Source organism: Punica granatum, chromosome 2 (genome assembly GCF_007655135.1).
Source record: "Punica granatum isolate Tunisia-2019 chromosome 2, ASM765513v2, whole genome shotgun sequence".
Classification (NCBI taxonomy): Eukaryota; Viridiplantae; Streptophyta; class Magnoliopsida; order Myrtales; family Lythraceae; genus Punica; species Punica granatum.
Genome location: NC_045128.1, coordinates 36,678,260 through 36,819,283, shown reverse-complemented (window position 1 = coordinate 36,819,283; position 141,024 = coordinate 36,678,260). Strand labels below are relative to the sequence as shown.

At 39.6% G+C, this 141,024-nt stretch overlaps 16 protein-coding genes and 2 pseudogenes across 21 annotated transcripts in view; 10 read left to right on the top strand and 8 right to left on the bottom strand.

Moving 5' to 3' along the window:
• Positions 1-224, top strand: part of LOC116195076 — a 3,794-nt gene extending 3,570 nt beyond the window's left edge. Inside the window, exon 5 of the mRNA XM_031524044.1 lies at positions 1-224. This exon is cut by the window's left edge and continues 410 nt beyond it. The gene's annotated coding sequence lies outside the window, so the exon portion shown is untranslated.
• Positions 225-435: 211 nt separating this feature from the next.
• LOC116195077 (RHOMBOID-like protein 10, chloroplastic) lies at positions 436-6,105 on the bottom strand. 4 transcript variants are annotated; one of them, XM_031524045.1, is made up of 11 exons: positions 5,140-6,097; positions 4,525-4,825; positions 3,402-4,174; positions 2,502-2,773; positions 2,285-2,339; positions 2,110-2,190; positions 1,925-2,021; positions 1,780-1,847; positions 1,489-1,587; positions 1,218-1,259; positions 436-762 (listed from the first exon to the last, which is right to left on the bottom strand). In XM_031524045.1, the coding sequence occupies exons 3-11, from the start codon at positions 3,570-3,572 to the stop codon at positions 616-618; spliced, it is 1,032 nt and encodes a 343-aa protein (XP_031379905.1). In that variant the 5' UTR covers positions 3,573-4,174; positions 4,525-4,825; positions 5,140-6,097; the 3' UTR covers positions 436-615. The 4 variants fall into 4 exon arrangements, with proteins under 4 accessions (XP_031379905.1, XP_031379906.1, XP_031379907.1 ...); XM_031524046.1 differs by having other exon boundaries at positions 2,502-2,744; positions 3,397-4,825; XM_031524047.1 differs by having other exon boundaries at positions 2,529-2,773; positions 3,402-4,825; positions 5,140-6,094.
• Positions 6,106-20,196: 14,091 nt separating this feature from the next.
• On the top strand, positions 20,197-21,445 carry LOC116194097 (elongation of fatty acids protein 3-like). The gene has a single exon (XM_031522815.1). The coding sequence runs from the start codon at positions 20,356-20,358 to the stop codon at positions 21,166-21,168; it is 813 nt and encodes a 270-aa protein (XP_031378675.1). The 5' UTR covers positions 20,197-20,355; the 3' UTR covers positions 21,169-21,445.
• A 2,076-nt stretch (positions 21,446-23,521) lies between these two features.
• LOC116197430 (probable plastid-lipid-associated protein 4, chloroplastic) lies at positions 23,522-25,370 on the top strand. Its single transcript, XM_031527575.1, has 6 exons — positions 23,522-23,914; positions 24,005-24,118; positions 24,309-24,404; positions 24,636-24,710; positions 24,839-24,906; positions 25,020-25,370. The coding sequence occupies exons 1-6, from the start codon at positions 23,594-23,596 to the stop codon at positions 25,108-25,110; spliced, it is 765 nt and encodes a 254-aa protein (XP_031383435.1). The 5' UTR covers positions 23,522-23,593; the 3' UTR covers positions 25,111-25,370.
• Positions 25,371-25,658: 288 nt separating this feature from the next.
• Positions 25,659-28,448, top strand: LOC116197431 (probable plastid-lipid-associated protein 4, chloroplastic). The gene is made up of 6 exons (XM_031527576.1): positions 25,659-26,210; positions 26,848-26,961; positions 27,068-27,166; positions 27,518-27,592; positions 27,732-27,799; positions 28,103-28,448. Exons 1-6 carry the CDS (start codon positions 25,881-25,883, stop codon positions 28,173-28,175), a joined length of 759 nt encoding a protein of 252 aa, XP_031383436.1. The 5' UTR covers positions 25,659-25,880; the 3' UTR covers positions 28,176-28,448.
• Positions 28,449-29,870: 1,422 nt separating this feature from the next.
• LOC116197441 (GATA transcription factor 27-like) lies at positions 29,871-34,682 on the top strand. Its single transcript, XM_031527593.1, has 6 exons — positions 29,871-30,014; positions 31,128-31,526; positions 32,101-32,419; positions 32,569-32,635; positions 32,885-33,005; positions 34,431-34,682. The coding sequence occupies exons 1-5, from the start codon at positions 29,975-29,977 to the stop codon at positions 32,969-32,971; spliced, it is 912 nt and encodes a 303-aa protein (XP_031383453.1). The 5' UTR covers positions 29,871-29,974; the 3' UTR covers positions 32,972-33,005; positions 34,431-34,682.
• A 365-nt stretch (positions 34,683-35,047) lies between these two features.
• On the bottom strand, positions 35,048-37,490 carry LOC116194108 (mRNA turnover protein 4 homolog). The gene is made up of 8 exons (XM_031522830.1): positions 37,327-37,490; positions 36,814-36,979; positions 36,618-36,708; positions 36,472-36,530; positions 36,020-36,080; positions 35,668-35,755; positions 35,504-35,580; positions 35,048-35,398 (listed from the first exon to the last, which is right to left on the bottom strand). Exons 1-8 carry the CDS (start codon positions 37,352-37,354, stop codon positions 35,282-35,284), a joined length of 687 nt encoding a protein of 228 aa, XP_031378690.1. The 5' UTR covers positions 37,355-37,490; the 3' UTR covers positions 35,048-35,281.
• Positions 37,491-43,642: 6,152 nt separating this feature from the next.
• Positions 43,643-46,831, top strand: LOC116195092 (probable WRKY transcription factor 9). The gene is made up of 5 exons (XM_031524067.1): positions 43,643-44,087; positions 44,664-44,801; positions 45,241-45,615; positions 45,706-45,819; positions 46,163-46,831. Exons 1-5 carry the CDS (start codon positions 43,824-43,826, stop codon positions 46,625-46,627), a joined length of 1,356 nt encoding a protein of 451 aa, XP_031379927.1. The 5' UTR covers positions 43,643-43,823; the 3' UTR covers positions 46,628-46,831.
• Positions 46,832-50,429: 3,598 nt separating this feature from the next.
• Positions 50,430-54,663, top strand: LOC116194704 (NDR1/HIN1-like protein 6). Its single transcript, XM_031523590.1, has 3 exons — positions 50,430-51,305; positions 51,541-51,699; positions 54,109-54,663. Exons 1-3 carry the CDS (start codon positions 50,832-50,834, stop codon positions 54,193-54,195), a joined length of 720 nt encoding a protein of 239 aa, XP_031379450.1. The 5' UTR covers positions 50,430-50,831; the 3' UTR covers positions 54,196-54,663.
• Positions 54,664-57,280: 2,617 nt separating this feature from the next.
• LOC116194703 lies at positions 57,281-59,313 on the bottom strand. 3 transcript variants are annotated; one of them, XM_031523587.1, is made up of 2 exons: positions 59,005-59,313; positions 57,281-58,916 (listed from the first exon to the last, which is right to left on the bottom strand). In XM_031523587.1, exon 2 carries the CDS (start codon positions 58,712-58,714, stop codon positions 57,521-57,523), a length of 1,194 nt encoding a protein of 397 aa, XP_031379447.1. In that variant the 5' UTR covers positions 58,715-58,916; positions 59,005-59,313; the 3' UTR covers positions 57,281-57,520. The 3 variants fall into 3 exon arrangements, with proteins under 3 accessions (XP_031379447.1, XP_031379449.1, XP_031379446.1); XM_031523589.1 differs by having other exon boundaries at positions 57,281-58,922; positions 59,116-59,313; XM_031523586.1 differs by having other exon boundaries at positions 59,116-59,313.
• LOC116193944 lies at positions 58,946-61,391 on the bottom strand (annotated as a pseudogene).
• A 3,591-nt stretch (positions 61,392-64,982) lies between these two features.
• Positions 64,983-68,267, bottom strand: LOC116195140 (WAT1-related protein At1g68170-like). The gene is made up of 7 exons (XM_031524118.1): positions 67,845-68,267; positions 67,061-67,123; positions 66,734-66,850; positions 66,295-66,550; positions 66,032-66,190; positions 65,637-65,788; positions 64,983-65,474 (listed from the first exon to the last, which is right to left on the bottom strand). The coding sequence occupies exons 1-7, from the start codon at positions 68,039-68,041 to the stop codon at positions 65,261-65,263; spliced, it is 1,158 nt and encodes a 385-aa protein (XP_031379978.1). The 5' UTR covers positions 68,042-68,267; the 3' UTR covers positions 64,983-65,260.
• Positions 68,268-82,059: 13,792 nt separating this feature from the next.
• On the bottom strand, positions 82,060-83,360 carry LOC116194211 (nucleolar protein 58-like). Its single transcript, XM_031522969.1, has 2 exons — positions 83,074-83,360; positions 82,060-82,491 (listed from the first exon to the last, which is right to left on the bottom strand). Exons 1-2 carry the CDS (start codon positions 83,296-83,298, stop codon positions 82,339-82,341), a joined length of 378 nt encoding a protein of 125 aa, XP_031378829.1. The 5' UTR covers positions 83,299-83,360; the 3' UTR covers positions 82,060-82,338.
• A 1,012-nt stretch (positions 83,361-84,372) lies between these two features.
• LOC116193943 (actin-3-like) lies at positions 84,373-88,313 on the bottom strand. The gene is made up of 4 exons (XM_031522681.1): positions 87,886-88,313; positions 85,423-85,755; positions 84,685-84,985; positions 84,373-84,591 (listed from the first exon to the last, which is right to left on the bottom strand). Exons 1-4 carry the CDS (start codon positions 88,311-88,313, stop codon positions 84,526-84,528), a joined length of 1,128 nt encoding a protein of 375 aa, XP_031378541.1. The 3' UTR covers positions 84,373-84,525.
• LOC116198191 (cytochrome b-c1 complex subunit 6-like) lies at positions 87,866-90,780 on the top strand. Its single transcript, XM_031528544.1, has 5 exons — positions 87,866-88,015; positions 88,652-88,703; positions 90,012-90,096; positions 90,346-90,435; positions 90,536-90,780. Coding segments are annotated over exons 2-5 (210 nt in total). The 5' UTR covers positions 87,866-88,015; positions 88,652-88,701; the 3' UTR covers positions 90,569-90,780.
• A 5,620-nt stretch (positions 90,781-96,400) lies between these two features.
• On the top strand, positions 96,401-97,366 carry LOC116194800 (vacuolar iron transporter homolog 4-like). Its single transcript, XM_031523694.1, has one exon. It carries the CDS (start codon positions 96,506-96,508, stop codon positions 97,181-97,183), a length of 678 nt encoding a protein of 225 aa, XP_031379554.1. The 5' UTR covers positions 96,401-96,505; the 3' UTR covers positions 97,184-97,366.
• Positions 97,367-97,500: 134 nt separating this feature from the next.
• LOC116194801 (spore coat protein SP96-like) lies at positions 97,501-99,631 on the top strand. Its single transcript, XM_031523695.1, has 2 exons — positions 97,501-98,298; positions 98,964-99,631. The coding sequence occupies exons 1-2, from the start codon at positions 97,765-97,767 to the stop codon at positions 99,009-99,011; spliced, it is 582 nt and encodes a 193-aa protein (XP_031379555.1). The 5' UTR covers positions 97,501-97,764; the 3' UTR covers positions 99,012-99,631.
• A 1,179-nt stretch (positions 99,632-100,810) lies between these two features.
• LOC116193942 lies at positions 100,811-101,771 on the bottom strand (annotated as a pseudogene).
• Between the last annotated feature and the right edge of the window lie 39,253 nt (positions 101,772-141,024).

Sequence of the window (141,024 nt, the reverse complement as noted above, 5' to 3'; positions counted from 1 at the left end):
TTTCAAAGGGAATCTCTCTCTTAAGTTAAGCAAATGTTAGATAGCGAAGGGTTCCTTTTGAGCATCTGCAATGCCACTGAGCAAAGTACATATTGATGTTCTAAGAGTTGATCCGAAATGGTATCATAATTTTGTGCATGCAACTGAGTACTTAAGACAACTTGCTGCCCTCTCTCTTTCGGGGCTTCCGATGAAGTGATCTAAATAACTAGAGTTCCGACCCAGAGCTCCCAGTCCTAAAATGATGTTCTCTTTTAAACATGCGACTCCTTTAGGTAATGCTACCTTCATTTAGCTTACGGCTTTTATTCTAGGAATTGGTCGTCTCTGAGATGATTCTAACACCCAGTTTGTGGTGCTCCGAAGTCAAATTATTTGCTTCCTTTTGAAGTGCGAAACTAAATCAAAGAGGGAAAGCAATGACAAACAAAACGATGGCGAAATTTATAACATATTGCCACGGCATGGGCATTTCATTGATTTTATTTTTGTGGTACAACAAGAAGACAGTTTATTATGAACCCATAACCGACTGTTGGGTGCAGAACTGCAGATAATCTATTTCAATATAGATGATAGAGACACTAGGAGCGAAATCTGCAGTACGAAGCTTTATCATCTTTGTTCTTTGTTCCCTTTGATGATGAAAAAAATGGGAGCCCGATCGGTGAATATCCTTTGACCGTCTTTGGACATGGAATTGTACTTCCAAGCAGGGCCGATGAGCCAAGATGCGACCACTCCCCCAAGCAAGCCTCCCAACTACATGTGACAATGTTTAACATATAAGGAATAGTCGGAAACCATATTCTAAGAAATATTGCAATGTTTTATGAAATGGTGACTCAGGAATTATGAAGCCTTAAAAGAAGGAAAGGTAACATTGATCATCTCCACGCTTCATCTGTTGTAGTACTTTCGAGGTTCATGTGAGTATAGATATGAATGCCCAATATCCATATCTTTAGAACAAGAACAATGGAATCACGAAGGAGCAACGAATCCTAAAAACAAATTTAACAAGAGAACATAAAGCTAATAAAGCAATAGACTTCCCAATGGCAAAATATCTTCCTAAGGATGGCATTCCCAAAGGTTTTCTAACCCATCAGCACATACAAACACGATCTTATTGCCAGTGAACCAACGTAAACTTGCGTCAATGTATTAGTTTGCACAGAAAAGCTATGACGGGAAAGTGTAACAGCAGTACTTACATGTCCCCAGTTATCTATGTCTCTGGACAGGAGCCCAATTACCTACACAAGTACGATTCCGTCAATCAAATATTCTTAAACTTGATATGGTGTGCCTATTTTGACATTGCATGGGGTATCGTATTTACAAAACTGTGCCATTTAAGAAGAGGAATATGTTCTCACCAAAACGAACATTGAGGAATATGAGAACACAGTGTCAAAAATGGGGTAGAAAGGGGGAAATTTTATTCATAAGAAGCTACGAAGAATGCATGATCTGATAAACTACCATATTCAAGATAATAACATTCGAGATGCGCTTTAGATCTTCTTCGGCACCAACAATCAAACGTCTGTGTCTCAGAGTGAACATAGCAAGAGAACCAACCTATACAAACAAATTATCACAGTTCAGTGGCTTGGAACAAAAATGATGAATCTTAAAGCTTAGTAATTCTTTCTATCCCCGATTCGTAAAATTTTAAGCTTCATGTATTTCTCATAACAGAAAACCTTCTGCATGCAGAGGTACATAAGTGGTAATGTAGCTGGAGCAAGAGGATACTTTAAGAGAACTCACTAGTCCAAATATTGCTCCTGATGCACCAACAGCAGGCCCTCTACTGAACCAATAACTCATTGCTGAACCTATAGATCCCAAAATTATTAAAAAGGCAGAACTCAACACAAACCCTTGAGATGATTACAATATTCTTGATCATTACTTGCGATTGCAGATGTGAAGTAAACAGTCAGAAATCTTCTGGGGCCGCTGATAGTCTCAACAGAGGGACCAACGGAATTCAAAGAGTAACAGTTGATCTGATATGAAAACAACTGTTCTCAGAAAAAAATTGAAAGAGTGCCAAAAGATAACTTGAAAATTCCAGCAGATACAGAAAGGCCAGACCATGAGGTGCACAGCATTTGCATGAAGGAAAGAAGATGTGACGAGCCTCCAAATTTGCCCTTTGTCAATAAGACTGTTAATCTGTACAAAAATCAAAACCTAAATAACCTGCAAAATAAAATGCATGAACTGGATGCATATCTGTAAGAAGAAAGGGTCTCTTTCATTGTCTAACCTTAGCTCCCCAAAACATCATCTTTCCTTGGGTTGCAAGTTGTCCAGCATATATTCTGTACCATGATTAATTGGCATTTTTTTGCAAAGAAGAACAGGAGAAACTTACTTTATTTTCTATAGTTGTATTAATACGTACAGAATACAGACTACAAGAAATGAAGTAACTTCAAATCCTTTTCCCCCTTTTTTTGACAAATCAAATTTAGAGTCTTAACTTTTCAGTAGATAGCAATAGTACCCACAAGACATTGAGGACAAGAATGACGTTGGTCCATAGTCTTCGATTGGATGAATTCCTTGTTGATGATCTGGAGACGGATGTATCCTTAAATTTGCCTTCTCTTCCATCAGAATAATTGAAGAAAGATAAACATGTGCGAGTAATGGCATCTCTTGAAGACTGAAGAAAGTCGACTCCATTGAAGTTTAGGGCCTTTTCACCCCAGACATCCTTCAATCTGGGCACATGGTTGAGATGAATGAATTTCTGTTTAACAGCAGTGTCAGAAGGCAGAAGCAGAAATTCGCAAATCAAATGCCACGGAAATCATATTAAGAGAGTCAGAAAATAGATGAGGAGATATACGGGGCAACTGAATTCAAGAATGGTATAACTAGATCTGCTTCCCAAACATATTTATAAAAGAAAAGGCACTAATCCGATATACATCAATTATCTGTGCATGTCTTTCCTGAAGCACATATGACGATTAAACAACAGAGTAAGAAGATTGAACAGATTAGTTTTCTCGATCTCAATCTCATAACTCTATCCCTTATTACTAGTTAGAGCGCGATTCCTCGATCCATCAACGAGAAATAGACCATCACCGGCTCCGAACTGCGGCTAATTCAAAACCCTGAACCCCAAGAGACAAATTCAAGAAACACCAATGGTCGCAGTATCATAAAACAGGCCACCCACATTAATAATGAACAAGAAGCTAACTATGTCCGGAGCAAAGCAGCTCTCAAGCTAATAGCTTTTTCATCACGTCAATTAAAGTTCATCCTTTCCAGTGGCATTGTGGGTGGGATAGCAACTACAACGTGACCTCTTGCAATTCCATCTCAGAGCTTGATATAGCAAGGAAAGTGAAAGGGGGGTACCGTGCCTTGAAAGAGGAGAGGACGAGAGAGCGGAGATGGAGGCACAAGCGGAGAGAAGAGGCGGTGTTCAGGGCGTGGACTGCGAATGCGCCGCCGGCGCCGACTTCACGGACTCCGAAGCCCAAGAATTGGTGGTGGGGAGGAATAGAACTAGCCGCCGATCCCATTCCGATCATGCAGACTGTCCGGCGAGCTCAGTGAGCGCAGTTCATTTCCTTCTTTGCCGCTCAGCTTCTGATCATCGGCTTCGCCACCGCCAGCGACGATCTCCGACCAGCATATATACTTTAACGTTATCCTTCTCATATCTTCACTTATTTATTGGAAATGGAAACATGAAATTGAGGATTGATTGCACATTCACCCCTAAATTACGAAAAATTTTCATTTCACCCCCAAACTTCATTTTTTGGTAAGGAATATCATTATGATTCTTGCAGTGTTCCTCGCCATCAATATATGTCAGCGAGGTTGCGATACCAAGTAATATAACTAAAGAAATATCCGACGCACATCTTTGCGGAACCATTACGAGAGACAGTTTATCAAATACTGTACCTTCTCTAACACTTCTCGAAATATACTAAAATAACCGCCATTTAAGACGTTGCGTGCTAAGTAATAGTCAAAGATTATGAACAAGATCCATAGAGGACCACAACATGTTAAGCTGTGCAAGTTAAGATAACATGGTAAGAGTTAGCTGTGAATTCATCGGACACACATAGCAACAAATCAACACTTGAGGATCTCATTGTACTTCCCCCGAAGCTGCAATCTACCATAAGAAAAGATAAGAAACACAGCAATCAAATATATCAACGCAACGTAAGTCGATCTTTTATGCAGAAGTACAGACTGTCTTAAGATAGTATATATACCAAACTCAAATCTCGGTTTTAGGAAAAATTGCAATCGTAATGTAGAAAAGAATGGGTTATCCATATGCAGTATGAATTAAAAAAGAAAACCATCAAAAAACAGTCTGCCCTAGATTTTTAAGGAAAAAGGCAGAGCAAGCTTGATTAATGATCAAATGAGAACTTTCACACATCAAGAATACACATGTAGTAGACGATGCAATGAGGCTGCGGAGTGTCAGGAATGGAATGATAACGACGAGCATACCTTATGAGCTCCAGAAACTTCACATTTTTTTTGTTGGGTCAGCGTTCTCTTCTACCTTGACATCCAATTTAGCAGACACTTTTTCTTCGGTTTTGTATTTCTATTTTTTGTTTTTGTTTTTGTTTTTGTTTTTGCCTTTTCTTTTTTTCCTGCTTGGTAGTTTTAAGGTGTACTTACGGGTTAGTGGTATATGGTATAGTTTGAATCATGAAGTTAAACAAGGACTTGAATGATTCCTTGTATGTCTCAACTTACGCTTGTCGAAGTTATAGCGTGAACCAAGAGCACCACCAGGAGGTACCTGCAGAGGAACGATAACATATGTTCAGAAAGAAACACGGTATGCAAGTCTGCAGAATTCTCTTCCAAATTCTAATTATTCCGCTGCTAGTTTGCCTAGAAAGCCTAATGGCACTGAGTCGATATGGATGCAAATCATAGAACCAGTGCAAAACTTTTATCGTTTTACTCGATGATCATAAGTGGCGATGAATGCCCTGTCAAACATGCGAGTTGGTCTTAGATGTTTGAAACCAACTACAGTGATTCTTATATCAACATATGGTTCCAGAATGTATTTATTGTGCATCGACTTAAAATATTTCAGAAACTTACCCGAGCGAGAAGCTGTTCTCCAGTTTTCCAGAAAGCTGAAGTTCCGATATACCCAATTAGAAAAAGCACCAAAAGGCCACGAAGATAACAATTGATTCCACCACAGGTTCAGGCCGCCCATCGTATCTTCATCGCCGAATTGCCACGCACTTTCAGCTCCGAAATCACCGTCCGTGGAATTCTTTAGCTCAAACCGGCACACTGGACAAGTGTTATGAATCCGCAGCCAAGGTGTGATACAGTCCGAGTGATAGAAATGTTTGCAGGGCAATTCCCTTGCTTCCCCACCAATCCCAAACTCCTCCTTGCAGATTGGGCAATGAGGATCATCTTTCAATTGACTTTCTGAGATTGTGATAGTCGCTAAGGCCTCGATGGCCGAATTGTGTGCTGGAGGAGGTCCAGGCTGATCATTCTGAGCCAAGTCTCCGAAGAACTCATTTAATGGATCGGCATGAGTATCATAGTTGCTGGTATCGTTACTATGATCTGCTCCGTGACTGTGAGGGACCGCTTCAGACTGGGGAACTGGATCAGGAAGTCTCGGCAATCCTTCGAACTGGAGGGTAATCCACGAGTTCAAAGACATTCCATCAGCTTCCCTTTCCACGCCCCAAACAGCTCTTCTGCTCATAGGGGAATCCCGCAGAACATCTGGCGGGTCGAGCACGAGGGCCATGTCGTTGAGCAACCGAGCGACAAAGTGAGAGCCTTGCTGGGCTCTCGAGTCAGCGGCCACTGGCCTTGGCTCGTCCCTAAGCCCCCCATAACAAAAGGGACAAAGGATCACTTGCGGGTTCCTAGAGGGAATTCTGACCGTGCGTCTGCAGAGGTGACAGTAGTAGTAATGAAATGTTCGGATTCTTCGGGTCGAACTGACTGGTAGAACAGGACGGCGACCGGACAACGACATTTAAACTTTCGATATGGGAAGACACTGGGAACTCGTGGGTTCTCAACGACTGATCTGGTTGGAAGAACGATTACAGAGAAATGACAGAATTTATAAGGTGGCTGATGGAATCATAAAGACAATAATTAACGGTTGTTTGCTTTATTGTATTTCCTTCGATAGAATCATAAGGGAAAGGGATGGCTTTAGGATGAAACAGGACAGAGATTCTTTCTCATGTCGGATGGAATATTTCGCTTTGCCTTGTCGCTTCTCCAACGAAGAAGACATTGCTTGCTTCTGCTGAAATGGGAAACAGACTTTTCCCGTGAAAATGGACTTGCCTTTTAACGGTTAATGGAGGATAAAATTGTGTATTGCTCCCTGAAGTTCTGTTCCTTGCCGGTTTGCCGCTAAAAGTTTGTCGATCGCTAAATTAGGGTTCAAAGTTTGAGAATGCTTCCCCTCGAGCTTACCCCAAATAGAAGGTTTCTCGTGTTCTCAATTTAAACCGATGAACAAGAACAAGTTACTACATGGTTGTGATTGGTCTAGTTTAGGAAAATGTTTTTCTAGATGCAATATGTTAAACCTAGGCATCTGGTTCGAGTTCGTGAAAGCGGGCTTACATTCCATGCCCATGTTTTACCTACCACCAGTTCTGTTTGAGTCGGACATGAACGCACAAGAAAGCTTGTCCAACCCATCTTCAGTCCATGGCTTTGAACTCTCCATCGATGAAGGTACAGTTGATGATGATGAGCTAGTTAATCCCGCATCGAATGTGAACAAAAGAGCAATTACTTTTATATGTGGAGAGCACAAAGTATGATGAGCGATATTGATCAGTTGACATGTTAGCACTAATTACTTTTTTCTTGTGCAAAAATGTAAAAATATATGTGGGTGCTTCCTTTTGGGAAACTCTTCCATACCATTCCCTTCCTTGCTAGGTGCCAAATTGTTGGTCCCTCTTTATAGCTTCTTCTGGTTGGGTTCGCTTATCAATTCTATCAACAAGAGCAAAGGGAAAATGAATGCCACACCATTTTCTTAGATTTCGTCGGAATATATTTTCAAAAATGCTAGTTAAATTATATAATTTATAGGATGACACACTCAAATGGAGATATATACAAGGGGAATGGAAGATACAGCTTGTATTGAATTTCGTGATAACACGCGGACGTCATTATCATGCACAGCAGCCATGGAGGGCAACATTTACAGTTACTTTTCTCCATTATTTCTTATTTCTGGTAATAAACAACAATAATTAGCTTAATTTCTAGGAGTAATTTTCTAATGAGCTGAGCGAGTCATTTAGTTAATTATATAATATATAAATAAAGTGGTGAGAGAAAATGTAAAAGAGGAAAAGCTAAGCTCAGAGACTTTATAAAAATGCGAGGTGAGGTTAGGTCGGGTCAGATGAGACGACCTTCTTCCTTTTCTTTGGCTATGGACATACATATATCTCATTTTATTTGCAATATAAATGCGAGCCAAATTTTCTCTCTTTGTATTGACAAACTCCTCACTCACACAAACCACCAGAGGAGCACCAAAAATAAGAAAGAAAGCAAAAACAAAGAATGAGTGCCACGTAAAAGTGAGTGACAACAAGAGGGAGAGAGAATATTATGGACAAAACAAGGCTCGATGAGCTTAAACTCCAAGAGGCTATGACGAGCTTCTCGGATAAAGACTCGGAGGTTAAATCTCTTTTGGAAAAGCTGATGAGGAATCCTGAGGATCAAGTCAATAATTATGAAGGTCCGATAGTTGAAGCCTCTGAAAAATCTGCATCTTTGAAGGAAAAATCGGATCAAAGTTTGGCCAAAGTGGCTTCCTTGGAGACTACTGTAAAGGAGCTTAAACAAAAAAATTGCCGAAGCAGAGAATAAGGCTTCATAAGCTCTTTCGAACAATGAACTTCTAGGCGAGACAAACTTTAACTCAAAATCCAGGTTGATGAACTTCAAGAGCTGCTAAAATCTACTGCTTCCAGCCATTGTTGAGAAATTAGCTTCTCATGTAGTAACTATCACTGAGTTGCAGAAGCAACACTCTAGAGTTCTTGAACTCAAATCAGCAACTGAAGCTCGCATTCTTGAGGCAGAAACGCAATTGGAAGAAGCAACGGGGAGTCCGTTTACTGAGAAGATACATATGCAAATAATTGAGAGACATATATGTATATGTATATGTATATATGCAAAATTTAAATTCTAAAAAAAAATTATCTAAGCTTAAGCTTAGCACTAAGATTTAAATATTAAACATATATATTAGAAATATTTAATATTTTACTTATTAAATACTTAAAATATATTTAAAAACAATCAATATATATCTTATTTTAGAATTGCTACAACTGCATTAATAATATATTAATGAAGAACTTTTGGTGTATAAAAACTTTATTTATTTTTATTTTTTAATTCACATTAATGTGAATTAAAATTTTATTTATTCTACAATATTATAGAAATATTTAATACATTAATAATTTTATTATAATCATTGAGTCTTAATTATCACATAATTACCCATAATTACCCGTATCCCTACTCTTTGCTGCTCTGCATTTTATATGGCTAGGTTGGCACATATTATCCTTGAATCTTGATTGTCACATCACAAGATATCCTCGTTTTTCGAGATTGTTGCAAATACAAATTTCAAAATCCAAATCATAAACATTTCTAAACCCATGGGCTGACGATCGCCAAATCTTCATGGCTCGAGTTAACAAACCGAGGGGCAGAGAGGACCCACTAGGAAGGAGCCTTTGAAACTCAGTTCCAAGTCTAACTGCGAGTCTCGTTCCTATGGAACCGATCAGACTATCCATGGTCCTGATATTATGAGCCATTCATTTGATGCATTGCTCATCTGGTATTATTAATTCAATCCCATCTATCCGTAAATAGCATGATAAATATCTTCCTGAGATGGCAATCTCCTTAAAGTTCGCCAATGCCTGTCCTAAATCTCCTCAAAATTAATAATTAAAAGATAAAAAATATATTATTATTAATCAGATTAGATTAGAAAGTTCACCTAGACCATTGCAAAGAAAAATAACATGTGACAAGAGCACATCGAATAAGTCTATGTACAATTACAAATTTACGAAGATCCTTCCTATTACCGTATTTCATTCTCAATCTCTTGAGTTTAAACTCTATAAAGACCCCAGTAAAAATAAAGAAGCAGAGTATAGCACAATTCTTATAAATACTGCTTCTATTGTGAAAACAGAGAAGCATAGTTAAAAAGAGTCTTTTATTATTATTATTATTATTGTTGTTGTTACTTTTGTTATTATTGATATTATTATTCCTCAAGATTTCACCGACAAAATCGCTGGCCCTTCTAACTGAATTGACATTTCAAAAGTTGGTAAATAAAAAAGAAAAAAAAAAGGCCTCTCTCACCGTCAAGTATTTTATAAATTTCGCAATTTGTAATTCTCATATGAATCATACCACATTATGTCTGGATTTAAAAGTTCTGGTCAAAACATTTTAAAATGTTGAATTATATTTGCAAAAATAGTGAATAATAAAATTTTAAAATGATTAATACATAATTCATAAGTTTCGTGCTAAACATCCAACATTAATTTGATGAAAATAAAAATATTGTAAAATAATTTACACAAAAATATAAATTAGGTTTCAAAACGAAATGGAGTAATAGATATATTAAGTGAATCGCATAATGGAGAAACCCATCTTTTATCTATCTTTCTCCTCCTCCCTCCTTTCAAGTGGACCTCAGATGTTAACTATTTTTTTTATTCTTGAGAAAGAAAGAAAAGCTATGAACTAGCATTAATTGCAATATAATTAAATGATTAGTTGGTGAAGGCATATGATTAAATGTTGCTGAGGATCGAATTAATTTCGGGGTATCAATTAAATAAGCCGATCGATCAACACTTGGTCTCTATGTACATCCACGTTTAACTGTATGGTGAACGAGATCGGATTTGTTGTTCTAAAAAGAACATGATCATAGGAGGTTCTACTCTATTGTCCCCTCTGCAAAATTTGTTGCGCTCCTATTGGATCAGAAATTCACGTGGACACAACTTTCGTCTATACATTAAGGAACCAAAAACATATCTTGTCCGGCAACATAACACTGATACCCCAAATTAATTATTCTCGACAAAATTTAATGCATCTGCCTACACTAACTCGTAAACAAGATCGGATTTGCATCATTCGGTGAGCAAGCAAGTAATTTAAGTTGCCTATATATAATTAAGCTGTTCATGAATTCATCCACTAAGAAAGGAAAGTTGAAGTAGTTCTTTAATTAATTAGTAGGAAAATGCCCACGACAATTCCGTGGGTCGAAATAAGATCATTTAGTGAATAATAAGAAATTATAATTTTGTTCTAATTCTAGAAATTTATTGTAACCCAAAATAATTTGATATGCATATGAAGTTGAAGCAATTATTGATAGAATGAATTTTATCTATAAAGATAAAAACCTCTTCACTGATATTTAAAATATCCTCCTAAAGTAAATTCATATTCCTGAAACTATTTATAGCACAAATAAACTCTGACAGATATTACGATTAGCTTGTGCCAATATAAACAAACAGAAAAGTTAGTTTCATTCTAAATATTTGTTTCTATTAGATGGCTATCATCATTGTTGGATTTATTAACAATTGAGACCATAAACAAATATAGAATATGAACGTCGGACTTGACGAGTCATTTAATCAACCAAATTAGTATTGCTAGTAGTCTTTAAGATTAAATTTTACTGTCCCACCTAAAGAAATTTAGATCCATAATTGGTACAGACAGAAACCGCTCTTCATTAATATTGGCTTAAGCGTATTGATGAGAAATGCTAACACTTGTAATTGATTACTTTGCTTCATTTCATTTCTGGTGAGCTTGTAGTTCCCTAGCTAACGAAACATTATAAAGTGACCCAATGACGCGTCCTCAGTTCAGACAAAGCTTACTTGATTTGATTGGACGTAATCTCCAATTAAATTAATCCTACTGTGACATGAATGATGATTAGTCGTGTTTGTTAGTTCTTCTCTGAAGAAACTATGATCATAAGAAAATAAATGGCGAAAACAAACGATAATTTTTTAACAATCACGCGACGACAGATCTACTATGACCTATATACACACACATACATAAATGCATATACACACACTAAAAAAGGTCATTTTTTTTCCTTGTGAATGCCATTTTTTTTATTTACTTATAGAATCCACATAATATTAATTAAACAAAATAAGGTTCGCCATATATTCATGAGTTCGGGTCTCCCCAACTTGTAATGCCATTGTATTATAGATTCTTACCATCAGCGGGATTACAGACCTTTTTTCTCCAGCACATAGATTTCTCGAGAGTCGATATTTGAAAAACGCGAGTCTCATTTATTTACTAGAAAATAAAAAGACGAATGAGGCATGCATTATGTGCAAGTGACGAGCAAATTGTTTATTCCACGATATCTTATACCTTATTGATCGTTATTATTCTCCAGTTGCTTTATATATTTACATGCCGGACAAAGGTAGGAATTGACTTAAAAATTAATTATACTTTGAATATTACTGGGAAGCTCGGTAGAAAAAGATCGAGTGTTATCAAATTTACAAGATATTATCCCAAATGTACACAAGATATATATTATTTGTATCATCCTTGCACTGGCATAAATATTATAAGTGGAGAGCACAAAATATGATGAGAGATATTGATCAGTTTACATGTTAGCACTAATTATCTTTTTCTCGTGCAAAAATGTAAAAATATATGTGGGTGCTTACTTTTGTGAAACTCTTCCATACCATTTCCTTCCTAGCTATGTGACCAAATTGTTGGTTCCTCTCGATAGCTTCTTTTGGTTGGGTTCGCTTATCAATTCTCTCGACAAGAGCAAAGGGAAAATAAATGCCACATAATTTTCATAAATTTCCGTGGGAATATATTTTCAAACATGTTAATTGAATTATATGATTTATAGGATGACACTACTCAAATGGAGATATATACAAGGGAAATGGAAGATACACCTTGTATTGAGTTTCGTGATAATACGCGGACATCATTATCATGCACGGCGGCCATGGAGGGCAACATTTACAATTACTTTGCTCCATTAATTTCTTATTTTTGGTAATAAACAACAATAGTTAGTTTAATTTCTAGGAGTAGTTTCCTAATGAGCTGAGCGAGTCATTTAGTTAATTATATAATATATAAATAAAGTGGTGAGAGAAAATGTAAAAGAGGAAAAGCTAAGCTGGGAGACTTTATATATAATGCGAGGTGGGGTTAGGTCGGTCAGACGAGACGACCTTATTCCAGGTTGATGAACTTCAAGGGTTGCTAAACTCTACTGCTTCCGATAAGGAAGCCACTGTTGAGAAATTAGCTTCTCACATAGCAACTATCACTGAGTTGCAGAAGCAACACTCTAGAGTTCTTGAACTCAAATATGCAATTGAAGCTCGCATCCTTGAGGCAGAAACGCAATTGGAAGAAGCAACGGGAAGGTTTACTGAGAAGATACATATGCAAATAATTGAGATACATATATGTATATACATATACATAAATATGTATATACATATGCAAAATTTAATTCTAAAAAAAAAATATGAGCTTAAGCTTAGCGCTAAGATTTAAATATTAAACATATATATTAGAAATATTTAATATTTTACTTATTAAATACTTAAAATATATTAAAAAACAACCAATATATATCTTATTTTAGAATTGCTACAACTATAATATCGCATTAATAATATACTAATGAAGAACTTTTGGTGTATAAAAACTTTATTTAGTAGTAAGTTCATCACTTTTATTCTCATTCCAAAACTTCACTTTCGAATTTAATTGCAAAACACCACCTGAAAGGAAATTATTACTAACCTTGAGCTTGACAGCTTAATCCAAACTTCAACTAGCCTAACAGCAGAAGCGGAAAAATCACAAATGAGAAGAGAGCTTGAGCTCGAGACCCCTTCTCATAGCAGCAGAGCAGAAGAACGTTGAGCTTGAAGAACATATTAATTCCCTGGAGAAGAGGCAAATGGAGAAGCAAATCGAGCTGGAGCAGACTCACTCCCAATTAAAGCATTTGGAGGGTGTCCTTGAAGAGATGAACACCAAGTTGGGTCTCTGTGAGAAGGAAAATGAAGGGTTAACTGAGACGAACTTGAAGCTCATTGAGGAACTAGCATCTTATGAGTCGAAGTTCAATGATCTACAAGTAAACCTTTATGCTGCTAAGGAGGTGAGGCAGAGGCGCTCATTCTATTTAATATCCAACCAAAGAATTTTTTCCCCCCTTCATCATGGATATATACTAAAGTTCTGATTTTTTAAATTCACTTGCGATAAAGTACGTGAGAATTGCATATTTCTTAAATTTCGATTGACCGCTAATGCATAAATTTTATTTGTTTTCTTACCCAAACATAGAGAAGCTGTAGTGGAGGGGAGCTTCTCGAAGAAGCTTCGAGAGGCCATTTACTGGGCCATAAGCGTCGCCATGACATTGGCTTCAATAATAATTGGTCTTGGGGCCACAGTTGTTGATTGGAAGCCGATGGCGGCCGCCAGCTTCTTCGAGTTCATCGGAGCGGCTTTGGCCTCTGCCATAGGAGAGCTGCTGACGATGTGGTCTGACAAAAAGACCATAGAGGCTCTGCTAAAGCTTGCTAAGGTAGGCCAAGAAGCTACGAAGGAAACAGTGGAGTTAGGGGAAGTTCCTCCAGTACCGGTAGCAGCAGATATCCCCCGCCCTTGGTTGGTTGCGGCTCATAAGTTCTTTTGCTTTGCTGTCGGGTTAGTCCCCCCCGTTGTTGCCGGCGCTTCTCAGTGAGAACCACACCTTAAGGATGTGGATGGTGGTGGTTGTGGCCACCGCCATCTTCCTCTTGATCGGCATAGTCGGCAGCGAAACTAATGGCGATCAACAACCACCTAGCATCGACGACCCGAATTGGAGACTAGACCTTCTCCAAGACCTCGCCGACTATGCCGATTAGGAAGAAGGTGGCGGTGGCCACAACCACCACCGTCTACACCCTTCGGGTGTAGTTCTCGCTGAGAAGTGTAGGCAACAGTGGGGGACCCACCCGACAGCAAAGGAAAGGCCCTTGTGAGCCATGGCAGCCAAGGGCGGGGGATATCTGCGTCTATCGATATCGAAGGAACTTTCCCTAACTCCACCATTTCCTCCGTAGCTTCTTGGCCCACCCTAACAAGCTTTGGCATAACTTCCTTGGTCTTTTTGTCAATAACCTAAAGTGTGTGCAAACTTGCAGAGGGCGTTGTGCCAGTATATAACTAAAATTGTTAACGAAGATACATATTTATGTATATGTATATACATATATGTATCTCACACATTAAGAATTAGCCTACTCAGACAGAGTCACAATGAAGGCTTTCCGTGAGCTCCATCTACTTGCAGACGAGGAGGAGATGGTCGATATCAGGGGAGCTCAGCGGCCTTAGGCTCCAACAACCGATGAGTTGCCACACCCTTGGCTGGCAACAACTTTGAAGGGTATATCCTTGCTACCGGAGCCATTTGCCCGCTGTTACCGACACATCTAATCAAATCCACGAAAGTAAGATATAGACGATGGTGGGTATGGCTACCGCCACGTTCGTCGGGATTGGAGTTGCCAGCGGACGTCTGGAGAAGTCCTCCATCGTCCATTCCTATAACCTAGTCGTTGGACTCGGTTTATTCTAAACCACATTCAGTTTCGTAATTGGTTGGTTCTATAACAGGGCTGTTACAATTTTTCCCTCTTTTTTGGTTTCCCTGTCATATATATTAGCTGAGAAAGTTGAAACTACTACTGGGTAAGTAATTCTTGTAGGAGCTGCATGTGGCGATCATGTCCTGTTCGACTCTCCATTTTCTAGCTTAATTTGGAGATTAGACCATCAGATATTTATGCTCCTGCTTGTTTAGGGATACAAACATTTTTTTATTTTGAAATTGACTGAATGGTTACCTGAGGTTAGGAAATAACAGGGCATTGAAATTCTATTCAGAAAATGACTTGAAAATGCTAGGGCAAACGATGTTTAGTTGGCATGGAATTGCTTGCGACATGAATTGGTAATACTTCATTAACTCCGTGGCATCAGTTTGGTTGGTGTGTTGTTCATCTCCAATTCGACATGAATAAGCTAGCTAGCGGTGACTCAGTTTGACCCGAATAAAAACACAGATAATAAGCTTTTTGGTGACTCGAATTGGTTGCAGTTGCGTTGCTGGTACTCGATCTACGTTGTTGCATTAGCTTAGGATGTTTAATGCTTTTCATTTCATGGACAGGCCAAAGAAAGAGGGTCAAGTTTTCCATCCAATTATTGACGGAATATCGACGGCATGCTAACATAAGGGATGGAGCTGAGAAAAGCACCTAAATCTCATACGAAGTGATAAGATATCTAGTAATTGGAGATACAATAACAAATACATGGAATCTCATCTGGCAATTGGAGATACAATAAAATAACATGTACACCGTAACAATAAGAAATATACAAATATGTGAGATACATATCTGTATATACATATTCATAAATATGTATCGTCATAAATAATTTTAGTTATATACTAGCACAATGCCCACTGTAAGGTTGCACACACTTTAGGTTATTGACAAAAAGACCAATGAGGCTCTATTAAAGCTTGCTAGGCGGGCCAAGAAGCTACGGAGGAAATAGTGGAGTTAAGGCAAGTTCCTCCGAAACCGGTAGCCTTAGATATCCTCCACCCTTGGTTGGCCGTGGCTCGCAAAGGCTTTTGCTTTGCTGTCGGGTTGGTCCCCCCACTGTTGCAGATGCTTCTCAGCAAGAACTACACCTAGAGGATGTGGATGGTGGTAGTTCTAACCACGGCAACCTTCCTCCTAATTGGCATAGTCGACGGGGTCTTGGAAAAGGCTTCGGTGGTCTAGTCTCTAGTTCAGGTTGTTGCTGCTGGGTGGTTGTTGATCGCCATCAGTTTCGCCTCCAACTGGATTTACGACCGTCTTGCAATTTACTAAGCTAAGCTATTATGGATCAAACTATTTGAGGACCAGATTGTAATAAAGAAAGAATATTGGGCGACCACCATTTCCTCCTTAGCTTCTTAGCCCGCCCTAGTAAGGTTTAGCAGAGCCTCCTTAATCTTTTTGTCGGATCACGTTGTCAGTAGCTCTCCTATGGCAGAGGCCAAAGCCGCTCCGATGAACTCGGAGAAGCTGGCGGCCGCCATCGGCTTCCAATCAATAACTGTGGCCCCAAGACCCATTACTATTGAAACCATTGTCACGGCGCTTTCGACCTAATAAAGCTTCTCTCTATTTGGGTAAGAAAACGAACGAAGTTTATGCATTATCGGTCTATCCAAATTTAAGAAATATGCAATTCTCACGTACTTTATCGCAAGTCAATTTAAATATGCAGAAGCTTCATGAGCTCGTTTTGATATACACTTATTAGGCTTTCCAACCTAGAGAGCTTCACATTCAAGTCCTTAGCTTTTGCATCTTTCTCAGTAAACCTCCATACTACTTCTTCAAATTGTGTTTCTGCCTCAAGGATGCGAGCTTCAATTGCATATTTGAGTTCAAGAACTCTAGAGTGTTGCTCCTGCAACTTGGTGATAGTTACTATGTGACAAGCTAATTTATCAGCAGTGGCTTCCTTGTTGGACGCAATAGAGTTTAACAGCTCTTAAAGTTCATCAACCCGGAGTTTGAGTTGTAGGTTTGTCTCGACTAGAAGTTCATTGTCTAAAAGAGCTTGTAAAGCCTTATTCTCTACTTTGGCAATTTTTTGTTTAAGCTCCTCAACAGTTGGCCAAACTTTGGTCCAATTCTTCCTTCAAAGATGCAGATTTTCTAGAGGCTTCAGCTACCGAACCTTCATAATTCCTGACTTGATCCTCAAGATTCCTCATCAGCTTTTCCAAAAGAGATTTGGCCTCTGAGTCTTCATTCGAGAAGCTCGTCATAGCCTCTTGGAGTTTAAGCTCATCGAAATCACTAGACAATGATTCGTAACATGTACACCGTAACAATAACAAATATGCAAATATGTGAGATACATATATGTATATACATATACATAAATATGTATCTTCATAAACAATTTTAATTATATACTGGCGCAACGCCTACTGCAAGGCAACACACACTTTAGGTTATTGTCATATTCAATTTTAGATGTATGTAATTTTATGCCTCAGTTAAGGTTGCTCTAAGTCGTCTTGTGAGAATTCATCAATATTTGATTCCATGAGACCTAGCTAGCTTGCATCAATTAATCGGTCATCTAAATATATTCATATATATATGTATATATATATGCACACACATGTAGTATACACATCACGGCTTTTGACCGAAATAGTCTTCTTTTCAAAATTAATTCCAACAATAGTTTTCCTCAAAAACTATTTCCAGTCCCTGAACTTTTTGATTTGTTTCATTTAAATTCATCTTGAATTAAGGTCCTTTATTTATTAGAATGAATGAATTATATACAAGTTTTCTCATTATATATATATTATTAAATTATATTACCATGAATCAAAACTTAAATTCTACGAAAAAAATTATCAGAGCTTAAGCTTACAGCTAGATTTAAATATTAAACATATATATTAGAAATATTTACTATTTTACTTATTAAATACTTAAAATATATTAAATAACAACCAACATATGTATTATTTTAGAATTGCTACAATTATAATATCACATTAATAATATACTAATGAAGAATTTTTGGTTTATAAAAACTTTATTCATTTATTTTTTTAATTCACATTAATGTGAATTAAAATTTTATTTATTCTACAATATTATAGAAAAATTTAAGACATTAATAATTTTATTATAATCATTGAATCTTAAATTTCTAGAAAAAAATACATATGCCAAAATTATATAATGTAAGAATTGATGGAAGAAATTCATTCAAAAAATGCTTATTATGTATATCTATCCATTATCTAATCTAAATGGATAATGGATAAGTTTATTTACATATTTTTATCTATACTATTTGTACGAGATGCAAATCATTTGCTCAAATTTTAATAAACTTTTGTCGATAAAATTTAAATTTTGGTTCATGTTATAATGTATTTAAGAATTTTCCTAATGCCAATCTAATAGATAATTCATTTATGCTAATAAATAAAAGAGTTTATTTCAATAGGATTTAAATGAAACAATTTTAAAAAGCCACTGGATTGGAATAATAATTGAGAATATAGTATAAGTCTATTTTGAGAAACAGATTTTGGATAAGTCTATTGTGCCAATTAATTTTGAAAAGAAGACTACTTTGGTCTAAAGCTCTCTAAATTATGCATAATATAGACTTAATATAAATGTTATTGGGATTGCAAGAAGATGTACAATCAGTCAATGTACCTTTCAAGAAAAGAAAAATAAAATAAAATGTGTAGTCAGTCATTGGTATCTTGGCATGGGATGTTGCAAAAAAGATTTCATCAGTGGTCACCGACGCAAAGTGTCATGGAATGGTTGTTTTTGTGCTCACTATTCTTAAGCACGATCCACCTAAAATAGCCTTGATTGAATTTTTCACTGGTCTAATTTCGAGACAATACGAAAACAATTGACTTTTTAGTTTTAAGGCGTACTTGTAATTCAATTTCATTTTTGCTTTTGATCAGTATCTATATATATGAAATAATAAAAGTTGGTGCGATACGCTGGAAAGTGCTACGTAGGATAAAACACATCTTTAGTTGCGAGACATTTCGTGTCACCACCAAGGAAAACGCGACAAATGGCATAATTTCATGCCGCCACCTCGGCTCTAGAAGTCAAAAAAATTTAAATTTATGAAAAGTTATGGATCATATATTTATGATTATTTATAATAAATTCAATTTGATTATTTATGAAAAGTCATAATTCATTTTTTAGCTCTACGAGCTTTGACATGCAGGCAGATTTGAGTCGGAAAATTCTTCATATACTATCCTGAGTAGAAACCAAAATATATTGGAATCATAAGATTCATCATCATCTTGAAGTAAGTAAACCATATTATTGTTGGGGTCGTGAAAAATCAGGTCTTCATCATGTGCAAGCCACAAGCCTTGCAGGTCACGAGCCTCGAGCTTCCACGAGCAACATGCAAAAAAGGAGGATTGGAAGAGTCTCGATATCCCTCCGATGCTTAAATGAGAATGTGTACACAAAAGTAATGTATTTAACTCAGGGTTTAGTGGTACCTGAAGATGTATTTATAGAGATTGTAGAAAGTCCCTAATAGATAATTTGCTTCAAATATTCATTTGCACATGATACTCGCCAAATATCGAATTAGACATATTATAATATCATAAAGTTATTGATAGCACATTCTAAAATATCTAAGAGATATATCAAGGATATGAATAGATACTTAGAGATAATTAAAGAGATATATCCTCACGATAAAATTTCATTATCAACTCGGATGTATCAAGGTGGGCCCAAGCTGCAAAATCAAACCTGGCGAATTGGGCCAATTTCCGGATCCCAACAATTATATATAAAATAGAGGGAGATGATTTTTTATCATGTAGATACCAAAATTTTTTATTAGACAACTGATAAACTATATAAGTAGGTACAACTATACAAAATGTGAAATATATGGTACATTGTTTCCTCTAATTTTTTATTGGATCTATGAAATAAAATTAATATTAACTTGAGCATTTTTTGAATTAGGGAGAATTGATATATAAATCATTCAACTAATCAATGTGAGAGATTGCAACCATAAAATGCTATAGATAGGTTGGAAATGAAGGAAATCAATTTTACAAAAGTTAGGATGGAAGAATTTATAAAAATAATTTTATTATTTACGTAACAATTGCAGCCCTACCATAGGCGAGGGCCTTCTCCTCTAGTTGTAATTCTCAATTTCATGACATTTGTTATTAGATATCATATGGCCCATAATTTGGCAAGTTAATCTCTAGCTAGCTATCTCAGCTTCTTGACTTCCTTCCGTTGTTGTTGTTGTTGTTGTTGTTTATATATATATATATATATATATTTACAAAATAAATAAATAAATTTCATAGCATTGGGAGGCTATCCATGGGGACCACACCAACCGATAAGACACCCCAATCCAACTTCGGAAATCGAACTCCTCCGCCGTCTTTGACCCTCTCTACTCTATCCTCACTCTCTCCAACAACTCCTCCTCCGGCGAGCCACCATCTCCGCCGCCGGATTCCCGACAATGAGGGGCGGAGTGCTCTCCTCCGTCCTCCATTACTGGCTGGTCGACCACCCATCAGTCCGCCACTTCACTTGGGCCCCAGGCCACACCTTCGGCTCCACCCCGCTCTTCCTCACCCTCACCGTCCTCTCCTACCTCGTCCTCACGCGCCTCCTCGTCCTCCTTAACGCGCCGCCTCTCCCCCCGGCTATCCTCAAGGCCGTGACGGCCATCCACAACCTAGCCCTCTCCTCCCTCTCCCTCTTCATGGCAGCCGGGTGCGCCCTGTCCTCCCTATCCCAGGCCCCCGACCCCCGCTGGATCGTCTGCTTCCCGGCCGGGAAGACCCCGCCCCGGGGGCCGACATTCTTCTGGGCGTACGTGTTCTACCTCTCGAAGATCCTCGAGCTCGTCGACACCCTCCTCATCGTCCTCTCCGGCTCGACCCAGCGGCTGACCTTCCTCCACGTCTACCACCACTCGACGGTCCTTGTCATGTGCTACGTCTGGCTCCAGACCGCGCAGTCGCTGTTCCCGGTCGCCCTCGTCACCAACGCGTCCGTCCACGTCCTGATGTATGGATACTACTTCCTGTGCGGGGTGGGGCTGCGGCCCCGGTGGAAGAAGGCGGTGACAAACTGCCAGATCGTGCAGTTCGTGTTCAGTTTCCTCGTCTCCGGCCTGATGCTGTGGTACCACTTCACCGGGCCGGGGTGCTCCGGGATCTCGGGCTGGTGCTTCAATGCCGTCTTCAATGCCTCTCTGCTGGCCCTGTTCGTTGATTTTCACGTCAAGAGCTACGCCCGCAAGAAGAAGAACGACAAGGAAGGCTAAGAGAGATGAGTATATAAAGTTTCATCACTTTTCTTTCTTCTTCTGAATTTGCCGGAACAAGTTGCTGCTGCTTCTCAGATCAGTAATGGATGCTCAAATTGATAGATTTTGTGTACTGCATTGAGATCGAAGTGGAGACGACATTGTATAGCCGTGATAAATTGTCGGGCTAGTTCATAGATATGAATGAAACTGAAGTTTCCATTTTTGGCCGCATAATGCTCTTGGGAGCTATACTATGATTTGATATCCGTGATCAGACTCGATTGTTCTTGCTTCCTGGGCTCACTCCGGATAGAAGGTTTCTTGTGTCCTCGATTTAAACCGATAAAACAAGAGCAAATTACTACATCGCTGTAATTCTTATGGTTGCGATTGGTCTGGTTTAGCAAGATGTTTTTCTAGATGCAATACGTTAGACCTAGGCGTTCGGTGCAAGTTGGTGAAACTTGGCTTACGTTCTATGGCTATGTTTTACCCACCACCGGTTCTGTTCGAGTCGAACACGAATGCACAACAAAGCTTGTCCAGCCCATCTTCAGTCCATGGCTTCGGACGCTCTATCGATGAAGGTACAGTCCATGATGATGAGCTAGTTAATCCCGCATCGAAAGTGAACAAAAGATCAAGGACTCTCGAATGGTCTTAAATGCTAGCAGTGTCGTGAGACTATTGCATGTGATTTAACAATAAGACGGGGCCGACCGTCATTTCGTGGTTGGGACGGTGTCTAAATTTGGAGTGGAGCTGAACTTTCCTTGAGTGCTGCATCTTTAGTGTATATATATATATATTTTTTATTTTTTCACACTATACATAATTAATTTAGACCCTTAAATCTTCTTAATTTAATATGAACCGTCCATTTTTATTAATTTTAAAATTTCAAAAATATTCTTAAAAAATTACGATCTGGTCCCCTTATTATATAAAATGTGATTTTTATCCACAATTGTTTCCGTCAGTCTTCAATCCCAATTCAAATTCTGAGAGCTTCCTCCTGTGGAGAGAACAATGGAGATGGTAGACCTTGGCCATCTCATGGCCTTTGACCCCACCCACCAGTTCTCTTCTCTATCATCTTCAAGGTTTGAGATCGAATGGATTTATAAAGTTCAGTGTGTCAGCTGGACCGATACTCTCTTGGGATTCAATGTTTGAACATTTTTTTCTTTGGGATCGAAACATTTTTGAAGGTCCTTGCCGGCATGGATATTAGTTTGGGAATTGTTGGTTTATGCTCTGTTCTTCCTTTTCATTTTTTTTCCCTTCTAATTTTTTTTCCTTTTTCTTTTTTTTAGGGAGGAGTTGGTGGAAAATTGTCTGCAGAAGGGGCGGGAGCTTGTTCAAGCAGTTGCGAATGCCCTTTTCAGCTTACCTTCGACCGAAGATTTGGACGGTCCCATTGTCAAGCTGCCACCACCTACAAAGAAACGACCCAGAGTAAAGCATGTAAAGTCCCATTGCTTGGTTTGTTATTACTGGCATCGAGAACATATTGTTTCTTGATTGCCCAAAGCGGAGAAGCCACATGATCTTGTTTTCTAGTATCATGCTCGGTGGTCTTATACTAAACCTGGTTATGAAGTTCTGGAGCACAGTACGTTGTCGTCTACCTGCTTTTGAAAGATATTAGCATTTGTAGTTCTGTTGCTTTCTCTCTTGAGCTCACACACAACATTATTTGAAAAGCTCAAATTTTGTCGGGAAGAAGCATCGGCTCATGTATGGTGAGCTCATACAAAAACCCGAAGAATTGATAGCAAATAGACACATCAGAGCTCGAAACCAAGAGCAACCTTTCTAATTAGAATTCCCATTTCCGGCTACCATTTCGACCATGAATCGTAAAAACGCAACCTTGAGTGTGAAAGAGATGATTTTGAGAACAAATTCTGCAGTCGGTTCAACGGGTGATTTATGGTCGATGACATGGCACTTTCTTATTGGTCCATGCGTGAGAGCTAATTTATAACACTCATTAAAGATTTGTGGGATGAGAATAGAAAAGTAAAGAATGAAATTATTTTAAAAAAATTGTAAAATAGACGGTCTATATTAAACGAGTGGAATTTAAAGGCTCATATTAGTTTTGTATAGTATGAAAAAACTGAAATTATGCACCGTAAAATTTGAGTTCCTTGAGGAGTGGCGCAATGTATTTGCCCACAGAACGAGGAGGCCATTTGAGACAGTTGCCCATACAGGAGATGTAACGGACAAAATGAAACTGTAGGGAGCGAATTGTGAGGAAAGCAGATTTAGGGGCATATTGAAATTTAATAAAAAAATATGAATATATTATCTTATCCCAGAAAATAAAATAAGAAAAAAAAAAAGGAAAAAAGGAACTGATCCGTGGCTCTGCTGCAAGCAAAACAGAGCTCCACTCAAAGAACCGAGAGTGGCACTACGCTCGATCGCCATGACCTTATCTTATCTTCAGCTCCATCCTCCTCCTACTCTCAGCCCCAACTCTTCGAGTTCCGCAGGCCCAGTTCCTCTCCACCCTCAATCCCACCATCTCAGCTTCCCCTTCCCATCAAAATCCACATCGCCCCAAGCACTCCCGAGCAGCTCCAGCGCAGCTTCCCCTGAGAAATGGCGGGCCAAAGTTTCCTTCTTTCCCGCATTCTTGAAGAAGGGAAAGGACGCACAGGCCCTGAAGGAGGAGCTTCTTGATGCTATCGCGCCGCTTGATCGTGGGGCCGAGGCCACCCCCGAGGACCAGCAGAGAGTCGATGAGGTTGGTGATCGTCTTTTGAGAATTGCCCTCTCTCTCTCAGAATCTCTGGAATCTTTTCTGCCTTTCTCAGTTTCATTTTTCGTTCATCAGATGGCTCGCAGGCTCGAGGCAGCAAACCCGACAAAGGAGCCGCTCAAATCTCCTTTGCTTAATGGGAAGTGGGAGCTCATATACACCACCTCACAATCGATTCTGCAGACCCAGGTTTGCCTAGATGATTCCTTTCGCTTACGGTGTAGTCAGGAAATGTGTTAGGACACACAACAATGTGTTGCGTAATAGAACTAAGATGCTTTTTTAAGGATGTTTGGCATGTTAGAGCATTCTGAATTTCCTTGGTTTTGAGGTTTTGCTTCTGTTGATTGAATTGTTATCTTAAGTGGTGATGTGACAGAGACCTAAGTTCTTGAGATCAACCACAAACTACCAAGGGATCAATGTGGATACTCTGAGGGCCCAAAATATGGAGTCTTGGCCATTCTTCAATCAGGTTAGTTGGACTACAAGTTCCTGGTGCTGTTGCGCAATGAGAATTTCTGCATAGCGATTGATCTATGATAGTAGAGTTGCGAACTTGTAGCGAACCCGAAGAAGCAAGCGGGCTGCTATGAAATTCTGAATATAGCAGTGTCAACTTTACAAATTTTTGGATAATTTGATGAAATGAATGTGATGAATTCGCTGCTCGAGCCTGAAATGGGGGCCCTTCTTCCTCTTGCAGGTGACAGCAGATCTAACTCCTTTGAATTCGAGGAAGGTGGCTGTGAAATTTGATTATTTCAAGATTGCGGGACTGGTAAGTACCCTTTAGTTCTCTCATTCTAATAACATGGTAATGTTGTATATCCTGTATTGTTATGCATCCTGTTAAATCACTGCCGATCCAGTTCAGCCATGCGTTGACATGTGCAATTGTAACTGCAGATACCCATCAAGGCACCGGGAAGAGCGCGTGGGGAACTCGAAATCACGTATCTAGATGAGGAACTGCGGTGAGTTCCGTCTAGTACATCACATAGCCATTCATTCTTCAGGAAATTGGTTTCCATTCTCCTGCAATTGTCATTTGGAAAACGTCAAAATGAATGTGCTTTTCCTTGTACAGAGTATCGAGAGGAGACAAGGGAAACCTCTTCATCTTAAAAATGGTCGATCCTTCCTACCGTGTCCCTGTATCAAAGGAGCAAGCTGCGTAATGCTAGGGCATGTATGGTATTTTGTTCCACCGGAAAGGAGCTAGTATAGCATACCATACCATACCCTTTCAGTTGTTTGAGGGGTCTGCTCTAAAGATATTCCATGACAGGAAGTCTCTCCCTGTGACATCACAGATGAAAGTTGTATGATTCACGGAAAGGTCTAGTTTTTCGGCCTACATAAATTTTCTTCAGGAGAATTAGACTTACACTTTGCATCAAAGCGTTACTTTAACGGAAGGTTTTGTTCCAACTGTTCATTTTTCGCTCTAGTGAGATGACATCATGTCAATCTTCTCCTATCTCCCAGAAAGGTGCGACCTTTCTGATGCATTTTGTAACATTACCTATTCATCGAGGAGATTGGTTGAATGGATGAGAAACCGGAACTCTGAAGAGAAACAAGATCTTGGCGGCAGCCTGAACAAAATTCCAACTTGGATTGTGACCGTGACAAATGAATGAGTTACCGAATAATAACAAATGCATGAACAACGCTGCGGCTTAGATTCACAAAAAATGAGATCCATAAGGGCGATATAATCCATCGCCATGTCTGAGATGAACACAAACACGACTGGACAGAGTCCAGACATGTTCTTTCTAATTCTTTGGTCTTCTAATGGCATTGCTCAAGAGATTATGAATTTTCCCGAGAGAGTCATTGCTGGGCTTACTAAGCTTTATCCACTCAACCTCTTCTTCACCATCGCAACTTAGCAAATCTTCATAAACCCCATCATTCACCTTCGTCTTCTTCATCAAGATCAATGGCAACGCCCATCTCTTCTTCCCACACGACCGCTCTGACAAAGACCTACCATCTTCCAGTTCCAGAGTTTCCTTCTACTCTCTCGTTGACACCATTCCCTCTGTCATTGAAACCCAACTCCCGTGCAGAGTTGCTCGCCAAAAACACGCCTTTGGTGGATTTTCCACGAAGGAGGGCGTTGAAATGGAGGACTGGGGTTTACTTCTTCGCTGGATTTTCCACGAAGAAGAAGGACGCTGAGGACTTGAAGGAGGAGCTCTTTGAGGCCATTAAGCTCCTTGAGCGCGGCGCTGAGGCCACTCCCGAAGAGCAGGAACGTGTCGATCAGGTGAACTGAACCTTATCCAGTTGCTGTTATGTATGACGATTATCCAGTTTAATTGGTACTTTGAGTTTGAGCTGGAATGCCCCAAGTTTCTAGCTTTCTGCAGCAAGGATTACTTCGCATATACTACAGTCTGCCCAATGAAATTTTGTAGATTTTTCCTGTTAGTGATCGCATTTTGGTATTGATTTTCACGCATTCTCAACGAATGCAAATTTTTTTTCCAGGATAATTATTGTTCTCGGTGTGTTTTGGCACGATTTCTGCAGCGAAAAGATATTACAGGTCCACATTCTAGCATGCTTGAACTAGTCCGTTGAGGAGAAATTGATGTTTTACCGGGCTTGACGTGCATTGTTGCGTGTTTCTGGTAATTAAGCATAAGGCCTCCCAAAGAAAGCTTGCCTTTTATGGGCTCGAAAAGAAACGAGTTCTAGGACTGCCACTATTTGCAGGTCAATCTGGTGGATAGAAGTGTCAGATGATAGATTTTTCTTTTCTTCTTATCTACAATAGTTCAGTACAAAGTCTATTCCTGAATCACAGCTCATGGTGTTCACTTGTCCGAAAATTCTGTCGTTTATTACCAGTGCTAGTTTTCATTTTATTGATCACATCATCAAAACTTTTTCTGGGTCAGATTGCACGTAAGCTCGAGGCAGTTAACAAAATAAAGGAGCCCCTCAAGTCCGAGCTGCTTAACGGGAAATGGGAACTCCTTTACACCACATCTCAATCAGTTCTACAGACAAAGGTCTGCAAGTAGCTCTTTACATCGTTCACACATCAGTTTTTTTTTTTTTTTCTTTTCCCCTTGTAATGAGTTACAATTTCACTCATTATCTGTAGCGATATGACAGAGACTGAAACTCTTAAGGCCTAATGGTAAGATCTACCAGGCGATCAATGTGGATACCCTGAGGGCTCAAAATATGGAAACCTGGCCCTTCTTCAATCAGGTGCTTCCAAAAATTCTTTTTGTAATATATCATTTTTTTTTGTACAAGTAAAAGATTAATATGGAGATATGGGGGATCAAACCCTGTAGCTCTCGCGTGCAAAGCTAGCGCTCTACCATTTGAACTACATCCCTTTTGCTTTTTATTAGTTTTTACATTTTGAGCATTTTTGGCAATCTGATCGGAGACTACCGTGTTTCTCATCTATTTAAGTTTTGTGTTTTTTATGGGTACTAAAGTTTCGTGTTGCTGAACCTGTAAGTCTAAGTTTGCTGCATTCTTCTTCTTAGTATTTTCATTATAGGTATGGTCTACTAAAAATTCCTTCATTGTCTGATTAATGCTGTGCAGGCAACGGCTAATTTGGTGCCTCTAAATGCAAAAAAAGTGGCTGTTAAATTCGACTTTTTTAGAATCTCCGGTCTGGTAGGTGCTTTTTCCTCGACTTTGTCCAGCTCTTGTAATTCCTCTGTTGGTATACCAATTAACTCGGTACAATTATCAATTATTGCTGCATAAACCTATCATATCCGATTTTCATTTTTGTTTTTCTTATTCCTGTCAGATACCCATAAAGAATCCTGGAAGTGGTCGCGGCCAGCTGGAGATCACATACTTAGATGAAGAGTTAAGGTTGGTTATCTAGTTGCTACTTCGAAGATTGATTGGTTGATTCAGCACTCAGTTCAACATTTGAAGGAGAATACGGAAAAGGAAGAGAGACGAGAATATCAACTTCTTCTCAGTTTTTCCAAATTCAACAGATGGACCTGAACCTAATGACTGTTTGTATGTTTGCGTTCTGGGTTCTATGCGGTGAAAATTTTCTCAGGAAGAAGATGCAACATTGTCTAAGGATAGATTTGGGAAATCCTTAATCTTGAATTCCTTTTGGGAATATTTTGTTTTTCTGAGCTGTTGAGTTCTGTTTTGCAGAATATCAAGGGGTGACAGAGGGAACTTGTTCATCTTGAAGATGGCGGATCCATCATACCGAGTTCCTCTGTGAGTTCGATTGCCTCAGAAGCTGATCCCTGTTGAACTTCCCTATCCCTCCTTGAAGCTGAAACCTCGTTTTTGAGTCACACCATTGTTGCAGGAGGCAAGGCAATTAAAGGTTATCAGATGAAATTCTGTACAGAAAGTCGACCGGTGGTACAAAAATCATGTGAACTTATTCTGTATAGGGTATACCCAGAAGGAAACACGGTGCTCCGCATAAATTTGTATTGTATATATAAAATATAAAAGATATTTTCTTGAGTTAAAATGAGTTCTTCGATCCCGTGTCTAGCTATTTGATTACAGGACCAGGCCGTCCACCGGCTTGGAATGATTTATGTGCATGGAGTATTCGGGTGTGATAGATACTAAATCGAGCTTGGGGGGAATACCGGAGCCCCATGTCGTAGCACATCAGTGCCTAACCGGAGCTGAATTATAAAGCATGTGCAATTCGTGTATTACAGATTCGCATATTGAGCAGATGTCTTCCGACCGAGAAGGCAATCAGGAGTTCAGAAAGCTAGCCCGCCAAAGGAGCCAGCTTCTATATGTGGCAAGACTATCAACCCAAGCAAGGCCAGCCCCTGGCCCATCTCGACCCAGTTGACCTCGCGTCCCTTCGGCCAGGTGCCTTAAGTGACACCGCCATCCGATAAATTTCAACCGGCTGGTGACTCAGAGAGAGTGAGTGAGATAGGGGAGGGAGAGAGAACTTCATTGATTGCTATTTAGCCATTGGCGCAATCACATATTTATTATCGAAATGGCTATTTGTATATGGGAATGTAATTAAATGGGACTTTTTTTTTTATATTTATCCTTAAAGTATTTAAAAATAAAAGTGAAAGAAAGAAGAAAAGCATGAGCTCAATGAAACTGAAAGAAGAAGGGAAGTGAGGGAGGGAGGGTCTGTCTGTCTGTCTCGTCTGTTTGTTTTCCCCTCAGTGTTACTACCAAAGAGTACCAAAACAAACCCAACCATTATCTTCTCCTCCTCCTCCTCCTCCCAAAGAGCAAAACCTCTCTCTTTCTGTCGATTATTTCCCGTGATTATTATCTGGGTGAGGAGGTCAGTGCTTGAGTTCAAGGTCAGCACCACCTCCATGTCTAATTCATTGACATCTTCTTTAATTATTATTATTATTTTTTCCTTATAGCCAAGGAGATCATTTCTTTAAACTTTTGTCCCTTTTTATTGTAGCTGCCTCGGAGGATCTACACTCACCGGAAAAAAAAAAAAAAAGAGGTTATGATTACAGTTGTTGTGTCGAAAGATAGATTATATATAATTACTGGTGAGGGCATTTTAGTCTTTCTAGCCAACTTCTCCCCTGGACATAGCAATTGTAACTTTGACTTGTCATTTGTCAATGGTCGGAGGGAGAGGTGAGGTGGTCTCTCGTAGTAAAAGGAGAGAGCTACCTAAGTTAATGTTAATGGTTGATGGTTCGAGCTTGTGCTTAAACAATGTATCGGATTAGTCTATATGTCATTCCCCCCTCCTAAATAAATTGCAGAGTTCGGGTGTTTCATTTTGTATATTTTCTTATCAAATGTCATTTTTACATCGAAGGCGGGATTCCGATTTTCCCTTCATTCGGGGATACCATGTTTCCAAAATGTTTGAAGTAAATTAAATGAATGATTAATTAAAGCACCCAACACATTCGATACAATCTAGCTAGATAGATCTTCCTCTTTTAACTTCTCTTTTTGGTTGTGATTAGTTAGCAACCTCTGTGATTTCAAGTTACTAACATGTACTTCGGACACCGGTGAAATTAAGCAGGAAGAGATCTCAAAATGAGGAAGCAAGGGCCGTGCTGCCACTGCGGAGCCAAAGGTTAGCCAATTCTTCTTCGAAAACCCGGGCTAGCAGCTCATGATGGTTTAATTTATATATCCCCTAATTTAATTTCAGTTATTTTATGTATCGGTTTTATCTTGTAGTTTTCATTCAAATTGTATAACCTTGACACATGTATTTGCTTAGTGACATGACTGATTTAATCAAGTAATTCTTATAAATGCTGTAAAAAAAAGTTATTTTTTCTTTTTTTGGAGAAAAACGCTATTCTCAATTAATTGTATATATATGTGCATATTATTTTTATTTTTATTTTTTTAATAAAATATATGTGCATAATTAGATCCTTAATGACGAGACACTCATGCATGAGGAGCCTAGATTTCCTTTCCAAAAACAAAAAAGAAGAGTCTCAATTTATTGCGTTTGCATACACATATATAAGAAAATTTATTGATTAGCTATCTCTAATTTGCCAACCAAACAGCTAGCGTAAGTCATTTTTCCATTTATCACTTACCATATATATATATATATATGTATGCATGCATGCGCATGCCCAAAAACAAAGCGATTATTATAGGATGCACACCCCAAAAAAAAAAAGAGTATTATTTCCCAAAATGATAAAAAGCAAACAAATTCCAAGAATTATATATCAAGTTGTCCATGTCAATATTTATTACAAAATTCAGGCTGATCAAAAGAGGTAACCTCCTTAATATATTGCTAAAACTCAAAACGTTGGATTTAAGCATCAAAATCAAGCATCACAACAGCCAACTAAGAAAAGAATTTATGAGATAGTCCCGTTGCATATATGTTGCATGAAAAGCATTTTTTTTCGGGGGTGAAGTTCTACAAAAAAATATATGATCTTAACCTTATCTAGAGTTTCTTGCCTTCTTCATCACTGAGAATAAGCTTATTAGTTAGGGCTGGAATCAAGTTGAATGTATATTTTCTTCGTAGATACATACTTTTGCAGTATAAGGGTATGTTTTTCGACCGTTGGACTGAGACTCTATGGTCTGGGTAACGGCTATGCGTTACTCGTAATCTAGGATGTATCGAAGTTGCATTTCCCATTTTGAGACTCGAATATAAGTGAACATTTGTTCCCCCTATCATGAAATTATTCCAAACCAGAAACACCACTGTGGCGAAATGGGCCGCTGGAGAAGCCGGTGCTCTGCAACGCCTGTGGGTCTAGGTGGCGCATAAGAGGCACGCTGGAGAACTACGTCCCGAAACGGGGTCATGGGGGTGGACGTCGGAGGTCGAGAAAGATGGGATATGTGATTCACGATGTTAATGTAGATAAGACCATCCCGACGAGTACCATTGGGACAGAAAGAGCAATTGGAAAGGGGAAAAACACCTCAACCAGTTGTGCCATGAATGCCAACCGAACAAGTGAATCTGAAATATGCACAATCAATAGGTCGACTTCAGAGTCAGTGACATCTGATTCTCAGAAAATAATATTTCACATCGTGATCAAGTCAGAGGACGAAGAAGACGACGATGATGGTATCACTGATTCAGGTCATCCCTTAACCATAATGCGAATTCTTCCTTAAATGCTTAGATGCGCGTGTGCGTGTCATGTAGTATCTCTGTGCCACCATTTTAGCCTTTATGACTTCTCTAGGGTTAAACTGAGTATTGACTTTGATATAGAATAGTTAGGTTATCGGAATTCCAATGCTAAAAAAAAAATCATTTACTGATCAAAATTAACAATAGAGTTCGATGAAGCATATCATCTCTTGGTATATCTTCTTCATAATTCGGTTTTTCAGTCTAAAATATCCGGTCTTCTGAACAAATGACTTGTAAGGTTTCCCTCCAAAGTACGGCTATCATGAACTTCTTATTTTAGTCGACACATTCATCTTCTATTTATCATATGGCCGGCCTCGTTGGTTGCCAAATAAGAATTTACCCTTCATTTAAATCCTCATACATATATATATTTTTTGATAGGATCCTCATACAGATTTTATACACATGTAATTGATAAGCTACTTTTGAATCTGAAATAATTAATGTACTTTTCCTTTCTTATATTAATCTCTCTTTTTTCCCATATTTTATAAGTGAAATTACATTCGAGCAGGCAAAGATGAAGGACCATCAGAGGCCGACAATGAGGTTCCAAGTCCAACCGGTGCGTTTGCACATATCAAAAGCCTTCACAGGGAACTCCTCAAGTTATACATTGAAGAGAAGTCATCAATGGATGAAGAAGAGGAAGCAGTGCTCATTGACAATGTCAATTCCTTTATGTATGAGAATGAAATAATGTATGGGAGCTACCTTCTCAAACCACCATTGCCCAATATCAGTCCAACGGAGGAAGCAGCACTCAAAGGCTCAGCTTCTTCTTCTTCCTCAGTCAATCAGCTAGATGCTAAAGAAGAAACTCCCCCACTAGTGTAAGTTTGCACTAATGCAGTACAATACATACATACATAATATATACTCGCTGAATTTTGGTCCATGACTTTTCTTTCCTCTTTTTTTTTTTTTGTAATTTTCTTTGATGATTGACTTTTTATATGTTCATTGCCATCCCATCGATTAGCGTTGCCGGCTCCATGGATAAAGTGCAGACCCGAAGTGCATCGCACACTCCTGCAAATATTGCCGAGGTAATTGTTCACTTATTGATCAAGAGTGAATGAATATGATGAACCCTAGTTTTCCTCGAATTACCGATCATTTCTTGATTCTTAAAAAAAAAAATGAAAGAAAGAAAAAAATTTAACAGATCCTCTCTATTGGGACCACGTAAGTAAATCCTAGTGATTTCTGGGTTAATTTTCTATATTAACTGTCAGTTTGTGCGTGCGTGCGTGGGTATATATATATATATATATATATATATACACATTTTGCAGTTCCCAGATCAAGAAGCACTTGATGATGAATCCATTGCAGAGATGTTTTTCCCTCATGCTTCCTTTGCTTCTGATGGAGATCACTGATCGTAGTCATCATCCCAGACATCGATCGACGAAGGTACACACAATCTTTATGCAGTAGTATTCATCAGCTTTCTTCTCTGATAACAATTAGTGGAAATTCAATAGATGCTTCAAGTAAATTGGATCGTGTAGCTTCGGTTCAAACCCGTAAACGTACATGCATATAACCAAAGAAAATTGTGGCCAAAGCAGTAAGCCAAAATTTTTTCCAATACAAAAGGTCTAGGGTTCGACTCTAAGCGGGACTGGATGGAGTTCGACTCTAGCCGGAACTGGATGGAGCCAGAATTTTCTTTCACAGGAAAATAATGACTTAGCTAACCATTATAATTACTATATACTTCTTTCAACCAGGAAAGACAATAAGCTGATATTTTTATTTTAGGAACAAGTCTTAACATTATGTATAAACATTATATATATATTATTATAGATGCTTAAATGCAAGGGAGAAACTGCCTCCCTCAATTATATGTAGCCCCGTCTTGGACATGGTTAATTATGGTGGTTGGTAAGGGAGTGTGATAATCGGGGCTGGAGCCAGAGTTATAGCCGGAAGGGGTAATTCCCCACTCCCCACCCGAAATTTTGGAAATATACTAGACAAATGTACATAAAGCGTTGAAATTAAACATTATGTCGAATAATCAATGTGAATTAATTTAAGTGGTCAAACGTTTATTTTCTTGAAGTAAGGTCTCGGGTTCAAATAAAAATTCCACGTTGGGAGAGTTGTACCTCTTACGTATTAGACCAACTCGGGTTGAATTAAATTTTGAGCTCGATGGACTTTGGAATACCATGATACACACCGAAAGACTATTATGTCACATTAGATGTACACATCGCCCCCTGTAAAATATTCTATTACTTGATATTGCCCTATAAGTTTTCTTAAAATTCCTAGCGAAATTACAAATTTTAACGGGCCCCTCATGAATTTAGAAGGAACGAACTTGTGTTTCCATTTTGAGTTCTAGAAAGTGAAAAATTACCCTTTGTATAATGAAAACTCTTACTCCAAAAATTTGTCAAGAACAATTATAGATATTAATTTCTATAAATACAATTAATGTCGTTTTTCTTCTGTGTCATTCATACTTGCTAGAAATATAATCTTGTTATTGTTTTGATACAATCTTATATATTGCCCTCCGAAAATGATTGCTGATAATGTTGTCCCAAAAAAAAAAAAAAGGGATCCATTCTCATAATGGGCTGGTCTAACTTCAGCCCATATCAGATCTTGACGCCCTCGTCTAGAAGACTGGTTAGTCTCAACGTTGCTCGGTGGTCCTTCCGTAAGATTTAAGAAGGTTTGGGACGCAGCTCTGCTGTAATGACATACGAATCCGGCTAACATCTTTTTCCTTTTCATAAAATGTACATATCTGAGTTCTTGTGCTTAATTTCATATATATACACATACATAATATGATTCATGTTACGTATTGTTCAGGAGATCAGTCCTTGAAGGGTGCCCGTCAATGACCGAGGAGAGTTCGACCATCGGAATGTTCGGAAGATCTGAAAATTAGATGCAACCTCAATTAATTTTACTGGCTAACGGGTTTTTGCCATTGACATTTGAGCGAGAAAGACTCCATCATTTAGCCATTAAGATACCAATGTTCTTCAGTTTATGTGATGTCCAATGGATTGCCCCCTTCAGAGGGTACAGCAGCAAATCCCTATATTTGGTTGCATCTGAGTGCTGCTTCCATTTTACATTTCATTTGTCCATAGGATATAATATTTCTATGCTAGCGCTTAATAATTAATTGATCGTCAACCATAATATGTGAGACGAGGAGATGAGAAGTGTTACGATTACGAATTCATCCCGGTTACTTGCATATATATGGAGGGACATAACATACAATAGAAAAGTCAGCAGTTGCATCAACTTTCAACATAATACCAAGAGATTTTAGATTCCATTGTCAATTTATCATTAACTGGGCTTCCCGTGCAGTCGCATTACTATACCCATAATTTCCCTTCTGACTGAAACATGTGTAATATATTGTGTTTATATCACAAGAACTTGTGCACATTTGAGAAAATGCAAGCAGATTAATGGATCAAAACCAATCAATATATCACAAATCATACGGAACGCACACAAGAGTTGTTGCTCTACTAAATGATTAAGGGTAAGAGAGACCCACGCCAGAACTACTGCATCAAGTCGAGATGCATCGCACACTGCCAAAAGTACAACTCAGAGATGTAAAACCCAGGTCTAGTGCCAGATATATATGAAAATCTTCTAACTTCAGACAAAATTGCACCATAAGTGGTGTCTTTTTATGACGATTCCACATCGGACTCATCCAGTCCTTTAATGTAAAGCTCGAAATCCTCAGGGCTCCACCTGCATACCAATTGAAGCTTGAAGGCAGCCATCTGGATTCCCAACAACCTCTGCAACAAACAACAGAGCAATGAGCCTTATTAGGTTCCTCCCTTGAAATTTAGTTAGTATCAGCTATTGAGGGAAATTGGCCAACTATCACAAGGTTACTATACCAGTATCCGAGCAGACTCCGGAGACAAGGGCTTCCCTTCTTCACACACAACAAAATCTGAAACGAGCTCTACTACACCTGTAAATCAATGAAATCCTGAGAGTTAGTGTATGTGCTTATAACAAAATTGAGTAGCAAAGTGAAAGTGGCAAGTTCATGACACACCTTTGTTCAATCGAACAGGCATCCCTTGCTGGCGTAAGAAGGGCTCCATCTCATGGGTGAACTCCAAAGGACCTTCCTTGAGCTCCACCTACAGTTTATTAGACAAATTCGCATAACGTTACTCCAAGACACAGCACAGCTTGACAGGAATCAGTCAAGATCTATTGCTACTACTGATGAATGTTTCTTCGTACTTTTACTTGTAGAGCTACAACAAAAATTTAATGCATCTTGATTGGGAAAAGAAATAGCAACAACACATATAAAACTGTCCATAGGCAAGCTTTTCCACAATTTGATTGCAATGAACTTATGCAGAATCAAGAGGCAAATAGAAAGAATATATTTTTACCTTCTCGGTGGCAATACTTCCTGTTCTGGCAAAGTCGCATTCTTCAAACTCATTGAATAATCTGTGATGTGATATTCAATGTCAAGACCATTATCAAGGCTTTCAATATTTGCATGTATATGCTCCAATGTGTGTGTGTGTGTGTGTGAGAGAGAGAGAGAGAGAGAGAGAGAGCACTTTAAGTAGTCATCACATGATATTTCTATGCAAACGCCAATTATCCAACTTCTATTAAAGAAAGGAGAAAGAAGTTTTAAATCCCGAAGCTACAAATACACCTTCTTCTTGGAGGACTAGTGAAGTCGGTCACAGTCAGTCTTAGGTGATAATGAAGAAAATGGCACTAAGTCAATACAAGCTGAGCACTAACAACCTTTCAATGCTGGAGAAACTGAACATTGAAATGAGAGGATCATGTATAGACTGGAGCGCGTTATGGAACAAATCCTCACCTTTGTACCTCTTCTTTTGACAAGTTAGTTAGGAAAAGTCCAGTGTTTCCACACAGAAGCTGGGGAAGATCAATATTAGCAGAGTGTACCACAAGAGACTTGCAATTTCAGTCCAAAAATCTAAAAAGTTCAGAACGAGATAATACCTTAGAAACCTTATGGAGTCTGGGTCTAATCTCGTCTGCGGCAGACCGACCCAGAGAAACCTGCATGACTTTATTCGAACCAAGGAAGAACCTGCAATTACCACCCATCAATACTAGTATTTATGTCTCAACCAGAAACAACGAATGGTATTTGTTACCAGGCCAAAAAAAAAAAAAATGTGACATGTGAAGTAACCTGCTGGAGGATTTGAGCTGCTCCTTGAACTCCTTAAACTTGAGGTTTCTCATGTTCTCAAAAGAGAAGACATAAATTGAGTTGTAGCGTTCTACTGCCTCCCTTATTGAGTTAACAACCGATTCCTTATGCTCCCTCCCCTTCTTCTTCGTCTTCGACAACGTAACTGCAAATCATTCCAGAGTCATTCCCTCCACCCAATTCTTCAAAATAGCAAACTTTACACTAAATCGAACCAATTAGACAATAATCTCCCGATGTGAAGAATATTTCCGAATGTATCAATCAGCGCATGATCCTTTCACCTTCATATTCAGTAAATTCAAGCTAATTCAGGGAAAAAAATCCCAATAAATCATTGTCAAGATTCAATTTTTCTACTCACAAACCACTTTCTCGCGGTCACCTTTACTTCTTATTAGCATTCTCATGAATCAATTTAACCATTCCCCTATGAAATCATGATCCTTTGCCGACAGAGCGAAGCTTATGTGCCCGAAAGAAGAGACGTACCTGGTCTGTTTCTCTTGGACTTCGGCATTTTTTATGCGGGCACCTCCAAGTCTGTCGGGCACGCCGGTGAACTATAGGACGCCGAGAATGAGAGGGAAGAGAACAAAGGAAGCTGAAGCTATGGAAGCTCGGTAGGGTTTTAGGGAGGAAAAGCAGAAGCCGGGTAGACGACGAGAAAGAGGGTGAGGGTTTGAAGACGAAAATGGGCCGTATGGGCCTTGGGGAGAAAAATTGCAGGCCGGCCCATATATATCGTATATGGGCCTATGAGACCAGTTTTGGTCGAGCTTTCCCTTGCTTAATTAATTCTCCCAGGAAAATAAAAATAAATTAGGAAACACAATAATAATTAGGGTTAATAACTAAAGACAAACTTTTCACATTTTAATAATTCAAGTATGAACTTTTTTTGTTAACTTAAAAATGCACAAACTTTCGATTTGATAATAATTTTAGCACAGCGTCAATTTTTTTTTGTTAATTTGGACGGAATCGAGGCCACAAATGGTTGCCGACAACCCCAATTAGGAGTTGATGGCCGGGGTCGTAACTCTACCTGCCAAAATCAAGAGAATCCCTAATTTGAGGATTTTCTCAATTCCAGGAAGTGGGGGCCTCGATTCCGACCACACCATCCCCGATTGGGATCGCCGATGCCCTCCCCCCGATTGGAGTTGTCGGCACACTCTATGGCCTCAATTTCGTTCAAATTAACGGAAAAATTGACGTCGTGCTAGAATTGTTATCAAATCGAAAGTTTGTGCATTTTTTTATTAAGAAAAAATTCGTACTACAATTATTAAAATGTGAAAATTTTGTACTTTTTTTAGATATTGGCACTAATAATTATTCAAAGATGGAGAATATCAAAATCGTACTTTATGGCAGGATACGGGGATCGATTAGTTTCGCGTACAAAGTCGCATAGTGAATGTTCAAACATGTCGTCATTGGCTAGGGATTTGATATTTTACTGGTCAGCAGGTTTCTTAGAGCAAGAAAAATCATTCGATAAGACGTTCAACTAAACATCATCGAGGAAGCGTCCCGGATTTTTTAATTATTATGTAATATGCCGTCTAATAGAACTAATTACTATATTATCTTATAATTAATTGCCTTGTAATAACAATTCCATTCTAAATTAATACACATGCAATACGTCCTTGTCACTTGTGTGAATGGAGAAAAAAATGCTGCAATGATATTTGTTCAGAGTCACAACTTGCTAAGAAATCAGTAATCAGTCTTAAAATTTCAAATGAAAAAACAAAAGTAGGGAAAAAAGAGAGCGAGAGAGAAATTCAGTCTAATAGAGACAAATTAGGACTCCATTTTGTCTGAATTCCCAAATTGCAGCATCTATATATATTTATATGGCTTCTTGATATTTGTCATGTGATCCGCTTTGGAATAAGTTGATACAGAATATACTAATTTTTAATTTGCCTCTGAAATGGCACAAAAATATTTGAAAAAAAGAAATAAAAATTACTAAAACGACAGTGGACTAGCCATCGAACTTCAATTCTATAATATAATGCGAAAGACCCTCGATACATATATGATAATGGCAAATTCACTATTTTTGGTGCAATTTGGAATATATAATTAAGAAGCTTAATTACAATATGTGGGTAGTGCATATATAATTAGTCTCACAATAGTTTTCATTTGTTACATTTATGAACCTGCAGCTTGTTCGATTAAATGCAATATTATGTTGCTCGATCGACTTCTTACGTCTAGGCATTGTATTTTATTATAGTTTATGTGACATGCCATATATTGTGGACTTTCTCTGCAGTAATAAGTAATATAATAAACTATTTTTTTAGTGATTATATAATAAAATACTAAATTATGTATAATTTGACTTGGAATAATTTGCTATTGCTTCAATTTATTTATTAGAATTGATGATAGAGACACTGTAGGGTATTTATACTTGGGACAGATGGTTTGGAGATGAAGACGGACCGAATTCAGATTTAGAGAAGATGAACTTCGGAGACGGTTGAAGAAGAAGATATCGATCTCGAGCTTGAATTCGAAAAGATGACAAACACAACATTTGATGTTGAATAATTGCTTTAAGGCACGGGTTAATACTTTCCGAAAAGAGTTATTTGAAATGGTTGTCGAGGCTAACGTTGTGTTTGAAGTAAGTAACAAAATCGTTAAATCTCATTCTTTTGCTTATATAATTGATTTATGTTCTCTGCAAGGGGTGCGAGATTTGATTCAGTCTAAATTTCTTCGATATATGCAAATAAATGATTATATTAATCTAAGTGACAATGATATTCTGGAAAATTGTGAACTGTGCATTTAATCGAAAAAAAAAATCTATTGGATATTATCATGATGACTATTTGGCCAGAAAAAAATTCCAATGGAAGTTATTTCTTCCTTGTGTCTTTTGGTTTGAACGTGTGCTCATGAAATATAAAGAACCTGCAGTTGTATCTTTGGTGTCTGTTCGGCAGCCATAATGGTGTGTCCATGATTTTCTTTCATCGGCCAAAACTTTTCAAATATTTTCTTTTAATTTGAAAATTGACTCCATGCATATATGCACTTTGTTCATGTGTTTATAGACGAAATTGACAGAGAACAAACTCCTATTTATTTAATTTGATTATCTTGTGATATGTTTAGTGGGAGGATAAAGGTTGGTAGAAGAATTAAATTTGTTGTCGCCTAATTCCTTCAAATTTGGCATAATTTGAGTTGATTAGTGGTAATTGATTTTTATTTATAAGAGATGATTGAGTGTTCTATGCTGCTTCTTTTGATGTTGTGATACGAAATGAAAGTATTTCGTAGTGGATAAAGTAATGATAAAGGTAGTGATTATTTATCTCTATATGTATGGTATAGTATGAGAAACCTTTTCGAAATATCTCAAAATGTGGGGTGTTTGGCATCATATCGTTTTTCGGGTGAATGGGGAATCAAGTTGAGTTGAGAGCCATAATGGGTGTACTCGTTATCAAAATTTTAAGGATTGTTGAAATTTTTATCTTAGTGTCACATACAACATTGAAATGAGGAAACTATGTTCGTTGAAAAATAAATTTTTTGATTATCAACTGATTCGGATTATAAGTTTGAAAATTTGATCTGTATAAATATATAATGGTCAAGTCCTTTGTGCCTTTGCCTTATGTGAAACAATATCAATGATTGTGAGGGATACACGCAGTTGTAATTTTGGGACGAACGACCATTTGCTGAAAGTTACTAAATTAATTAATTAATTAAAAAGTTTATTTGTGATACATATCCCAAATAAAAGATACGTCTTTTTTTCCCAGTGCCTATTGAACATATTCAAATAGAGGCTTTAGTGTTAAAAGTCAAATGATCGATTAATCAAAATAATTTCATAATAAAAAATATTGAGGGAAGAGTTAGAGTGTTTTACGAGTTTGCTAATCGTAGAACGCACAAAAGTTTCGTTGCATTGTATCCTCGAAGAGACTCGCTATAAATCCAATAGCAACTTCGTATGGGGTAAATAATTTTTTTCGGAAAGCGTTGATTCGTGTTTTGAAGCAATTGTTGATCAAAGATCGTGTTTGTCATCTTCTTCAATCGAGTTCGTGATTGACATCATCTTTTTCAACCGTCTCTGAAGTTCGCCTTCTCCGAATCTGAATTCGGTTCTATCATCGTCTCTGAACCATCCGTCCCAGATATAAATCCCCAACAGACAGTTGGGTAAAATTAAATAACCCTAACAAGACAGAAACTTCTTTGTTATAATAAATGACCAATTCATATTATTAGCGAATAAACTTACTTTTTTGAAACATTTCATTGTGTGATGATCTCGAACTTTTATATATAGTATAGGAATAGTGGAAGTTGGAGTTTATATATATATATATATGATATTCATCATGTGGAAGTAGTCGTTTAGTTGTTCTTTTTTTCTTGCTTTTCCTCGAGCTATATTTTCTTCTATATATATACACACACACACCCACATATATATATCTTGATCTGTCTTTCTCTCTATCCTCTCTTCTCATATGAGAAAGTCAACTGTATCTGAATAACTTAATAATGAGTATTTCAGTATAAGATCCTTGATTTGTGTCGATTCCACGTGTGTAATAATTAAATAATTTTTTTTATGAATAAATTAATAATTAAATATTATATGTATTGTGCCTCATCGAGTAAATCAAAATTAATTATGCGGTACATATGATAATCTCATATATATAGTTATAACCACATCTTATCTTATATATAATGCCGCTCCCTAGTAATTTAAGGGGCTGCATACACCGATTGATTAGGAATAGATCATACGTCTTCGCTGATTAATTTTAATCACGACTAAGTAATTAATTCAAACTGAATCTCATTTCTGGTCAAGCGTGATGTAGAGAGAATCGAAAATAAAGGATAACTAACGAGCAAACAAAGAAATTCCCAATCCACAAACTGTACTGAGAATAAGAGATGATTAAACCGTTAAACATGCATGCATTTCTCGAGAATTAGTGTTGTTAAATGGGTCGAAAATATGATATATGGATAATAATATAAATCCGGATCGAGAATCGAGAATTTATCTCATTAAGCATCTCGGTTGTACGTGGAGGGGCGAAAATAGAGAATGGTGGCGAAGACTTGTGCTGAATTTAGAATCTCAACATATGTTTTTATATATGATAACGTGGTTGATTGTCTTAATGGAAGAGTTATATAAAAAGTAGGGTTTTGTGGGGAAGAAAGAGATGGGCGATCGAGGTCTGAGGTCTTCCAGTTGACCATTTCCAGATCTGATCGATCCCTAGGTTTTGGTTTCCTCTCTTAATTAATTTCTTTCGTTATGGGATTTCGTATGGGGCTCAAATTCCACCATTTATCATGATGCATGCTGCGGCCAATTTGTCATTTTTCATAAATACTGTATACAGACATAATAAAACTTTAAAAAAAAGGAAATCGTATGTTAATTTACATATTAATTGACTAATTCTAATATAGCTAGCCAGGCGGCAATATATACATATACATATACATATATATATATATATTCTTCTTTATATATTTGCTTTGCTTCTATTATTTTCTACTCAGGTCCAGATCTTTAAATATATATGGGTGTGTTTGTATGTTTCTTTTTCACGATTCTATGCGTTAATTGATCTTCTTCGATATATAATTTCGGACACCAGGACCAAAATTTATAGAGGAGCATACATATTGATGCTTTGTATATATCTGCTAGGTCTTAGACAGATTAGCTTCTTACTTAGGCAGATTAGCTTCTTTCAGATTTAATGAAGTTTGGCATCTGCGCCTAAACAATTAATAAGAGATGATGTTAAGTCTCACTGCCAAATTCTCTACTTACAATTTGGATGTGTTTATTTAAATTATTTCTTAGTGGACCATCAAAGGCAATACTTATTTAATTAGCCGGTGGTCCTACCCTTAATTTCGAGAAAGCAAAATCCTAATAATAAACTAAATCTATCTTTAATTTGTATACATAAGCAACATGATTTGCACATAAATTGTCATCTCACCTTACTGCCAACTTAAATTCATAAAGAAAAATAAACTTGCCATTCCTTTATAAATTAATTAATATGGTATTACACCAGGCACCCTAATTTATATATGTCAATCGATGCTCTGATTGTTTATATATAATATGTTCCATTAATAGTCTTGAATATCGTTGCACGGTGCTAACCTCTATCAGTTTAGAGTATTAGCAGTTGAAATTTGTGCCGGCCGTATAATAATTCCTACATGTGGACGTATCATAGCCATAATTATGGTAATGGATCCCTGAGGAGCCAGTTGGGTGTTAATAATAAATACTGTAGCTGATCCTATGCATTAGCCTTTTCCTTTAAACAAAAGCCTATTTATTTAACTAATTATACATAACTATATAAACTATATGAGTTAAAGTCAAAGCTTAGATGCGTCCCTTTGTGTGTCCAATCTAATACTACTATTGATATTATTTTATGATAAAATCACAAAATATTCTCAATTTATTAACTAAAACTATCTTTGCATTTATATTGTTAGTGAGACCCTCCGCATGAGTGTTGGTGTTTCGAATCCCTCCAATAAATTAGCTAGTTAGTTTGCCAACGCAGTTTGGCAAATGCACTACATCTTGTGCCGTAATTATTTAATATTTATTGATTAGACTGATATACTCATTTGCAAGTTATAGTATAGACTTCGAGGATGGGAAGGGCTTGACTTTGGTGCCTCAAAAGCAGCAAGAAATCAGAGACTCTGAGAGATAGATAGATAGATAGATAGATAGAGAGAGAGAGAGAGAGAGAGAGAGAGAGAGAGAGAGAGAGAGAGAGGAGATATCGATATTCAGGTTCTGTGTACGTATTCATTCATCTAAGTGAAGGAGAAGATTTTCACCAAAAAAAAAAAGTGAAGGAGAAGATACCAAATTAAGAGAGTGAACTTCTATATATATATATATATATATGGAAGCCATTAATCTGTCCTTGAAAATGGATTCAGAATGTGATCAAGGAAAACGAGGAGAAGAAAATAGCGGACAAGTGGTCGGAGACCGGCAAGGTCAAGAGGAGAGAGGATGTGGTGGCAAAGAAGATCAGAGCAAGGTGGAAGAAGGAACAACAACAGAAGCAAATGATGCAGGAGAAGTGGAAGAAGGCGATGAACAGCAACAAGAAGATACTTCTATTAAGTTATCCCACCAGCAAGAGATCCCCAAGAAACATGAGGTTAATTCCCACAACATATACTCTTTAGTATTATTTTCCTAATAATTTCCTTGTCTTGTCGAGTTTTGGATACAAATTTATCATTGTGAATCGAGTTTGTTGTTTCTATGGATATCTTATATATCAGTCTTGTTAATTAAGTGAGTCTATTATGATTCTAACTCATAATTGATGGAATTTAATTGTATCTATGTATGAGTGAAACAAATGACCATATTATATTTTCGGAAATATTGATTAATTTTCCCTTCATTTTTTGAGATAAAATTAAGCAATGAACTTTCATCATATAATTTTCGGAGGACGATGATTTTCATTCGTTTTTCCAAGTTCAAATCAATTTTCACTAACAGGCCACGATTAATTAACCCTTGAAAAAGGAAGATAAACAGTTAGTTTTCGTTTTTTATTCTTTTTTCATTGTTTTTATAATTTCTATTGAATCTGTGCATAAACCAGCCAAATCCCTCACGAGATTTTGCTGGAAACTATATGTTGATTCAAAATTCGATCTTGGGATCGGTTGTTTGTTTGTGTCGATTGTAGGATTTATAACTTTTTCTTTATATGTTTTAGTTAGGAGAGCTGCAAAAGGAGATGAACCGCATCCGAGAAGAGAACAAGCTCTTGAAGAAATTCGTGGACCAAACGATGAAGGAATACTATGATCTTCAGACAAAAGTCGCTCAAGTTCAACAAGCTAACAGAGCAATGGTACGAGCTCTGTAACTCCGATGCATATATAAGTGTTCATCGATCCTAAAAAAACTGTGCCAGCTAAAATATTTGCATATATGAAATCTTGTTTTTCCGAATTTGCATATGAAGTTCTATTAATATCTAGCCGACTGCATAAGTTTTGTGACTGTTGCTTAATTATATATATATATATATATATATATAACTCCAATTGGCTCATGTCATGATGAGTATCATCAGTTGGATCTTATTAATATATAGTTCTTATTATAATTTGCATATGAAGTTCTATTAATATCTAGCCTACTGCATAAGTTTTGCGACTGTTGCTTATATATATATATATATATATATCACAAACTCCAATTGGCTCATGTCATGATGAGTATCATCAGTTGGATCTTATTAATATATAGTTCTTTTTATAATTTTAGACTCAATGTTTGATTATTAGGATCAGCAAATCTTTCTACCTCTAGCCGGAAACCCTAGCCGAGAACAACCAAAGACAGTGACCACTAACTCAACGGAGAAATCAAAGGATAGGTCCTTCTCGTCACCTTTGGGAGGTGATGACAGTGAACTGGAATTGTCACTGAGACTTCATGGCACCGGTGCGACGGGCAAAGAGGAGGTCCGTAGCGATAGATCAGAAGAGACCAATTATAAGGACAGCCATCAGAACAAGCAAGACATAAATCTTACTTCTGTAGAAAATTATAAGATACGGAGGACTGACTCGAGTGGTGTTCCTGGCCTGAGTAGTACAGTTCCGTCGAATAGATCGAAGACAAGAGTTTCAGTGAGAGCAAGAGTCCAAGGAGCCACTGTAAGTATTTTTCAGCAGCAATATGATTATTAAGGTTTCTTTAACACATTATGCCCAGTTTTATTATATGTTGGTATTATGTTTTTATAGATGAATGATGGGTGTCAATGGAGAAAATACGGACAGAAGATCGCGAAAGGGAATCCTTGCCCTCGAGCCTACTACCGTTGCACGGTTGCTCCAGGTTGCCCTGTTAGAAAGCAGGTATAATAGTTATTAATTAGCATAATATGTTGAATCTTTTCAACTATAAGGGACCGTTTGGATTCAGAGTTAAAGTTACTTTAATTTTGATTTTAATTTTGATTGTGGAAAAAGACAAATGAGATGTAATTATAAATTTAACTTGGGAAACGTGTGTTTTTATTGTGTAGTGTGTTGAGTTAAAGTTAAAGTTAAAGTTAAAGTTAAAATTTTTGAATTGAAAAATGTGTATTTTTGTTGTGTAGTGTGTTGAATTAAAGTTAAAGTTAAAGTTAAAATCAATTAACTCTGAATCCAAACGGGGCATAAATGTCTCAATTGGTTCCTTATTTTTCTATTATAGGTGCAAAGATGCCTCGAGGACATGTCTATACTGATAACTACATATGAAGGAACTCACAACCACCCGCTCCCAGTGGGCGCAACGGCCATGGCTTCAACTACCTCCACAGCGACCTCCTTCATGCTAGTGGACTCGAGCATTCCCAGTCTTTCGAATCAGTATAACATCTCTAGTGACTTCATCCCTTCTCTCGGTCATTTGCATAGTAGCATCCCGAATCCCTCCTCTTCTCCTCTAGCTCTACCTTATGGTGCCAGTAGAAGTTTCACAAGCCCTACCGACCCATCGAAAGACATTGTTCTTGACATCACCAAGATCCATTGTTCAGCTTCAGACCACCAAAAGAAACAATTCCCGAGCAGTAGCTCCTTGGATTCATCATCTACTCCAACCAGATTCCCGTGGATTAATCCGAGCAGATCAGCCTTGTTAGGCAACCTATCCCCTACGGAAGAGAAGCACTAATCACCCGCATAGATGTACATGCATGTTCAATACTGGTCACATGATATATAATCGTCGATGCGTTAGTGTCAAGGTTATATGAAGGTAGCCTCCATCTGAAAGTATCCACCGGCGATCATTTTTTCCAAGTTTCAGTTCGTTCTTTGTATCGGGGATCACAACCCCCTTTCAAACAGGAAGCCGGAATAAAAACTAATGAAAGAAGTACTATAGGGCACATAGATTTTGGTCATAGAGGGGCCTTCGCTTGATTTCTACAAAAGATCTATGTCAGTTTGTCTCAGATTTTATGTAAAGAACTCCCACGCATATTCTAAGATTTTTTTTCCCTTACATCTAGAAATTAAATGCGCATGCTTTTGGGTTACGTAGAAAAGATGAAATGAAGAAAAAAAAATCATTAGGTTTTGAGTTTATTATGGTATGGGAAAAATAATATTACTGTTGCTTTATCAATAAAATGCATGTGAGTTATCCCAAAAAAAATTACATGTCAGTTTTAAAAAAAAAAGATAAATAAAAAAAATTACTTAATTCATCATATCTCACTATTTCAGTGTAAAATTTTCGATTATCTTATTTTATTATATGATATGAGAAAGTATCAATTATTTTACAATAAATGTAACAAATAAGTATTAATTACTGAAGTGATCAACATAAAATGTTAGTATAATTTTTTGGATAAGAAAATAGAATGATATGATGACCTTGGAAGAGTATCAAAAGATTCAAAACGGTATTGCAGTTACATTTTCTTGGAAACAGGCTAAAATAACAGTTCATTCCCCTCCTTACTTTCCATGTGAAAGCAGTAAATAGAATAAAGCCAAAGACCAAAACCATCTAATATTTTGAACTTAGAAAAATTAATACCATTGGATTAATTAAAAAAATGGAATCCTTCTTCATGTAATTGTTTCATCATTATAAATTAATACCTACTTTTTGGCCATTCTATAATTATCAGTCTAAAATCATCGTCGTCATCATCATTATTAGTGAGGTCTGCGCATTGCATGGATAACGTAATGTCATTATATTTTTAATAATTGAAAATCATAAGTTTGTAACCAATCAAAATATATTATTGAATATATGACTATTTTTTTTGGTGGATAATATATGACTAATGTTAATTTAATTTGAAAAAAATAATAATTGGAAAAATAAGGTAAAGAATAAACTACATTGAAAAGATCCAAATCAAATCTCCACCTAGTCGAGTGAGTAATTTTCTCTAATCAAAATCTTTTGAAATATGAAAGTCTGGTATATTAATTCACAAACCCATCAAAATCTATTCCTAATAAAATCAACTATATTAGCTCAAGTACAAAAAATTTGTTTCCTGAAAAAGATTTGACTCACAAAATTATAAAATTAACCAGTTAAGTATAAAATGAATTCATTTTCTAAAAGTACTTCAACCAAGAGAATAACGAAAAATCCTACAAAACTGTAGTACCAAGAGTATCAAACCATCTTGCAGTTATATTTTCTGGAAAGCAGTAAATAAATAGGGTACTGAGGCCAAAAAAAACAGAAATGAGGTCTAGGAGGAGCGGCATATTTTGGACGAATAATTGATATTTTTCTATTAATTTTCCCGCAAAAAATTGATAAGTTCACTGTTTGGGACTTCCATTTAGGGAAAGATTGACTAATGCAAGTACCAAATCTTGATAAAATTATGTATTTCAAGATTAATTATTTCATACTCATGTATCAAATTTGCAGATTCAAGTAAATTCGGCATGAGTCCGTAAGATTAAACCAAGATCTCGTGGAGGTGATAAGTACTATCAAATTCTAGACACTGAAATCAAATGTTTACGTTAAATTGAATTCTCACAGAGTAAGATAATATTTTTCTATTGTTTCAATAACATATAAAAGTCGTTCAAGGAGATGTGAATGTCGATTTTTGTCATTAGAATCTCGAAGATTGGAGGCCCGTTTAGGATTCATTTCGGGATTGTAATTATTTTTCCTCGTTGCACATCGCTACTATACTGGTCAAAGAACATGTATCTCAACCAGCTAGGCCTCTCTTATTAAGGTGCAACTTATATATTGATTGATTTAGTAAATGATATCTAGCTGACTAGCCAAATTGTAGGGACTCTAACAACAGTGCCGGGGTTATCGACCCAGACATGGACGTTATCGCAGCGGTGACGATGGTTCCCTCCTTGACTGTGAAGGCCTGCAGCTTCACATTTCGATTCTCTCCCATTATTAATCCGCGGTGCCATCTCCCTCGATTGTCCCATACAGCTCGGGACAACAATTCTTTCCTATCAAAATTTTAGGACCATTACAACTGAATTGAATTTGGATTGAAATAAACCCAAATCCACTTAACTAATATCATTTATTTCTTAAAAGAATTGATTCCAAACCCTAATTACAATGTGATCCACTCGCAGCCAAGGATAAGTCGTCACGACCACAATTTGCTCGATAATGAAATTAATATATAGGCCCTAGCATACTTGCTTATTTTCGGGCACCCAATAAGTTTATAAGTGTTTTTTTTTGAATAAGTAGTGTATTTCATTAATTAAGAGACTGTACAACCTACACTTATCAAATAACTTTAAACAAAACCCATGACGACTATGTTTGTTTTCCTTTTCGAAACATTAATGAAGTTTATATCCAATCTCGTAGTTATAGTCGACTGTACACTTAAGGGAGAGCAACCACTTTGTATTTGGGCTTTTTGGATAGGTGATTTCATGATGCATATGTAAAATTTTGTTTGGTAATCAATGAAGTTTATGCCTCTTATCTGAAACGTCAGGTGAATAACTGACCAACAAAGACATTTCATCAAGTTATATATGACAATTATAAAGAATAACCTAAGAATTATTCGTAGTTTTCTCCTAATTTAGCTGCTTGCTTTGGTCCCCTAGCTAATCTTATTTGGAAGTTCCACTTGCATGCTCGGGATTGCGTATACCTCGTGTGGCCGCGCAATCTCTCTCTCTCTATCTGCGATCTTTCCGAAATAATGTACCATGAACCTTCAGTCGACAGACTCCCAAGAGTGTAGTAATTAATTAAACAAGGGAAGGCATGCCGTGCACATTGCATTATGTTCTGTTAGCAAACCAAAGGACTCAAAGCAAGTTTACCCCTTTTGGGCTGTGGGCCTAAAGATTGGCCCCCCTTTAGATATATGGCCCAACATATAGATCCTGTCTTGGTTAGAAGATCAGGCCCACGGAACCGGCTTGGTGCGCATGTCAAGCTAAGAAGTTAGTCAACTAAGAACACCTCTTAAATAGGTGCAGCCCAAAAATTAAATGTGCAAAAGTTTGAGGTCATGATGATGTGTAATAAAACTTCCTCTCGGACATGGCGGACTGGACTTGGCCTCCAAGTCGATCTGTGAAGAACAAACCTCGGGGAAGAACCGGGCCTAGATCGGCCCCGCCAAGTGGGCTAGACCCAGCTTTGATCAGCTCCTAGGCCACTTCCAAAGAGCCATATTCAAGTAACACGACATTCTAGTATGAGAAGTAGTCGTTCGATATGGTGACGATCGGCCGAGCCAAACCCCGCATGGACAAATGGCTGCAAGAACTACACGAGATCTCGACTTGCAACAAAGCCGAACAGACCGTAGGAGAAACCCGAGCGGGAAGTTGTGGGGTTGATATTTCGGGAGTATCCTTTCGGACATATTGGACATGGTCCATTCCATTACATTAAATTACATGACGGTCGGATGGAGTGAGTGGAAGCCTTGAAAGAAATGGAAATAAATGGCACCGTTCGCCTTGGCAGACGAAAACAAAAGACAGAGCAGAGTGAGAGAGAGAGAGAGAGAGAACTTCTCTCTCTTCCCCCACATTCCTCCCTCTCTATTTCTCCTTGCTCCATCACCACCACCACTAACAACCTCTCCACTTTCCCCTTTTATGGATTCACTCATTCCCATTTTCCCCTTTATTGCTTTATTTATCTCCTAAGCAATCTCCCCTTCTTCTTCTTCTTCTTCTTCTTCTTTCCACCTCTCTCTCTCTCTCTGGAAGTAAGTAAAGCAGTGACAGTGCGCGAGCTGTGAAAAGGGCCGGCGTCGTTTGATTCCTTCTTTCCCTCAGATCACTGATCACTGTAGGCCAGAGAGATATAAGAGTGTGAGAGAGAGACAGCTCGGAACAGGCAGAAGTGAAGAACCCATAATAATATGACAACCCGGGGAGACGGTGACCACCGGCAGAGGCAGCTGTCGTCCTCCTCCCACTACCAACAGCGATACTACTCCTCGTCCTCCTCGGCCTCCCTCAAGGGCTGCTGCTGCTGCCTTTTCCTACTCTTCTCCTTCCTCGCCCTCTTGGTCGTAGCGGTGGTCCTCGTGATCCTCCTCGCCGTGAAGCCCAAGAAGCCCCAGTTCGACCTGCAGCAGGTCGGGGTGCAGTACATGGGCATCAACCAATCCCCTGCCACCGCCGCCGCGGACTCCACCGTGGCTACGGCTTCGACGCCGACGCCTACGTCGGCGGAGCTGTCGCTGAACATTCGGATGCTGTTCCTGGCGGTGAACCCCAACAAGGTGGGGATCAGGTACGGCGAGTCGAGGTTTACCGTCATGTACAAGGGGATCCCACTGGGTAAAGCCTCTGTTCCCGGGTTCTATCAGGAGGCCCATAGCCAGAGACAGGTGGGTGATCATTGATCATCATTGTCATCTGAAAAACAATTCGTCCGGTTAAGCAATGTTCCTTAAACTCCATTCTTGGACATGGTCTATCTTTGGAAAGCTTCAGAGGACACAATTGATGTTGCCTTTATTGGGAATTGAACGCTTATGTTAATGTTTTCTGGATATAATTGGAAATGTTGATAGTTATGGAAGCAGTTATCAGTCTTTTCTGTTTCTCCTTTTTGGGGATCAGGTGGTTGCCACGATTGTGGTGGATCGGGTGAGCCTGATGCAGGCCGACGCGGCGGATTTGATCAGGGACGCAGCGCTGAACGACCGGGTTGAGCTCCGGGTGCTTGGCGACGTGGGTGCCAGGATCCGGGTATTGAATGTGGACTCCCCCGGTGTTCAGGCAAGCTCGAATTCTTTTCCACATTCTATTCAAGTGTGTGAATGCTTGCTAGATCTCGAAATCTCATTCACGGCTGTTGCATTTCATGTCACAAGTTTGCTAATTTTAGCTCTCTTGACTGCTCTGGTTCTCTTCTTTTTTCCCATCTATGGATGATGGGTCAGTTTTAAGACATCTTTCGAAAATGTTCTTTCTTTCTTTGGTAGCCCATCTGAGTTCATGCTTTCCCTTACCCGCCACGTTTCCTCTCGTCTCGGCTTCTCGAGGATTTTGTGCTCCTGAAATGTTCGTCATTTCCTTACTGATCATTGAGAGGGGGGAAGACAGAGAGAGAGAGAGAGAGAGTGGCAGAGAGAGACCGAGAGCTATGGAGCAAATGGTGGAAGAAAAAGGAACACACCTTGGCCCTCCCCTTTTCGGTGCAAACATGCGCCGCACATTATTTGTGTTGCCTGCTACATTGCGCCTGTTGGAAGGAGAAGCAGAGTCTATCATGGTATTGGGTCGGAGTGCTTTTCTCGTATACGATTCACATGGTATAGTATAAAAATTAGACCATTCGAGCGTCATCAGGTAACTTGTCAGGTTTAGGAAAAGATAAAAACAACTGTGAAGTAGTCTGAATGAAGTTTCATGTGCCTGCTCGGTCGGCGACATTGCATTAATGCCTGACCCTCTTCATATGCGGATTCTATGGAGTCGATAAGCTTGCAAAACCTACATATGCAAACCCTAAGTTTGTATTTTTATTCGCTCCATCGGATAGCGTTGTTTACACGCTCTGAGCTCAATGGCATCTTATGATATCTTTGCTTTTTGGTGCAAAAGTCAAAAATTTTTTTTCTTGGATTTGCTCGGGGACATTGTCCTTTTTGACAAAGACGCCTGCGTTTGTTTGATGGCCCTCTTTGTATTTTACCGATCAATCCCCCTGCATGTGCCTGCCTATCATATCTCTGTTTCCAACCATTAGTCTTCTTCTTCTCGTCCTTTTTTTTTTTTGGCAGAAGGAATTGAGAAAAAGGGAACACTATCATCGGGTTTATGGTTTTCTAATGTTGGATTTCTCATTAAACTGATACATGTCTTGTCGTACTAAGCACTGACGTGTGTTGAACATGCAATCTGCTTTTTCCTCCTACATTTTCCGGAGGATAATCCTCCAGTCCCTCTCTGCTTGTAAAAGTGCCCTCTGCTTTTGAATTATTTACAATATTGCCACATGCCTCTATGTCAATTTCGGAGGCTGCAGCAGCACTGTATATAAAACTGTGCTGTTGCTTATATTTTTATGTTGAGTTTTTAGGGCGTTGTGTGCTCATAGGGAACATTCTTACTGGGGAAGGCTTCATTTTGGTCTTACAACAGAGCAGGATGTTCTTTCTTGGATGCTTCCTTCATGACTTAGTCAATTACCCTCCCAAGTCTTGGATTCCTCTCCCTCTCTCTCTTCCCCCTCGAGGGAGAGATAGAGAGAGAGAGAGAGAGAGAGAGATGATCTGTATCTCCATAGTTTCTGTTGTTTAATTAAATTAAGAGATCCAAATAGGAGTCCTTAGCTGCACTATGTTTGGATAATAATGGTCAGTCAGGGAAATAACTCAAGCTGAGCCACCCCTTGAACATCCATCCCTATAATGTTAAACTAATGGTTAATCATTCATTTTAGGCACAATAATATCGGGCCATTTATGCGTGCTCTGCTTTAGTTCTCTCTTTGGTTTCACCAGAACTGCCTATAATAAGATGATTAATGCTAGCTTGCCCATGGATGTAGCCACACAAGGAGGATGAACCATGAAGATTCTTGTTATTATTTTTTAGCTCTTGGCCGCTTCACTGTTGATGTAATATCAGCCATTTGACTGGATCAGTTGCCATTTGTTATGAGAGGGTGTAACCCTGGGAATAGCTATCAGCACCATATAGGTAAATCATCATTAGGCAGGATCCTTTCACCATTTAATATCAAACCATACTTAAGGTCGGGTTGAAGAAACTACTGAAGAAAGATGAGCGAAGCATGGTTGACCCAGCCAAAAAAAAAAAAAAAAGAAGAGAGAAGCGTGGTTGGGAAGAGCAGCGACTGCCTATTTATCGGCAGCTCTGAAAAGATTTTACTTGTACCTTTCTTTTTTATATGAATGGAGTTTCCTTAATCTCGAAGTCGAAGGTGGGGGGGGCGGATAAAAGTCGAAAAGAAAGTAGTACAATCCCAGAGCTCGTGATTTCTTCATTGATTGGTTCCCTTTATTTAATGACATATGCTTTTTTAATCGGTCTGACGTATAGAATATGTTACATAGAGACCCATTTGTTCACTTTTTAATGTAGAGAAATATCCACAAGACAGCCATGTGGGGTTTGATTATATGTTTTTGTTCTAATTAATTGTGGCTGTGGGGACAGGTATCAGTCGACTGTGCAATAGTAATTAGCCCAAGGAAGCAGTCCCTCACTTACAAGCAATGTGGATTCGATGGTTTGACTGTCTGAAGCATTATTCATACAGCTCTCATCTCATCAAAACTTCTGTGTCTGTTAGTTTCCGCTCTCACACTCCTCTCTCTCTCTCTCTCTTTTTTTTTCAATTGGTGGGTATTTTCCTCTCCTTTACTCTGCAAATGGAGAAATAGAGAGGAGTGAGAAAAAGGGCTTTTTTTCTTGAAAATATTGGTTAAAGCAAAGAAGAAGAAGAAGAAGATCTCCAATAGCGAGAGAGAGGCTCTCCAATATGCTGATTATCTGTAATTTTTTTACCTACAGAAGAAAAAGAGATGGATTTGAGTTTAGGATGAGATCAGATCAGACAGACATTAATGTGAGCTTCCTTAGTTTTTGCTAATTCTTAAGCTTTGGTTGCTTTAGTTTGGGGGAGTTATGGTACTGACTTCATGTAAGAACTGTGAAATTAATGTTAAAGCTTACATGGAGCCGTACAATACAACACTAATGTTTGCTCAACTCTGTCCTCGAGAAATTCTATCCCAGACCGAGTCGGAACGAACTATGATTATCTTTCCTTCTAAGCTTTGATCAAATCACGATTAATTTATTTTAAAGGCTGAAAAAAAGAAACATACATGACATGGATAATGCTTCTCACCTGATAAGATTCCTTGTTTTTTTAACATCTCTCCAAGTGCCTATGCTTGCATGCAATTAATAATTCTCTGTCACGTTGAGTGGACGAAGCAAATACGTGGAAAGGAAAACGCAAAAAAAAAAAAAAAAAAAAAGAGTTCCAAAGCAGCCTTAGCCAACTTTCTGCAATCTTCCGAATTACTTCCAGCCTCCAGGCCAATGGGATCTCCTCAAATCTTTAGCTCCTGCTGCAGCAATCGACGAAAGCTGCAAGGCCATCAGACGATGAATGTTAGCTCAGACAATGTTCCCGTCGCATCCGATCATACAATACAAATCAAGATCATATGGTACCTTACAACGTGAAATACGATTGAAGAACTTTTCATGCCCGTACTTGATGAGTTAACCTTCTTCCTCCCGCACATCTTATCAGCTGATGTAACAATGGTGAAAAATCTCTGTATTCGAACTTCTACGTATTTAAATGCAGTTGCGAGCGTGTTGTAAATAGAGTCCCTAATCATAGCAAGAGAAAATACGGCAGATTTGCACTGCACCTTTGGGATGGGCTGGCCACAACCCAGCCCACAATCTGCTAACTGGATCTGGGTCCATGGAGACCTGCTCTTCTCTTGAGGATGTGATGGTGAAAGTCGATTATGTTGGTGAGAACGAGAGAAATGGCCCCGTTTCGGTATTGCCGGAACCAGTTCCGTTAATCGATAAGTTCTGGTTTCTTTGTCATTCCTGTATGTATGCCACATCGAACAATTATGATGAGATGTTTCCGTGTTTCTCAATGCATTGCCGCCTCATGGGAGTTGAAATCTGGAACGTAGATAATGAGACAATATTCTTGTGAATATTCAACCAAAAATATATCATCCTCGTGAATAGTTGGATAATTAAGTCGCCGACGGGAGATGAATCGGAGTCACCGAAATAAGAACAAGTTGATATCTTATCAATCACTGACCAAATACACACATTATTCTGATAGAAAGAGTTGTGCGTCGGTTACAACTTTACAATTGCTTCTTCGTTCAGCCTCGACGGCAATTACAAGGGCCTTGCTTCCAAAGTAAGAAAAGATGAAACCATACGCAAACCCCAAACTATCCACAAGTCAAAACTACACAGAGGGCTAAACTTCATTGCAAACGTAACGTATGTCCAGACCTAAACTGCATGATCCGGCTCGGAAACATGGAGGTCAGGCCTATCGATCCTAGGTTCCCGATCATGCCGCAAAATGTACGTGCATCCTAATGGTACATACATATCAATCTGCTTTGCACTTAACGGGCAGACCTCGAACTGTCTTTGGAACTTGAGAAAGACCTGATATCCGGCGGTCACTCACCGACATCTCATCTTCCTGGCTAGGCCGACATCCGAAGAAAGCGGGTCCGTAGACTCGTAGATATTCCTAAGCGACCGGAACTTCTTCTTCCTTTTGTTGCTATTGCTGTGGTCGTTGCTGCTTTCCACGGAGGGACCGAACTTGCGGAGGACCGAGGACGCTTCAGTCCCATCATCGAGCACCCTCCTCACGGCTGCAGTGGACGAGCAGGCAGCGGTGCTCTCATCCGAATTTCCGCTCAGCTGAACGAGCTGCCGGGCCACGTCGAGCTCTGACTCGGAGAAAGCGCTCGAAGGCTCCTCCTCCTCATTCTGCTGCTGCTGCCTCCTCCTCTTCTTCTTATCGGCTGCTCCGGCACCATCGACCATCGGTTGCTCCTTCGCCATCTATTGGGCTCAGCGGGTGGAGATCGGGGATTATGTATGGACGTAGAAGCTTATATAATTAATGGATCGCCGACTCATCCCGTCCGCCTGTAAATTATTCTCATATTACGGAGCTCTCCCCAGACGAGAACGAAGGAACCTTCTGATATTTCTTTATTTTTTTGAGGCCTGTTGCGTGGAGTCCACCTCCTTATTCTGCGCGGGACCCACCAATTGGGCCCAATTTCTCCCAATAGGCCGATTCTTACTCCATCAATTCAGGCCCACGATCCCCTTTCTGGGCCTACGCTGGCCCATTCAGTCTGTGACCTTTCTTCCTCTTTCGTTTTCAATGCGTGCCCATCTTGCTTTTGTTCTTCCATCAGATTCATGGATCCAGTTCACTCGCATAAAGCTGGGCATAGGATGTCCGATATCAGATCAAATATTCGGGATAAAGCGGCGGCAAAAGATTCAGAAGCAACTATAATCCCGGAGTCCTGGTCGTATCGTCGCAACTTTTATATCCAGAGTTAGATCAGGTCTTTGTCAACGGGCACTTTCACCTCATCTCTCAAAAGGGAATCCGGGCTAGTTCAACCTCAACTGCCATATGAAAATGTATAATGTTATGCGACGATTTCGTTCCCGTCAGGTTTTTCAGTTTGGCATAGCAGATGTGATACGGAAGCAAGAAATCAGGTGGACGGGAAGCTGTCAACATATGATCCGCTGCAAGAATGTCTTACGTGATGAAAAAACCGAATGTGGCTGAACAGAGATACTTGAATTATCTTAAGCAAAGGACTACATAATTTAATGACCATCTACATAGACATATTATATGCTCTTTGCATTTCCTCCTCTAAAAGAACTTAGAAGTATAGACAACAGCCAAATCTTCAACGACAAACATTTTCCTGCATCTCGCCTTCACGAAGAAACTCCAACAAGAATCACGGAAACAAGTATCCATGCACGATGCCAATATCCATTTCCCGATTGATTAATCCATACTACCAGCCCTACACAAGAACTCAAGTCCCTCGGTCCGGCAGTTCATGATCCTACGGAACATCTCCCTCACCTGTAGTTCCAATGGTTCCAATCCCTTCACAAGAGCTTCACAGACAAGGCCTAGCTCCTCAACTTGCCGCTCGATTTCAATATTCTGCTCTTCTGTCAAGGGGAAATGAACAAAATCAAGCAAGTCCATCAAGTGTTCCGTGCACTTCTCCATCTGATAAATCTCCTTCAACAGTCCATTAGCATTCTTGTGATTCCTCTTTCTCGACTCCTCCAAGATCCGTTCATGGAGAGATAGGATCGAACCAGCCCATGGGAAGTTCCTTGGGACTGAGAAATTAATATTGATTCCCCTGTCCTGGCAAGGAATGGCAGCCACAAGGGCCCATAGAACGAAAGCCAGCACAAAGCTTATGGTGAAAAGGGGAATTGCAAATCCACTTGTTGCAATTATCTCACTCGCACGAGGAGGCACTAAGTTGTTGGCGATTGATTGGAGTTGCTTGGCAGCGGACCATGAACGAGATACACTCCATGAGAGAGACCGAGAATGGCCTGGCCTCTGAAGACGATGCTGGCTATGATCTTTGCTTGCAGCGTGACGTCCAAAGGACCGATGCCGATGGGAAAGAACCGACACTGAACTGTTGTCTTTCTCCTCGAGCATTCCAAGTGCAAGATCCACTAGAGCCTTACGGGCTCGACGCACCTGGCCCTCACCGATTGTTCTTTGGCCTGAGGCCAATGCGCTCATGACTATGTCCAAATGCTTGAGCCACAACCGGACTTTCTCAATCCCATCCCTGGTAGCGTTACAAATATCAAGGGCTTTGACGCTCTTCTCAAAGAACTCATTCACCATACGGTCAGTAGGGTGCTTCACGATGAGCTCCTTGTTACTCAACAAGATAAGCTTAAATTCATCCTGGCAGCAGATAAATGCATCCAAGAGCTTGCAAACCCAGGCAAAGGACAGCAACTCATCGTCGCTAACACCCGATAACTCATGGAACCGATCAGTGACTTGCTTTTGGAACGATTCAAGCATGGAGTCCAGCAAGTCAGAGTCGGGATTGGATCCTGTGGAATGAACCTGTTCCCGTCGGAAGCCGAAAACCGAGCGACCCAATGATGCAAAAGGCGAAGAAGGACCCGAACTATCAGTGGACCTCATCGCCAAAAGGACCGGAACAAATCCTCTCCAAGGAAGACAGTCTGAGTGATACTATCAACCTCAGAAAAGCCTCAAAACGCTACCTTCAAATCACGAACTCCTCAACAGTTAAAAGGGATTCCTCTCCTCCAACTAGAGCAGAGATCTTGACTCGAACTCAGTCCCCAGGGCAAAGAGAGCAAAAGTTCAGACAAGACATCCGCTGAACCTCGAAAACCAGAAACCAAGATCTCAAAATCCAGGAACAAAAGCTAAAACCCAGATGGAAAAGATAAAGAATTTCGACCAACCAAGCTGAGCCAGACCGACGAACTCCGGAACCCCAGCTCAAAGTCCTTCCGAAATGACAGAAACTACTGAGAATCAGAAATGAAGCCGGAAGAATGAACGAGGGAGGGTACCTGGCTGGAGTGGATCCAATCCAGATGCGTCAAAGAGAAAGAGGCGTTTCAACTTCAAGCTCAAAGAGTTATTGGGGGCGGGGGGGTTGGCCAGGCAGTGGAGAAGAGACGTAGGAGCGATGCCCACACGGAATCGGAAGGAGAACTTGGATTTGAAAAGAAACAAATGAAATTGTTAATGGAAAATTGAAGAATTCTTTTCAAGTTGGCAGAGTCGCGTATAAATAATGCGCCCGGCTTGCTCAATAATTTCTGGGCCATGAGCATACGGGCCCAATGCTGTCATTTTACTCTTTGCTATCTATGTTATGTTCGTAGTAGTTGGATCGCCCCTGCGATGCACGAATCTTGTTTATGAGAACTAAAAAATCCAATAATTCTTTTCAAATAATATCTTCACTTAATTGTTTTGATCTTTCATATATTTATTTTTATCATCCTATTAACTTTTATATGTATAAAACATAAAAGTGTTTGAAAATAATCATAAGAATACATAACACTCTTCGGAGCTTTCCACTGACGTACGATTCGTAACTTTTATTTCCTTCCCCTGGCCCCATAGCACCACATATAGGCTGCACACGATGAGCACCCCTCCCAATATGCTGCCATTTTTAATATAGGTGAAGGCAAAGACAAATAAATTTAATTAATTTTTGTCCAGAAATAAATAAATTAATTAAATTTCCATGGCAAGAGTTGGGCCTGGGCCTAGACAATTAATAATTGGGCTAAGTAAATGGGCCCACAAAGTGCCGTAATTAAAAATTGAGGTTAATGATGTACATGTGCCTTCCCAAGTGGAGCTCCTCGTCGAGGACCAAGGAACCAACGATGGCCACAAGCACGAGCATCAAAGGGTTGAAGACGGCAGTGAAGAGGGCTCCTATCTTAGGTTCCGCACCAAGCAACGAGGGTGTAACTCAGTCCCGTGCCAACGAACCCCTGCCGGTATCACAACATACTATACTTCAGCGAGATTCACGTAGGATCATGAGGTTTATATGACGCAACTTGAAAACAACCATGTGGAAGATTAAGTCCAGTGTTGACGATTCCGTATAAAAAGCAATACTTAATGAAATCGAGCATAAGGTTTTATGTCTATACCGAGTAAGTGACTGAAACGAGCCCGACATTCCAACCCCAGCCTCCACTCCTTCTAGTCCCTCTGCATGCAAAACCCGAAAACAAAAGCCTGGATCGATGCCATTAGTGTCATCAAAGCCGGGCTCGCGTAATTGGCAGGAATACGTCTCTCCCATCTTCACCTGCAAAATAGTTTAATTAGTATCTCATGAGTGAAAAAATAATAATAATATGTGAATTAATTGATTTATAGAGACTATCGAGCGATTCAACCCAATCCTTGTTAAAGGAAGAAGAGATCGGAGTTCGTATAATTTGATGTTGGACCGAATCAATCAAGGCTAGGGTGCGATGATGATCATATGAAGTACCTGAAGGATGAACCGCAGGGTGTACGAAAGACAGCCGCCCACGATCCATAGAGATCCCAATAGAAGGTTGGTCGATGCACCGTCCTTAACGCTGCCATTTTTTTGGTGCGAAAGGTTCACATTGGTCGACCAAATCCCAAGTTCGACCCCCCTTGTAGAACGTCAGGAGCATGGCCGCACCTGTCCCAAGCAATGTACCCATCACCTTAGCCTTTCTCGCACTCTTCCCCCAATTTAATCTCTCCAGTCTGGTCCATACAAAAACAAGTTTTTTGTCACGGCTAATTGTTCGTGTTGGCTAACCGGCACGATTCGCTGAAATGAGAAGTTTTATATATTTATCGATCCATAGCAAAAAGAGCAAGAACAATCGGTACCGAAATAAAAGTGCCATCACAAAGGTCAGGGCCGGGATGAGATTGCTCATTGCAGTAGCGTAAGTAGCCGATGTCAAGGCCAAGCCTTCCAAGTATAAATTCTGTCCTAGCTATCCCCTGCAATCAACCGTGACTTGCTCCTTAGAAGTGCGATCATTTACTAGGATTGATTGATTGATTGATCGATGACGTATTATTGTCACTCCATTTTACTTGGATATAACATGAGCTTAATTAGCTGCGCGAGTGGGAAAAGTCGACTAACCCGAGGATTCCACTGCAAAAGGCTTGGAAAAGGACCATCCATGTCATCTTTGGCCTTTCCTTCCTGCATGAGCAAAATGGTGCAACAAATTAATAGTCATGTCTCATATCCAAATTAAGCATGCAAGAAAAAATCAACAAAGTCAATAATATGTTTTACATGATTCTCCATTTTTTTTTGTCTATCATGGTATTCGAAAGCTCTATAGAGCCCGACTAATCTAGTTCCAGTCAGGTCAGTCCACTTGAATTTTTTTTTGTGCGAATTTCTTCACTAAAAGAAAACAAAAACAAAAAAAACAATATCAACATCATCCCGGGGTGATGAATTTTTTAAATATATATATATATATATATATTATAAAAAAAAATTACACATGTGCATGGGACACACTTATATGTGTTTGATTCATGCTGATCGATTGATTGAACATGCTTATATGAAAATGCAATATACGTAGTCTCTTCTTTATTACGATGTTTGCCCCAAGAAAAATTGTATTTGGTTCATGTATTATGATGTTTGCGGGAAAAAGTTCATATAGCTCTAACGTGAAAAAGCTTGGAACAAGCACACATAGAATATTACTGAAACTTGCATGCACAGCAAACCTAAATTACCATTAGTTTATATTGCAGTTCAGATTTGTGAGTTCGTGAACGACTTAGATATGGACAACATATGGTTTATAGATGACTTCTGGGGGACCATAATAAGGACATGAAGTATATAAGACGTATGTATGGTCGAATAATCTACTTCGTGATGCAAATTTTTTTCCACCCAATCTACCCATGCTAGTCAATTTGGTCTTCCATTTAATGATTGCTAGTAGCCCGTCCATTTGTATAGTTCGTGAATCCATGCACTCCGAATTCGGTGACGTGATCAACAACTAAAATGTGATTTAACTTCTTTTTTCTCGGTTTGTATCACATGGTATCTGAAAGTCCAAGAGTTCCAATCGACTAATCCAAGTTTGAGTAGAATCGACCTACTAGGAGTAAAATTGTTCTAATTGTGAATTTTCTCTATTTACAAGACTCAAATTCGAGATCCTGTTTAAAGGGGAACATGCACCAAATTAATCACACAAACCAACCCCGTTAGCAATATATTTTGATTTATTCTGATAAGATGATAATATTTAAATGTGATTTGAATATAGTGAGGGAAGCGGGATATAATCTCGATGTAAGATGTCAAGTTACGACGTCTCTTTCGTAATTGTTTGTGTTAGCAAGAACAATATGTAGATTTTTAAAGATCTGGACCATCAGGAATGTGCCCAGGATTGGACAGAAGGGGAGATAAGGTACTTGAAATGGCCAATAAGAAGATATAGATTTTGACTTTGGGAGGCCGATTATAAATAGTGATTTCATTAAAATTTAAAGAATATTATGTAAATTCTTTTATAACGTCAAACTTTTAGGATGCTCCTCATCCCCACCTTGATCCATCCTTGCTGTCCATGGAAGCATTGCAAGCATTTTGTTCAACCGCATCGTCATGAAATCCTCATTGAAGTTTTTCTTTTGGTTAAGAAGAAAGGCATAAAGAAAGATTTTTAAGGATATGACCGAAATAGTTCGAGAAGATAAACTTCTAGCATCGGAGGGGTATCAAGTGCTGGTGACCTATAGCCATTCCCGAGCTATTGTCACCGAATGCCATCCATGCCGACAACATGAAAAATACAACATATTATAAGTACATATAGTGATACCGTATTGTGAGAGCATGTTGCTGATGTAAATTTCGATTTATATACTTTTTTTTTTTTTGGTTGGTAGAAGCTATTTAGATATAAACCAAAAAACCCTTTCGCCCCTAAACTATACCCGTTTGTCCCTTTATTTTTCTAGCACATTTTCCCCTCGGTTATGGTCACTTCCATTGCTTTTTTCGTAGATGGAGTCTTGGCGGGCTGCGGAGAGGGATTGCTTGAATCGTCGATTAGATTATTTTTTTTTAAGTAAATGACACAAAAAAATCACTAACTTTTCATTTTTTGTCAAAATGAGCACGAATTTATTATGTACTTGTAAAATCACCGACTAAGACTTCATTGTCACATCTAGTATATTGTCGAAATGTTAGTGATTTTGGGGCCATTTAAGCTTCCTTTTTTACTGTAAAAGTCAAAATATTGATTTGGATTTATCTTCGGTCTGGCAGTAATGGAAAAATGAGTAAAGAGGTATTTTAGTGTATTCTATAATTAATGGATTTGATTTTTTGATTTTTATATATTTTGAAAATTATAAATTGATTTTTTTTACTGAATTGACCAATTTGATTTGGAAATTATGCGAATAGGGATACCTCATCCTTGGGTTCTACTGTGCGTTGTTTGAAATACTTGCAGTCGAAAATATAAAAAATTAAAGTTATGGGCACGAGATTGTTATTTTACAAAAACAATAGGAATCCCTCATCCTTGGGTTCTACTGTGAGTTGTTTGAAATACTTGCAGTTGAAAATATAAAAAATTAAAGTTACGGGTACGAGATTGTTATTTTACAAAAACATCAACTCATATATGAACGAAATTTCTCAATTGAAATCCAACATTAGAGATATAGTCAATGATCATATATAGTTCTTTTTTTTTGTAAGTCAACCACTGTAAAATTTGCAATCTTTTTGTTTCATGCTTTGCCATTCAAGTCGAGAATGTCAATCTTTCCTTTTCCTTTTGTTGCATTTTTTTTATAAATAGTCAGTTTATGTATTAACATTTTATTATGGATGTTTAAAAAAAAAAATTTAAACCCTTATTGGAGTTGTGGTATATCATAAGTTGCTATTATCTCAATCTTTTTTCTCAGATAGAATTTGTTGTACTATTCGAATTCATATTTATTAGTTGTATTTGTACAAATAATTCTTGAATAATATTATTTTCATTCTCCAAAGTCAGTGTAATATATTTTTATTTATTGTTTTCTTTAAAATGAAATTTGTAAAATTATGATATTCAAATTCCTTTAAATGGCTTAAAATAAAAATAATAATTACAAGATGAGCCGTGTAATAAATGACAAAACTTAATTAATGTTAAGAAGGGAGATGTGAAGGGTCGCGACATAATAAATTAAAAAACTTAACGAATCTTAAGAAGGGATATATGAAGTGTCGCAACATAAAGAAGTTGAGGATCTCATCTTTTGGCATACATGGCAGCATTTGATTGTTGCTCCAGCAATTATATTTTATATTAAAAGAAAATATTATTTCTTTAACTTGAAAATATTTGATAAAAGAATAAAATGTGATCATTTTTTTCTTTTATATGATTCGCATAATTTAATTTTTTGAATAATTTAATTTTTGATAAAACAAAACAATCTCATGCAAAGTTTATTTCCTTTTATTAATAAATTGACTAAAATATAAAACAATTTAAATTAAATTATAGAATAAAAAAATGAAAAAGGATGAAAAGCTGTCACTCGCATTGTCTGCCAAAATTCTTGAAATGCTTCCATTTTACTAAAAGTTTCAAACATGAAATTTCATTTTCACAAAAATAATAACAAATTATTTAAAGGGTAGTGTTTTGAATATAGGTCGAGAAATTCTCCAAAAAGTACAATAAATGTAATGTCAATAAAATATCAGAAAATCATAGCAAGAATCAAAAAAATAAATTCTAATAATATATATTACAGGATTTTCTATTTTATAATTAAAAGATTGTCTTTTGTTAAGAAGATATTTATATAAATCACATCGCATGGAATTGCAATTAAGAAATTAGAAACACAAATCTTTTGCATTAGATTCTTGTCGGAGAATCAAAATTCACAGATACACAAACAAAAAAGAGAAAACGAGGACAAAGAAAACGACAAGCCAGCAAGTACATTTGAGGCGAATTGAAAGGACAATGGCCTCGACTAGTCAATGCATACATTATGTGAGGATATCTATCTATAGAGAATGCCACGGATGAGTTTCCGGCTTTTCTCAATTCCGGATGGTTATTGCATATAGTAACTTGTGCTGCTCAACATCGATTGTTGATGCCTGAGTTAGTGATGCGCTGATCCATGCATGGTATTGCGGTTAGTGTTGCTATTTTCGAAGCCGTTATCGTCCATGGAAGAAGTAATGACAACGGAGATGGCTGGTTTGGATCCTCGGGAAGTTTTCGACGGCATCGATTGATTCATCATTTTCATCTCCTTCCCTTTGCCCCACAGCACCACGTATAGGCCGCACACAATCAGCCCCGCTCCCAATATGCTGCCAATTACAAATTATAAATAAATATATGAGAAAAGGGCAAAAACAAACCTAATGAATTACTGTAGCAAGAAATTGGGCTTGGGTTTGGGATTGGGCCTGGCAATCAGATTGGGCTAATTCAATTGGGGCCCAAAAGAATTTGAGTTACGATGTTGTTACCTTCCCAAGTGGAGTTTCTCGTCGAGAACCAAGGAGCCAGCAATGGCCACAAGCACGAGCATCAAAGGGTTGAAGACGGCAGTGAAGAGGGCTCCTCTCTTACGTCCGCACCATGCAATCAGGGTCACACCCAGTCCCGTGCCGATAATCCCCTGACGGTATCACCACATACTATATATGTCAACAATAGATAAGAGAAAGTAATTTCATTAACTAGCACATCTGTATATAAGACTCATAGGATCGGTCCACAATAACATATAATTATCTTGTAGTTTTAATATTCATTTTTTTATCTGATATTAGGAGGACTTGATCGGTGGTATTAACTACGACCGTGATAATCACATATAAAAAATAATCAAGCATATATAAGGTTGTATATGTATGTTTACCGCGAAAGCAACCGTGAGGAGCCTAATGTTCCACCCCAACTTCCACTGATTCCAGTCCCTCTCCATACATAATCCGAAAGCAACCGCCTGTATTGATGCCATGAACGACATCAGAGCTGTGCTCGAGCAATGACACGGGTACGCCTCTCCCATTTTTGCCTACAGTTAACCGAGGAATCAAAACCAAAAACATGGACACGAGTCAGTTAATCAGTCCGTCGACTAGGTCCAATTGAAGAGCACCAGATATTTCAAGTAAGAACCTGAAGGATCAGCCACAGAGCATAGGAAAGGCAGCTGCACACAGCCAGTAGAGATCCCAACAGGAGGCGGCTCGATTCAGTGTGATTTGGGGATGAAATAGTGGCGTTTTGATTATGCAAAAGGTTCACATTGGTCGACCAAATCTCAACTTCGACCCCCTTGTAGAACGTCAGGAGCATGGCCCCACCTATCCCAAGCAATGTCCCCACCACCTTAGCTTTTCCCGCACGCGTTCCCCAATTTAGTCTCTCCAACCTGAAGAGTATCTCAACAATTAAGGGGGTGGGAAATCGGTTAGGTTCATCATTAGAGTCAGTCGAAGCGCATATGTAATGATATATAATCTTTTGATATCGTGAAATAGTTCGCATGATTCCTGGACTAAGGGACAGTGCATTAGTCAATTAGACCGTAGGAAGAGCAACGCCCGATCGATACCCTAGTGAAACTGCTAGAATAAAAGTCATGGCGGGGATCAGATTAGCCATTGCAGAAGCGTAGGTGGCCGATGTCAAGGCCAAGCTTTCCAGGTATAAATTCTGTCCAAGCGAGCCCCTGCAATCAATTTCCAAAATTCAGTTTACACATATACGTACGGACGTATCGGGTATGTACTTTTTTTTTTTCAAGCTGTCAAATTCAGCGAACTTCTTCCGATGAAGATCGTCTAACTAGCTATGTCCAGCCAATAACAAGTGGTGACTCCACGTTATTGTATAACCTGCTTAATAATTAGCTACTAAAACGGGAAATGCACGGACATACCCGAATAGTCCGCAGCAAAAGGCTTGGAAAAGGACCATCCATGTTATCTTCGGCCATTTCTTCCTGCATATAAAAGCTTTCATACAATAATCATGTAGATTTGATTTTCTAAATACGGAAGGGAAAATAAAAAAAGTCAAGTTCTTTCTTCTTCTTTTTTTTTTTCGGTAAATAAAGTCAAGTTCTTTCTAGACCTTATCTTCGTGCATTTGAAGCAAATCTAGGGTTTTTCCTGAAATTTCTGAATGAAACGTGCAATTAACATATATATAGAGTCGATGTGTGTGTGTGTGTATATATGTCGTCCAGATCTTTCTCCCAAGTTTTCATTGCGGCCCACCATGCAACTAGTTATGGTACATCCACAAAACTTTTAAATGTGGCTGTAATAGTAATAGCCATAATCAAATTCATGAATCATCCAAGTCATTTTGACGTCTCCATCCCAAGAATTGAAATATCATATTACATCAATTCCATTTCATCGTCAACTTCACACCTCGATTTGGTGGAGGCACCCAAATTGCATTCTTCTGGCATCGGTGAGACGAACTCTCGACCGTAATTAGTTGGTGCCGGTAGGGCTCACATATTATATATATATCCATGGTTTGAGGTCCACAAGATATTATACGTAGGGTAGCATTACTCTGAGTGCATGTCTATACACGACTGTCACCATCAAGAATATCAAGAAAACGCCACCAGATTCAACAAGAACAATAGTTTGGAGATTGATTCGGATTAATGCAGACTACATACACATAGATAACAGGGTACGTACCTTTCGAGAATGAAGGCAAAAGGGGCCATGAAAGCTGTAGCAAAGAGGAAGCGGTAGGCCACGACGAGCCTGAGATTCATCCCGTCATTCGCCACCAGCTTATAGACTATGTTGACCCCCGCATAGGCAACCTGCACGATTATCATCACGACCACCGGCTTCATCTCTTCCACCACCATCTCGCAACTCCTCCCCATATCGATCGATATATCGATCTCTTCACCTCCCGCTGATGATGATCTCTCTCTTGCTTGCTACGTCTCAGTAGAGAGAAGATCAAAGAATCAATGAAAGAAAATATTGTGCCTTCTCTCTCCCTTTTTTGGTTTCTCTTCGTGTACTTATATATGGAATGAACGCGGCGATTACCAACCACTACTTGTGTAAACACTGAGAGAGTGCTTGGCTTTGGCATGAGAATGGATAGGAAGGAGGGGGCTATTTATACAAGAATAATTATGAGTTTATCTGTCCAACCTTCCCGTCTAACGTGACGTTTGGATTTACACGTACGTGAAAAGACTCGAAAAATAATAAATCTGCCGTCATCACCATAGGCTAATCGAGGAAATTTTAAATATATATGTTTATGTGTATGTTGGTGGATTCATATATATATGTAGGACCCCTCTTATATATGTAGTTAAAAGCGATCGATGAAATTGCATATGTACATATGTATTCTAGGTCTTTTCAAAATTCCAAATATTGTACCACCTCTTCTTTAATTTGTTATGGATGCTTGTCAAAAAGAAGTTGTTATATTTTCTCTAATCTTTTTCTCCTTTTCCCTCCTTTAGTTTTTTCCCCCCCTTTTGCTGGTTAGAAGGAAGGTTCATATATCTAATACGAGGAAATAGATTAACCTAAATAAAGGGTCACAAGTTATCCAAGTAGCGAAAATTGAATCTAAAATTCTTAGTTTATCAGTGAAAGTGTGTGTCAGTACATTACTACAATAGTATCCATCCTTTCCTCCCTCTTTTGGTTATTATCAAGGCGATGTTTTATTCTTGACTGGGATGATCGAAATGGAATAAAGAAAGAATGGCGCCAGTGCGATGGCAAAGCTACTCACGAAAACAATAAAGACTAAAGAGAGAAAAAAAAATTCCCCGGTGGGAAGACTGAAGAGAAATTAGGAAGAGAATATTGCACACACATGTGATATATATATATAGTTCGGGATGATGGTGAGTGGACCATGTAACCATGGATAAAGGAGGCTCGGATAAAGGTGGTGTTGTGTGACGTTGATAGAACATACTAAGTAGCAAAAAAGAAGTCCAGGAACATGCAACAAAGGAGGAAACAAAGTATGTCCGTCCTTTCATCTCCAAACTGTCCATGCAAACTTCCACATTGAATGTTAAACGTCCGGTTTGTTTCGCAAACTCCACTTGTAAGAGCAATCGAGATCACTTTGATCAGATCGCTTTCAATATTTCTTTTGAATCCTCATGCATAAAGCAGTACAAAAGAAAGCATAAAAAGTTGGAAACTTAGTAGAAATTTCAAACATGAATTTTATTAATTTTCCACAGCAACAATAACAAGTTTCTTTCATGGTAATAATATATAGATCTACATCAAGACATTCTCCAAAATAAGTCGATGCCAAAATATGATACGATATCATATATATATATCAGCTAGGTAACACTGTTCTTAAAAGGAAGATGGTCGATTGAACTTTAACCGTACATTACACCATTATTAAAATAAATAAATTTGCACGTACAATAAATTCATGTAGTTAATTTGTGAATATTCTTGAACAAATAAATTTGTCACAAAGTTGGCGAGGCGTGGGGTTGGTGGAAAATTTTGCAAGTAGAACCGTGTACTTCACGGATATCCTTAAAGTGATTTATAAAATAAAATAAAATAAAGTTACAGGCATCATTGGTCCTCCAAGCTAAGGGAAATGCCGGGTAAGCGTTTGGTGCATTACCCGACGGCATTACCAGTACTAGCATACCTTACCATCAGCATAGATCACCACCGATTAAATTACTGGTAATGTTGAATTGGAGCATCTGCACATAACCAATAATCCGAATTCTCTGTTTGCTATCGCAATAAATAAATAAATAAATATATTTTTCAATGTGAACCATGATATTCAAAAGTTCAATTAGGCATCAACTAATCCAGTCGAGTCGGGTTGAGCCACTAAGAGGTAAAACCCTCACAATGTGAATTTTCTTCATTCACATTACTCGAATTCGAGACCTTGTTTAAAGGGAACAAGCATCAAACCTGTTGAACCAATCCACGTTAGTTGTTATCGCAGTAAATATTGGTAGTCTGAAGTCATCTCTATTATACCTCTTCATTTAAAGTTCGTTTGTGAGTGTGGTGGGAAGTTCCTCACTTTTTCAAATAATTTTAAACAGATTTGGTTATTGGTGAGAGTTTTTGAAACCATATTTTGGATCAAATTACGGTTGCGAACGTGATTTTCTCAATCAAGTTAAATAAATTATTATGAAATCTGCTTCTACTTATTCTGTTTCAAATATTAATAAGTGTTTTTTTTTTACTTTAAGCAGTTTCAAATTAATTTTCTCCAAACACTTTAACTTATTCTGAAAGCAACACTTATTTTTCAACAAATTATTTCGGTAGTTCTCTATCAGCATCAACACTCCCAAACCAAGCTTTCATTTAATATGTCAAAAGAAATTGAAAAATATGAGTCACAAAGTCAATAGAAGCCACCAGCCCCGCCAAAGCTCAAAGCCCCTCAAGCACCATTATCGTTCTAAGGCAAATTGAATTCTGCAGTATGTATTGATTGACAATCTTTTGAAACCTTTTTTCCAAAAGCGAGCGTTCATGCATGGGAGATCATATATTGATTGACAAAACAAAATTGTATTCTCTGATTGAATACTGAATTTTTCGACATTAATTTTCTATTTTATGGATAGAAGCAGCTGGAAGATGTATGTTATTAACATTGTTATTTTAATCCAAAAGGGATTAGAGTTCTCGAGTACTTTAAGGACAAATTGCTCTTAGTCTTTTGGAAAACTTATTAGTTAAATTTTCATTTCCAAGCACTTCTGATCACTTTATCAATTTCAGGGCGAATTGTTTTCCTCTCGTCTCTATATATTTTATCGTGAAATTGGAGGAAGTAATCATAGCTGATCGGCAGCGCCGAAGCATATGCGCCCTGGTAGAAGCTCTCTGTTCCGTTCTGTGAGTGCCACGTTGTCGTTTTACGTATAATCTCTCTCTCTCTCTTTTTCTTCGGTTTAATTACGAAGAAGTTCAATCAAATTGGTGGAATCGTACCTATAATCTTTTGATTTTGACAAAGCTAATATCTTCGCAACAAATCCTCTTTCTCTAATAGAAAATAATCAAATACTATCTAAAGTCATGAATATGAATTTATCGTCAGAGTAAAGGATGTAGGGACTGGGGTAGAATGGAATGAGTTTGAAATGCCAAGGATATGGAATATATCAAGGTTTGGGATTAGAATATGGAACTCAAATGACAAATATGTTCATAAATAATTATTTAAAAAGTTCTTTAAAATAATTGAAATAAAATAAAAATAATTATTTTACTTTTAAAATAAGAAAGTTTCTTTAAAAAAAAAAGACAAGAAGGGTCGAACAAAAAACTGAGGGAGCGGTGGTTGCCGGATTCTGGTGATCACCGCCTCAACGAGGTCGCTGGGTCCCTCCTTAACTCTCAAAGTGGCTTAGTAGAAAATTTTGAAGCCATATCAAGACCATTTTGGTCTTTCAAATATAAATCATAATTCCAATATGTCTTTATCTCACCCCTTCAATGGATAATTTTCTTAATGTTTTATATCCCACCTTATATATCGAGCCCCATGCTAATTCTAATGTGTCCCAAACATATAAATGAGAATTTTCAAAATCTCAGCCCACCTTTTATTCCAACCACCAAACATAGCCTCAGTCTGTTGGTGTTCCCTCTAATTTGATGAAAAATTAGTCCTCAACTTGGAATGAAAAGATTGAAACAAACAGCTTATAACACGATTTGCAATACCGAAATCCAATTGAATCGGATGAAGGATTAAATCACAGTCGATCTGCGGACTACATGAAGAAACCAAAAACCAAAGAATACCTAATTAATAATGTTCCCCATCATGTTTCATTTGATAACAGTTTTTTTTCCCTTCTACTTAATATATTAACAAGATAATTACAATGCACAGAGATCAAGAGATTTTAATCAGTTTTTTTTTTCATTAAGAACAGTAGTCCTGTCTAGTCAGTTTGTTAGACATGGACTTCACATAAGTGAATGTGCTACGAAAGTAAATACTCTTTACACGAGGAAGAAGAGGACAAGATTTGTGTACTTAATTATGTGTAACGTTCTTTGGGCCGCTTTTGCCTTCTGGGATGTTTAGCATAATTCAATCTGACTGGTGATCGAAGTCTTCACTTAAATTATGGCGGGACGATAGAGTTCGATTACCTTGACTCACTCGTTCGCCCACATGCTCGCCTCTCCGACCATGGTCTGGATAAATATATGATTATATATGATGTCATTTGTATGTTATAGCAATTTTATTTTTTTCTTTTTGGTTATAGTTAAGAGTAAAATCTCTAAATAGTGGTATTGGCGCCAGTAAATAGTCTTTTTATAGGAGACCAAAGAAACCAAATCACTATATTTTTCTCGAATAACTGGGGAAGTCAGTATGAGCAAATGTGCTCCACTAATTTATTTTGGATCATCAACTGGTCCATTCGAAACATCGAGTCTCCTCAACTTCTCAATCGACCAGCCTTCCCTTCTCTTTGCCCAGTCAAGAAACCGCAACACAGGGTTGAGGTGTCTTAAATTAATTAGATGTCAGTAATATATGATACATTTATTTTATTCTTAATAAAAGGAAGGAGATTTGAAAATATGTCCATTGAAAAATGGAGGACGATATATTATAGAAGTGAATTTACACCTGTAATATTTATCGATTAAGTGGGAAGACGTAATACTTATAAAATGCTAGAAAATATATTAAAAATATAAACTTTATTAGAAAACATACAATTAATTATATAACATCATTAATTATCTTACTAGTTGGTTTAAAGATACCAAATCAATGAACATTGAATTACTCAATATCATTAAAGTATTTTGATAATTTTTTATTTAAATAAAACATAAATGATGTTATCAAAATTAATAAATAATTAGTCAGAATTAAATCAATTTACCTTGAAAAAGTTAAGGTTAATATCATAAGTGAAGGTATAATCTTTTATTAATATACATTACCAAATTATTATATATTTGTTGGACTTTTGAAGTAGTCAGTCCAAACAAAAGAAGAAACAAATTTCAATTTTAATGTTCAATCAAAGGAACTTGTACTGAATATTCATTTTAAGTGCTTCAATAATTTTATATTCTTATTGTATAGCATATACAATAATTTTCAAAATACCCAAAAAATGAGTAATAAATCAAATAATATAAAAAAAGCACTAGCAAAAAGCAAAACTAAAATCATGATAATCAAGGGAGAAAGGAGTGAATATTGTTAGCGAGAAAGAAGAAAAAGCAAAACAGTTAAATAAATCGTCTAATTGCTTATAATTATAATTCTTTGTAAAGAATTGCCTCGAATGTAAGAATAATGATTGATAATAATCTTTTGTATGTAAATCCCATATATATTTTTTTACTTCTTCTGAATTTTCATTTGGAATAAGTGCTAAACAGTTATTTTTGGGTGAACGAGAACATAACATTTGTTAATATTTTACTAAGGCTTTAATTTTTTTAAATTTTTTTAAATTTCAAAAGTTAAATATAAAATCTATAAATTCAAAAAAATTAGAACAACTATATATATATATATATATAAAGAGCAAACTAAGGGTTGAAAAGTGAAAGAGAAAGGCAAATCAAACTCGTGATGGCCTGTGGGAGGGCATCAATGCCCTAGGCAAGGTCATCGTGGGCGGTGGCTATCGACCAAAAGCCCCCTCCCCTCAATTTCTTACTTTCTATGAAAATATGATTAAGACTAAGGAGAGAATTAGAATGAAAATTAACCCATGGGGGCATCTCCAACATTTAAGGCCAGGTCATGGCCAAAAGTTTTAGCCAAAAAGAAGGCCTCGATTATATTCTAACCTACACCCTTGTGGCTAGGATGACTTCGATTCGAGTTATATTTGCACTCATCTCGATCCATAAATTGCACGTGCGTCAAAATAGATTTTAAGACTATATTCTTGAATGGTGAACTCAAAGAAGAGATATACATGGAAGAAACAGAGAGCTTCTTCCAAGAAATGAAAAGAAAGTGTGCAAGTTGGTCAAATCGTTATACGACTTAAAAACAAGCACGGAATGACGGCACGAGAAGTTTGACTCGGTGATCATGTCAAACGGTTCTCACATAATAATGCCGACAAGTGTGTTAACTCCAAGTTTACCAAGAGGTGTGGAGTAATACTGAGTCTCTACATGGATGTCATGCTAATATTCAATACGAACTTAGAAAGTGCTCGTGAAATCAAAAAGTATCTAATTTCGAAGTTTACGATGAAAGCCAAGAATGAGGTTGATACAATTCTCGATATAAAGGTGCATAAGCACGAATGAGGTTTTACATTAAACTGATCTCACTACATTGAGCAAGTGTTAGAGAAGTTCAATTACTTGAATGTGAAGGACTCGAACACTCCATTTGATTCGAACCACAAGTTAAGTGAGATTTAAGGTAGGGCAATAGTGCAATTGGAATACGCAAGTGCAATAGGGAGTATTATATATGAAATGCATTGTACTAGACTCGATATCGCATTTTTAGTACATAGGTTATCGAGATTACGAGTAAACCTAGTATCAAACATTCGTAGTCATATCAAGGGTCCTCGGTTACCTAAAGTTAACCATGAACATGAGATTATTTTATGGTGAATATCTCGTGGTATTAAAAAGATACTCATGTGCAAGTTGGATCAAGAGTCTAAGTGATAATGAATCAACTTCAGGTTGGTTGTTTATGATTGGTGGTGGAGCTATTAGTTGGGTCTCAAAGAAGCAAACTCGCTTCTCACACAAATCAAGGCAAAATTCATAGTCTTGGTAGTCGCATGTAAAGAGGCCGAATGGTTAAGAGATCTGTTAATGAAAATGGAGTTGTGGCTACCAAGTTGAATGCCATTTCCGTCTATTCTAATAGTGAGTCAACCATGTTTTGTGCATCCAATAGTGTACCATGAAAACTCTAGGCATATAGAGTGATTTGGATGTGCCAAAATTCGGGGGAAATAGATTATTACTCTTATGAATATGCATAAATCGTCATTTTTTTGTACCGATTTAACGAAAAAAATCCACCAAAAAATCCACACAAAAAAAAATCGTTATTTTGTACTCTCTCTAAATTAATCAGTTTTTTTTTTCAATTAAGAACAATCGTCCTGTCTCGTCAATTTGTTAGACATGAATTTCAGAGACAAATGACATCATATATATATATATATATATATAATGTATTGCAAGAATGTTAAATCATAAAGAAGCTATCATATCCCATTTAAGTTGGGCCAACTTCTTTATGGGGTTTCATACTTTGGGATTTTATGTTCATAATGCTATCATGTTTGCTTTTGATACTCGGAGAAATCAATCTTGATTGAACCTATATTTGCCCAATGGATACAATCCGTTCATGGTAAAACCTCATACGGGTTTGATGTACTTTTATCTTCAACTAATAGCCAAGCATTTAACGCTGACAGAAGCATACGCTTGCATGGCTGGTAAAATGCTGTTAATGAGAATAATAATTCACTACTCTTAACAATAGGTCCTGGTGATATATATATATGTCCAGAGCATGGTCAAAGAGGCGAGCGTGTGAGCGAGAGTGATTAAAAGTGAAGACTTCGATCAGTCGATGGAATTATACCAAATATCGCAAAATGGTAAAAGCAGCCCAAAGAAATTACACATAATAAGTACACAAATTGAGAAAGTGGAGCTATATACTTTTTTTAGATTAATCACATCAAAAATCATAAACTTACGCCATCTTCTCAAATCTAACATTAATTCTCAATTTTCTCAAATCTAGTAGTAACTTGCCAACGTTAATCAATATGTATCATCTGTCATTAATTTCGTTAATTTTTCTAACGTTGCAAGTAACGCAGGTTGACGTGGCCTAACGATTTTTAAGCTCCAATAAAACAATGACACTAGGCCTTATCATCCCACTCGTTTTTTTTAGAAGGCTTTGGCAGCCGAGTTGAGTTTAGCTCAACTCAATTTATTTGCATATAAAGACAAATCAAGCATGTTTTTTATTGGATGGTGGGGCCACAAGGGAAAATGGAGAAAGGCACAGCAAGCACAAACAATGGTGCTTGTCAGGGCTTTTTTTATTTTTATTTTTCCTCGGTTTTTCCCTTTTCCTTTTCTGTAAGTGGTAAAAGATATGCCTACATAACAATATATGTATTAAATAACGTAGTGATCCACCAAAAATTCGACAAAATGCAATGACGAACAGAACAAATCGCTACTAATTTCAAATTCAAAGATCTCAATACATGTCATGAAACTCTTCTCTTCGCGCGCCATAACCGATTAGCGATACGGTTGCGCACAACATTCATTTCGTCACTACTCATAGCCACTTGAGTTCCAAAGCAACATTTGAGGACGTTACGCACGGATGCGTGGCGCTGATTAAAAAGCTCATTCTCTGTTGTCGGTGGATTGCGTCGACTGAAATCACTCCGATGATATCGTTCCCCCTTGTATGGAGCCAAATATTCCGAAATGTTTGAAAATCCCGAATCGACAACATAATATTGGTCTAGAAAGAAGAAAAGGACAATTTTTCAGTTAAATATGTTAGGGTTGAAATTTTATCGAAAAGATAAAATTAATCAGCAAACACTAATCACCACATGGCGCTGGAAATTGGTCCAATGTAGCAGTTTCGAAAAATATTCTTGAATCATGTGCCGAACCCTCCCAACCCATCATGACATATGTGAACATCATGTCGTGGGCACAAGCGGCCATTATATTGTGTGTTATCTCAGCATTTCTAACGAGATAAGGTACTATATTCTCTCTAGGGATACATGCAGCCACATGGGTTCCATTAATTGCTCCGATGCAATCCTACGGGACAATGCAAAATTATATGTAATTTACATAATATTACGATATGAATTATTATAGTTTTGCATTATTAGAAAAATACCCTAAAGAAACGCCACCTTGGTTCCCTCTCAATTTCCGGCTGCACAGCGACGTTCATTGGTCGAATATACTTGGGTGATAAGGCTAGTATTCCTCGGAGAATTTTTATGAATGCTCGTGACACCGTTTCCTTTGAATTTTGATACCTTTCCGCCACAACTGTATAGCGTGAACTATGTGAAATGACCAATAAAAACATTCCTACCATCTCTTTCACGGTGATACCATTCCTACTATCAGTGATACCATAGTGCCGAAGTGTGTCACAGAGATTTCTAAACACATATGGTTCAATTCTAAACGACTCGAAGCATCTAACGTCATTCCCCAAAACTTCAAGCGTGTACTGTCTTCCTTGGAGTACCGAAGTTCTGCACGAGATTTTCCTTTGAAACACTCGTTCGGCTTCCATAAGTTGTACCATCAATAACAAGAACCACCGCTGCCTAATTACAATCTCGCCGTCATTAGATGAACTGTCATGTTGTGCAGAATTGCTATTCCTTGGCATATTGTATTGTAACTGTACGCCTATAATTGTTAAAGGAAGATCATGCACATGACGTCAACAGTAAAAAACGACAATTCATAAACATACAAAACATTCAAAGCCCGCATAAAATATATTCAAGTGAAAATATCCGAACACACGTAGCAAACATATCAGGAAAAGTAATGTCATAACAAAGTAAAGTAAAAGTAATTAGCGGAAAATGTTCAACTAAATGTAAACCCATATACTCTGCGCGCTGATTCATGAGTCAGCGAGGTCTTCTAGCCAGCGTCATGGCGGCTTTCACATACAAGCGACGCGGGACCTTCTCCTTCAATTTTTCCAACTCTAACATGGCTTCCTCGATGCTATTCTTTTTCGGCTTCTCAGGGCTTGAAACGGACTTGCTTTTCTTTGACGCCGATGGGGTTCTGGATGACTTCTTGTTGAAGCTCTCCCTGAACAATTCCATGCACTCTTGCATCATGGACCTTTCCGATGAAGCTCTTTTAGGCACTCAACGTCGGGACTCTGATATAATTGGCTCTTGAACATTGACGAGGTCGTCATTCTCATCGGAGCCCTCTTCGATGTTGACATACTATATCTGCTTTCCCTTCGATGCTGATATGAATGCCGCATGCGGCCGTCGTTCCTCAAATGAAGTCGTCGGTGGATTGGTCGAGGAGATGCGAAGAGCACCGGTAGCAATTAAAGAATTGAAAAGCTCATTCAGTAGGGTGTCGTGCTTCCAGCCTTTGATCCGAAATGTCTTGAATGCCCTGTTCTTCTACACGTTGAGATAAGGATCATTTACGAGAACAGTTTAATAGATAAGAAGGAATAATAGAAAGCAAACGTACGAACAAATGACATGCAAATATCTAGTAAATTGAAGTTATAGACAGCATTTTGCCTAGAAGGAATTGTTAGTACTTCATAACTCATATTATTAGGAAATCAACTCCACACGCAGAAGACAATAACTTTTATAATAAAGCTTGTACCTTGATAAACATATCCTAGACATTGGGGCTGGTCTTGATAGTGTTCGTGTCTGCATCCCATCCCACTCCAGTGTGGTTCCTTAGCTCAGTGAATAGCTTGTACGTCCCTTTCAACCTAGTACACTTATCCTTTACCTTCGTCCAGTAAAGTTGCGCATTGAGAAATTGCTTTTCCATTTCCTTTGTCATCTCTTCCCAATGAGGTCTCTTCCAGGAAGTCGTCTGGGTCACTTTGAATTTCTCAAGCATGGTATGAATGAAGGCCAACTCCATCTCATCACTCCATTCGAGTACATGCTCACCCTTTGGAGCCATGATCGATGCAGTTTTTGGACCACAACTTCCACACATAATAGGCAAACAATACGATTAACACAACAGAAACAACTTGCAGCAGATCTTAATTCAATTACTCATAAAACAGGTTAATTTGTACTCAGATAAACCCTTGGCTGCTTAGATTAACCCAAACAATGCAACAAACCGCAGATTGAGAGAATAACAACATGGAAAAAGCTACCACATAACAAGGGATAACATTCCAACATGTGAGAAATATCAAGCACATGATGTATCGACTACATAGCTGCACACTAACAGTAATCGACACAAGAAGAGAGGCATATCACTCAACCAAACTGAAAGAAGAACAGAAGCTTAAATCGCAGACATATTGAAAAAACAACACAACAGCTTCAAATTCCCATTACACAGAACAATAAAAGAAGCTTCACACTGACATTCAGCGAAACAAGAACAGAAGATTGCCGCTCAGTGACCAGAGAGGCAAGACAAGCCATAAAATTATGCAACAGACATGGAGTGATGGCGAGAGGAAAGTAGAAATTACCTCAAATGCAGATGGCGTTCCCAAGCAGAGGAGAGGCGGCTCTTAAAACCTCACGTGCAGGTGAACAGAGAAGTGGAAGGACCCTCGAAAAAGCCTAAAGGAGCGAATCTCTATCCTTCTGTTGTAGACGTCGCAAATTCGGGGAATCTCTCCTGACAAAGGGGGGTCTTTGCCCTGTTCTTGCAGGTCCTCTCTCCCGCTTCTTATGACTAATCAAGCAAGGGCAAATTTCAAGCTGGGAGGTTAGTTATCCTTGAAATTGAGTATTGCTTCTTAGTAGTTGCGAAATTCTGACATCGATTACCTTCTTCGTGCGGCCGATTTCGATCAAATGTGGACTGATTACATGGAACCCCAAACCACTATCGCCAGTTTAAAGAAGAACAGAAGCTTAAATCGCAGACATATTGAAAAAACAACACAACAGCTTCAAATTCCCATTACACGGAACAATAAAAGAAGCTTCACACTAACATTTAGCGAAACAAGAACAAAATATTGCCGCTCAGTGACTAGAGAGGCAAGACAAACCATAAAATTATGCAACAACATGGAGTGATGGCGAGAGGAAAGCAGAAATTACCTCAAATGCAAATGGCGTTCCCAAGCAGAGGAGAGGCGGCTCTTAAAACTTCACGTGCAGGTGAACAGAGAAGTGGAAGGACCCTCGAAAAAGCCTAAAGGAGCGAATCTCTATCCTTCTGTTGTAAACGTCGCAAATTCGGGGAATCTCTCCTGACAAAGGGGGGTCTTTGCCCTGTTCTGGCAGGTCCTCTCTCCCGCTTCTTATGCCCAATCAAGCAAGGGCAAATTTCAAGTTGGGAGGTTAGTTATCCTTGAAATTGAGTATTGCTTCTTAGTAGTTGTGAAATTCTGACATCGATTACCTTCTTCGTGCGGCTGATTTCGATCAAATGTGAACTGATTACATGGAACCCCAAACCACTGTCGCCAGCTTGAAGAATGGAGATTTCATGGAATTGCGACTTTTCGACGTCGATTAGGAGGTTAAAGTTGCCGATGTCGATATCTTCTAGGATGCGGCGAAGGAAAATGGGATCGAAATCGGGGTAGATGCTGGAGCTTCAACATTGTCGAAGGCTACTCTTCTCTCGGTTAGCAACAATGAGGACCCCCTACCCAACATTCAGTAGAAAGCCACTGACAGTTTTTTTTTTTTAAAAGGGCAAGACAAGTCATTCGTCTTCAGTCTTTGGTGGGTCCCTCAATTTTACCGTTCCACCCCCCTTTTTGTCTGTTTATGAGTTAAATTAAAACAATTTATGTTGCCAAACAAAGCCATATATTTCTCATTTTTCAAATTTAGCCCCATATTTGTGAGATCCGACTTTTTTTTTTCAAACATGCATACATACACATATACTTACATATACTTATATATATATATTATACTTTTATGTGCTGGAGCATAGCATGGGTTCCACATATTATTTCCTTCTTTTCTTTCTTTGCTCTATTTTGACTAGGGAAGGACGAAGAAACATAGCACTAGAGAGGGAGAGAGGAAACAAAGTAGAAGGGAAGAGGTGAGAGCTCGATCGAGAGTCTGGGCAGGATCAAGGTAGAGGAGGAAGGACCGAAATCAAGAGGACGATAGGGGAGCGAGAGTTTCGGGATGACTGCAACGAAGAACCGATGAGATGACGGGCTATGCCGAGAGTATAGTGGCTAGGAAATTTGAAGTCATTCGTAAGGTAGAGTTTATATTGCAATTGGTTAATTAATGGGCGTGTTAGGTATGTATTGTTGAGGAGGAGGAGGTAAAGAGACAGAGCAAGAACAGAAGGGGTGGTGGTCGAAGATGAAAGCTTGAAGGTGGTTGGGGTTTACTATGGGTTATAGCTCATGCCTGTTTTTCGAATAGAAAATAGGGGGAGAGTGAGGGAGCCCCCAGCCTATTGAAAAACAGGAGGAGAGGGGAGGGGGCTGACCCGGCTGTAGGTTCCCCCTGCCCTTCGACTCCGTCGCTAACGTTATTTCCTTCTCCTTCCTCCTTCCACGACTCGACTCCTCGACTCGGCCGCAAGTCTACCGGCAGTGTGCTAAGTGAGAAAAGAGATGAGAATATGGGGCCAAATTTGAAAAATGAGAAATATTAGAGTCTTCTTAATAAAAACAAGTGGGATCACAAGTCCACATGTCATTTTATTGGAGCCTAAAAATTGTTAAGCCAAGTTAGCAGGAGTTACTTGCCACGCCAGAAAAATTGACGGAATTGGGGATGGACGATAGATATGGACTAACGCCGGCAAGTTGCTACTAGATTTGGAAAAATTGAGAGTTGATGCTAGATTTGGAAAAATTGAGAATTGATGCTAGATTTAGGAGGATAGTGTAAATTTATGATTTTTGGTGTGATTAACCCTATTTTTTTTCCCCATGTAATTCTGTTAGTTATTTTTGGCTGTTCATTCTTCTTGCCCTCCTTTTTCTTTCGGCGTGCATATACTTTGAGCTACTACTAGACCGCATATGCTTCGGCCCCGCCGATCAGCTAACAATGGATCTGATTTCTCTTCGATATATACGTTGATTTGGATATAGAACAAAAGATAAAATGTAACAAGAAGCAATGAAATTGAAAAAAAAAACAGAAGTGTTGTAATCCAGAGTTAAAAAGAAAAAACAAGACACGATGGTACAATTAAATAATTGGGCTAGCTGTCCAAATACTCAACAAAGTAAAATTCTCCTCGAGACTAAGAAAAAAGACATCAAATCATCCGCACAAGTATTAAACCAGTTAATCCAGCTTGTTCTTTTTTAATCCCAGGACCAATCCATGAGATTCAACTTTCTCTTGTTCAGTGGTCAGAACTCAAGATAATGATTAATTTAGAGAGAGAGATTTCACGTCAAATTTGTGTTTCATTTGGTCTCTTCTTCCTTCTTCTCCTCTGCTGCTGCTGCTACTTCTGCCTTTTTCTCCTCGGCTTTCTCCTCCTCCTTCTCCGCCTCTACGGCCTTTGTCTCGGCTGCTGCTTCTTCCTTCTTTCGCTCGCTTTCGTTCTTCTTCTCATCCTTTTCCATGAAGGAAAGAAAGGGAACAATGTTAACCATGCATGGTGATATTAAGATGAATGAGTTCTTACATATAGGAATAGATAATGTAATGCCATACGTGTTTAATATGAACACGAATGGACTAGTCAGGTTTATATAAGATTGTCGGGTTTCACATATATAGTATTTCCTTTCCATCTGGTTTCTTTGCGCCTTTACAAATGTAATAGTCTGGAACAAACGTTATTGTGATCGCGTCTAGGATGAGCATCACTAGCAGCAAAATAGAATATGTACATCCCAAGTAGCGTTGTTCCGACAAATTGGGAATGTACAGCTCTCTTATCCAGACATGAGAAAATGGGATTTCAAAGTTCTTAATCATCTGTAAAGTCTGCATATGACTAGCTAGCGAGCCAATTCGATGCATGTATACATAAAAGGCACAGAACGTAACTAACTGCTATAGATCCATGCGAGGGCCCCAGAGGGACACGGCAGGAAAGTGTTCATGGAAAAGTCAAGGAAGTTCTACCCGAACGATGCGTGTGTTAGAAAGCGTATATATGATACATGATTTAGATCGATTTGTGAATTCACCTGGTCAAGCAAGTTTTTGAGGGAAGCACCCTTGCCCTCCTCTACGACTTCCTTCTTGTCGCCCTCTTCCTCGACTTCCTTCTTCTCATCCCCTCCTTCGACCTTCTTCTCCGGCTGCTCGGCCTTCACCTCCTTGGCAGCAGGGACAGCCTCCTCCTTGGCGGGTTCTGGCGGCAAGCTCTCGCCCTTCTTGAACTTGAGTGGCATACTAGCACAACCCCCCATTCTCTTAAACCTTTCAGAAAAGATTAGTCTCTCCCCCTGTTGAAAAGAATTATTAAAGATTGATGAAGATGGGAGAGGACAATTGAGAGGCAATGCTTCTAATGAACTGATTTAAATAGGGATGAACATAATTTAATTCAATATTTTTTCTTTTGGGACAAAAAAAAAAGCCAATGGACAGAGGGGATTTCTCATGTATTTTTTATTTTAGGAAACAGTTGGAATTATCAAATTTGGGACCTTGAAACAGCTGGATCGTTCCCAGTCGAAGGTTGTAAATTTCGTCAATCTAACAGACCAGACCTATTTGGCATCATTCTGTTCATATACCATCTCTCTCTCATTGCTTTCCACTAATAGAGCAATGTGCCATTTATAATTCTTAGGATATTGTCAATATCCATGTCCATTCGGCAATTCCATGGTTGAAAAGGTACCAATACTATAGCTTTCCAGCTCCTTAGGACGATCACGGTCGTGCCATCGGAGCTTGTGGGCGTCCCTTGGGCACTCATAAAATGTGTGGATGGCATCTAACGTATTTAAGATGCTAGAGATTAAACTAAATCTCTATTTTTGAATGCGCTTCTCAAAATTATAGGAGCGGTTCCTGTCCTTCCGACCAACATTATACGTCATAGGTGGATTGCAGGGTTGTCGACTTGGTTAGAGTGCATCATTGTTGTAGCTTTTTATGGGCATCGATTAATCGGGAAATTCAATAGTCATCCTGATCTCCACATAGACCTGAGAGTTTCTTGAACTTGAATCGGCCAACTACCGTACATGTTGCTCCCAAATGGAAAACCGCAGCCATACTTTTATGATCGATCAGGAGAAAGCGTTTGAGGTTTGGGAGACATGATTCTCTGTGAAACAACCTTTTCAATCACCAAAAGGGATGAACCATTTGAATTATTTTGAATTATTTTTTTGTTTAATTTTTGAAATTTTTCATGGCCCATTACAACAAAGCACCTGACTTGCCTGCACATTCCTGACTATGTAGGAAATGAAAAGAATGGAAAGAAGAATCCTTCTGGAAGTATTCGAATCAATTCACCATCTAACAAGTTCGATAACACGATTGATATACACTCCTTAAGCTCACTAAACTCAAACAATACATATAGCTGCATGCCCCTTCCCAATCGAGGAAAAGAAGAAAATCGGAATTACACAGTACTGAACCATTGCAATGGGATATTTGTATTCGTCCAAACTCACTCAGAAGCACTTCCGGTGAACAATCGCTGGACTGGACTCGTCGTACTCACCTTTGCTTATCCACATCTGCAACAAGAATCTAGAAGATGAACCATTTGCTCATGGCGGAAAGCAATCCTAATAACGGAACCAACATAGAGTAGAAGTCATGTTATATACCTGCTGGAAGGTGCTGAGGGAGGCTAAGATGGACCCACCAATCCACACGCTATACTTCCTCTCGGGAGGAGCCACCACCTTCACCTTCATGCTGCACGGGGCAAGCACGGCAATCTCCTTGCTCATCTGATCGGCGATCCCTGGGAACATAGTCAACCCTCCACTGAGGACGATGTTACCATACAGGTCGTTTCTGGTATCCACATCGTACTTCATGATCGAGTTATAAGTCGTCTCGTGGATCCCAGGTGCCTCCATTCCCATCAGAGAGGGCTGGAAGAGGACTTCAGGGCATCGGAACCTCTTTATTACAGGATAGCCCTCGACCAGGTGAGATAATTCGACCCATTCAGCTTGTAATTGATCAAACTCGCACCTGTGTAGTCTGATGTGTTGACAGTATAAACCGAAAAAGAATCATGTTCGACACCCTTTCCTGACGTCTCTACACCCTTCCCATTCTTGCTGTCTCTCACGAGCAACCCTAGAGCAAATTAGGTTTCACGGTCCCAGTTTGCTTGGATACTATATTATGAAAAACCAATGAATGAGAAGCTCAAAAGCTTGGTTTGATTATACTCTGGTAATGTACATATAGCTGAGTACAAGAGGGAAAAACATGAAAGATTTCTACGATATCTTAATTGCCTAATATACATGAAACTAATTAGGCTAACTAAGATTATATGATGCAAAATAATTCCGCTAATCTCGGCAACGTAATATATCCTGTAATACCTCTCTGCCCCGACTGTGATCACTTGCCCATCGGGCAGCTCATAGCTTTTCTCTACTGTGGAGCTGGTATTTGACGTCTCTAGCTCCTGCTCAAAGTCGAGGGCAACGTAGGCGAGCTTCTCCTTCATGTCATGGACAATTTCCTGCTCAGCACTCGTGGTGAAAGTGTAGCCTCTCTCAGTGAGGATCTTCATCAGGGCATCAGTCAGGTCCCGACCCACAAGATCTAATGTAAGGATCGCGTGTGGGAGGGCGTATCCTTCGTAGATTGGGACCGCGTGGGTGACACGCGTAAATCCAATGTTTTCTATGAAGAAGAAGAAGAAGACCAACCTTCACCATGCCAGTCCCGTTGTCACAAACAAGGGCTGTATATCCTCCAGGTCGGCCATCTTGTTATGATGATAAAAGTGAAATCAGAACCTGCAGTTTTACAGATCCAAGAGCTATTTAATCAAAAGGAAGCAATTCAAGTGACAGGATATACACCACAATGTCCAATTTACCAGCACTTCATGACGAAATCTCATATAGACCAATAACAGAGGAGCTTCGTTGAATAGACCATCAACAACATGAGATCATCTAGCCGAAGATATGAATCAAGGACCATTTCCTAAAAGGAGGACATAATTTGTGTTCGATTTACTGATTGGGAACAAGGAAAACAAAGTGCTTTCTGAAAAGATGCACTCGAACATCGGATCGATCCAGACCGGGAACAAGTACTCCAGCCTAGGAATGAGAATGATATTCTGCTGTGGTTCTTTCTACAGAGACGCACTTCATTCCTGTAGAATCTAACACAAGCTCTGATTGTGTGCGTGGAAGATGCAGCCCAGTCCAGTTGAGCAACTAATCAATCTTAATTGTTGATTTAAGTATCAGACAGCATAATTTAACCCGATCAACATAAGTCATGTGCTAGCAGCATCTATCATCGTATTTCGCAGAAGCTTCTAACTTACACACAACAACAAAGTGCTCAATCCACGGACATGATTTTACGAGCAAAAAAACTCACTCACTCTACCAAAATCATTCCAGTGAGACTGGTCTATTGTACCCTAGACGAAATAACATAGCAGCTACTTTCCTCGCCAAGCTTAGCATGCTAGAAAAAGATACATGCATAGAAAGCAGTGGAGTTAGATCGCGAGTTACTTTACAGAATCCGGTCTCTGCAGTTCGAGAGATTGCTGTGTGTGGGAGCTGAGGAAGAACACGCGACTTTAGGAATCAATGGAATGGAATTGGGCGAAATGGGGCGTTTTATATATGCAGGCAGCACCATGAACAGTTCTGTGGAGCTCACCGACCAACCAACCAACCGAGCCGATGAGAAACAAAAATATAGAAGTTTAGGGAATTGTCAGAATCAGGCGCCGTCCATGTCAATTTTCCCAATTATGGTGTGGTTTGATGATGTTGATGTGTGAGACTTTTCTTGACTGTACGTACGTGCATTTCCACGCCAGCAAAGGCATAAGGGTCGGCTACCATGGTGGGCTTGGGCGGTGGAATCACACTCGATGCTGACTTGGAAAGTCTGCCCCGTCATGCATTTTGCTTGTCGAACAAGCTGGCACCGCTCGGGATCGTGAGCATATGTGTACACAAAGAACCGATACATATGTTTGATCGATTCTCTCGATATGGTATTCATAAATGGAATTATGAATAAATAAGATAATTTAGTAAGAGAGGTGAGTAGCCGGCAATCTAAACTAGGATAGGTTTTGCACGCGATCCACCGTTCCATGCAATCACTGCATCTGATGATTTCTATATGAGACAATAATCCTCGATCGAGTACGAATTGGGGAAGTACATGTTTCGTAAGTCCTCGTGTTGTCAACATTATATTGGCCTATTTCAAAGGGAATTGAATCACACGTGACACACCTAAACCTTATATATGACAGATAATAGACATTAATTAGAAAATCTTGAAACAAATTGAACGTGGTATGTTATCGGCTAAGAAGAATAGGGGAGGCCACAACGCCCGGGACAATAGAGATACTGAGATCATTGGAGCAAACAAGAAGTCTCAAACGAAAGCGCGTCTTGAGCGATGTCATGTCCCGTAACAAACACACGACAATGTTGAATCCCCTCGTAGTGACAGTTCCGTAACTAATAAAAGAAAATTACCATTTATATATCGTGAGCGGGTTGAGGATGTCGGAGGTAACATCATTTTCCAGCACGTAATTTGCTGCGCTCCGTCATCGTGCCGAAGGATCATGTTTCATTCACCTATGCCCGTAGGACTGTCGACCCTCGACGCCCGTAGAGTTATCGACCCAGTGGGAGGTGGGCTTGCCTATCGTCTTTAGCCCATGAATGATCCAGTTAATTCGGGCTGATAGTGGGCCGACAAGCCCATTTTCCTCTTCCAGTGCATTCCTCTGCGCACGTTAGCCCGGTCTTGGGGTTGGACCAAGCAGCAGGCAAAACCTAAGCAAAACCGTTAGTTTATTATTCTGACTCATCTTCGGTCTCTGCACAATATCGATTGATTGATTGTTTGTTCTACCCATCTGCTGCTGCGACTGCGAGTCCTTCGCCGGAGCTTCGAAGTCCTTAGGTAAATCCCTCCCTTGCTCATCTCTCCAGCTCTCGTTGTACTCCGAGGAATCAGATCTAGCTGCGAAGCTTCCTATTATTGTCTTCTTGCCGATCTGAGGTGTTCTTTCGAGTGATTGCGATGGGGCGTTGAAGTGCTCCGATGGGCATCTTTGTGATTTCCAATCTAATTTTGAGCTTGGGTATGGCATGAAAATGTCAGAGTTGATTTGCTTGTTGCGAATCCTCTGTTCGTGTGACTTGCTGCTTGTTAATACTTGGGCATTGAAACTGTAATTCTGATCCCATATGTCGTTCATGGTGATGGTGGTTGATGTGCATTTGAATGCTTAGAGCTGATGTCAGTGCTTCTTTGGCATGAATTCTGGAAATGCGCTTGGTGGGATTACTCGACATGATTGAGGAAATTGAGTTTTTGAATATATTAACAAAAGATTCTCGAAGCTATCTCTGCCATATGATTTGTTTATTTCAGCCTTTACTCTGTGTGATCCTCAATAGCTGGCAATTGGCAGTTTATCGGTTAAATAGCTGTTGGTTGGGTGCACCTTCCAGTTGTCTTGTTCTTTCCTTGATGTAGATATGATACTAAATGTGGTACTGATGAACTTTGTACATGTACGTTTTACTTGTACAGGTATCCACAAGTGTTACACCTAGTCAGTCCTCTATCTTTGCATTATTTCTATGTAAGTATAAGTTCTCATGGATTTTGATTTATTTGGATGTTTCATGTGAGCATGGATATGCAAACTCTATTCTTTTAGTGCCTCTGCGGTTTGTTGAATTTCTATATGTTGGCAGGTGGATCATTTGTTCCACATTTCATTGAAAGGCTAAAAGACTGATGGAAGAACTAAAAATAATATTGTTTTTAGACCAAACTAATGACAATGCACGAGCCTGTTATTCCCTATAAACTACTGAAGGTGTGGTTAGTCAGTGTTACCTAATCCAGAATGTCTGTCTTATCCATCTATACTCTGAACATAGATGGGTATGGGGTAGAGGAAAAAATCTCTGGATTAACATTAGGACCGTAGATATATGTTAATGCTAGCTTTGGTGTCACACTAGTTCTCCCTCTTGTAGTTTGTGTTTACATCAATTCATTTGTGGATCAATTTTCTACTTTTTTGGTGGCAATTTCGTGGTTCTCTCTTGGGTAATTAAATTGCCAATATAGTTGTTAGGTTTTAAAAAGTAAGCTAAGGACTATTTGTCTTATCTATGGGGAGGTGTTTTTCTTATGTAGCAATCTGCACAAACTTGTAATATTTGTGGAGTGGTATCGGATAATGCGAAAGGGGTTTAGTTGATAATTTCACGAATTAATGATATGTGGTACACAGTTTGGCTTGCAGAAGGATTGTTGGGCCTCTCTGAAGAGAATTGGGGAAATTGATGGTGTAGCTTTTGTAATAGGATGACTTACATGATGATGATAATGGAACTGGAGATTGTCCAGCTTGGATGTTTCTTCCAAAAATGGTTTTTTGAAGATTTATGGGATATTTCTTTTGGGGGGGGGGGGGGGGGGGGGGGGGGGGGGGGGGGGGGGGGGGGGGGGGGGAACTGAACTTTGTTGTTTATATAGGGAAAAAGTGTATTTTCTAGTGAAGATTGTATGTTTTACTTTCTCTAATTAAAACACCAACCCTTTTAGAAGCATTAACTCATTGATGTATGTTTTGGGTTAATACTCCTTACAAAACAGCAGCAACTCATTTTATGTGTCCATATATGAGGCACTACTGCTATGACTGCCCATTGCTTATGCAGATTTAATCTATGTGAAGTTTGGCTACTTGGTATAAGAACATTTGGAATAGGCAAGTTATTTGTATAAATGATGCTATTAATGTTGTCCTAAACGTAGGATTGCCTAATGAAAGATCTGAAAATGGCTGGAACTACCCCCTAACAGTTTCCTCATTGTAGCATTTTTAGCATGTTGCATCAGTAGAAATATGTGTAATATGTCTGACTCGATATAGGGCGGACGAGGAGCCTGTCGACCAGAAGAAATATCTTGAAGAGTCCTGCAAGCCAAAGTGCGTGAAGCCTTTGCTAGAATATCAGGTATCGTATGTAATCCTTGAAGCTGCAGTTATGACTGAAGTTGTAAATACGGGATGGCTACTGAGTTTTATGTTTCTCTGCCTGATACCTTTTAGACTAAAAGTAAAGGAAGAAAAAGGGATGTCTAGGTGATGCTAGGCTCGTTTTTAGTGATCCTAGAGTTTTGCTAGGTTACACGATTAGTTCCCGTTGCGCCTATCTTCTCCTTAATTTATATACTTTCTAAGATTGGCTTCTCTGTGTCTGCAGGCATGTGTGAAGAGAATCCAGGGTGACGAGAGTGGCCACAAGCACTGCACGGGGCAGTACTTTGATTACTGGTCCTGCGTTGACAAATGCGTGAGTATTGTTCTTCTATTGTAGTCAAAATGGTTCGTCAGGATAGTGCCTTCCTTCAATTCCAAATTTTGATGCAGGATTTCCTTGTTAAATTTTGCAGGTTGCCCCAAAATTATTTGTGAAACTGAAGTGATATTGGGACAATTCTCTGGCAGTAGAACATTTCCCCTTGCTCGTCCAACATGTGATATGGAATAGGATGATCCTGAACCATCGGTTTTGTATCCGAAACTGGAAATGTTTGTGCTTAGCGGTTTATTGAGTTGTTGAGACCTTGAATTGAAACATCCTGGCAATAAGGGAGTACCTGATTTCTTATCAAGAACCCTTCTCTACTTTCCATCATCTGACGACCCTCCGTAACTGAGATGTTTGCATTCATTCAAAACCATTAAAGAACATAAGGGTTCGACTGACAAATTATTTTCCAAGTTCTATGACCTTGCTATCCTCTCGAGAAGGATGGGGTATGTTGTTTGAAATAATTTATCTTTTTATCGGTCGGTCGACAGTGAACTGAGAAGTGAAAGCTTATATGCTAATAGGAGTCCGACTTTGAATAACTTAGCAAACTGTACTTGGGGCCTCTATATGGCACAGGGTTGGCCAGTAACAGTTACCTTTTAAGGCGGAGAGGCTTCATTTGGCCAGTCCCCAGGGCCTGGTAAAAGTGCAGTACTCCCTATGTCCGCAGCTCGATCGAGCAGGACTGATATGGATGGAACCACAGATATGATAGTGAATTGAGGATGAGATTATGGGAGTGGTGAAGTGAGGAAGGGTATGTGAGCTTTGTACATATGATCATCTACCATTTCATCTTCTTCATAATTAAAACATGATCTGCAATTCCGTTGTATTGACCCTGTTGGTTTGGCCACATCCGGGTCCTGTGCTGCCATATCGTGACACTATGTTGAAGCAATATGTTTCTCCATTCCATGCTGTGGATGGCATCAGGTGGCCGGTTCCTAGCCTCTACTGGAGAAGTTAGGTCGTGATCTCTGGAAACTAATTCTGGCAAATGCTCTGGGAATGGTAAATCGATATGGCAAAAGCATATTTATCCTGTGCCCATAAGAGAAACAAAATGAATATATATATATTTTGGAATGGAGGATTACTTTATCTTTGGAAAAACAAAAATAGAAAAAAGAAGAAGAGAGAGAACGACAAGATCGTTTGGACAATTTACCAAACATTTTCATTCGCGCTTATAACATGCTTAGATTCCAAATAAAGGCTGAATTTGCCGTCAGGTCCCCACACAGTGGGAGATCTGATGCTATATCTATCACTGGCAATACATAGCACATGGAATATTCAGGGCAGAGGGGACTTGTTCTACTGAGTTTACATGGGCTGTCGCCGCTTTAGCAATCCATATTGTACTGCTGAAGTTGCTATGGCATACGTATTTATATTTTCTTTGGAGGGAGAGAAACGCCGTATTATATCGTCAAGAGTCTCCCTCTGTTGATAGGGTCTGGGAATTGATTGAAAATGCTGTCAGAAGCAGACTGCTGGGAGTCCCAAATATGCAGAGGAAAGTCACGCAGGGATGTTTAGCAGCTTGGGGTGTGGATGCTTGCTGAACATTAATTACTAATGTGTCGTATTGAGGTATGTGTGACTCTTTAGTCATGTATGTTTTTTCTTTGGATCAAATGTTTCCTGATGTACTGAGGCTTTTTGAAGCTTATATTGAGCATCAATAAGAGTATCGCTGGATTTGATCAAAAGAAAAGAAAAAGAAAGATGTTCCTCGACAATTCAAACATGATTAGTAGTGATTCCAATATTATATCGAACCTGTGGGTTGCAGTCGTGTGCAACCGAACAGTTCATTCGCACATTACTATTAGATGCTTAGATTCCAGGTAAAGGCTGAATTCGCTTTGAGGTCCCCACACAGTGGGAGATCTGATGCTACATCAGTACCGCATGGAACAGGAAATCCGACAGAAGCTCCTCTCCTCCTGACGGGTTGGATGATCGATTCTGTATCTGAAACCATCTCATAACTCGTACTTTCACGTCGAAAGTGCATTTCACACGAGATCTGGGGACACTAATGCGGATTAAATGACTCGAGCCATAACCGGCTCGAACGACTTAACAGAGCGCTCTCAACTAAAGAATGTCATGTTGCTTCCCCTTGACTGATCTCCAAATAAAGTTTATCATGTTATAAAGAAAAATAATCAGTGCATGGGAGGGACTTACTGAAAACCAGCCCCCAGTATCTGCTTCTTTTCAATATTCTCATTTCGATTTCATCTAAAATTTGATCTCGGCTTAACCGTCTCCACTTCATAACCTTTCAAGACTCATCGTACCTTAACCAAGTTACACGCGCATCTCATACGTCTTTCCTTGTCGCTCTGTCACACTTATCACGCGTCATATTCTCGGCAATATAAGTGTGAAAAATATTATTTAGACATTTTAGGAATTAGAATATTTGAATTAAATCGTATCATATTTTCCAATATCTTATTGGCATCAGATCATCTTAATATTTTGAGATTATGTATTTCTTAGTTCGTTGCTTTATTGAGCCTATAAATAGGTGGATTATTGTACGTATTCTCTCGATTAAGATCGTATTAGATCAATTCAGATTGTTTATATCTTTCGATTAGAAGCCTAAAACTAACATGACAACATTTTTTTTTTGTTGGTAAACTAGCTTGACGACATCGATCGTATTTAATGACATCACACCTAGTTCAGAAAACACACGCAAACTAGTTTCTGCCGGAGAATAAGAATTGGGTGCCAATGGTTGTTTCTATGGCAATCTCTTGTGTTATCATATCTAATCATAAACAAACTATTCATAGAATTTACTTGTTTATATGATTAGTTTTTCACAAGTGCGTGGGAATTGTTTTTGTCACCTGTTGATGGAGGATTCCTCAATATCTCGCTGTTAAAAGAAGATGACGATAAAAAAGAAAAAGGAAATACCGAAATAATTAAAAAGTCAATGGACGTGGGAAAACGTGGAAGGCAAATGCACGTCTGTCCCATTTATTTATTCACACATATTTCTTGGCATATGCCCTCTTCGTAATCTCTCAAGGAGGAATTGAAAGACGTTTGTCAATCACACACCAAAAAAAAAAAAAGAAAAAAAAAGTGATGTCATTTGATTAATTGCGGATTCGATAAGATAAAATTAAAAGATATATTCGATAAAAGAAAGAAAAAAGAAAGTGAAATCTCATCACTTATGATGCCAAAACAAATTGTAACATTACCATAAAAACGATAAATTATAAGGCTTAGCAATATGTCACCCGAAGTTTAGACTGCTTTTGATATTTGCAATGTAACATCGACTCTAACTAAGTCATACCTAGACTCCTACTGTTCTCTTTTAATACTCGTTTTGTTTCAACGAGACTACTTCTTGTGCTTCGGTGAGGTCATCCTCAGCATTGTACGGTCTTAATGAGGCTTAGAGTTGAGCTTCCCATGATCAACCCCCACAACATGAAATTAATGAAAGGGTCATCAAAGCTACATTTGGCATTGCAAGATATATATATATATATATATATATATCCTTACCCAAACTCAATATCGTTTAGTTGAGCCTTCCCATCAGCAATCCTCCAAAAATTGTCATGACATTATCATATTGGTTGTTTAAACGGAACGATATATAATTTTGATTTATATATTGAAAAATTAAGGTTTTACATCCTTGCTTTTCACTAAATGTGGGATACCAGCAAACCATTTTTTGGTGAAAATACAAATTTAAATTTTCTCAAATAAAAGTTTATTAGGGAGCAATTGTCTTGTTCTTCATAATTTAAAAGGTTAAGGAGTACTTGTCCCAAAAAAGAAAGTATAGAAGTAATTTTTTTCGATTGTTAAAGAAGTTAATAGGACAGATTTAGGAGTAATTTTTATAAAAAGAAAAAGGAATCTAAAAATTCGGTGCTATCGTATGGATACCACGCGCCCTCTCCATTTAATATTTGCTTCCGGCTGCTGGCATCGTTTGAGCCGAAGTGATCTGACTAAGCAATCAACTTATTTCAATTAAATATTATTATTCTGACCAAAAAAACAATTATCATCCACTGAAAAAAAGGAAAAAGGAAAAAGATCTGGTGGAGACTCCACTAGTGACTAGACTAGCCTGGATTCTCTTTGCTTCTTAAAGTGGGCATTTCCATATAATATCTATCTATATAAAAAAAATATCTTTGTAATATATTCTTTCTAAGGTATTCCCTGATCGAGGACATATAAAACTCGACAAAATTATATGAATGTACACCACCTATGATCATACTCTCTAGCTTAACAAGTCTTAAGACTGTTCACCATGATATAATTCATATCGTTTTATCTTTTCACTACTTATAATAAACAAGTAATCATTTCATAAAAAAAATTCTTGTTTAAAAAATTAAAATTTATGATTTTCCAACTTAATCATTGTCGGGAAATGAAAGGAAACAAGATTGTGGATTAGGTTAAAGTGCGCGATTCCGAGCAGCTTCTGCTTATTGAAGTTGACACCAATATTCTTGGAATACTTCAAGCCCATTTCTCCATGAAATCTCTTTGGTCGAGTTCTTTTTCTTTTTTCCTTTTAAATTTTTAATAAACTTTTTTTTCTTTTAGTTTTTGCTCCATTTTTAATTAATTCTTTGAAATGACACTTCAGCCAGTAATTCGAACAGAATTAATACTCTTCCCAAAGAGCTTTCATCAAAGAGGCCATAAGATGAGATTCGCCAATAGCATATGGAAAGATCACTTTTTACATGGTTTCGTGAAGATACGACGTCTCATGCATGGCTGATGCATAACACCAAAAAACATTACCTGTACAAATACGCATATACACAAAAGCCGACCTTAATTTGTTGTACGTGGCCCGACTTATTTATTCTATGACTAGCTAGTGCATACATAGCATCACGGGTTGTCACGGATTATTCGTTGCTCTAAGGATGCTGCCTCAAGATAGTTGAGATAAGGATAGATTCACCGAGAAAACCCATGGTCTGCACTTAAATCTTCGACTATAGAACATCATAATGCATTTTTAAGAATCCATCCTCACTTCATGCGTTTGCTCATTAAGTTTGTGTGGAAGGATATGACTCAGTATCTGGTAGGAAGCAAAGCTCGCTACCCGCAAAATTACTTGAGAATTAGCTATCACTCACCAAATTGGCATTATAATAGTCATGGAGTTGACATCCATCGGGCAAGACATACATAGTAAATATGACTCTGTGCCCCGACTAGTACAAGTGAATTAACCTTAGACTTGGTTTGAGAGTGTTATTGCTGAAATAAAAATGATGAAATATAAGTGCTGATTTTAGGATAAACAAAAGTATTTTTGAGGTAACAATTTGAAAGTGCAAAAATTAAAATGGATGTTTAAAATAGAAAATAAGCATAAGTAATTTTTGTAAGCACTTATAAACCTGTTAGAAAAAATCACGTTTTCAATCTCAGAAATTAGCCAAACCACGATTATAAAATATTTCACCAAACACTGCTTCTGCTTAAAATTCAATAAATTAAGTATTTATTCAACCGTCACCGTATTTTCAAATGAAGCCTCATACATGATAGAATATTGGACAAAACATACCATGACAGGATTTTTATTTTTTGATAAGTACCACGACAAGAAATTAAATTGATAATATTTGTGTTTTTCCTTTTTGGATTTAGTATTAATTGACAATCTCCAGAATTTCGTAGGACATTTACGTTTGATTGAACCGGTTCTCGACCGGTCGAGCGGTGTGAACGCAAAAGATACCACCGAACGCATTGAGGACCCTTTTTTCTCAAAATGAAGACAGCTACCCAAACTTATCAAATTCCCCCGACAGGGCCCACTCATTTTTTATTTAAAAAGTAATTAATTTCCCTCTATAAATAAGGGCGTGTGGCCTCCACACTCCTCCACACAACCAAATAATCCGGAAATCCCCATTTGCTCCTCTCTCTCTCAGCTGATCCCATCAACTTCTCTCTCTCCTCTTCACATACTTTTCGTTTCAGCTTCCTTCTATCAATGGAATTGGCAACCAACACCAAGTCCATCCACGCCAGAGATGTCGAGGGCGGGACTCACCCGAAATCTGGGGATGGAATCGTTGATGATGTCGTGGAGGTCGACTTCTCGAAGCGGGCCCAATGGCTACGGGCCGCAGTTCTCGGGGCTAATGACGGGCTTTTGTCCATTGCTTCGCTCATGATGGGTGTAGGGGCAGTCCGCAATGACGCCAAGACCATGGTTCTCACGGGGATCGCGGGCCTCTTTGGTGGGGCCTGCAGCATGGCCATCGGCGAGCTGGTCTCGGTTTACTCCCAATACGACATCGAGCTCTCCCAGATGAAGCGGGTCGGGTGGACTGGGACGGCTGGAGCTGAAGAGATGGACGAGATGGAGAGGAAGCTCCCCAGCCCTTGGCAGGCTGCGGGTGCCTCGGCCCTGGCCTTTGCTGCGGGGGCAATTGTGCCCCTCTTGGCAGCTGTCTTCATTAAGGACCACAAGGTGAGGCTCTGGGCGGTGGTGGCAGCGGCTAGCGCAGCCTTGGTGGGGTTTGGGTGGCTGAGCGCAAAGCTGGGGAAGGCACCTGTGGTGAAGTCATCCATTAGGGTTCTGATCGGTGGTTGGGCGGCCATGGCTATAACTTTTGGTTTCACCTTGTTAATTGATAGAATCACCTCTAATGCGCTAAGAAATTAACAAGGCAGCCCATATATATTTCAGTTTATCATATAATATATAATTTTATAATCGATCAGCACTTCATTATAAAGGAATGTGTCCGAAATGCGCAATGCATCAATGTATGATTACATCTAGTTTGGTGTATTTAAAATGACAAGATATATAACTTTAATGTATGCGATGTAAGCTCCCTTAATTTCGGACGGTCTCCAAGATTATATAGTTTGATGTTTCATAACTTTGTGTCTATGTCTTTCTTTAACTTATTTAGGCGTGCGTTGGTCACAAATGTAAGTAGTTTTGGAATCAACATTTCTGCATCCATTTAAGGATTTTTTTATATTATTGTTGAGTTCCATACACCAAAAGAAATTTTATACGTTGTGACAAATTCTATTATTACGAAAGAAATTTTATGACGGTAAAAGTATATTATAATAAAAATGTTAAATTACACTAAATAAAGTCTCATAATGCACATACTTATTATGTACGTAATTACATATATATTTATATGTATATACATATTTTTAATACTGTGTGAGTGTTGAAAACCAAGTATTCCCGACTAACATATATTTATATACATACTTAATATGCATGTATATACATATTTCAATATTGCAGCGTCCTCAGCACCTGCCACAGCCGCCTCCACAGCCCCAGCCACAAAATCCACATCTTTCTCACTCGCTTCTTCTCCTGCCCCCATCTTCTCAACGGTTACCACCACCACGAGTGCATCAACACCAACAGCTGATACCTCTGCTTCAGCCGCGTCTTTTCCATCATTGGTAGCAAGTTCGTCATCGGCAGCTTCAGCTGCTACTACTGGTTCATTTACCGCTTTTGTTGTGGTTTCCACTACTGCTTCTTTGGGGACCACCAGCTCTGTTCCAAGCTTTTCTTTGTCAACTAAGGTTACAACTCCGACTTCGTCACATGCCCCCTTGACCACTCCTGCCCCAGCATTTAGTATAGCCTCTACTACTGCTGCAACAACCACCGTTACCTCTACTAGTACAACTGCTAGAGTGCTCGAGCTCGAGACCCTTCTCATAGCAGCAGAGCACAAGAATATTGACCTTGAAGAGCGGATCAGTTCCCTTGAGAGGCAATTGCAGAAGCAGGTGAGGCAGAGGCCCTTATTTTCTATAGAAATCAATCTCTCTTAGGCTTCCTGAAAATCCTTATTACTGAATCTCATATCGGTTTGAAAGCCATGCTTCAGTTTCTTTGGATTTGAGCTTCAGTAGATTTGTTTAATCCCTTCGTTGATTGAAATTTGAAACAAACTCTGTCATATCTTCGTCTATTGAACTAATAGAAGAACAGAAGTCCGAAGGGACTTTCTTCCTTTCCTTTTTTTTCCAATTAAAATCGATTTGGTTTTTGAGCAAATGGATTTTGTTGTGACAAGATGCCAAATCAATAGATTTGATGAGTCGATTTATTAAGATTAATCATTCGACATGTGGCATCCACTCATTAGGTAAGAATTCACATCTACATTTTTGGATGGAAAACTTAACGGTAGGACTAAAGTGAACAAATTGTGTAAGGTTCAGGATGATATTGAATCAAAATAAAGGTTTAGGGCGGAAATGAAAAGGCAGCTAAAATTTGAGGACTAAAAATGACTTTTTTCCAATTTTTTTCCCTTCGTCGTGGATATATCCTAAAAATTATGATTCTTTATATTGATTTGCGATAAAGTACTTGAAAATTACATATTTATTAAATTTGGTTTAACCGTTAATGCATAAATTTTATTGGTCTTCTTATCCAAACATAGAGAAGCTGTGGTGGAAGGGAGCTTCTCAAAAAGGCTTCGAGAGGCTAGTTACTGGGCCATAAGCGGAGCCTTGACGATGGCTTCCATAATAATTGGTCTCGGGGCCACAATTGTTGATTAGAAGGTGATGGCTGCTGCTAGATTCTTCGGGTTCATCGGAGCTGTGTTGGGCTTTGCCATAGGACAGCTTTTGACGACGTGGTCTGACAAAAAGACCACAGAAGCTCTCCTAAAGCTTGCTATGGCAGGCCAATAAGCTACAGAGGAAACGGTGGAATCAGGGCAAGATCTTTCGGTACAGGTAGCCACAGATATCCCCCACCCTTGGTTGGTTGAGACTCTCAAGGGCGTTTACTTTGCTGCTGGGTCGGTCCCCTCACTGTTGTCAGCGGTTCTCAGTGCGAACTACACCCTGATGATGTGGATGGTGGCAACCACCACCTTCCTCCTTATCGGTATTGTCGGCGAGGTCTTGGAGAAGGCTTTAGTGGTCCGGTCTCCAGTTAGGGTCGTCGCTGCTGGGTGGTAGTCGATCGGCATCAGCTTCGCCTCTAGCCGGATTTACGACCGTCTTGAAATTAGATAAGCTAAGCTGTTATTGATCAAACTCTTTGGGGACCAGATTGTAATAAAGAAAGAATATTGGGGGAAAGAGTGAGAAATAGATAACTAGTGGGAGTACTTTTAATTGTTCTAACTTAGTTAGTTACACTAGTGGAGGTGATTGTGCAATGGTATCATTAGCCCACGCATAAAAGGGCTTCTCATGTAAGAAGCAGATATCCATATATGAGAAAACTCTGAAAATTAACTGTTTTCCTTCGTCTCTCTCTATTTGAGATTTCTTCTCGTTCCCTACCTCTCTGGATCAATCTATGCCCTTTCTAATTCAGGTCATAACAGGTTGCAACACAAAAGGTTGATCTAATAATTAGATGAGGCCGAGACGGACCTTGAGGGAATAGTAGTAAGAATTACACTCAAAATTTCTAGTGGAATAGACTGCATGATCAATATTATGCCTTCATTCTTCACAATTAGCCTCAACTCAACCATGTAGTATTGCTCGCCATTAGCCTCAAGTCAGCCAGGCAATATATTGATATTAGACTAGTGCCCGTCCAGTTTACGCATCCTGTGCGTTGCAGGAGTTCATGGAACCGAGGGGACAAGTTTGACTAAATTTGGATACAACTCGATAGCCAAAAGAAAAGCAAAAACAAGCGACAACATGTCGATCCACAAAATATTGGCCTCATTAGGCTACATCAAGTCCCATTGAGGCCTTCTGGGGGTGGCTATCACCGATACTAACAGTAGCTTGGTGATGACTTCCATCTTTTGATACAAGTCAAACCACAGCAGAACATCATGCCAGGTGAACATTCAGCCGATGGCGTCATACTCGCCAATAAATGAATGCAACATCAGAAAGAAAAAAAGACCCCCCCCCATTCAATTTCAATTCAATTCATGTGTCAAAGAAAAACAAAGATCCTAAATTATATAACAAGTAACTCTTACCGGAAAAAAAGGGAGAAAAACTTCACATGAACATACCAAAAGTTCGGAGATATTATCATTTACTATTGTCAAACTCTTTACGATCAGTTCTCCCTTGCCACCAAAATTGATCCTCTCATGAGTACTCCAGTTCTTCCAGAGCTTCCCCAGTCTACGAGTCTACCTATGCTGGTCTCTGCATGGGCCAGTCCAGCGTGAGGTTGACAGATCTCGATTCGGAGAGAATGGACTGAGCTCCACAAATGTCCCCGTTGAAGCACTGTCTCTCTCCGAGGCTCGAAAAGATACTGACCCCTGCTTTACTGATGCATTGGAGTTTCTCCCTAAACTGATCCTGCTGCTCTCCCCGAGGTTGCTCCGATTAGACGAGAGAGACTAGGTCTCGTTATAATCCCCACTGGCTCTCCTTCGAGATTCCAAGTCTTGAACATTACCCGGAGCAAGGGAATCCGCCACAGGGTAGTACACGAGCATGCAAATACACATAGCCACACAACTCCTAAATGAATATGCTCTGGCTTGGACAGCACAGACACACCGAGCAAGAAAACCCTTAAGGGTAGGAAACTCGAAGCTGAGACTATCAGGACGGCAAACCCTTATTAAGAACCAATTTCAGAATCTGCCTCCCCAACCAAAACAAATAAGCGGTGAGGACGGCAGCAAAAAGACCAAGAAGGATGGTACTCAGCAATGGATAGGTGCAGAGAGCGATATGGTCAGACCTATTCATAGCACTCGTGAAATAGTGCGGCAAGTCTTGCCCAGAACTCTTAGCTTTGCTCCACTGTGGTCCAACTAGAATAATAAAGAGCTGAGGAGCAAATACTGGGAAGCAGAACCGTATTATGTAACATGCTGTTCTGGCATTCCACTTTCGGCTCAAAATTCCCAAGTCCAACTTCTCTAAGGGTGCCCAAAGGAGGAAGACCAGAGTAAGGAATAAGCATGGCTCCGCAAACCCTGGATTTGAGACAATATAGCCCTGCCGATGGTCTCCTGCCATTTGAAATTGAGAGCATTCAAAACTTTCCCCTCACGTCTCAACAGGCTTAAACTAATAATCTCACCCAAACCCCGCCAGATGGCAAACAAGATAAAAGTGATCCGTATGATCCAAGGACCAGTAAAATAGTTAAGCAGGATGTACCCCCGATTATGAATACGAACGCGGAAGTAAAATGAGTGAATAATGCAGAGTAGGCCGACCGGTATCCATAGAGCAACCAGGCAGATGGTGACCACACCACCAGAAACGTCAGTAGCAACTCTCGTCAGGGGCATTAACCGAATCACAGATTCCACACATGCTCTCTGCCAGCACGGATACAGAAAAATCTTCAGGCAGCAACTATTCTTCCCCGTCCTGTGGAGAATTACTTGAGCAGTCTCCAAGTAATCATAATCCAAGTCATATCTGATATGTCAGAACATGGAACTCTTTCAGGGCCCACCAAAATCCAAGTCACGATCCCATGGATATCATCTTATAATCCGTTCCAGCTCTCAACCGGATGGTTGCACAACTGCAAGCAACATTAAAAGCAGCGTCTTCTTTAGCACAAATATCAATATTTACAGCAGAGTCACCGCCAATGCATCGCGATAACTGCTTCTGATACTTCCGGAACTGAAAGTTTTGAAGGCGGGTAAGCATCATGATCAATGCTAGGCTCAGCTAAATGCTCATTCAAATACATGAATATGCAAAAATTCTGATGGCGGAAAATATCCAACAGGTGGAATTATCTTCATAGCCTAGAGCAACTCAATTCATGTGTTACTACAGTTCATATATATTTATGTCTAGCCGTCTTGATTCTCCATATTGCGATAGGTTTTGCGCTTAGTTATGTGTATTCTACATAATATCCTGGTGAAAGGAAAATAATTAACCCACCCAGTCTCACCAAGAGGAACAGCATGAGAGGAAGCCATGGCACGCTTAGTAAAAGGGTTGATGAAAACCCCCCTGCATATTGAAAATGTAAATGCAAGAAAATGTCAGTAAAATTGAAGAAACTGGGATTTTTCTCTGTTTCCTGTTTCTATTTCCTTTTCCTATATTCAACCCTTTTCCATGATAATAGTTGAAACGATTGAAGACATTACCTTCCCCTTCGCAGCTTCTGCTCGGACATAACGCCATAGCCGGAAACCTATTGGAGCCTACCAAAGACAAGTAATATATGCTTAACCACTATTACAGAGTAATGTACCTTCAGAAGAAAAGTTGAAAAAATAAAAAATGTGAAGGCACATATATCGAAGTGCTTTCTAATATCGATCACCATAAAAATAGAGGGCACTCAGCATTCTAGATCATCCTTGATAGACGAAATTATTTTACGGAGTCCTTCGTGAACTCATATATCAATACCAAATACACATGCATTAAAATCTTCCAAGGCAGTTTTTCTACTCCAAGAAATTTATCCGGGTCTCAGCACTAACCAAATGCATTTTTTCTTGAAAAGTCAGATGAACTCCGAGGGGGGACTGCATTCGCTGTTTATCTTTCTTTGCCAAGTCAGTGCAGCTGGCTTCCTGGGGTCAACCTTAATCTAGAGATGAAAATACAAATTTTAATAAGAGGGTCATCCTATCTTATATATTATCATGCCAACATATTCAAAACACAGAAGAGGCATAACTTTAGTCAATATCTCAGGACGCTAAGAGATGTGCAAAGTTAACAACTGATCAGTCAAAGCTATGATGAAGATACAACAGAAAGAGGATACACATCCTAAAATCAAAAAAGAAATCGAGGTTAGCAACGCCTACCTCATCACCGTGTCTATTATCATGTTTTCTTTCCCCATGATTGGCACCGTTCCCAAATATCTTCTCCTCAAACATCTTCCAGAAATCAAAAAGTTGAAAGGCACATAAAATATATATATATATATATATATATATATCCATTTGAAAATTAAGCGCTTTAACTTTTTTCAGATGTCAATCTTCGCCTATTCCTCATAACGACTAGATGTTAAACTTAAACATTAGACGACCACTTCAATCCTAAATGCAATTACACAAAGCTCGAAACTTTCTTTTCAAGATTAGAAATTAAAGGTCGTCAAAGGCTAGCAGTATCCGACTTTGAAAAATTACCTCTAAAACTTGGGAAAACTTTACTTTTAAGTCACCACACGAGCTCTGTCGAACCAGTTACATGTCGCTCGACGATAATATAATTAGACAATAAGTGTGAACTCAAAATATCCCCCGCAACCACCCAGCAAGGTGTCATGGGTTGGCGGGCATGTCATGTTTGACTTCTACGAGGCCATGAGAGATGATGGCGATAGATGCACGCAGGGACGGAGCCAGAAATAATGTTTAGGGGGGCAAATTAAAAGTTTTTGGGCAAAAGTCAAATAATAAAATAATCAGGGGGCATTAATGTTTCTTTAGGGGTAAAAGTTGAAATTTTTATAAATTTGTATGTGAAATCTTCAACAAATGAAAAAGTCAGGGGGCAATTGCCCCCCCTGGAGCCTTAATGGCTCCCCCCTGGATGCACGGACTACTGCATGGGGGTGGGGAGAAAGGATGCTATCGTGGGATTCGGGGAAGATAGTCCAGACCCTGATATTGTTACTCCTTGGAAGAACGAAGTAATGTCGACGAGCGGGAATATTATAATAAAGTTGAGTTTTGTTTGGATTTTAAATGTCAGTACTTAGTTTAACTGCTGTAATTTTAAGCATCCAATGGAATAAGAATAAGTGCTTAGTTTATTAAGTAAAAATTATTTGTTGCCACAAGTGTTGCAAATTTAATGTTTTTAGGTGTTGAAATTTTGTTATTTTTATTCTTTATTTTACCTTGGGATATTTACAGTATGCTCACATCCTTTATATCGAATAACTCAAAATGAACCGGTTGTTCAAATTTTCACGAATATATGAGAATGTTATCCTAAGCATGTCTCTATTCCTTTTTATAGTACTAGCAGGTAAGACAGACACGTACGTTGCACGTGAGAAAATTCTCAAAAAGTTTTAGATCTAGCATTCGTCAACATCACGAATCTCTGTGTGCATTAGTGTATGTGCTGACTGTAAACCTTTTGTCTTCTTTTTAATTAGTTAAATTTGCCTTTACAAGAGCTCGAAGAAGTAAATTTGTCTTCTTTATTATAATCGTTCTTAAAATTTCTAGATATAATATTGTAGTGAGGCGTAAAATTTATTATTAATTCTTTGCATATATTCAAATCAATTCATATCTCCTTCCATTATTATGTCTCATGAAATGAGCAAATTCTCCTTTACTTATGTATTAATTAGCTAGACATTAAGCCCGCGAGTTGCACGAAAATATTATTAGTAAAAGAAAATAATATAATATATGGTTTAACAAAAAAGTATAAATCTATAAGCTATTTCTGTTTTAAAAAATTTTGAGTCTCTTATTCAACTTCTCTACTCAAGTTAATTATTAGAGATACGTTTTTCTTTAGTTTCTTTCCATATACGAATATCACTAACTCATTTAAGATTTTAAAATTGAACCCTTAATTATATTTTGTGAGTGAAGCTGAATAAAGTTGAAGACATATATTTGAATCAAAATTATCATAGTCAATTGTCTTTTTAAATTTAACCAGAATAAAGTTTGAAGCAGAATAAAGTCTTTTATCGCCGTCAATTGTCTTTCTTATTGAATTTTCATAGGCTTATACGGATCTGGGTCCATATCTACTTAAAAGTTCAAACCTATAAGTGGTGGTACCCAAGTCATATATTAACCCATGAATTTTCTTTTTATTTTCCGACGTGGGATTTATCCCATTTTACTCTTCAACATTTCTATTCCAAATAAAAACATTTCAATTCAAAATATAGTAAATCAATTTACTCAGCATTTTTAATAAATTTACTTGGCATGTTATCCCGAGTATTAGTGATGAAATCTTAATCAACATAAGAGCATTTTAAATTCCTTTCCAACAATTTGTATGCTCATGACATCTATGATTTGGTCCGGAATCGAGAAACTCATATTGGAGTCCATCTAGGGCCAGGATGTTTCGAGTGATGGCCTGTGTGAATTGAACCAGTTGAATATGGGTTCGACATAGTCTAATGGCTACCCTGCCTTGATCGTGAGCTCTGATATGGATAATGGTCACGGGCTATATCATATGGGCACGCAGAGTGATATATCATGTGCGCGTGTGCAACTCTTTCCCGAGTGCGAAATTTAAATCATCAGTCTTGCTTATCGCAAGCATATATAGATGAATCTCGTCATTTAGGCCTATTGGTCTCTGAGCGAAAGCGTTTCATTACTATTTTAGCAATTGAATCATCTGAGTTATACGAGGCAAAGACCCGAATATACCGTAAATGTTTTGAGGAAAAAAAATAAAATGAAATTTCAATACCAAAAAACCTTTGATTTTCAACACTTGTTTCAACGAAATAATTTTACTTAACCAAGCATTTATTCTATTAAATATTTAGATGTTGATCAACACCTAAATTAAGCATTGATATTTTAAGTCCAAACGGACACAACCTTACTATTATAAGGTTCTCGTTCCTTGGCATTACTTCTCCCAAGGAATATTAATATTAGGGTCTGGACGGTTTTGCCTGAATCCCAGGATGACATCCTTTGTCGCCTGCCACCTGCAGTAGCCCTGGCACCTGTCCATGAAATCCCTATAGTAGCGGTAGATGTCAAACACCTTATGTCCACCAGCCCATGACATTCCGCAAAAGAACAACGTCGTTCCCCAAAAGTTAGGTTTGAATCTCAACTGGTACTTCTCGTTCAGCCCGATCACATGCAATCCAAGGTCATCATCTCCCGATTTGCAGTGGATTTTGAAGCTCGCACCATTAGGCAATGCGTTAAACATATCGACTGTGACCTTACGAGGTTGAAGAAACCAATTGGGGTGTGCTTCCGCTGCTACAGTTATTGCTTCCTGTGTCTAAGATAGGAGGATTTTGGTTGAAACCTCAACTTAACGTTAGAGGTATATTGTATTGAATTATATAGGGCTTGTACATGATATGTTTAAGGAAAGCAATAAATACAATTAATTACATGATTATAATACGGTATCTATACAAGGAAATCTATGATGTGAAATCATTATTTCCTATATCATTATTTCCTCTATTACTCCCCCACAAGCTTAACGGGGAGTCCTCCATGTGAAGCTTGGACCGACGAATAGAAAAGCGTGCAGAAGATAGTCCCTTGGTAAGGCCGTCAGCAAGCTAATTATCAGAACTGATAAACTAAATATGAAGCTGGCCTTGCAAAAAATGCTCTCGAACAAAGTGATAGTCTATCTCAATATGCTTTGTCCGGGCATGGAAGATAGGATTTGCCGTCAGATAAATGGTAGATATATTATCACACGAAAGGATCGAAGTTTGGTGCTGTGAAAAACCCAACTCCTGAAGCAGCGACTGAAACCAAATTATCTCTGCAGTGGCATTAGCAAGGCTTTTATATTTAGACTATGTGCTGGAGCGAGCCACCGTGCTTGTTTCTTCAAGCTCTAAGAAATCGAATTAGACCCAAGGAAAATAATAAAGCCGCTAATAGACTGCCGATCATCGGGATTCTCGGCCCAGTCAGCATCAGAGTAACCATGAAGTGCTGAAATAGAGCCCGATCGAAAATGAAGCCCATAAGTGATAGTACCTTTGAGGTACCGAAGAATCCTCTTTACTGCAAGCCAATGAGTCACATAGGGCTTATGCATGAATTGACAAACCTAGTTAACAGCATAAGTGATGTCTGGTCTAGTAAGGGACAGGTACTGTAGACTGCCAACTACACTGCGGTAGAGGGAAGGATCTTCAAATGGGTGACCATCGTGAAGAGACAATCGAGAGCTAGTAGCAACCGGTGAACTGATGGGCTTGCAGTCAAGCATGGATATCCGGACAAGGATATCATGAATGTACTTGGACTATGTAAGGTAGAGTCTAGTAGAGTCTGCTAGTTTCACGGGGCGCAACGGAAACGAAAAAGGAACAGAAATTCAAAATTTCCTACCCGTGAAACTAATTCCAAGACCTACTAGAAGAATAAGAGTAAATAAAAGCGTACCTGGAATATTTAAAATTGTCGACCAAGCGTCCCACGCGTGACGCCTCTACCGGTGTCCACACCGACTTTGTCGACGAGTCTTCGAGATCGGCGGTGCTAGCGACCAACACTCGAAAGAAACACCGATGCAACACCCGAAATTTTTAAGACTAATGGACCTAATTTGAGTTGAACAATTCAACCCAAATTATATATATACTTTATATGCATATATATGCACGCACACATATATCAGCACATATAAATATGTGTTGCTTTTATATATAAAAAGTATATGCATATACACACATTATATATATCATATATATCTATTCTATGTACTCTGCCCCCCCTTTTATAAGCACAGGGGAGGAAGCAATTTAAATCCCTGGCCGATGTGGGATAAGGAAAATCAAAGCTCCAAGTGACATGTGTCCAAGTAAATGTCATTAAACCATTGGCCCATGTGTCACCGCATTAATCGTGCATCAATTTAGTCCATTTAATCTAATAAATCGGGTCTAATTAATCGACAAATTTAATCTCATTAAATATCCGATTAATTAGTCACATCCTAAATCATCTAATCTCTATTAGACGATTTTATTTGTTTCAAAATATCTCGTCAATTTAGTCGTAGTGTGTGACCCTGTAGGTTCCCAATTACGTTGATAGTAATATCAAAATCTCTATTTCAATATTACAAACAGTGAGCGACATCTAGCAATGCATCACCGTTACTCAAGTAATCGGAAAGTCAATTTCTCGACGAACCTCGTGACCTATATTACCGTGTAATATAATCCATTGTCCCCTATATCTCTATTGAGCCCAAGGCATGGTCGATGACATCCTTGTATGGCTCAATATTTCTCTTTCTTGGTTTACCGGTTAAGTCTATCAGAACAAATGAGCTCGATATCGTTATATCGACTCATTTGGGTATGCATACACTTTTAGACTTAACCACCAAGTGGCCGTGAGATATCGCTCCCGTTTCGTAGGAGGGACAAATTCTATTTTGATCACTCACATTCCTCTCCATGCTCTGTGGTATACCCAATAACTGTCTTTATAACCATCCTGTTACAGTGGCGTTTGACAGTATCAAAGTATATGACATTACATGTAGGAATCTATGGTGACCTCAAGTCAAAGGACCATTACACTATAGTCGCTTTGAGATATGCTAATGACAGTCACGTAACAACCCATGTAGCAATCTCATGGTGGGTCAGTCCAATACACATTACTCTTAATGTATACATGTGGTGTGATTTGATATCTCCATATCCATGACCTATGAGACTTGGTCATCAATCAACACTCACACTAGTCTAACCGTATTATCGTTGTCCTAATTAACGATAATACTTTGACTATGGACATTTAGGAATAATGTTCATTAATTATAGGATCTCACAATCAAGTCACACTTGATGCCTATTGAACCTACTATTCCAAGGACATTATTGTGTAAAATCATATTTAGCGCAATCTACACAATAACAGATATGCCTCGTAATATAATGAAATAGATATCATATTACAGAACTGATTATAGATTGCCTCTAGGGCATACACCAATTCCCAACAATCTCCCACTTGCACTAGAGCCAATCTGGCATCTGTCTAATGCCAATAGATCTTGTGTGAGCCTCGTGCTTGCGCTGCACAAGAGGCTTCGTAAGTGGATCTGCGAGATTCTCATCTGTTGGTATTCTGCATATCTTCACATCTCATCTGTCGATGATCTCGCGAATGAGATGGAAGCGTCTGAGTATATGTTTGGATCGCTGGTGAGACCTGGGTTCCTTAGCTTGCGCAATGGCTCCATTGTTGTCACAATAGAGATCCACTGGGTCTACGATGCTAGGAACCACAGCAAGTTCTGTCACGAACTTCTTGATCCAAACGGCCTCTTTTGCAGCGTTAGAGGCAGCAATATACTCGGCCTCTGTGGTAGAATCGGCTACTGTCTCCTGTTTGGAACTCTTCCAACTCACAGCACCTCCATTCAGGCAGAACACATACCCTGACTGCGATCTACTGTCGTCCTTATCGGTCTGGAAACTAGCATCGGTGTAACCTCTTACAACGAGCTCTTCTTCGCCTCCATATACAAAAAACATCTCCTTAGTCCTTCGTAAGTACTTAAGGATGTTCTTTACTGCAATCCAGTGTCTTTCACCTGGATCTGATTGGTATCGACTCGTCATACTCAAAGCATACGAGACATCTGATCGAGTGCATAACATAGCATACATGATGGATCCAATAGCTGACGCATATGGAATCCTATTCATGCGGTCCCTCTCCTCTCGAGTAGAAGGACACTGAGCCTTCGAAAGGCTTATGCCATGTAACATAGGCAGCGACCCTTTCTTAGAATCCTGCATGCTAAATCGCCGAAGCACTTTATCTATGTATGCACTCTGACTTAAGCCAAGCAGTCTCCTGGATCTATCTCTATAGATCCTGATACCTAGCACATAGGTAGCTTCGCCTAAGTCCTTCATAGAGAAACACCTTCCCAACCAAGTCTTCACAGACTGTAAGGAAGGAATGTCATTCCCGATCAGAAGTATGTCATCTACATATAACACCAGGAAGATTACTATGCTCCCACTAACCTTCTTGTAAACGCAGGGTTCATCTTCATTCTTGATGAAGCCAAACTCTTTGATTGCATCATCAAAACGAAGATTCCAGCTCCTAGAAGCTTGCTTCAGCCCATAAATAGACCGTTGTAGCTTACAAACTTTTCTGGCACTATGTGGATCGACAAAACCCTCAGGTTGCGTCATATACACATCCTCGAGGAGATTCCCGTTCAGGAAAGCAGTTTTGACATCCATTTGCCAGATCTCATAATCATAATAAGCTGCAATTGCAAGCAAGATCCTTATGGATTTAAGCATAGCCACCGGGGAAAAAGTTTCGTCATAGTCAACACCATGAACTTGTCTGAAACCTTTTGCCACAAGTCGGCCCTTAAAGGTAATCACATTACCGTCCATGTCAGTCTTCTTCTTGAAGACCCACTTACACCGAATGGGTTTTGCCCCTTCAGGTGGATCAACCGAAGTCCATACTTGGTTAGTGTACATGGACTCCATCTCAGATCTCATGGCCACCAGCCATTTCTCAGAGTCAGGGCCTATTACGGCTTCCGCATAGGTTGTAGGCTCATCATTATCTATGAGCAATACGTCATTGTCTTGAGTCACGAGAAATCCATATCTCTCAGGCTCATGACGTATCCTACTAGACCTACGAGGCTCCTGTGTCACCTGTGTAGAAAATTGTGCCACAACAACTTGTGGTACTTGTTCTGCAACATCGCCCGTCGATTGGTCAATGTCATTTTGTGATAGAACTTCCCCAAGTTCTAATTTCCTCCCACTAGTTCCTTTGGAGAGAAACTCTTTCTCAAGGAATACCGCAGTTCGAGCGACAAACACTTTGCCCTCGATGGGATTATAGAAATAGTATCCTCGAGTTTCCTTAGGATACCCCACAAAATAACATTTGTCCGATTTAGGGCCAAACTTATCCGAAGACAATCTCTTCACATAAGCTTCGCAACCCCATATTTTTAGAAAAAACATCTTGGGACGTTTCCCATACCACATCTCATATGGTGTCCTTTCAACTGATTTCGACGGAGCATTGTTTAATATGAGAGCAGCTGTCTGTAGAGCATATCCCCAGAAGGAGTCAGGTAAGTTTGCATGACTCATCAAAGATCGAACCATATCTAATAAAGTTCGATTCCTCCTCTCAGCTACACCATTCCACTGTGGTGTTCCAGGTGGAGTTAGTTGAGATAAAATCTCACACTGTTTAAGATAGTCAGCAAACTCATAGCTCAAATATTCACCTCCTCGATCTGATCGAAGAACTTTAATGCTCTTACCCAACTGATTCTCCACTTCATTCTTAAATTCTTTGAACTTTTCAAAGGATTCAGATTTGTGTTTCATCAAATACACATATCCAAATCTACTGAAATCATCAGTAAATGTAATGAAGTAGAGATACCCACCTCTAGCAAGCTTGTTCACTGGTCCACATACATCAGTATGTATGAGAGCCAGATGATCACTAGCTCGCTCACCTTTTCCAGTAAAAGGGGCCTTAGTCATTTTCCCCATTAAGCAAGGTTCGCATGTCTCGATCGATTCTAAATCAAACGAGTCCAGTAATCCATCTTTATGGAGTCTAGAGATGCGATTCTCGCTAATATGGCCTAAACGACAATGCCAGAGGTAAGTCGGGTTCGAATCATTAGATTTGAGCCGTTTGGTTTCCACATTATAAATATGCGTATCTAGATCAAGAACATACAGACCATTACTTAAATGTGCACTGCCATAATATACATCATTCATGTACATAGAACAACACTTGTTCTTGATAGTGAAACAAAATCCCTTCTTGTCCAAACAAGAAACAGATATTATGTTTCTACTAATAGCAGGTACATAATAACAGTCGTTAAGATCTAATACAAGCCCAGTAGGCAAAACTAGGTGATAAGTCCCTACAGTTAATGTAGCAACTCTTGCTCCATTTCCAACTCGTAGGTCCACTTCGCCCTTTGCCAACGATCTACTGTCCTTTAGGTCCTGCATATTTCCACAAATATGAGCACCACACCCGGTATCTAATACCCAAGATGTAGAAGTAGTAGATACATTGATCTCTATAACATGGATACCTGAAGTGGAAGTCTCACTTCCCTTCTTCTTCTTCAACTCCTCCAGGTATACCTTACAATTCCGCTTCCAATGTCCAGTGTTGCCACAATGGAAGCAGTAATCATTCTTCGCCACCTTGGCTTTAGGCTTCAACGCACCCAAGTCATACTTGGATGCACCTTTAGCCTTCTGGCCTTTACTCTTGCCCTTGCCCTTTCTTTTGGTCCCCTGGACCATTAGAACAGACGTCCCCTTATTGATATCATGCTCAGCTGTTCTCAACATGTTAAGCAGTTCAGGCAATGGTTTATTGTAGTCATTCATATTATAGCTCATGATGAACTGACTATAACTGCTGGGCAGCGACTGTAAGACTAAATCTGTGGCCAACTCTTGACCCAGAGGAAATCCCAGTCTTCCCAGAGTCTCGACATACCCAATCATCTTGAGTACATGAAGACCCACCGGGCTACCCTCAGTCAACCTTGCTTGAAAAAGTGCTTTAGAGATCTCGAATCTCTCATGTCGGGCCTGCTCTTGATAGAGTTGCCTGAGATGCACGATCATATCGTACGCCATCATGTTCTCGTGTTGCTTCTGAAGCTCCGAGTCCATGGTGACTAACATGAGACATCCGACGTTTACGGCATCATCATGATGCTTACTATAAGCATCTTTCTCAGCTTGGGGGGCATCGTCAGGTGGTGGCTCAAGAAGAGGTTGCTCTAAGACATATAGTTTCTTTTCTTGGGTGAGAACAATTCTCAAGTTTCGATACCAACCAAGGAAATTATTCCCTGACAGTTTGTCCTTATCAAGGACAGATCGCAAACAGAAAATACTAGAAGTGCTCCCTGCCATGGTAACTACCACAGAAATATGCAAAATAAGTATTACGACATAACAATATTTAATGAGGACTTTATTAAATATTGCTCCCACTATTTATATCAAATCAATGACCCTCACCATTGATTCAGAGAATATCATTCTCATAGTAGCTCAAGATCCATATCTCACCAAGCTCTGAGTCAGCGAGGGCTGATTCACCCAGAACTGGCTATTTAGGTAGGGAACTCACTTTCCCAATTGCATCACATGCAACTCTTGATTAGTTGGGTGAATAACTCCTTATTCGAATCTATCTTATAGATCGATGCCCAACTACATGCCTCTGAACTCCTAATCCTATTAGGCTTGCTACAGTTAAGTCCGGCCCACTGGTAAACACCACGTCTTACTAGGATAGATGAGGGCATCCTGCGAGAGCAAGGTCTACGCACTCATCGATCTTGGTCTTGACGAGCGTTACACAATGGAAGGATATGGACTTAATATTTTGAGGAATCTTATTAACATTTAATCGATCTCACCATACATTATTATGTAACCATTACATAATAGTCCACACGTATAACTATTATACTTACACAACTAGGACATTGTCCATGTCTAACAGTCATGCACCGCAAATATCAAACATAATCATACCAGTACCAAGCATAAAATCATATTTTATGCTATTATCTACTCAGATTCTAACTAGCTAGGCTTTGATACCAATTGCTAGTTTCACGGGGCGCAACGGAAACGAAAAAGGAACAGAAATTCAAAATTTCCTACCCGTGAAACTAATTCCAAGACCTACTAGAAGAATAAGAGTAAATAAAAGCGTACCTGGAATATTTAAAATTGTCGACCAAGCGTCCCACGCGTGACGCCTCTACCGGTGTCCACACCGACTTTGTCGACGAGTCTTCGAGATCGGCGGTGCTAGCGACCAACACTCGAAAGAAACACCGATGCAACACCCGAAATTTTTAAGACTAATGGACCTAATTTGAGTTGAACAATTCAACCCAAATATATATATACTTTATATGCATATATATGCACGCACACATATATCAGCACATATAAATATGTGTTGCTTTATATATAAAAAGTATATGCATATACACACATTATATATATCATATATATCTATTCTATGTACTCTGCCCCCCCTTTTATAAGCAACAGGGGAGGAAGCAATTTAAATCCCTGGCCGATGTGGGATAAGGAAAATCAAAACTCCAAGTGACATGTGTCCAAGTAAATGTCATTAAACCATTGGCCCATGTGTCACCGCATTAATCGTGCATCAATTTAGTCCATTTAATCTAATAAATCGGGTCTAATTAATCGACAAATTTAATCTCATTAAATATCCGATTAATTAGCCACATCCTAAATCATCTAATCTCTATTAGACGATTTTATTTGTTTCAAAATATCTCGTCAATTTAGTCGTAGTGTGTGACCCTGTAGGTTCCCAATTACGTTGATAGTAATATCAAAATCTCTATTTCAATATTACAAACAGTGAGCGGCATCTAGCAATGCATCACCGTTACTCAAGTAATCGGAAAGTCAATTTCTCGACGAACCTCGTGACCTATATTACCGTGTAATATAATCCATTGTCCCCTATATCTCTATTGAGCCCAAGGCATGGTCAATGACATCCTTGTATGGCTCAATATTTCTCTTTCTTGTTTACCGGTTAAGTCTATCAGAACAAATGAGCTCGATATCGTTATATCGACTCATTTGGGTATGCATACACTTTTAGACTTAACCACCAAGTGGCCGTGAGATATCGCTCCCGTTTCGTAGGAGGGACAAATTCTATTTTGATCACTCACATTCCTCTCCATGCTCTGTGGTATACCCAATAACTGTCTTTATAACCATCCTGTTACAGTGGCGTTTGACAGTATCAAAGTATATGACATTACATGTAGGAATCTATGGTGACCTCAAGTCAAAGGACCATTACACTATAGTCACTTTGAGATATGCTAATGACAGTCACGTAACAACCCATGTAGCAATCTCATGGTGGGTCAGTCCAATACACATTACTCTTAATGTATACATGTGGTGTGATTTGATATCTCCATATCCATGACCTATGAGACTTGGTCATCAATCAACACTCACACTAGTCTAACCGTATTATCGTTGTCCTAATTAACGATAATACTTTGACTATGGACATTTAGGAATAATGTTCATTAATTATAGGATCTCACAATCAAGTCACACTTGATGCCTATTGAACCTACTATTCCAAGGACATTATTGTGTAAAATCATATTTAGCGCAATCTACACAATAACAGATATGCCTCGTAATATAATGAAATAGATATCATATTACAGAATTGATTATAGATTGCCTCTAGGGCATACACCAATTCCCAACAGAGTCAGACCTGGCTTCCATGCCTAAGAAGAAGTGAAGTGGACCGAGATCCTTCACAGCAAATTCTTTGTGCAACGCTGCCAAGAAGGATTGAAAAGGGGCTCCCGGAGTCCCGGTTAAGATGATGTCATCAACGTAAACCAAGAGGAATATAACATAAGTCGAATGCCGAAGGATGAAGAGAGAAGAATCAACCTTTAACTCACAAAATCAGAGCTTAAAAGGGAAGTTATATAGACATTGGAACCATGCACACGGGGCTTGCTTAAGGCCACAAAGAGAGCGTCTGAGACGACATATATGATGAGGTCGAAAGGGGTCAATGAATACCGGAGGTTGCGACATATAGAGTTCTTCAGAAAGGTGCCTATGAAGAAATGAATTCTTCACATCTAGTTGTTGAGCAAGCCACTGCAAGGAGATGACAATGGAAAGAATAGTGCGAATAGTGACAGGTTTGATTATCGGACTGAAAGTCTCCTCGTAATCAACACCTTCTCTCTGATTAAAACCGTTAGCCACCAAGCATGCTTTGTTGCGGTCGATCGTTCCATCTGCCTTTTGTTTGATCCGGTGCACCCACTTGCAGCCAACAACATTCTGAGTAGAGGATGGTGGAACTAAATCCCAGGTGTTATTCTGAAGCAAGGCTTGATACTCCTACTGCATGGCAGCTCGCCATTGAGAATGCTTGCGTGCCTGAGCAAAGGAACGCGGTTCCTGTAAAGCAGTAGAGACAGAAAAGGCTATAAGATGGCGTGAGATAACAAACTGAGGAGGCCGAGATCCATCTTTAGCTCTTGTCACCATTCTGTGGGTGTTATGCATTATAGGCAGAACAAGAGGAGCCCGCTCAGTCTCATCTGGATTAGTGGTAGCCAAAGCATCCTCAACAGAGTCAACAGGACCTGTGGATTGAGCAATGGCCTCAGGTGCAGCATCTATCAGGGTGGTGGATGTGGATGGGAGGCTATTCAAGATATTAGGTAGAATAGAAATATGTGTGGTCTCAGAAGGTACGAAAAAAGTATTACTGATATTAGAGGATAACGTACTAGTAGCAATAGCAGAGCCCGAGGATAGCTGTCCAAGTTCCACTGAGATAGGCGCACCAGTTCTGAATGAGAAGGATTGCTCATCAAAGACAACCTGAGGAGATATAAAGAGACGACCAGTGACAGGATTAAGGCACCGGTATCCTTGGTAATGTGAGGGACAACTAAGGAAGACACAGGGTTGGGAGCGAGGTTCCAACTTATGACGATTATAGGGATGCAAATAAGGAAAGCAATGACATCCAAATACCCGTAGATGACCAAAATTAGGCGGGTGACCAAACAGAATTTCATAGGGAGATTTGAACTATAAGGATTTGGTAGGCAACCGATTAATCAGATAGACAGCTATTTCAAAGGCATAGTCCAAGTATTTGGAAGGAAGAGAAGAGTGAAAGAGAAGAGAAAGGCCCATGTCTACTATGTGACGGTGTTTTACGTTTAGCTGAGCCATTCTGCCGAGACATATGAGGACACGAAATATGATGAAAAATTCCATTGCTTTGCAATTCTGCTTGAAAAGCAGTGGATAGGAATTCTTTGGCACCATCCGACTTGAAATATTTGATTTTATGTTCATAAAGATTTTCAACTTGAAGACGAAAGGCACGAAAGATTTGTAAGACTTCAGATCGAGCTTTCATAATATAGAATCAGGAAAATTTACTATAATCATCAAGAAAATGAATTTAGTAGACATTCCCAGTATGAGAAGGGATTGGTGCTGATCCCCAGATGTCCGTATGAATAAGTTCAAACAAGGAATTGCTCTTCTGCATAGTAGAAGGACAAGAACAATTTATTAATTTGCCTTGTTGACATGCAGAACAAATCACTTTAACATGATAATTATTTATTTGTAAGGAAGAACCTAGAGCTCGACGGACAATTGGAAAAGGTGGGTGACTGAGACGTTGATGCCATAAACTACTTGAGGTAGAAGCAGAGAGAAGAGCTAGAGGATGATTGTTGGGCCTATCTCTTGAGTGGAAACAATAGAGTCCATCCTTAACCGGGCCTCGCAAAAGCTTTTGGTCGGTTCGTTGATCCTTAACAATGAAATAGTCAGGATGAAGTTAAAAAAAACATGTATTGTCTCGAGTAAACTTAGAGATAGATATGAGGTTTTTGTATATATTATGGGCATATAAAATATGATTTAAGTGTAGAGGACGAGAGGAGAGTTTAATAGTGGAAGAACTAGAGCCAAGTACGGGAATAGATTTACCATCCTCAACATAAATGTGATCGGAATTCAGTATCTCATCATGAATATTTAGGTTGGCAAGGTCAGAGGTGACATGATGTGAGCTTATAGGCCTAGTGGAATTTTTACACTGTGAAACCACCTGACATAGGATAAGTATCAAAATAACATGATTCATATTCATCAAACTCATCCTTGCTCGATTATGTACTCTCTCTCTGGCCATTCTTTCTTAGTTGATTCTCCATCCAAGAAAATAGGAGTTGCTTATATAACACCAGCACCTCCTGAAACTTCACTCAGCATGCACTACCATATTTTGATTTAATTATTATAGTCCCAATAAAAATTGTACTTAACATATTAAAATTTACATCTTTTTTTGGCTTGGAATTACGTAAATATGCATATATTGTGAAAGGAAAGTATATAAATTTGTTACAATCTAAATCTAATCACTGTTTTTTAAGGTAAACCCATTGAGCCCGTTGGTTTATGGGTTTTATGGTTTGCTAGAGATTTTAAAAAAGTACTTGGTGGTGGATGGATTTGATCTCTCATCCTCTGACTCCTCAACATCTTATAACGCATCTCACAAACCAAATGGGCTTCCGAGCTTGTTTTTCTTACACCGTGCGACATTTATTGCTATTATCTGGTGAATATTATGAGTTTATTGCAATTTATCTATTTTTCATGATAATATAAATATAAAATTAAAATTAATTAAATGTGTGGTCCGACCCATCAAACTTCTAGTTGATCCCGTAAATCCATCAACCCATACTCTAGGCTACTCGATGTTCGTTCCAGTTTTAATAACGATACATCTAATGGATGGAAACATAAATGTCACTACGACTACTTTGGCAGCTAATGATTCTTTTTTTTCCCCCGGTGAAAAGGCCGCTAATGATTTGGATTTGGATTGATGCAATTTACTTTGTAAAGCCTATTGAAACTTTTCCCAGCATGCACTACCATATTTAAATTTAATTATTATAGTCCCGATAAAAATTGTACCTAACATATAAATAAGGATTTACATCTCTCTTTTTTTGGGGGCGTCGAATCAAGATTTACATCTACCGAACAAATAAACAAATACGGATATACAACTTGGAGAATTTTTGGCTTGAATGTCCACGGTGTTATCTTGAACGTGCGGCGCTTTTTATCTTGAAACTCACAATTTGTTGGTTAGGATCATAACATGTTTTCATTAAGCAGCCCCTTGGTTTCTAAAATTTTTATTTGCCTTAGGAAAGCTGTGTGCGTCGAGTAAATTGGTTATGTTAGTGTGTGATGTAATTTGTGCCCAATTGTATCGTATCATGTCGATACAGGAGTGGTCTGAGCATGACATTCCGAGATCATGGGCCTGTCCAAGTGTCCATTTAGGTCCACTCCACTGAAGTGGCTGCATCATGGGCCCAGCTAGGGCAACTTCTCGCCGCCCCCCCAGATAATGATCTTGAAATGATCGATAATAATAATAATAATAATAATCATAATAATAATAAAGGAATAATATAAAGAATTGGTCGAAATAAAGAAGAGCAAAAATTGATCATGAAAAGTACGTATGAGATGAGATGAGCAAATTGCCTCTTTTTAAAATTAGGGAAAGCACTCAAATTCCATGTCAGTTCCTTCCATCCATTCATCCATCCATCAAACAAGCACGGTATATTAATCATATATAAAGGTGTGAAAGTGATAATGTCGATCGTGAGAGATCGATGCACACATGAGATGAGCAAATTGGCTATCAAACCTACAACTGGGGCATTAAAAAATCGCAGGCAGGTCATGTTTTAGAATTAAAAAATGGTTCTTGATTTTATCGGGTTTTCAAAAGAATAAATAAAAATAAAAATATCATCGCTAACCAATATTGGTCGAACGGGGCTTTTAAACATGCGCCAATCCGTGGAATTTGAGAACTGTGAACATGCATTATATGGATAATGGTCACGGGCTATATCATATGGGCATGCGGAGTGATATATCATGTGTGCGTATGCAACTCTTTCCCGAGTGCGAAATTTAAATCATCAGTCTTGCTTATATAGATGAATCTCGTCATTTGGGCCTATTGGTCTTTGAGCGAAAGCATTTCATTACTATTTTAGCAGCTGAATCATCTGAGTTATACGAGGCAAAGACCCGAATATACCATAAATGTTTTGAGGAAAAACAAATAAATAAAATGAAATTTCAATGTCAAAAAACTTTTGATTTTCAACACTTGTTTCAACAAAACAATTTTTACATAATCAAGCATTTATTCTATTAAATATTTAGGTGTTATTATTATAAGGTTGTGTCTGTTTGGACTTATAATTTAGGTGTTCCTTGGGAGAAGTAATGCCAAGGAACGAGAATATTATTATAAGGTTGTGTCCGTTTGGACTTCCAAACGGACACAACCTTATAATAATATTCTCGTTCCTTGGCATTACTTCTCCCAAGGAATATTAATATCAGGGTCTGGACGGTTTTGCCTGAATCCCAGGATGACATCCTTTGTCGCCTGCCACCTGCAGTAGCCCTGGCACCTGTCCATGAAATCCCTATAGTAGCGGTAGATGTCAAACACCTTATGTCCACCAGCCCATGACATTCCGCAAAAGAACAACGTCGTTCCCCAAAAGTTAGGTTTGAATCTCAACTGGTACTTCTCGTTCGGCCCGATCACATGCAATCCAAGGTCATCATCTCCCGATTTGCAGTGGATTTCGAAGCTCGCACCATCAGGCAATGCGTTAAACATATCGACTGTGACCTTACGAGGTTGCAGAAACCAATTGGGGTGTGCTTCCGCTGCTACAGCCATTGCTTCCTGTGAAACCAACAGACATAGGATAAGTATTAAAATAACAGGATTCATATTCATCAAACTCATCCTTTTTCGATTTTGTACTCTCTCTTTGGCCACTCTGTCCTAATTGATTCTCCATTCAAGAAAAATAGGAGTTGCTTATATAGCACATCCTGAAACTTTGCCCGGCATGCACTTCCATATTTAGATTTAATTATTATAGTCCCAATAAAAATTGCACTTAACATGTTAAATGTACATCTTTTTTTTTGGCATGGAATTATCTAAATATGCATATACACGTGAAAGGAAAGTATATTAATTTCTTACAATCTAAATCTAATCACTGTTATTAAACCGGACCAGCCGAGAAACTAGCACCATGATCGGTCCGATTCTGCATCTAGACCGAATGTGCATTATTGGACCCCTAAACCCAAAGATGTACGCATGAGATGAGCAAATTGGCTATTAAACCTAAAAATGGGCCATTAAAAAATCGCAAGCATGTCATGTTTTAGAATTAAAAAATGGTTCTTGATTTTATAAGGTTTTCAAAAGAAAAATTAAAAATTAAAAATATCATCACTAACTGATATTGGTCGAACGGGGCTTTTAAACATGCGGCAATACGTGGAATTTGAGAACTATGAACATGCATTATATATTTTCAATTATGTGTTTATTTTGTCCATAAGTATCTCAGAACTATGAATTACTGGAAAAGTCTAAAAACATTCTCCATTAATTATTAGCAAAATAATAACAGTCACAGTTGAAGGATCTAATCTAAAATTAAGACTTTTGCAAAAGAATTAATCATTGGAATTATGAGAGTGAAAATGACTGTTAACCATCTCATTGTACAAAACGATAAACACAGAATCCAAAACTTGTAACTAGTACGTTATGAGTGCGACACATGAAGGATACATAGAAATATTTCCATCACCATATATATCCAAACGTAGTTATACACGAAAAATATGCACATCCTAAGGTACTCCGTCGATATTTATGTATGTACAAATACATTTATACTTTTTTTCCCCTATTGGTAAAACGGGGCGAATAAGTCGTGCAGGTACGATTAATTGATTCTTTTCCTGAACAGAGTGGATGTCAAGTCTGTGAACCCTAAAATCCCCTTTTGACCACTTTCACCTTTCCTTTTCATCATCTAAAGCAAGGTTGTCAGAATCGCGATTCTATCTAGAATCGGTCGAGGGTCGTAGAATCTTGAATCGTAAATCGAATCGTGAATCGTAAGATTCTACCTGTAATTAAAAAAACAACATATATATATATATACACACGTACCAAATCCCATATCAGAAATAGTTGAAGTAAATATCAAATGATAAATCTTGCTGCCTCCTACTTCGGTTATGAAAATCAAATGGTGCTTAGTCTTTACAAGAGAGCGCTCCCACTATAACAATCTCCAATGAAAATTGACATAGTACCATGGTCACGGATCCTGTAGGCGAAGCTGCTTTTCTTCCCTAACTCCTTCTTGGTCTGTCCCTTCTTGGAATCATCTTTCTCTGGACGTAAAAAAGTCAAAAAAATTCCAGCCTAAATCATCTCAAACCAGACGGCAATCAGGAATCGGTCAAAACCCAATTCGAAGCAGTTCCAGAAACTTTCCAAGTCCCTATCACTTACAGCCAAGAGACAAGTTTCAAACTTTTCATAAAATAAGAGAACCAATGAGCAATACTGTCGCACAATGAGAGAGATGAGAAGGGAGAAAGAGGGGAGATACGACTTTGGGTTGAAACCAGAATCGTCGATTCAACGATTCTGCGATTCGAATAGCGATTCAATCACGATTCTACCTTCTCGATTCATGTCATAGAATCGGAATCACTAGCTAGCCCTTCTTGGAATCATCTTTCTCTGGACCTAAAAAAGTCAAAAAAAATTCCAGCCTAAATCATCTCAAACCAGACAGCAATCAGGAATCGGCCGGAACCCAATTTGAAGCAGTTTCAGAAACTTTCCAGGTCCCTATCACTTACAGCCAAGAGACAAGTTTCAAACTTTTCATAAAATAAGAGAACCAATGAGCAATACTATCGCACAATGAGAGAGATGAGAAGGGAGAGAGAGGGGACATACGATTTTGGGTTGAAACCAGAATCGTCGATTCAACGATTTTGCGATTCGAATAGCGATTCAGCCACGATTCTACCTTCCCGATTCATGTCATAGAATTGGAATCACTAGCTAGCCCTTGAATCGTAGAATCTTACGATTCTAAGTTCTAACAACCATGATAGTAAGCGTCTTTCCTGTTAATCGATAGACAATTACTTGTATCGTTTATTTAATTTTGATCTATAAGCAACGCACAATATTATATAAATTGATATAAGGGAAAATGACACTTGAGATCCTATATGTTTGCCAATTTTTGATGTCAGGTCCTAAATGTTTCAGTTTGGAAAAACAAGTCATAAAAATATTTGGAAAAGTGACACTTTTGGTCCTCTCTGTTACCCCCAATAACGGAATTTCAGCAAGGCAAACAGCCCTCCACGTGGCGCTTCATGAGTGGTCACGAGTTGGTTCGGGTCCGGATGTCTCCTTCTTCACTCGACTCCCTCCCCATGCGGCTCGAAACCCTAGCATCGCCCCTGCAACCGCGGGCACCGTAGCACCTCGAGCAGCCCCGCCTGAGCCCGATCAATTCTGTCTCGTCTCCTCCCGATCGGATCTTGAAAATCTGAAAGCTCATGAAACCTCAAGCGAAGTTCGAGTTCTGGGTTCGGAAATGAAAGAAGAACAAGCAGCAAGCAAGCAACAGCTACATAGGAACATTGAATGCCTTGCTCTCATGTTCACAGCACATAAGATGAGACATTACCTAATTGGTAACACCATATACCTGGTGTCAGGAGTAAACCCTTAAAAGATCCTTGTGACCAAAGCAGGTTCACTGAACGCCCAACTCGCAAAATGGTCAAAACTGCTCGCACAGTATGAAATAATATTCGTACCAAAAAAGGCCGTGAAAGGACAGGCACTGGTAGATTGATTGGGAGCACATCCTCCACGGGAGAAATTGCAATTGCAAGAAGAATTGCCTGACAAAGACCCACATCAAAAGCCTGGTAGATGTATTTTGACTGCGCCTCAAGAACAGATGAGAAAGGACGTCCAACATTAGGGGTCGGAATCGTCCCAGATCCGACCAGGAGGAGATGAGATCGAACCTGACGGAATTGATCGGGCTCAAGCGGGGCTGCTTGAGGTGCTACGGTGCCTGTGATCGGCGGTTGCAAGGGCGGCGCTAGGGTTTCAAGCTGCATGGGGAGGGAGTCGGGTGAAGAAGGAGACACCCGGACCCGAACCCAATTCTACCCCGACATCCGGACCCCAACCAACTCGTGACCACTCACTAAGAGCCACGTCAGCCATATGGAGGGGCCATTTGCCTTGCTGGAATTCCGTTAACGGAGGTAACGAAAATGACTAAAAGTGGCACTTTTTCAAACCTTTAAGGACTTGATGTTCCAAACTAAAACATTTAGGACTCGATGTCAAAAATTGGCAAACATATAGGATCTCAAGTGTCTTTTTTCCATTGATATAATGTGCATAATAAACAGTTAAAAAAAATCTAGACCAGAACAAAAAGGTCAAAGATCATCTTCTTCACATGGCAGAAACAACTTCTAATATATTTGCCTCTCTGGGCTGTGATATCCATAGGATCATAGTGCTCCTTGCATCTGTGTTTATCTGCTCTGCTCCTCAAGAGGAAGCAACCATCACAGGTTGCTGGTTCTGTCCATATGGATGATGCAAATCTGCGGGTATGTTTCAAAAAATATCTTGTTGATTTTCTTTGACTGATCTAATCTTCCAAAGTCGAAAGTGGCCGGGAATTCAGGATGCTTGTTGACACAGTCAGTTTACCGTTGAGATGTCAATATCAGTCGATGCCCTCTCTGAACAGAACAAACTTCTCATGCAAAATTGAGAAGTGGAGGGAACTATTGAGGCCACACACCTCATCTCAGCCAACAGAAGAACGAGATCTTCCTTCACAATCATGCTTTTCGGGACCACTCCAATTTGTTTGGGCGAGAAATATCTCCCAATTTTCCAAAAAAGAAAATCAATTAATTTGCATGCGATTATAATTATGACGGTGTCCATTACAAAGGAAGTCGTATCAAATATGAGACAATGTGCACGTATTTTGAGTGTTGCAACTTAGATGGACCATCGACGGACTAGGCTTTGGCCACAATTTGTCTTTATGAGACTCATCCACAGTCTAATGACCGAGAGAAGGTTGGGTCGCCACCCGGCATGGTATCTTTCCAATTTCACTTACCAACACGTATCATTTACATTCCTAAGGTTTCGCACCCACTAGCTTGCGATAGCCTTCACTATTCTCCCGGTTACCCGTACCCATGCCCTATGAATTCCTACCACACCTATATAGTCCTGGTCCCTTTTGAATAAGTATCACTTGCGATGGCCACGTGATGCATAAGTGGACTAATTAAATGGGTAAGTGTAAGCCCCTTGTTCTTGAGAGTTATCTTTTCATTCAGCCGATGTACTGCATAGTAGGAAAAACGACTTCGGGTTTTATTGTTTCAACTTCATGATGATTACCACATCTTACTTGTTAGTGTTAGAAGGGCGAAATGGACGAATTTGCACCCCGATGGAGTATAGACTGGGGCACGTAGGTTTTTTTTCCTTTTTTTCTTGTCGAACTTCTTTTTGACTTTTGTCTAGTTGTTTTTTATTTAAATTTTTTTAAACTTTTGTCTAGTTAATGAATACTTCAAATATACTGTAGTAGAAATTATCGGAAATCATATTTTAGTCATTCGAAAACTAACAATGTACGAGCAGGAGGAACAATTCCTTAAAAAGATTGAGATACATTATCACGAGATCTAATTAGAATTTTTATTAAGAGTTGGAAAAGTTGAAAATTTGAAGAGAGACAACGACCACTTGACTTAGAATGTGACCAGTGAAAGGGACTCGACTGAGAAGAACCTTCTCAGATATGCAGCACAAAGATTGAGTTGAAATAAATCAATGCAATCAAACACCATGAACAACCAATTGAATGCATGCACCGGTTTTTTTCTACTCGAGATATAGGAAAAAAAATACATTTTTGGTCCTATAAATTTCACATTCAATCAATTTTGATCTTATGAGATTTAGGACTACCAAATCAGTTCTATATTTTTTGCTCCGTAGGACAATTTCAATTCTATAAGCTTTTAAAAAGATATTTTTAATTCTATAAGTTGACTTTCAATTAAAATGTGGTCCTATAAGTTTTGAAGAAGAAAAATATTTTTTGTCCTATAAGTCACGAAATGGACAAATACCAAACATATACTACTAATTCGGTACTTTTAAAACTTAGAGGATTAAAATTGACTGAAGGCCAAACTTATGAGTCATCTTCACAGTTAGAAAGACCCTTATTTCAATTTGAGATATTTACATTATGAATATTTGACATGCAATACCTCAGGGTCCGCGACAATTAATTGTGTAATAAGAACTGGATGCGAGTTAGACCCGATATGTTAGAGCCATCTTCGTCGAATATATGAGAGACCTTATACGCATTTTCCTACGATTTGTTGTTACTCGTAGAGGAGGGCCAATTTTTCCTCACATTTGACTTCAAATTTGGAATTTCGGACTGTTGATTTGCACTAAGCCCTCCCCACATTTCTCCTTATAGATTAACAATATGATCTATCAACTTTTCTACGTCATCTCGCTGCTTCATTATCAAAGGGGGGGAAGAACAAAAAACATCATGTTCCTTAAACTTGGGTTCTCCCATATTTCCATTCTCATCAACATTCTATTCCTTCCCACTTCTCATGCCTTCTCCACTGACGCAGCATGCAAAGCGAGTAACCGTCACAGACCGTTGATTCGCGCACGAATACCGGAACTATGACCTTTTATACCTGTTGATTCTACGAATATCAGGAAATAGGCATCAAACTCGAATCGATCTGAGATTGGACAAAGCAAAAAAGCTCTGAATTTTATTGATAATCTGAAAAGACGACTCCCTCTGCCCTAGGGCTTACAGAAAGCTTAAATAGGGTATTAATAAACTTAAATTGCATAAAAAGAACTAAACTTTCCAAAAATTAAAAAAACACCCTAATTAACATAAATTGCCTGTTTGAGGCCCTAAACGATGGAATTTGCCTTAAATATCGAAAAATCACGGCGAAGCGGTGAGTTTTGCTCCGGATGCCATTTCCTTCATAACCTATTTTTTTCCAGGTACCGACTTGCCAGGTCTTCTGCTGCATCATCCACTCAAGACCAAACAAAGGAAGTTGAAGCTCTCCTGAAATGGAAAAACAGCCCTAGCCTCGATACCGGACATCGACCTACGGAGCCGTCTCTTCGTGGACCCTCTCCCCTGATAACGGCACCAGCCGGTATTCTTGGGAAGGGATTGGATGCGCCTCCTCGAGACCGGTCGCACGTGTTAACCTTACCAATATCGGCCTTCGAGGTACGCATGACGAATTCAACTTCTCTTCACTGTCTGCCCCGTCCTCTCTCTATCTTCACGACATTGAACTCTCCGGCGAAATCCCTAGTAGGATTTTCGAATTCGACTCCTCTTCCCTGCCCGCCCTGTCCTCTCTCGATCTTCATAACAATGAACTCTCCGACAAAATCCCTCCTAGGATTTTCACCAGCCTTCCCAACCTCACTGTCCTTAGCTTGGGTTTCAATCAATTCAGTGGATACATTCCTCAAGAAGTGGGGAATTTGAGGATACTCAATGTGTTGAGCCTATCCAACAATCTCCTTGTTGGTTCCATGCCTTCTAGTGTTGGAAATTTAACCAACCTCTCTCCATTACCTAGCCAATAATCAATTTCAGGGTCTGTCAGCACCCCATTTTGGTTCACCAATTCAAATGACATTATCAGTAATGATCCAAGCCGCAACTTGAGCAGAATACAGAAAAACGACTTAACAGAGCAGAAAATCACTATTCATCCTCAAGTCGGCGAAATCGGGCAAATGACACATGGACACGACAGAAGGACTCCAAGGGTCACTAAAGGACAACAGAGTGACTAGAGAGCTCAACAACGTCCAAAACCGGCATTTCCAGCATACCACGTGGACATCCCCATTTTCCGATAGTTTGCTCGACTATCGGAAGATAGCCAATATTGGACTCCAAAAATCCACTCCAATGCCAAACAGATGAAAAGTGTCCCCAAAGGCATTTTGCAAATTATCTGCTCTATACAGAACAACTTTCTGTATACAGACAACTTTTCAGTGGAAGTCCAAAAATGCCGGTTTCTCGGAGAAAAGTTAATTCCAAATATCAGATGCGGCCACGCCCCACAATCATACAGAGCACGTGCAGAGCTTAGATTGTCTTTTGGAAGCCATACAAACACCCTAAATGACTTCCGAGCGACAAAACGGGCATACCCTTCTTCGGAAGAGCGTAACCGGAGACTGGTCTGATGGAATTACGGCAAACGAAGTTCACACTACATTGCCCTGAAAACTCCAGCGGACATTCGCAATTGGGCAAAACAGACAGCAAAACCCTTCACGGTTTCCTGAGTAACCTCCGAGGAGCACAAAAGGCCATTTTCAATGAAGATCCATATCCGGAGGTCCTCTTTGGGGAAACTTGACGCCGGATGGTTGGCAATTCCAGTGCCGCTTATCTCAACCCTCAATGTGGAATCGTCGGAATGAATCACACAACTCATCTAGACCTCTCGAGCAGTGCTTTGAGGGTCTCAGATGCACTTTTCATATCCTTAGAGGCCCAATCTCGGCAAACAGAGATCACAGTGATCTCCGGATCGCCCAAGAAACTCAGAAAGCAATCTGAGAAATCCAGTTTCGGTCTCCTAGGACATCTCCGGCTCCATATTTTGCATTACTGGCTTAAGGGTCAAGTGCCCACGTAATTTGACAATTTATGTCAAAATGACCGACGTGGGATGTAGATACAAGATATGCTGTCAGAAGTGGGCAACCTCGCTCTGAATGCATAAAAGGAGCAAAACCGGCTTTCGAGCCTCATACAGACATTTGGCAATTTCTCATGGAAAATGCCAATCTCGGACTCTTTAAACCCGTTTCCTCGCGTATATAGATAATTCAACATTCGGTTCGAACCACGAGCCTCGAATGCGCGATCAATCGAGACCCGAGCTTTTTCCCGGTTTCTCCTCTTCGGTCGTGGGACCCACGGGCTACCCAAGATGAGTCACCCTATGCTCTAGAAGCTTCTTCTTCCTCTTCAATGCAAGAAGCCAACTTGCCCTCTCTTAGCCAAAATATCTTGGAGAGGTTGAAGACAACACTCAATGCTCATCAAAGCTTCTTGGCTCTTCTTCATCAAGATTGCATGGTCCACATTCATCCTCATCTCCTTGTCATTTTCTCCATGCAACTTGCATCCTCTTAGGAAAATATCAAGCCTACAATTTGAAGACAACACTTCATCTTCATCAATGCTCATCAATGCTTATCTCTTCTTCATTAATGCAATGGAAGAGGATGAGGCTTGATATTTTCTTAATCAAACCGAAATTTGCTAAGCATGGGGGTTAAGAGCACTTGCTTTTGCTAATTGTGTCATTAGCTTTGCCTATAAATGGCCCAAAAGTGATTAAGATAATGACTTCTCCTCTTGCACACTCTCTCCAAGCTTTCTCCCTCAAGAAAAGCTCTCAACTCCATAGCCAAAACCAGCAAGCTTCAACACTTCAAAACCAAGAGAGAAAAACCGAAGAAAACTCGAAGAAAGCTTTGAGTTTTCTTAAGTCGAAAGCCGATGTTCATCATCCCGACTTAAGTTCAAAAATTCTCAAACTCCATGGACCACATGTTTTGGACCCAAGGAGTTCATTTATGAACTTAGTTTTTTTGGTTTGAAGTCATTTGCTCATCATTTCAGGTTGATTTCCTCATTTCGGGCGAAGATCGTGCTCTCGGGTGAACAGTGCACCCGTAGCCGCACGCTCGCGCGTCCAGCCGCGCACACGCGTGCATAGCAGCGCGCCCGCGCGCCCCCGCGCACGCCAGCTGCGCGCCTCCCGTGCACTCCAGCCGCACGCCCCGTGCACCTAGCTCCCCGAACGTGCATGCCCTTGCACCTAAGCACTCTTCGAAGCGTTCAACCGAGTCACCCGACTCTCGAACACTTCCCTGACTCTTTCCTCGTATCCCGAGGCTAGGTAAATCACTCTTGACTTAGAGGAGTTAGGGCTTTTTATATTTTTGCATGGCTATGGGGTATTACGGTATTTTATGCATACTTAACTTGCAAGACTTAACTTTTATGCAATTTTATGTTATATTATGCATGTGTATTACCTTATAACTTGCTAGCATGTCGGAAAAAGGTTTGGATTGTTGTTTGGAAGACCATCCCGACCCGGAAATGGCAAGTGAGCTCACGGCCAAGTCTCTAAATGGGATGGCCGAGACTTGAATTGTTCTTTTCGGGTTAAGATTGGTCTCTTTAGCCCGATCCAAGTTATTTTCCGAGTTTATTTTGTTATTCTTGCAAGCATGAAGTCGGTATTATTTTATCGATTCCTTAAATAACATGTTTGTGAATGTTTGCATGTTTAAATGAGTTAATCAAATCATGGTAATACCGGCTTTTGTCAAAAACGTGTTTTTCATCATGTTTGATGTTTGAGCATGCGAAAAATGATTAAACCAAGACAAGGAAATTATTTGTGATTTGAATCGAGCCATGAGAGTATTCGGCCATCTTTGACAAGGTGAAGCCGAGGGCTTCTTGGCGTTTTTGGATCAAGAATGATTTCCTTATTTCGAGTTTAATTCATTTCTCGGATTGTACGAAATTGTAATTTTGATATTTCCACGATTCCCATGTTAAAACATCGTTTACATGTCTTTTCAAAACAAAGCATGCATGGATTCGGGTATCGTTGACTCATTCGGGTCCATTCGGTTACGAGGGTAGCTTCGGTCATTGGACCAAATATCCTCGATCCTTACGGATTCGTGTTGGTCGTCGAATCATGAATCGTTTTCACAATTAAAGTATTCGGCAATAACCTTAAGCATTAATTCCACGAACGGGTTAATCGGGACGTTCACACGGTTAATTCATTCAATTTAAACAAGTTTACACGAATTGGCCATTAACTGATAACTCGCGTCGATGAGTTGTCAAATGACGTTGGTGCCCTTTTTAAACTTATCAATTTCAAAACCCGAAACGCGCGGTCCGATGTAGCATAGACGTCTGAAAAGGGCTTATGTGTCTCAACTTGAGTTTTTACCTGATTCCAGGTAACTCAGGTTAGGATACAGAAGATTTTTCTAGATCACTTCCGGGCAGATCGACCGGTTCTTTGGCTTTTTCGGGGTTCTTGCGCAACCCTGGAAGATCCAGGGAATTGGTCGACACCGGCTACAGGCTGAGGTGGCCCGCACTGCGACGTTTCCCCTTTTCTGAAAACAATTTTCAAATAAAGGGCAAAATCGTCTTTTCACAATTCAGCGACACCCTTAGGGTTAGCATGACAGAAACACTACAGTACGGGATAAGAACGGGCTACCTGTTCAGGTGCAAGTTTATCTGCATAGCCTTTTCTTATCTAACTGATGAGTTTCTGTCATCCTAACATAGACTCGGGTAACTAGAACGGTTATCTCTGTCAGAAAACATGCAAAATGCTAATTAACCTTTCACTCGACCTAACCAAACACTAGATAATGGTTAGGAGGAATTCTAGATTACAAATCTAGAGTCAAAACACGAGTTTGGCTAATTCAGTGGAAATTCAGTGTCACAATGCAGAACAACTGTAAAAGCAATCCACACACATGAGATTTGACTCTCTTTGTCAAGTTCTCAAAACAAACGCCGAATGCTAAAACATTGGCACGTGCTTGTTTGTCTAGGGTAGGATTTGCATGCCAAAATACCTCGGATTAACAACTTGTTAAAACACGTACACTCGATAATAACAAACACTTGTCTGTTATTTACCTGCTGCGTGTTATCTTTCCGCACCTGTTTGCCATGCGGGTCGAGCCTGATCCCTAGGCCGAATATTATTAGGGTTCAACGCCCTAATCATCGAGCACAGGGTTCAACGCCCTAATTAACACTCACAGGGTCCAACGCCCTAATCAGTGAGAGCGTCCATTGAATTTCAGTTCTTTGGTCTTTTCCCGAAACTCACGGTGAGTTAGAGTGGAATAATAACCGAACGTGAGTCGACTGGAATTCGGCCATTTGTAATTTGTATTTATTATTTTCGAGAGCATTGTAAGGATTTTTATTTTGTACATTCATTCTGTAAGAATTCCAGTCGGTGAGCGAACGGTCCGAGAGTCGAATTAATCGAATCGGTCTAATGCTTGCCCAGACACAAGTAAATCCAAGATCTCGTGGTTTTGGTTCACGCAGGGATTCAACCTCCATGGTTCGATGAACTGTAACGCAAGATTGTGAACCAACTCTCCGACATACAGGTTTACTTCTCTCTCGGCTTCTCAACCGACATCGTTTAGTTCACCGAATCTCCGGTGTCAAAACGTGCGAGCCGAGTGCAACTTAATTCATGCGGTAAATCATAAAACATGCAAGCCTACCAAACCAGAGTACCGAAAGGGCGTGCGGGGATATAGGCCCGCACGTAACATGAACCCCCGGACACAGATTTTCCGGTTCCGCACAGATCAATGCCTTAACGACAAACTAGGTGTTCCATACCCCTAGACCCAGGTAACTTATCCGCCCTCGACCTTCGGGTCGTAAAATGATAAGTGGCGACTCCTTCTCTCACGCGTGTCCGTCACGCGTCCCCACGAGAAGGTGGACACTCCCAAGCCGCGCGATCCAAAAGTGCGCAATGCGGGCCCCGACGAGAGTCCACATTCGGGTCCGTACAGCTTGGCAACTCCACTGGGGACATACTTAGTGGGTTCAGGCTCGATTCGTTTGCTTGCTTGCATGTTCATTTACCGCTTCCCGCAATTTTTCGCTTATCTACTTTACGCACCTTTACTTTTCTGCACTTGCATTGCATCATTCTAGTGGATTTAGGTACCTCGCCTGAAATCCCACGGGCGCCGATTTAGGAAGCTAGGTTAGTCAGAGGTTCCGAGTAAGGGAACGGATCGAGTCGGCTTTGCCACCGAACCGCCCCCTAAAGATCCTCGCTCGATTTCAAAGAATTGACACCCTTGAATCGGGAGCCCCCATCCCTAGTTAGTGGTTTTCCCAGTAGAACACTGAAACCATGCATAAACAGGGACCGTCATGCTGGACCAAAATTTGCCTTCATGCCGCCAACAGACCCAAAAGTTGAGTCTTTGAGTCGGCTCGTAGTTTTCTTTTTAGGCGAGCCTTTTGTTGTTTTCACTGAATGAGTGTTGTACAATGTAAAGAACTCATGTTGTAGTTTATTTTTCTGCACCTGCATGCATGTTTTCAAAACAACCTAAGACATTGCATCGGTTTAATGTTTAAGCTCCCTTTTTCAAACTATCTTTGTAAATTAAGGAACTTGAACCAAATCGATGCAGAGGCATTAACTTTTGAAAACTTATACAGTGCATGCATTCTATCTATTTCTATGTTTGCACAGCAGCTGCCATGTCTCGCACGACAGGCGAGTCGTGCCAACCTTCGCGGGTAGACCACCCGCGGTCTTCACTTCTCCATAGCGAGATGTGCTGTGACCAGAAGCCGAGTCCATCCCGGCCACCCACCCCGCACGATAGGCGAGTCGTCCGGCCACCCACCCCGCACGATAGGCGAGTCGTGCCCACTTTCGCGGGCAGGCCACTCGCGGCCTTCACCCTTCCTCCACGACAAGACGAGTTGTGGCCCGAGGGCCGATCAACCTTCCCAGGCGAAGTTAACCAACACTAACTTCTTCCTGACAGAGAGTGTCACCGCGTGATCGAACGCACATCCCTCCGCGTGACCCCACGCATCTACTAATGATCAAGCGTGCCTCACACATGTCCAAGCATGTTCACACCAACTCATACATGCCTACTCAACGTATTAATGCATGTCTCTCGGTGTGCTAGCACAACACCTACCAGGCCAGTTCGCTTCCCTACACTCTTGCATTGAAATCTTAAACAGTTCATGCTCCTTCATTGTTTCCTTCTTCCATTGCAGGAAATTCCCAACAAGAAGGCAATCTAAATAGTGAGCGACCACAATTGAGACAACAAACGTCTCTCATCCAGCTCCTTGGGATTTCAACACTAAGTCCCCATCCTTGCTCCACAGAGCAAGACCGCAAGTAAATCAACGTCACTGCTTTGCAACGCCCTGCGCTATTCCTCTGCATTGACCTTTGCTTTCACATTTCTTGCACTTTCCTATCAAGCCCGCATTTACTGCATTGGGCTCCGGCCCTACATCGGGCTCTGGCCCAGCATTTACTGCTTTTGGGCTTCGGCCCGGCATTTACTGCTTTTAGGTTTTGACACCTCGCATTTACTGCTTTCAGGCTCATCTGAAATCCAAAATCGACTTGGATTTTCTCCAAGCGATCTTCGCAGTCTAATTTCCATGCAAAGACCGAGTGACAGCCACAAACAGGCATGCCCAATCATCGAGATACAGGGTCATGCCCTAAGAATGGACTCACGGGTTCCCGCCTAAGCAGGAGAGCTTCTTTAAACTTCTTTGCTTTTTAAACTCACAAATGGGTCCCGAATAAAACCAACGGAGCATTGGACGGCCTTTGACGTTTTAGTTTTTGGACCTGTCGACTACCTGTCCTCAAGACCCGGTCGGTGAGGACGGCCGAAGCCTATTAACCGAATGCTATGTGCCCAGTCACGGTAACCACTCCGGTGGTTGACCAGATTCAACATGTCGTATGCACGCGGATGTGCTGCGACAAAGGATTTTTCCTGGGACCACCCATATTTCTTACCAATCCCAGCAAATCGCCTAACTTGTCTCCTTTATCATCCTTCAAGCCACCACAGGCGAAGGCGATGGGATTACGCCCGAACGTCTGACCCCCAACACAGAGGTTCAACGATAAGGCCTTAACGAAACGGGATATAGACCCAGTATTTATGCTCGTCTTCTTGAAAATGATCAGGCGCACCCTCCAGAGGCACACGCGTAAAGAACACAAAAGGTGGACATCCCAAGCCGCGCATCCAAAATGAAGCGGCCCCGACAACATTCACACCGGGCAACCTGGCTATTCACGGGGCATACTTAGTGGGTTCACACGAGTTCGCTTCTGAGTGCACGAGAGTCAAACTTCCAAGAAAACCGGCCCTCACAAATAGGGCTAGCAACATGCAACAAGTTTCCACGAGGCGAAGCACACCAAAAGCGGCCTCGGCGATGCAAAGTCGAGGAGTTTCAAACAAAGACATGGGCACAAAAACAAACCCAGCTGCAAGAAAAAAAAAAACAAAGCGAAAAGAAGCGGAAAAACCCGCCAATGAAGAGAGAGAAAACACGCGGGAAAAAACCGCCAATGGAAACAAAACAGGTACCGCTGAGATTTAAAGCACCGGCGCCGCCAATCTTGAGAAAAAAAAAACCCCGACAAAAGGGGAGCAGCAGATACAACTCCTCGACAGAGACAGAAAACAATGCACTCGAAGGTTGAATCCTTCGAATCCTTCGCCCTTGCAAACTCGAGAGATAAAAGAATTGAGCCCGCTAGGTCGAAAGCCCTTTTGGGGCGGCCTAGGCAAAAGTTAGGGTAAACGAGAGGCACGACGGAAACCCTTTGGGGCGGTCGTGGCAAAAGGAGAGCTCTTCCCCTTTAGGTTGAGAGGTGCGGCCACGAGGTGGGTGACCATAGCAAAAGGAGAGCAAAACGAGAGATAGATAAAATTGCCCCCTAGTCTCTCACGCATCGTACGGACAAGGGATCCTCAAGGGAAGTAGCCAGTTTATCTATTCCAATACGATCCCCGATCGGCTCTCCAATACCATTCAACCGTCCAAGAGGAAACCTTCATCAAGCACAGTGGGCAACTGGACACGCCGTCCAAGCAGTTCGATACCACCTACACAACAAAAAAGACGAAGGAAAATGGGGGTACATCTCATTGCAGGCGTGAACCCGTGTATCCTTTTAGCCTGGAGCAACGTGTTTCCCAAACTTTCTCTTTTCTCTTTGTCTTTGCATAACTTCAAATGGGTCACAACCACCCTTTAATAGGCTACCAAAAAGCCGAAATCCCAGACATTCTTTTCCGGCGTCTAGTCATAACTCTTTGGAAATGGTTAGATCAAGTCTGACCAAATCTGAACAGAAATCCCTAAACCGGTTGCAATTGCAGTTGCCCTATGGCATCCAGATGATAAGGGTCCTGTCAGCACCCCATTTTGGCTCATCATTCCAAACAACGATATTAGCCATGATCCAAGCCGCGACTTGAGCAGAATACAGAAAACGGCTCGGCAGAGCAAGAAATCACTATTCATCCTCAAGTCGGCAAAATTGAGCAAATGACCCATGGATGTGACAGAAGGACTCCCGGGGTCACCAAACGGCAACAGAGCGACCAGAGAGTTCAACAATGTTTAAAATCGGCATTTTCAGTATATTACACAGACGATACTATTTTCCGATAGTTCGTTCGATCGTCGGAAGATAGTAAATATTGGACTCCAAAAATCCACATCAGTGCCAAAAAGATGGAAAATGTCTTCAAAGGCATTTTGCAAAACATCTGCTCTATACAGAACAATTTTCTGTATACAGACAACTTTTCAGTGGAAGTCCACAAATGCCGGTTTCCTGGAGAAAAGTTAATGCCAAATGTCAGACGCGGCCATGCCCCATCAGCACACAGAGCATGAACAATGCTTCAGATTGTCTCTTGGAAGTCACACAGACACTTCAAATGACTTCCGAACGGCAAAACAAGCATATCCCTCTTCAGAAGAGCATAGTCGGAGAATGGTCTGATGGAATTACGGCAAACGAAGTTCATACCGCATTGCCCAGAAAACTCTAGCAGACATTCACAATTGGGCAAAACAGACAGCAAAACCCTTCACGGTTTCCTGAGTAACCTCCGAGGAGCGGAAATGACCATTTTCAGTGGAAATCTATATCCGGAGGTCCTCTTTGGGGAAACTTGACGCCGAATGCTTACGTTACACAATGCTAGCCTTCTCAAGGCTCCATGTGGGAATCGTCGGAATAAATCACACAACTCATCTAGACCTCTCCGAACAGTGCTTTAGAGGCCTTAGATACACTTTTCAAGTCCTTGGAGGTCTGATCTTGACAAACAGAGATTACAGTAATCTCCGGAGTGCCCAAGCAACTAAGAAGTCATCCTGAGAAATCCAGTTTCGGCCTCCTAGGACGTCTCCGGCCCCACGTTAGCATTGTCGGCTCAAGGGATGATTGTTCACGTTGTCTGACAACTTATGTCAAAAAGACCAACGTGAGATGCATATACGAGATATGTTGTCAGAAGTGGACAACTTCGCCCTGGTCACTTGCAATGAGCAAAACCGGCTTCCGAGCCTCACACACATCCGGGACATTTCTCCATGAAAAATGTCAATCTCGGGCTCATTCACTCTGTTTTCACGCGTATATCGACAATTCGACGTTCAATTCGAACCACGAACTTCGAATACGCAACCAATCGAGACCCGAGTCTTTTCCCGGTTTCTCCTCACGAGCCGTGGGACCCACGGGCTGCCCAAGGGCAACCGCCCTTTGCCCAAAACTTTCGGCCTTTTCCTCTTCCTCTCTTGCCCTCACCTAGCCCAAAATATCTTTGGTCTTTCTAGTCAACACTCAACCATTAATTCCACCTCCATTAAGCTTCTTGGCTCTTCCTCATCAAGATACATGGAGGACATTCATCCTCATCTCCATTAGGGCAACCGACTTTTGCTAATGAGGCCCTTAATGGTGCTTTGTTTTGCTTAATTGCTCATTAGCTTCACATATATATTGCATACTTGTCATTAAGCTAATCATTCATGAAGCACACATGATCTTGCTAGTTTCTCCCTCTAGAAAATGCTCTCAACTTCTTAGGAACCAGCAGCAAGCAAATAACTTCATGAAAACCGAAAACCAAGCCAAATATCTTTGGAGTTTAGGTCGAGATCCATAGCGCGCACTATTCCGACTTATATCCAAAATTCTTCAAACTTCATGGACCACATGTTTCGGACCCAAGGATTCCATTTCTGAACCCAGTTTTTAGTTTGAAGTCATTTGCTCATCGTTTTGGGTCTTAGTCGTTTCGGGTGAAGTTGAAGCTCTCGGGTGAACAGTGACGCGCATCAGCGTCCGTCATCCAGCATGCCCGTGCCCGTCACCAGCGCTCGTCACCAGCATCACCAGCGCCTGTCACCAACGTCACCAGCGCTGTACCGAGCACCCAGCGTCCGTCATCCAACACGCCCGTGCCCGTCACCAGGTCATCACCAGCGTCACAGCGCTTCACCAACTCACAGCGCCTGTCACCGAGCACCCAGCGTCCGTCATCCAACACGCCGTGCCCGTCACCAGCGCTCATCACCAGCGTCACCAGGCCTGTCACCAACGTCACCAGCGCCTGTCACCGAGCACCCCAGCGTCCGTCATCAACACGCCGTGCCCGTCACCAGCGCTCATCACCAGCGTCACCAGCGCTGTCAACAGCGTCACCAGCGCCTGTCACCGAGCACCCCAGCGGCCGTCACGAGCACGCCCGTGCCTGTCACCAGCGCTCATCACCAGCGTCACCAGCGCCCGTCACCAGCGCCACCAGGCTCGTCATCCAGCACGCCCGCCCGTCACCAGCTCCACCAGCGCCCGTCATCCAGCACGCCCGTGCCCGTCACCAGAGCAGCGCTCGTCATCCAGCACGCCCGTGCCGTCACCAGCGCCACCAGCCCGTCATCCGCACGCCGTGCCTGTACCGTGCCCACCAGCACCGTGCCCGTCGCCCGTGACCGTCACCAGCGCCCGTCATCCTGCACGCGTGCCTGTCACGTGCCCACCAGCGCCGTCATCGTGCCCGACGCCCGTCACCGTGCTTGGCCGTACCCGTGCGCGTCCACCCTTGCACCCGAATATTCTTTCAAGGGTTCCACCGAGTCACCCGACTCTCAAACACTTCCCCGACTCTTTCCTCGATCCCGAGGCTAGGTAAAACATTCTCGACTTAGAGAAGTTAGGGCTTTTCACATATTTGCATGGCTATGGAGTATTATGGTGTTTCATTCATGTTTCACTTGCAAGATTCATTTTCATGCAATTTTATGTTATATTATGCATGTGCACTACCTTATGACTTGCTAGCATGTCGGAAAAGGGCTTGGATCGTCGTAAAGAAGACTATCCCGACCCGACTATGGCAAACTAACTCTCGGCCAAGTCTCTAAATGAGAGGGTTGAGACTTAAATTGCTCTTTCCGGGTTAAGATCGGTCTCCTTAGCCGATCCAAGTTAGTTTCTGAGCTTGTTTTATCGTTATTGCACGCATGAAGCCGGTGTTATTTTATCCTTCCTTAACTAACACGTTTGTGAATGTTTGTATGTTTAAATGAGCTAAACAAACAAATCGTGATAACCCGGCTTTTTGTTAAAAAGGAGTGTTATTTATCACGGTTGATGTTTGAGCATGCGAAAAATAATTAAACCACGACTAGAAAATCATTTGTGACTCGGATAGAGCCATGAGAACCTTCGGCCACCTTTTATAAGATGAAGCCGAGGGCTTCTTGGCCTTCCTTGGGTCAAGAATGATTTCCTTATCTCAAGTTTAATTCGTTTATCGGATGGTGTGAATTTTTTAACGTCAATGTCTTTACGATTCCTATGTTAAAGTATCGTTTAAAGACTCTTTAAAAATAAACATGCATGGATTCATGTATCGAGGACACATTTGGATCCATTCGGTTATAAGGATATTGTCGGTTATTCAACTGAATTATCCTTGATCGTTATGGATTCATTTTGGTCGTCGAATCACGAATCGTTTTCCTAATTAATGCATTCGGCTATAACCCTTAAGCATTAATTCCACAAATGGGTTAATCGGGACGCCCACATGATTAAACCCACTTCACACTGATAAAGTTTACACGAATTGGCCATTAACGGATAACTCGCGTCGACGAATTGTCAAATGACGTTGGTGCCCTTTTCAAACTTATCATTTTCAAAACTCGAAACGCGTGGTCCGAAGTAGCATGGACGTCTGAAAAGGGCTTCTGTGTCTCAACTTGAGTTTTTACCTGATTCCAGGTAGCTTAGGTCACGATACAGAAGATCTTTCTAGATCACCTCCGGGCAGATCGACCGGTTCCTTGGCCTTTTCGGGATTCTTGCACAATCCTGGATGATCCAGGGATTTGGTTGACACCGGCTACAGGCCGAGGTAGCCCGCACTACGATGTTTCCCCTTTTCTGAAAACAATTTTCAAATAAAGGGCAAAAATCGTCTTTTCACAATTCAGCGACACTCTTAGGGTTAGCATGATAGAAACACTACAGTACGGGATAAGAACGGGCTACCTGTTCAGGTGCCGGTTCATCTGCATAGCCTTTTTTTATCTAACTGATGAGTTTCTGTCATCCTAACATAGACTCGAGTAACTAGAACGGTTATCTCTGTCAGAAAACATGCAAAATGCTGATTAACCTTTCACTCGACCTAACCAAACACTAAATAAGGGTTAGGAGGAATTCTAGATTCCAAATCTAGAGTCAAAACACGAGTTTGGTTAATTCAATGGTAATTCAGTGTCACAATACGGATCAACTGTAAAAGCAATCCACACATCTAAGATTTGACTCTCTTTGTCAAGTTCTCAAAACAAAGCCGAATGCTAAAACATTGGCACATGTTTGATTGTTTAGCATATGGCATTTGCTTGCAAAAACACCCCTGGGTTAATAATCTGTTAATTCACGTAAACACGACAATAACAAACACTTTGTCTGTTATTAACATATTGCATGTTATCTTTCCGCACCTGTTTGCCATGCGGGTCGAGCCTGATCCCTAAGCCGAATAATATTAGGGTTCAACGCCCTAATCATCGATCACAGGGTCCAACACCCTAATCAATACTCACAGGGTCCAACGCCCAGTTCAGTGAGAGCGTACATTGAATTTTAGTTCTTCGGTCTTTTTCCTAAACTCACGGTGAGTTAGAGCGGAATAATAACCGAACGCGAGTCGATTGGAATTCGGCCATTTGTAATTTTTATTTATTGTTTTCGAGAGCATTGTAAGGACTTTTACTTTGTACATTTGTTCTGTAAGAATTCCAGTCGGTGAGCGAACGGTCCGAGAGTCGAATTAATCGAATCGGTCTAATGCTTGCCCAGACACAAGTAAATCCAAGATCTCGCGATTTTAGTCCACACAGGGATTCAAC

What these genes read in the sequence shown, in the direction of transcription:
- LOC116195077 (XM_031524045.1), bottom strand. Translation starts at nt 3,572, where the DNA reads ATGATCGGAATGGGATCGGCGGCTAGTTCTATTCCTCCCCACCACCAA. An exon ending in CTATTGCTATCTACTGAAAA is followed by an intron (nt 2,340 to 2,501) that starts GTTAAGACTCTA and finishes ATCATGGTACAG; the next exon opens with AATATATGCTGGACAACTTG. An exon ending in CAGGAGCAATATTTGGACTA is followed by an intron (nt 1,588 to 1,779) that starts GTGAGTTCTCTT and finishes TTGTTTGTATAG; the next exon opens with GTTGGTTCTCTTGCTATGTT.
- LOC116194097 (XM_031522815.1), top strand. Translation starts at nt 20,356, where the DNA reads ATGAGGGGCGGAGTGCTCTCCTCCGTCCTCCATTACTGGCTGGTCGAC.
- LOC116197430 (XM_031527575.1), top strand. Translation starts at nt 23,594, where the DNA reads ATGACCTTATCTTATCTTCAGCTCCATCCTCCTCCTACTCTCAGCCCC. An exon ending in ACCAGCAGAGAGTCGATGAG is followed by an intron (nt 23,915 to 24,004) that starts GTTGGTGATCGT and finishes TTCGTTCATCAG; the next exon opens with ATGGCTCGCAGGCTCGAGGC. An exon ending in TATCTAGATGAGGAACTGCG is followed by an intron (nt 24,907 to 25,019) that starts GTGAGTTCCGTC and finishes TTCCTTGTACAG; the next exon opens with AGTATCGAGAGGAGACAAGG.
- LOC116197431 (XM_031527576.1), top strand. Translation starts at nt 25,881, where the DNA reads ATGGCAACGCCCATCTCTTCTTCCCACACGACCGCTCTGACAAAGACC. An exon ending in AATCAGTTCTACAGACAAAG is followed by an intron (nt 26,962 to 27,067) that starts GTCTGCAAGTAG and finishes GCGATATGACAG; the next exon opens with AGACTGAAACTCTTAAGGCC. An exon ending in TTTTTAGAATCTCCGGTCTG is followed by an intron (nt 27,593 to 27,731) that starts GTAGGTGCTTTT and finishes TATTCCTGTCAG; the next exon opens with ATACCCATAAAGAATCCTGG.
- LOC116197441 (XM_031527593.1), top strand. Translation starts at nt 29,975, where the DNA reads ATGAGGAAGCAAGGGCCGTGCTGCCACTGCGGAGCCAAAG. An exon ending in CTGCCACTGCGGAGCCAAAG is followed by an intron (nt 30,015 to 31,127) that starts GTTAGCCAATTC and finishes ATTCCAAACCAG; the next exon opens with AAACACCACTGTGGCGAAAT. An exon ending in TGATGGTATCACTGATTCAG is followed by an intron (nt 31,527 to 32,100) that starts GTCATCCCTTAA and finishes ACATTCGAGCAG; the next exon opens with GCAAAGATGAAGGACCATCA.
- LOC116194108 (XM_031522830.1), bottom strand. Translation starts at nt 37,354, where the DNA reads ATGCCGAAGTCCAAGAGAAACAGACCAG. An exon ending in CAGCTCAAATCCTCCAGCAG is followed by an intron (nt 36,709 to 36,813) that starts GTTACTTCACAT and finishes TGGTAATTGCAG; the next exon opens with GTTCTTCCTTGGTTCGAATA. An exon ending in GACTCCATAAGGTTTCTAAG is followed by an intron (nt 36,531 to 36,617) that starts GTATTATCTCGT and finishes GATCTTCCCCAG; the next exon opens with CTTCTGTGTGGAAACACTGG.
- LOC116195092 (XM_031524067.1), top strand. Translation starts at nt 43,824, where the DNA reads ATGGAAGCCATTAATCTGTCCTTGAAAATGGATTCAGAATGTGATCAA. An exon ending in CAAGAGTCCAAGGAGCCACT is followed by an intron (nt 45,616 to 45,705) that starts GTAAGTATTTTT and finishes ATGTTTTTATAG; the next exon opens with ATGAATGATGGGTGTCAATG. An exon ending in GTTGCCCTGTTAGAAAGCAG is followed by an intron (nt 45,820 to 46,162) that starts GTATAATAGTTA and finishes TTTCTATTATAG; the next exon opens with GTGCAAAGATGCCTCGAGGA.
- LOC116194704 (XM_031523590.1), top strand. Translation starts at nt 50,832, where the DNA reads ATGACAACCCGGGGAGACGGTGACCACCGGCAGAGGCAGCTGTCGTCC. An exon ending in AGGCCCATAGCCAGAGACAG is followed by an intron (nt 51,306 to 51,540) that starts GTGGGTGATCAT and finishes TTTGGGGATCAG; the next exon opens with GTGGTTGCCACGATTGTGGT. An exon ending in TGGACTCCCCCGGTGTTCAG is followed by an intron (nt 51,700 to 54,108) that starts GCAAGCTCGAAT and finishes CTGTGGGGACAG; the next exon opens with GTATCAGTCGACTGTGCAAT.
- LOC116194703 (XM_031523587.1), bottom strand. Translation starts at nt 58,714, where the DNA reads ATGAGGTCCACTGATAGTTCGGGTCCTTCTTCGCCTTTTGCATCATTG.
- LOC116195140 (XM_031524118.1), bottom strand. Translation starts at nt 68,041, where the DNA reads ATGGGGAGGAGTTGCGAGATGGTGGTGGAAGAGATGAAGCCGGTGGTC. An exon ending in TTTGCCTTCATTCTCGAAAG is followed by an intron (nt 67,124 to 67,844) that starts GTACGTACCCTG and finishes TTTTATATGCAG; the next exon opens with GAAGAAATGGCCGAAGATAA. An exon ending in ATTCTAGCAGTTTCACTAGG is followed by an intron (nt 66,551 to 66,733) that starts GTATCGATCGGG and finishes GATACTCTTCAG; the next exon opens with GTTGGAGAGACTAAATTGGG.
- LOC116194211 (XM_031522969.1), bottom strand. Translation starts at nt 83,298, where the DNA reads ATGGGGGGTTGTGCTAGTATGCCACTCAAGTTCAAGAAGGGCGAGAGC. An exon ending in TCAAAAACTTGCTTGACCAG is followed by an intron (nt 82,492 to 83,073) that starts GTGAATTCACAA and finishes TTCATGGAAAAG; the next exon opens with GATGAGAAGAAGAACGAAAG.
- LOC116193943 (XM_031522681.1), bottom strand. Translation starts at nt 88,313, where the DNA reads ATGAACGACATATGGGATCAGAATTACAGTTTCAATGCCCAAGTATTA. An exon ending in ATCACAGTCGGGGCAGAGAG is followed by an intron (nt 84,986 to 85,422) that starts GTATTACAGGAT and finishes TGTAATAAAGAG; the next exon opens with GTTCCGATGCCCTGAAGTCC. An exon ending in CCCTCAGCACCTTCCAGCAG is followed by an intron (nt 84,592 to 84,684) that starts GTATATAACATG and finishes TTCTTGTTGCAG; the next exon opens with ATGTGGATAAGCAAAGGTGA.
- LOC116198191 (XM_031528544.1), top strand. An exon ending in AGCCTTTGCTAGAATATCAG is followed by an intron (nt 90,097 to 90,345) that starts GTATCGTATGTA and finishes CTGTGTCTGCAG; the next exon opens with GCATGTGTGAAGAGAATCCA. An exon ending in GGTCCTGCGTTGACAAATGC is followed by an intron (nt 90,436 to 90,535) that starts GTGAGTATTGTT and finishes TAAATTTTGCAG; the next exon opens with GTTGCCCCAAAATTATTTGT.
- LOC116194800 (XM_031523694.1), top strand. Translation starts at nt 96,506, where the DNA reads ATGGAATTGGCAACCAACACCAAGTCCATCCACGCCAGAGATGTCGAG.
- LOC116194801 (XM_031523695.1), top strand. Translation starts at nt 97,765, where the DNA reads ATGCATGTATATACATATTTCAATATTGCAGCGTCCTCAGCACCTGCC. An exon ending in AGAGGCAATTGCAGAAGCAG is followed by an intron (nt 98,299 to 98,963) that starts GTGAGGCAGAGG and finishes ATCCAAACATAG; the next exon opens with AGAAGCTGTGGTGGAAGGGA.